Below are 144,179 nucleotides of genomic sequence, written 5' to 3'. Positions count from 1 at the left end.
TAGTTACCCCAGAAAGAAGATTTTATTTCAACATAAGAATTTTCTCACAACTAGAACTGTTGAAGTACGGAATAGGCGGCTTTCTGACAAAGTGAGCTTCTACCTTTGGAACTGTTCACTGGTTGATGTAGTTATTTATTCTTGGCAAGTGATGGGTACTTGGAAAATTTCATTTCATTGAATGAATTATCTCCTGTCAGGAATGTTGTTTGAAGGATTCTTGAAATATTGGAAGATGTACTAGGTGAAATTTAGGGCTTCCAGTTCTAAAGTTTATTTGTATCGTGTCTCTTGTCTTGTATCCAAGTGTATTTTATCTTATTTGTTCCATATTGAATTCTCTCAATGCCCACCTGAGAAATTACTCTGTTTACTGAAACCAAATCAATATTATGTGAACCAAACATGATTGCTGTTCCAGAAGTTCTTTATTGCTTTTACAGAGCTGCTTAGTTTACTTTGATTTTATTATAAATAAATTTTAGTGATGTTTGTTCATTCTTAGATTTTCCTTGCTTATCCCCAAATCTTGTAAATGTAAAAGATAGTATTGGGCTTCAGATACTGATTAGTATTATAGAGTGTGTTTGAACACAGATTTTTCTCTGCAAAATATGTGGATTAGAACTTTTCAGTTCAAAAAAATATATAATTATCAGTTATTAGATATTTAATTATTAGGTCACAATGTATCTTTGACTTTTATTATTATGAAAGTTACATATTAATTTATAAAATAGAATAAAAACCATACACATGAAGAGGAAAATAAATATCACTTACTGTTCTAGTTTTCCAGGGCCGCCTGAACACATGACCTCAAATTTGGTGACTTAAAACAACAAAAAAATGTGTTCTCTCACAGTTCTGGAGACAAGAAATCCAAAATCAAGGTGTCAACAGGGCTATGCTTCCTCTGAACACTCTGGGGAAGAATCCTGCCTTGCTTCTTCCTAGTTTCCGGAAACTCCCAGCAATCATTGGCATTCCTTTATCCCCCCAATCTCTGCCTTTGTCTTCGCATGGCCTTCTTCTGCTTTGTCTTTGTGTATTACCTCTTCTTAAAAGGGCACTAGTCATTGGATTTAGAGCCCATCCTAATCCAGTCTGGCCTCATCTTAACTAGTAACATATGCATGAGTGCTTAGTCACTTCAGTAGTGTCCGACTCTCTGCAACCGTATGGATCATGGCCTGCCAGGCTCCTCTGTCCATAGGATTCTCCAGGCAAGAATACTGGAGTGGGTTGCCATTTCCTTCTTCAATAACATATGCAAAGACTCTATTTCCAAATAAAGTCACATTCTGTGGTATCACATGTATATGACTTTTGAGGGGACTCTATTCAACCCACTATACTTAAAATCTAATTTCTGTTCATATTTTGATACACGTTTTCATTTTTATTTCATTCAGATCTTTAATGAAATTGGGATCTTGGTACACATACCACTTTAGACCTTCCTACTTCATTTGATATTGTGAATTGGTACTGTGTCGTTAACTCATTATCTACACTTCACATTTCCAGTTCACCAAGTATCAACCAATACTCTATTAATGAATTAGTTGGTATATTGCCCCCCTCTTTTTGCTATTATAATTGAGGTTATGAGAACTTCCTTGTATATAAATCTTTGGATAAATCAGTGATTGTCTCCTATGATATGAAGTCCTATGCTACATATATAATTGCTTGGTCCAAGAGTGTATATTTTTTCCAAGACATTTTAATAATATTCAGCTTACACCATCTGATATTCTGAATGGCAGGTCAGTAGATTGAATGTGTTTATGTCTTTTTGAAAAGAACTTAGTTCTAGGAAAAATTTTATTAAACTTCCAGTATGTCATTTTGTCAATATTTATATCAATATTTAATATATTAATGCTATGAGTAGTTTATGTTTCAGGTTAGATCTTAAAATAGGTAGTTTTGACTTTGGGCAAATATTGTATATGATTAATCTGAAAGGACTGCTTCCTTTCTGTCTTCTCTAACCCCAGACATTTCCATGTGTGTTTGATCTTCAGTCATAGTGTGGATTCTAGAGATAGTTTTTAGCAAGCAGAGAGCACAATGTACCTAAGGCTTTAAGGCTTCCTTTACATTGTGATGTGAAAGCTAGACATATGACCAGAAATGTGTACAGTACTTCTAAACAGTGAGCAGAATCATGATTTATGCCAAAATAAATGCACTGAAGATATATTTTTAGGATTTTAAACTTTTTGAAGTCAAATTATTTGTTTATTCTTTTAATAGAAGCATTTATTTCTATTTTGGTGGGAGAGGCATAAATTTAGATGCTTAGAGGTATAGGTAATATAACAAATAAGAAAGCTAAGAAATTATGAGTGCTGTAAATCCTATAAACAGACTGAAAACAATGCTTCTGATGTTGATGTTCAGTTGCAAGTCGTGTCTGACTCTTTGAGACCCCATGCACTGCAGCAAGCCAGGCCTCCCTATCCCTCACCATCTCCTGGAGTTTGCCCAAGTTCATGTCCTTTGAATCAGAGATGCTTCTGATGTGCCCACATCTAAAAAAGCATGTTTTGCTCATTTCTAATTTCTTGCTCTTTGTGAAAAATGGGACTGTAGTTGCCAGGTAGAAATTTTTTTAACAAAATCCAGATTTTCAAAAAATTTTTTGAAAATCCCAATTTTTAATCATAGATAAATTAAAATTGTGGAAAAATTTTATAGGAAAAAGACCACACTTTTGTGGAGAATATTTGCCTTTATAGATCCAATCTATGACTTCTATTCTAAATTTTGACTTTTGTTTATTGAAGTGTTCACTTTTCTGATGAGTTTATTGTTATATTTTTTAAGCCAGAGTTTTAGTTTGACACCCCTCACCCTTAACTAACTAACAGACATTGCACATAGGGGGAAAAAAAGATATTCAGATTGTTGTGGTATACTTTCCAAGCATGCTAGCATGCAGCTGGTCAACCTTAAAATTGTAATGTCAACTTAAATCCCTTTTTTGGCAGTCAATTATTTTTGTCTTTCAGACACCTCAAAGGGTCAAAAAAAGAATTTTACTCTTCATACACAAAAGTCTTCAATCTTACTTATTGGAAAAAGATAGGAGTCTCAATAATTAGACATGGAGGAAGTCAGGATATCCAACTAATAAGTCAATTGATTTCATTTACAATGAATGATTTAGATCAAATATATTTAAAGTCATTGACTTACATAGTTGATTGTATATTGAAATTAAAGTCATAATTTTAGTATTTTACTTTCCTTTTATAAAAGTTTAGCTAATGATACTAGCCCTAAATGCATTTACTTTTATAATATTCCTTTTATTCTTAAAAATTTTATATATTAAAATTTCCCAAAATGACCTTTATTATTATAATAAAGTTTATGATTTGCCACTCATATAATGATGAGGAGTCTTAATATTATGGAATATGATTAAATTTTAGAATAAAGTTGATAGTTTATTCTAACACTTATAATAGTTCTTTAGAGTTAATATTAAAATAAATTTTAAATTATTCTGCTATACATTGCTGATTATATGGCATGCATCACAAGATCCTAAATATTAATTAGTTGTGTACCATTTCCTCATGTGAAACTGACAATTTAATTGGTTGTCTTCAGTGTGTACTACGTCAATCCCAGTATTTACAATCTAGTTCTCCTGCACTAGTTTAATTGTCAAGTAAAACAAACTGGTATATTTCTGACTATAATTGATTCTTCTGTAAATGGCCAGTCATGACTTGATTTTCCTTAGAGGGTCTCCTTATTTCTTGATTCAGTCAAAAGCTACAAAAAGCTATTGACTAGAAAATGACTTGAGCTCCAAAGTGGTAATTGAACAAGGGAGAATTTAAAAAGAAAATGTGGACAGAATGAGGTGTTAGAAAATTCACATATCTGTTGCTCTTTTCATACTAGTGGTTTCTCAGAGAGCGCCTGTGTGAAATAGATAAGAAATTTGCAGAAGAGAAAAATAAGCATGACCTATAAAAGTGGATGAATTTACTGCTCAGCAGAAGTGATAATGCTGTCCAGATTGAGTTAATTTGGGGGGAAAGAATAACAGTGCAAATATTTTAATTTGAACTTTTTTTCACCTCTCATAGCTATATAACTAGTGGCACATGTTAAATGATATAAAGATATGTATTTGGCTGACAAAGTTTAAATACTTAAATTTTTCATAAAACAGCATTGACATAATAGCAGACCACCTTACCTGCCTCCTGAGAAACCTGCATGCAGGTCAAGAAGCAACAGAACAATACGTGGGACCATGTGTGTTAGTCGTTCAGTCGTAGCCGACTTTTTGCAACCCTGTGGACTGTAGCCTGCTAGGCTCCTCAGTCCATGGGATTTCCCAAGGCAAGAATACTGGAATGGGTTGCCATTTCCTTCTGCAGTGGATCTTCCCAACCCAGGGATTGAACTCAGGTCTCCAATATTGTAGGCAGACTCTTTACCATCTGAGCCACCAGGGAAGCCCCACATGGAACAATGGACTGGTTCAAAATTGGGAAAAGAGTACATCAAACCTGTATATTGACACCCTGCTTATTTAACTTATATGCAAAGTATGTTATGCAAAATGTCAAACTGGATATAGCTCAAGGTAGAATCAAGATTGCTGGAAGAAATGTCAGTAACCTCAGACATGCAGATGACACCACCCTAATGGCAGAAAGCAAAGAACTAAAGAGCCTCTTGATGAAGGTGAAAGAGGAGAGTGAAAAAGCTGGCTTAACACTCAGCATTCAGAAAACTAAATCATGGCATCTGGTCCCATCACTTCATGGCAAATAGATGGGGAAAAAATGGAAACAATCACATACATTATTTCTCTGGGCTCCAAAATCACTTCAGATCGTGGCTGCAGCCAGGAAACTAAGACACTGTCATCTTGGAAGAAAAGCTATGACTAACCTAGACAGCATATTAAAAAGCAGAGACATTATGTTGCCAACAAAGGTCCATCTAGTCAAAGCTATTGTTTTTCCAGTAGTCATGTATGGATGTGAGAGTTGGACTATAAAGAAGCTGAGCACCAAAAAATTGATGCTTTCTAATTGTGGTGCTGGAGAAGACTCTTGAGAGTCCCTTGGGCAACAAGGAGATCAAACCAGTCAATCCTAAAGGAAATCAGTCCTGAATAGTGAAGCTCCAAATCTTTGACTACCTGATGTGAAGAGCTGACTCTGGAAAAAAACCCTGACGCTGGGAAAGATTGAGGACAGGAGGAGAAGGGGGCAACAGATGATGAAATGGTTGAATGGCATCACCAACTCAATAGACATGAGTCTGAGCAAACTTTGGGTGACAGTGAAGGACAGGGAAGCCTGATGTGCTGCAGTCCATGGGGTCGCAAAGAGTTGGATACGACTGAGCTACTGAACAACAACCTTGGCCTAATAAAATTCAATATAACTTATTAATGTCTTCTTGGTTTTGAAGGTATAAGGAGCCTTTCCAGGAATGATCCGTATGCATGATACTATGTTGGATGAATACCAGAAATAGTCAAATAAGTTTTATGACAGTCCAGGATCTATAGATGTACACAGAAATGGCTGGCTGATTTTTAACACCAGGATATTTTTTCATCAATTATGGAAAAGTCAAATATACACACTCCCAAATATTCATAAACCATGAACTTGGGTGTTCATGTGTTTGTGTGGTTATGAGTGAAAATGGCCATTTTTTAATAGAGTAGATCTGAAACTAAAGATGACTCAGACTGCTTTCCATAATAACAGCTTTATTGAAGTACAATTCTCATACCATAAAATTCATGCTTTTGAAGTGTGTAACTCAGATATTCACAGAGTTGAACAGCCATTGCCACTAACTTTAAAACATTTCATCACCCTAAAAAAGAACTCATGTATCCATTAAGAGTAACCCATTCCTTGTTTATCCCAGGCCCTGGCAAAAGCTATTCTATTTTCTATTTCTATTTGTCTATTCTGAAATTTCATATAAATGAAATCATAGGCGTATGCCCATTTCTGTCTGACTTATTTTCACTTAGCACATTTTTAAAATTTATCTATGTTATGGCATGTATACCAGAACTTTGTTTATTTTTATGACTGAATGATACTGTGCTTATGTATATACAATTTTGTTTATCCATTCACCAATTTGTAGACATTTGGATTGTTACCACCTTTTGGCTCTTGTGAATTAGGTTGCTATGAACCTTCATGTATAAATGTTTGTGCAGAGGTATTTTTCTGTTTTCCCATTCTTTTGGAATTGCTAGGTAATAAGTAACTTTTTGTTCAATATTTTAACTAACCACCAAACTGGTTGTACCATTTTACATTTATAGAGCTCTGTTGAGGGTTCCAATTTCTCCATATTCTTGCCAACACTGGATATTCTCTATCTTTTGTATGCTAGTCATCTTATTATGTTTCTTTTTGTATTGCCTAAGTGATAAATGATGAACATTTGTTCTTATGCTCATTGGCCATTTATGTCTACTTTGGAGAAATGTCAGTGCAAACCTTTTGCCTATGTTTTAATTAGGCTGTCTTTTTTAGTGTTTTAAGAGTCCTCTATATTTTATGGATACAAACCTTTTTACAGGATATGATTTACATGCTGTTCCTTATCATATGTAGTTTTTATCATTTACTTGAAGTTATTTTTTGAAACCCAAAAGTTTTTTTTTTTTTTTTAATACCATGATTCATTGTCTTTAATACTCTGAGAGGCAAGTGAAAAGCAATAGTGGTTTTTTAAATTAAAAAAGTTATTGAGGTGTAGTTGAGGTGCAGAATATTACATAAGCTTCAGGTGTACAACCCAGTGATTCACGATTTTTAAAGGCTATGTACTCCAGTTATAATTACTATAGAGTATTGACTGTATTCCCTATGCTGTACAACATATCCCTGTAGCTCATTTATTTTATACATAGTATTGGGTTGGCCAAGAAGTTCCTTCAGCTTTTCCTACAATGCTACCAAAAGCCTGAATGAACTTTCTGGCCAATCCACTAGTTTGTACGTGTTAATTCTCTACCCTTGTCTTGCCCCTACCCTTTTCCTTCTCCCTACTGGTAACCTCACTCTGTTCTTCATATCTGTAAGTCTCTCTCCCTCTCTTTTTTTGATTATATTCATTAGTTTGTCTTTTAGATTCCACATATAAGTGACATCATACAGTACTTGTCTTTCTCTGTCTTATTTCTCTTGGCATCAGTTCAGTTCAGTTCAGTCATTCAGTCGTGTCCAACTCTTTGTGACCCCATGAACCACAGCACGCCAGGCCTTCCTGCCCATCACCACCTACCAGAGTCTACCCAAACTCATGTCCATTGAGTTGGTGATGCCATAATACACTTCAAATCCATCCATGTTGCTACAAGTGGCAAAATTCCTTCTTTTTATGACCGAGTGGTGTTCCATTATATGGAATATATGCTATAAATATGTCACATTTTTAATCCAGTCATCTGCTGATGGTCACTTAAGTTGCTTCCATAATTTGGCTACTGTAAACAATGTCGTGAAAATTGGAGTGCGTGTATCCTTTTGAGTTAGCGTTTTTGTGGTTTTTGGATATATACCCAGGAGTGAAATTCCTTGATAATATTGTAGTTCTACTTTTATTTTTTTGAGAAACCTCCATACTGTTTTCCACAGTGGCTGCACTAATTTAAATTCCTTCTAACAATGTACAAGGGTTCCCTTTTTTCACCATCCTCACCACATTTGTTATTTGTGTTCTTTTTGATGATCACCATTCTGACAGGCATGAGTTGACATCTCATTGTGCTTTTAATTTGTATTTCTCTGATTAGTGATGTTGAGTATCTTTTCATGTGCTTGTTGGCTGTCTGTATGTTTTCGGGAAAATGTCTTTTCAGGTCTTCTGCACGTTTTTAATCAGATTATATTTCTAATGTTGAGTTGCATGAGGTATTTATATATTTTTAATATTACCCCCTTAAAGCACGGAAGGAAGCTAGATGTCCATCAGCAGATGAATGGATAAGGAAGTTATGCTACATATACACAATAGAATATTACTCAGCTATAAAAAGGAATGCATTTGAGTCAGTTCTAATGAGGTGGATGAAACTAGAGCTTATTATACAGAGTGAAGTAAGTCAGAAAGAGAAGCACCAATACTGTATATACACATATATATACATATATACACATATATATGGAATTTAGAAAGATGGTTATGATGATCTTATATGCAAGACAGCAAAAGAGACAGATATAAAGAACAGAATTTTGGACTCTGTGGGAGATGGCAAGGGTGGGATGATTTCAGAGAATACCATTGATACATGTATATTACCATATGTGAAATAGATGACCAAGGCAAGTTTGACCCATGAAGCAGGGCACTCAGAGCCGGTGCTCTGGGACAACCCAGAGGGATGGGGTGGGAAGGGAGATGAGAGGGGATTCAGGATGGGGTGGGAAGGGAGATGAGAGGGGATTCAGGATGGGGGAACACATGTGTACCCATGGCTGAGTCATATTGAAAGAGAAAAACTAACAATGTTGTAAAGCAAGTATCCTTCAATTAACTAAACTAATTAATTAAAAAATATTACCCCTTATAGATCATATCATTAGCAAATACTTTTTCCCATTCAGTAGATTGTCTTTTCATTTTGTCAATGATTTGCATTGCAAAAAGTTTTATGTTTAATTAGGTCTCGTTTGTTTATTTCTTTTTTTCCTTTAGAAAGTAGTAATGGATTTTTAAAAGGACCACATCTAACAATACTCAGAGTAGGGAATGAGAGAAGTCAGGTAGCTAGCAATAGTGCCATGTTCATAGTAAGCTCTTCATTTGTTAAACTGAAGTGACTTGCAATTGAAGATCATATTATATCTCGAGGACTGGATGAAAATTAGGTTAAACTTTGATAAGCTTAACTTTTAACTGACTTCTATTAGTTGACCTCATTCCCCTGATTAGCACCTCTATATTTTAAAATTCCTCTTCTTTTTCATTTATGTAGCTTTCTTTGATATATTTGGTCATTTTGAAGTAATTTCAAAAATGAATTACACTAAATTGGAGCTTTTCTTTCTGTTTTCTTTTTTTTTTTTTAATTTAGCAATAGTTGATATTATGCTTGTTTCAAGTATACAGCTTCAGATTCTTTTCCATTAGAGGTTATTCCATTATAGGTTATCATATTGATTATAGTTCCCTGTGCTATACTCTAAATTCTTGCCGATTATCTATTTTCTCTATAATGGTGTGTATCTGTTAACCCCAAACTCCCAGTTTATCTCTCCCCTTCCCCTTCCCCCTTTGGTAATCACAAATTTGTTTTCTATGTCTGTAAGTCTGTTTCTGTTTTGTAAATAAGTTGATTTATATAACATTTTTTAGATTCTACACGTAAGTGATATCCTATGATATTTGTCTTTCTCTGTCTGACTTACTTAATAATCTCTAGGTTCATCTGTGTTGCTGCAAGTGGCAATATTTCATTCTTTGTATTACTTTCATTTGAAATATTAATATATCTGGGAAATTGAAATAGACAGTCGCATAATAAAAAAAAACCTCAAGTGGACATAGGTCAGCTTCTGACAGATCTACTTAAGCTTTGAGCATATTTCAAAAAAAACCTATTTACAATAGGTAAATACTCTCCTTGTTCCTCTCTTTTTAAGAAGAAACAGCATTATTGTGGAGAATCCTTAACTTAGGGCTGTAAATTGACATTTTGTCCTCAAGAAGGAGACTGCGCACTACAAACCTGACATTCTCAAGAACCTCTTCCATGTGAAGGTACAGATATAAAATCCATTAATGCTCAGCAAGTAGTGTGGAATTCTTTTACAGGTCACTGAACTAGGTTCTCCCAATAGGTAAACTACTTTGAACATCTCTGCGTTAAGAATGTACTCTTTCAGACCACTAGAGTTTAGTGTAAGAACTAGTGTAAGAACTGGAATTTCTAAAATAAATTATATATTTTGAAAAATATCCCAAATCACAGGCCATTTATTTAATGTAATACATTAATCTGTTTGACATGCATTTATTTAATCTTTACTATATGCCAGGTTCTGTTACGGACCCCAAAAGTCTCATTTAATCCTCACATATTGTTCAATGATATATTATTAAATGTATTTTGCAGATGAAAAATCTAAGCCTCTGAGAGGTTAAGTGACTTGCCCCAGGGCCAGTTTTTGAGAATTGGAACTTGAGTAGGGGAGGGAGCACTTCTAATACTTTTTCTTTCAAATAATGCTGTCTCCTCTTGTGAGAAGGAGTTAACATATTTGCATAAGTACCTGAAATATCCCCAAAGAGTAAACAATGAAGATCAAATCTAGAGTTCTTCTTCACTCCTAGAAACATTAGTTCCATTCTTACTTAATGTTGCCCAGTCTAATAGTGTCTATGATGATTCTAGTAGTTTTAACAGCTTTATTTAGTAGACAGAGTTGATTACTCCTGTTGTTTGTGTTTTCCTTTGTCAGTGGTTAACTACAACTATTTCTCATGTTGGGAGTTTCCATATATTTCAGAAAAGTTCTAAGAGCCAGTTAAATTAAATGGCTAGTAACTGTTCACACTATTTCACACTTTTCACTCAAAAGTGTCCCACTGTTTTTCTTTCTTTTCCCAAAGAGTTAAAAGTTCTCATCACAAGAAAAAAAAATAATTTTAAGATTTACTTCCTTTGAAACTTTCAAATATATGGAAGAGAATTGTGAGCTATAGTCACCATGATATGTATTACATTCCCGGGACATATTTATCTTATAACTGGAAGTTTGAATCTTTTGATCCCCTTTACTCATTTTGCCCACCCTTACCCCTACCTCTGGCAGCCACCAATCTGCTGTGTCTAAGTGAATTTGATTTCTTTTTTGCAGAGTCCACATATAAGTGGTATAATACAGTATTTCCTTTTCTATATCTGACCTCATCTGTTTGAATGGCTGTAATCAAAAAGATACAAGAGGTGTTGGCAGGTATTCTTCCTCTCAGTACTTGATTTGTTTTCTCATTCTGTCAGTTTTTTTTTAATAGAGAAAGAAGTTTAGTTTTAATGAAGACCAGCTTATAAATTATTTTTTTTCATGCATAGTATCTTTTTTTGTGTGTAATAAAACAAAGCTCATCCAGATTTCCTCCTGTGTTGTCTTCTGAGGGTTTTTTAGCTTAGAATTTTACATTTAGGTATATGATCCATTCTGAATTAATTTTTGTGAAGGCAGTAATATCTCTCTATATTCACATACAAAATATGAATGTTAGCATAATTTGTTGAAGAGACTATCTTTATTTCATTGTATCACATTTGCTCTTTTGTCAAATATCAATAAATTATATTTATGGGGTATATTTCTGGGCTCTTTTAAAATTTTTTTCCATTGATATGTTTGTCCTTTCACCAGTGCCAAACTGTCTTCATTACTGTAGCTTTATAATATGTCTTGAAATTGGGTAGTGTCAGTTCTCTAACTTTGTTCTTTTCTTTCCAGACTGCATTGGTTCTGAGGTTTTTTTGCCTCCACACTGAAACTTTAAATTTGGTGTGTCATTATTTATAAAATTACTTGCTGGGATTTTTATTGGGATTTCACTGAATCTATAGACAAGTTGGGTACAACTAACATCTTGACAACGTTGAGTCTTCCTATCCATGAACATGGAATGTCTTACCAATTAATTCTTTGATTTCATTCATTGGAGTTTTGTAATTTTCCTCAAATAAATCACACATATATATTTATATCTAAGTACTTCATTCTGGGTGTTAATATAAATGATATTGTTTTAAATTCAGTTTCTGCTTGTTTGTTGTTGGTGCATAACAACTGACTTGTCTATATTAACCTTGTACCCTGCAGTCTTGCTATAACTGCTTATTGGTTTGAAGGCTGTTTTGTCAGTTATTTTGTATTTTCTATCTATGCCATCTGTGAAATAAGACAGTTTTGTGTCTTCTTTCCCTATCTGTATACCTTTTATTTCCTTTTCTTACATTGTTGCGTTAGTAAAAACTTCTGGCTCAATGTTAAATGAAGTCATGAAAGGAGACGACCTTGTCCCGTACCCTTTCATAATGGGAAGACTTCTAGTCTTTCACCATTGATACGATGTTAGCTGTAGGTTTTTTGTAGATGTTTTTATAAATTGAGAAAATTCTCCTCTATTCCTTGTTAATTTTGAGTTTTTTTTTTTTAATCATTAATGGGTGTTAGATTTTGTTGATTGTTTTTCCACATATATTAATAAGATCATATGATTTTCAGTTTTTAGTCTGTTGATGTGATGGATTACATTAATTGATGTTCTAATGTTGAACCAGTTGCTTCAAATACTCCTTTTCTCTCTTCTCTGGTCATCCCATTACAAATTATGTCACACTTTTTGTTAGACAGTCCACAGTCCCATAGTCCATGGATAATCTATTGTGGTTTTTCTTTATTCCTGCCTTTTCTTTTTTCTTTGAGGATCCTATTGATATATCCTTTTTGACTGAAAGAGTCTTTATTTAGTCATGTGCAGAGTACTAAGTCCATTATAGGCATTCTTCTTTTCTGCTACAGTTTTTTTTTTTTTTCTTTTCAATCACTAGACTTTCTTTTTGGTGTGTTCATAGTGTCTTCATTCTCTCTGCTTACATTGCCCATGTTTTCTTGCCTTCTGTATACATTATCCACTAGGGTCCTTAGCATATTAATCACAGTTGTTAAAAATTCCAGTCTGATAATTCTACCAGCCCTGAAATGTTTGGTTCTAGTGCTTGCCACTGTTACTGAGTCCAGGCTTGTACCACTCACCGCATGACAGGCCAATAAATCAAGAAATTATTGTTGGGGCAAGGAAGAGCAACTTAATTCTAAAAGCCAGTAGACAGAGAAGATGGTGGACTAGGGTCCCAAAGAACCATCTTACCTGAGTTAGAATTCAGGCTTTTCTTTAACAGTAAGAGAGGAAAGGTGCAATTGGTTGCTGCAAACTTCTTGGTGCCAGAATCCTTTGTTCTTGCATCTGTTCATGTAGGTCCAGTCACAGTGCTCCTATCAACCTCCAAGACAAATGTTATTTATTCCCTGTTCTGAAACTTTCTGTGTCTATTTGAGTGGGAAAATGTTATGTCTTTAAGGGTCAGAGCCTTGGCTATCCTGTATATTTCAGGCTGTAGGCAACATTCTTGTTGTTCAGTCATTCAGTTGTGTCTGACTCTTTGCAACTCCATGGACTGTAGTACACCAGGATTCCCTATCCTTCATTATCTTCTGGAGTTTGCTCAAACTTATGTCCATTGAGTCAATAATGCCATCCAACCATCTCATCCTCTGTCATCCCCCTCTCCTCCTGCCCTCAATCTTTCCCAGCATCAGGGTCTTTTCCAGTGAGTCAGGTCTTCACATCAGGTGGTCAAAGTATTGGAACTTCACCATCTGTCCTTCCAATGATTATTCAGGGTTGATTTCCTTTAGGATTGACTGGTTTGATCTCCTTGCGGTCCAAGAGACTCTCAAGAGTCTTCTGCAGCACCAGTTCAAAAGCATCAATTATTCAGTGCTCAGCTTCCTTTATGGTCCAACTCTTACATCCATACATGACTACTGGAAAAACCATAGCTTTGACTATCGGGACCTTTGTCAGCAAATGATGTCTCAGCTTTTTAATACCCTGTCTTTTTCATAACTTTTGGTTTTTCGTAACTTTTCTTCCAAGGAGCAAGCTTCTTTTAATTTCATGGCTGCAGTCACCATCTGCAGTGATGTTGGAGCCCAAGAAAATAAAATCTATCATTGTTTCTCTATCTACTTGCCATGAAGTGATGGTACTGGTTGCCATGATCTTGCTTTTTTGAATATCGAGTTTTAAGCCAGCTGTTTCACTCTCCTCTTTCACGTTCATCAAGAGGCTCTTTAGTTGCTCTTCACTTTCTGCCATTAGGGTGGTATCATCTACATATCTGAGGTTATTGATATTTCTCCCAACAATCTTGATTCCACCTTGTGTTTCATCCAGCCTGGCATTTCCTATAATGAACTCTGCATATACATTAAATAAACAGGGTGACAATATACAGGTTTGAAGTACTCCTTTCCCAATTTTCAACCAGTATATTGTTCCATTTCTGGTTCTAACTCTTGCTTCTTGCAGGTTTTTGTTTTAACTGTTGCTTCTAACCTGCTTGCAGGTTTCTCAGACGGCAGGTAAGGTGGTCTGATATTCCTATCTCTTTAAGAATTTTCCACAGTTTGTTGTGATCCACACCAAGGCTTTAGTGTAGTCAATGAAGCAGAAGTATATGGTTTTCTGAAATTTCCTTGCTTTTTCTATGATCCAATGGATGTCAACAATTTGATCTCTGCTATCTCTGCCCTTTCTAATTTCAGCTTGTACATCTGGATGTTCTCAGTTCACATACTGTGTTGAAGCCTAGCCCAAAGGATCTTGAGCATTACCTTGCTAGCATGTGAAGTGAGAGCAGCTGTGCGGTACTTTGAACATTCTCTGACATTGCCCTTCTTTGGAATTGGAATAAAAACTGACCTTTTCCAGTTCAGTGGCCACTGCTGAGTTTTCCAAATTTTCTTGCATATTGAGGCAACATTCTTAACTTGCACCAAAAGCAATAGAATACAAAAGTTAAAGTAAAAGAAACATCCATGATGGAGTCAGATTTGTTCTTCCCTATGACACTGTCTCTTTAAATTATTTTTTATTGTTGTTGTTTGCCTTTTGTTGTGTCTTAAAATTGTTTCTGAATAGTTAGGCATTATGTACTGGGTAAAAGAAACCTCTCTAAATAAGCCTTTACTAATATGGTGGTGAGATAAGGGAATAGGGAAAACATTCTCTAGTCTTTGATGAGGTCCATTTTTTAATGTTGCCTTTGAACTGTGAATTTAACATGTGTTTCTCAATTTCTTTTTCACAGCTTAGATGGGACAGGACAGCAATATAGTGAGTATAAGTTGGGTGTTTTCCTTTCCTGGTTCAGTTAGACTCTGATAAAACCCCAGTAAGTTAGACTCTGGTTAAGTAGTTTTCCCTGAAGGCAGGCCTTGTTTAGAAGAGCAGAGTGCTCTGGCCTATTTAAAAATATTTCCCCTTTTCCCTCACCCTTCCAAAAGCAAGACAGAATTTTTTTCTCTGATATTTATTGTGGGTATCTGGTTGATACTGAAGATAAATCTCAATATTGTGGAGCGCCCCCACCTCTCCCCATGACTCTCTGCTTCTGGAGTTTTTAACTCTGAGACTTGTTCACTTGTTCAAGCAATTCGTAAGTTATAGTTCAGCTTGTCCTACCCCAGCACTGGTTCCTGTGGTTGTTTTTACTCATCAGATTCCGTTCTAACAAGTCACAAATCTCTGTACTTCCCTGTTCATCTCTCCTGTCTTGAGAGTAGCTGTTTGTTATGTCCTGTCCTCTCTTATAGATCATAGGAGAGTTACTGATTTTTCATTCTGGTTAGCATTTTACTTGTTAGCATTGACTGGTGACTTCAAGTTCTTTACATGCGGAACCAAAAACTGGAAGTTATTCTAGAGTCAGGTTTGAAATCAGGATATGTGATTTCTCCAATTTTTTTTTTCTATTTTTCAAGATGGTTTTGGCTACCTTTGACCCTTGAATTTCTATGTGAATTTTAGGATCAACTTGTCAGTGTCTATAAATAAGCCCGATGGAATTTTGGGAGGATTGTGTTGAATCTGTATTTGACAGGTATTGCCTTCTTCACAGCATTAATTCTTCTGATCTGCGAAAATGGGATATCTTACCATTTATTTAGATCTTGAATACTTATCAATATTTTTTCTACTAACTGAAATTATCATATACTTTAGTCTTTTAGTCTTTTGCTATGGTGACTTACATTAATAGTTTTTGAATGTCAGCCTAATGTTACCTCCCAGGGATAAATCCCATTAGGTCATCATGGATAATCTTTTTCATGTGTCTGAATTCAGTTTGTTAGTATTTTGAGAATTGTTGAATCTATAACAGATACTGGTCTATAGTTTTCTTGTTATGTCTTTGTTTTTGTTATCTTTGTAATACTGGCCTTATAAAAGTGAATTGGGGAGTAGTCCCTTTTTTTCTACTTTTGAGAAGAATTTGTGAAGGATTCATTTTATTTATTTCTTACATGTTTGGTAGAATTCATCACTAAAGCCATCTGGGCTCAGGTTTTCTTTGTGATATATTTTTTAATCTTATTTAATCTCTTTACTTGTTAATACATCAATTGAGGTTTCCTCTTTCCTCTTGAATCTGTCAGTAGCTATTTCTTAATGAGAACTTCTAAATTTCATTTGTTATGTAATGTGTTAACTGTTAATTTTGATTTTTCAAAGAAGCAATTTTTGGTTTTGGTGATTTTTCTTTGTTGTTTCATTATTCTCTATTTTGTTTATCTCTGCTCTAAGTTTTATTACCTCATTCCTTCTGCTTGCTTGGGATTTTGTTTCCTCTGCCTTTTCTAGATTCTTAAGATGTAAATTTAGGTTATTGACTTAAGATTTTTCTTTTTCTTCTTTTCTTTGATAGATACAACTCAGTTATTTCTATTACAGAAATTTCTAGTATATCTGGGGTGTTATTATTTAAGTAAATAGTAAAATAGTTCACCTTTAGTAATACACTTATGTATGAAAAACACAAAATGCAAATATGGATGGTTATAAATCAACACTATCCAAGTGATAGTTGGCTGGTTACATCTGCCTCCCCATTGCTTCTTTGGGTAACAGAAGCACAACTGAAACTTTCTGGTTTTCTCCTTTATGATGCTCCCTTTATTTTTCTTAGTATTGGCACTTTAATACCAAAGCTACAGAAAAGAATGGCTTTTAAAAACTTATTACTCTAGTATATTAAGTCAGCCATGTGAATTGGTAAGTTAGCAAAGTTTCAATGACCTTGAGCACTGATGATAAAACTCTTGGTCTTCTTGTTGCTTTATCACAGCCGTCTTTTTTCTTTCCTGTAAAAAATAAATCAATTGTTACAGAATCAGACTATACAAAATTGTACAAGTGTATAGACCTGAATACTTTTTCCTCCACATATTCATCATGGCAGTATATATAGTAACTGTGAATGATACAGGAGTAGAATTGATTATTGCATCACGTATGACCATAAAAGACCTCATGTAAGTACACAAAATTTTAACATTAAATAACTGAAAGTGTGCTAATTTTAATCTGCTAAATGGAGTTTGGAAAGCATGTTATATTATTGAAAGAATGAAGTACAATTTCTCAGGTATGATTATTCACCATGTCAAAGTATCTGAGAATCAAATATGAAATATCAATTAAGTAGGTAGAGAAGACAAATCTCAATATTTGCAATGAAATAGAATGGGAAGATACTGTATATATATATATATATATATATATATATATATATATATATATTTCAAATTAATAGTCTTGATTTAAATTTTAAGACAGCTAACCAAAAATGTTCTTATGAGTGTAGCACAGTAAATAAAAAGTGGTCATCCCTATAAGAGTGCTTACAATTACATAACAGCAAAATGCACCTCATAGATGTATCAGTTTTGCCTTTAAAAATTCATTTAAAATTTTTTATTCTTCTTCTAAATTGTGAGCAATGAAGCTAGCACTTGCATGTGAAATTGTTGAATTATAGCATGATCACACACATTCATGATAAAAAAATTGATCTGATGAGTCTATGCTTTATTCAGAATCTAGTACAAGAGTTAACAGAGTTAATCACAATTACTGGTACTCTCTCAAATGAAGGGCCAATAACTGAAGTGAAGTCAGATTTATGAAGAACAATGAATTTGGTGTATAAATTCTTGAGAAATGACAGAAACAGAAGGACTATACAATGTATATACTTTGTTTTTTTTTTTTTTTTTGATGGGGCCAAGTCTGTGTTTTACTTTTTGACAACCAGTTTTATACCCTTTCACAGAACGTTTTCAAGGTACAAGATGCTTACTCATGATTACACAGGATTAGTATTACATCATTTTGTTTTTTAGGAAAAGCAGGATGTTTTTTGCTTTCTAATTCTATAGTAATTCTTAGCACATGATCTTTTGGCCTTGGGGCCATTAACATTTTATGCACGTCAGGTGAATGTAAACCTGTTTTCCGTTTTTATGGTGACCTTAACTGAATGGTAGCAGTCTCATAGGGAAATAGTACAGAGTAGAATTATATCCTTATTAATACAAAAGTTAATCTTTCTGCAAAAGTTGTCAGTTGCGTTTATCTAAGAAGTTTACCCCATACTGACTGAGACTTTGGTGAGGCAGCTTCTGCCTAGCACTCCTGACTGACAATCAATGTATATACTTTGTTTTGCATCTTTCTTATTTGTAAATATGACCATTACAGCTGTAATTTTCCCAATAAATGCTGCTTTCACAATCTGCTCTAAATTTAGCATGCTGTGATTTTGTTTTCAATCATATCTACATATTTTCTAATTGTGATTTTCTCTTTTACCCACTGAGTGTTAATTTTCAAATATTTGTGACTTCTCTAAGTTCTCATTGGATAATGATTTCTAATTTTATTCTATTTTTGTAGTCAGATATTAAATAACATATTTTGAATGATTCTAAACAGTTTACATTTATTGTGGCTTTTTTAAGGCCTAATAAACATTCTTTACTGGAGTATGGAAATGTGGGCTTGAGAAAAATGTGTACTCTTTTGTTGCTATGTGGAATATTTTAAATACATATGTACCCGTTAAGTTTAGTTGATTTGTGGTGTGTTCAAGTTTTATATTCCTTATTTCTTCTGATATAATCATTTAGTAGAAGACTTACTTGAAATGGAGTCTTGGATTCTCTATTCCTATTGAATTGTCTATTTCTCTTATTAAATTCATACATTTTTGTTAACATATATTTTGAGTTTCTGTTGTTTGATATATATTGGTTATAATTGTGCCTTCCTAATATATTGACCATCTTATTATAAAATATCCTCCTTTTTCTTTAGTAACAACTTTTGTCTTTAAGTTTCTTTTGTTTGATATTAACATAGCCATGATACCTCTTTTGCTATTTGCATGATATATATTTTTCTGTCCTTTTAATTTTCATAATTTTAATTTGTCTTTAAAGTGTGTTTCTTTTAAACAGCATGTAGCTGGAAATTGTTTCTTATCCACTTTGCTAACTTGTTTTTTGATTCTTTTATATGTCATTTGTGTGTTTTTTCTTCCTTCACTCATCCATTCTTCTTTTGTGTTAAATATTTTCTAATATTTCATTTTCATTCCCTCATTTATTTTATGGATGGAGAAGCCTGGTAGGCTATAGTCGATGGGGTCACAAAGAGTCAGACATGACTGAGTGACTTCACTTCACTTCATTTATTTTAATATATTTTTGATTATATGTAATCCCCAAGTACCTCTGGTTGTTACAATCAACATGCTGACACAAATGATTTAGTTCAAATTAATACCTGCTTAAATTCAACTGAAGATGGGAATTTTGCACCAACATATCTATATTTCCTCTCCCTCATTTGTGCTATTATTATAATCTTTATACATTAACATTTTTATATTATATATTTGTACATTACAAGCATCACCATAGTTTTATAATTATTGCTTTATTCAACTGTTGTTAATCAAGGTAAGAGAATAAAAAAGATACTTAGTCTCTTTTATCTGTACATATATAGTAAACTTCTCTTTTCTTATTTTTGTGGATTCAAATTTCATGCTAGTGTCCTTTTATTTCAGTCTGAAATACTCCTTGTGTTAATTCTTGGGGGACACATCTGTTGTCAATTAATTCTGTTTTTAATTATCCATAATATATCTTAACATCTTCATTCCAGAAGAACAGTTTTGCTGAGTATGGAATTATTGATTTCAGCACCTTGAAAATGTCATCCCACTGCCTTTTGGACTTCATAGCTGAAGATGAAAAATCATCTGTTAATTTTATTGAGTGTCCCTTGTACATGTTTGGTCATGTCTTTCTTGCTACGCTGAAGATTATTGTCTTAGGCTTTCAAAATGTTTACTGTTATGTGTGCAGCTGTGGACTCTTTGAGTCTTTTACTTGTAATTTATTGAGCTTTGTGGATAGATAGATGAATATTTTTATCATTTCAGGAGTTTTATGCAATTGATTCTTCACATATTCTTTCTGCCCCTTTCTTTCTCTTCACTCCTTCAGAACTCTCATTTCTTACATGTTATCCCACAAGTCTGAGTTTCTGCTCATTTTTTTTAATTTTCGGTACCTCAGACTACATATTCTTAACTGATCTATCTTCAGGTTTGCTAATTTTCCCTTTGGTCAGCTCATAGCTGTTGTTGATACTTTCTGGTACATTTTTTTTTTTTTTTTTTCACTTAAATTGCTTGACTTTAATGCCAGTATTTCTATTTCATTCTTTAAAAAAAAAAATTACATTTCTTTTTTTGTTATTTTCTATTTGGGACATTTTCCTCTTATATCCATTCATTTTTTAGAGATTGTTTCCTTTGGTTCTTTCAACATATTTATAATGAATGGTTTAACATCTTTTTCTATTAAGTAACATCTGGGCTTCTTTAGGGACAGTTTCTATTAACTTCTGCACACGCAATATACTTTAGTGTTTCATTTCATGTCTCATGATTTTTTTATTGAAAACTGGACATCTTTACTAATATGTGGTTACTCTGGAAATCACATCCCACCCAGTCTTGCCATCTTCACAAAGAATTGTCTTTCTGTTTGAACTGAGCCAATTCTGTACTCTTTGTCACAGGTAGCCTCTGATGTCTCTGTTTAGTTACCTCAGTGGTCAGCTGCTGATTGGATAGAGATTTCCTCAAATATAATGAATCAATAATTCTCCCAGTATTTTCTAAGGGGATTTGTGTGCACGTTTGGACACAAATGCTCTGGCAATTTACACAATGTCTTAACTTTCACTTCCTGATTATGCAGCGCTATCAGTGAGAGCTTAGGACTTTTGTGAGACTTTCCTCAGTACTTACACAGTCCTGAAAACAGTCTTTCCTGAGTGCAACTCTACACATATGAGTGGCCTTCTTTTCCAAGAAAATGTCAGAACTTTTAAAAGCCCCATATGGACATCTAATTTCTAGTGTTTCCTTCTATACTTTCTGGTGAGGCTCTTGATTTCCCCAACTGTTATCACTACTTCAGGCAGCTGCAATCTTAAACAATTGCCCCTAATTATTTTAGACAAATACCACCCCTCCCAAAGGGCTTTTCTCATCGAGTAAGTTCTGAATCAGGTGAAATAAATACAAGTCCTTTTAAGAGGTGGTTTTCAGGCAGCTGTCAGGCAGATCAACTAACAATAATTCTCTGACTTTGTGGGGAGCCCTGAATTCATTCTGCTCTACCAAGTGACTGCTAAACTGAAGATTTTCACAGTAGATTGCAAAGCTGTTGGTTTTCAAGGATATCACAGAGGTGGTAAGAGCAGATGGGGACAGGGCAAGTTAAGACACCACAAAGCTCACTGCTTTTTACCAAGATTGAGTCAATTTTATTGAATGAATATTCCTTGGATTATTACAGACCATTGGTTAATTTTCTGAGTTTTGAAGGAGCTGATTTGGGGGGAGTTTCCTATTGTTCTAATTGATTTTATGAAAAAATTTTATGCCATGGATATATTTTATATCTTCGTCCATGTGAAAGGCACAAAAATGATCTTACATTCAGTATAATCTGTAGAACTGCCAATAAGTGGCTTTATGGTTTATACTGCAAATTGGCTTCAAGTAGAAGACACAAAGAATTATTTTATCTCACTCCCCTCACCTGTTATTAATGATAAAAATGGGGAAAGTGAGGCTCAAGGCCACACTACTTCTTAGGGGGTGAGCACAAATTAGAAGCCAGTTCCTCTTTCCTCCCAACCCTGTGCTTTAATATCCTGCATTAACTATGTTTATTTACCTTTTTAATGTGAAGTAAGAAGTATCAGAATCTTTATTCTCAACAAGATTGAGGAAAGCAGCTCTTCACTCCTTCTTTGGAAGTTTGACAATTAATCTACGTCTGCTCAGGAACAGTGGGAACATCAATGTCTTTATCTCTGCAGGTTATGACTCGGTACCATTATTCAGAGTTTTTTTAGGTTGCACAGTTATTAGGCTACTTTTCAAGTACATGTTTCGTTTGTTACTAAGAAAGCAAAGTTCTAGTATTGTCAGCTCATCGAACTTCAAATCCTCTAGGATTTGTGTCAGGGAACACATCAAAACTTAATTCAGGAAAGACAGACATTGATTCTTGTATCAAATATTTAAGACCAGCCACTAGATATACTACAATTCTCTTTGAGAGTGAAAGTGTTAGTTGCTCAGTCCTGTCCATTTGTTTGTGACTGTAGCCCACCAGGCTCCTCTGTTCATGGATTTGTCCAAGCAAGAATACTAGGTGGGTTGCCATGCCCTCCTCTTTGAAGAGCTCAGATTGCACCCATCTCTAGAATGACATCTTGGGTCATCTTGTTTCATCCCTTAAATATACAAACTCCTAATATATATAAATATAATTTTTCCTAATTACTAAATATATTTTCCTAATTACTAAAATTATTAAAAATTAGATTATTTAAAATAATGTGATTGTATTGGTAATTATTTTAATCACTTATTTGTTCTTAATTGATGTGCTCTGGTATGTTGTAATCACTGTGTCATATATTGTTTGATTTCCACCTCAGGGTAAGATGTGCCCAAATATAGAAAGTATTACAAATGAATGCTTATTTCCAGTAACCTATAAGCAACATAGGGTTAGTATACTGCTTCCAAAAATATAAACTTGGTAAATAAGAGAAATGAATAAAGTTTACGAAAGTTAGGAAAGTGTGTACCAGGTGCTATCTCGCTGAATATGGAGACTAGTTCATTCAGTATCAAATGAATATTTGAGTGCCCAAGATACTCCAAGGGCAGTGCTTAGCTCTAGGGGTAGAGTTGAGAGCAAAACAAAATCCTGTGGCTATGGCATTTATATAATAGTGGAATAAACAGTAAATATACAAACAAGTAAATTAGAATGCAAAATCAGGTGGTGATAAATGCTAGAAAAAATTATAACCAAGGTATGGGGTTCGAGAAGAGTTGGTATTAAGAGGGTTGTCTCTTAGGAAATGATATTTGGGTAGTACATGAACATAGTAAGGGAATGAGCCATGTGATTTCCTGGAGAAAAATTGTTTCAGGAAGTAGTTACAGTGATTATAAAGATTCTGAGGTAAAAAAGTGAAACGTGCAAAAAGGCCAACAGAGTGTCATGAGCAAAGAGAAAATGACAGGAAATGGAAGTGAGAATTTAAATTGAGCCCAATAAGGTAAAGACTAAGATTTTATCTGAATGTTGGAAAACTACCACACAGTGTCCGGGAGCTGGGTTCAGTTCAGCCACTTAGTCATGTCTGACTCTTTGCGACCCCATGGACTGCAGCACGCTGGTCTTCCCTGTCCATCACCAACTCCCAAAGCTTACTCAAACTCATGTCCATTGAGTTGGTGATGCCATCCAACCATCTCACCCTCTGTTGTCCTCTTCTCCTCCTGCCTTCAATCCTTCGCAGCATCAGGGTCTTTTCCAATGAGTCAGTTCTTCGCATCAGGTGGCCAAAGTATTGGAGTTTCAGCTTCAGCATCAGTCCTTCCAATGAACATTCAGGACTGATTTCCTTTAGGATTGACTGGCTGGATCTCCTTGCAGTCCAAGGGACTCTCAAGAGTCTTCTCCAACACCACAGTTCAAAAGCATCAATTCTTTGGCGCTCTGCTTTCTTTATGATCCAACTCTCACATCCATACATGACTATTGGAAAAACCATAGCTTTGCCTAGCCAGATCTTTGTTTGGCAAAGTAATGTCTCTGTTTTTTAATATGCTGTCTAGGTTGGTCATAACTTTTCTTCCAAGGAGCAAGCGTCTTTTAATTTCATGGCTGCACTTACCATCTGCAGTGATTTTGGAGCCTACAAAAATAAAGTCTGTCACTGTTTCCATTGTTTCCCCATCTATGTGCCATGAAGTGATGGGACTGGATGCCATGATCTTAATTTTCTGACTGTTGTGTTTTAAGTCAACTTTTTCACTCTCCTGTTTCACTTTCATCAAGAGGCTCTTTAGTTATTCTTTGCATTCTGCCATAAGGAGCTGGGTGATGTGGTATAATTTCCATTTAAAACTATTTTTCTCTGGCTACTATGAGGAGAACTGGCTGTTGATTTACCGGAGCAGAGGCTGAAGACTTCTTGGGGTACCAGGTGATGAATCCAAGAGAGAGACATTAGGTTGGGACAGGGTATTATTCAAATCCAGTTCTATCAATATTCATTTGATGTGTTGGAAGAAAAGTTATGATACCAGATTTTTGACATAAGATGCTTTATGGCAGTAACTACTGTGATAAGAATCTCTAGAGGAAAAACATGTTTGGCAAGGGGTAGGGAGGTGAATCAAGGGTCCAGTTTCAGATTTGCAAAGATCGAAATACCCATGAGACATCCTAGAACAAAGTGTGACAATTCGGAGGAAAGATTCATTCTGGAAATAGAAATCTGAGGGTCGTCAGCACAGAGCATGTGTTGAGGGCCGTTGGAGCGGATAGGATCATCTAAGAGTAGGGGGTCTATAGCAGTTCAAGGTTGGGGAGATGAAGTTCCAGCAGAGAAGACTGAGAAGTAGCAACCATATAGGTAAGAAAAAAAATCAGAAGTGTGTGGTGTACAAAATTCCAAGTCAAAAAAATATATATATTTAAAGGAGGAGACGGAGATGATCTGTATCAAATGACACTGATAGTTTGAGCTAAGAGGGTGAAAGGAGAGCAGGAGGAGGTGAGGGTGGAGGGTAGAGAGATGAAACTGGGACTGATAGATAGTATAGCACGCTTTTATGATGATGTCGGTGATACAGAAAATAGGAGCAAGCATGATGTAATGAGAGAGAACAGAAAGGAGATAATTGCATGAGGAAAGTCCTTGATTAGACAGAGGTTGGACCCAGTATGTGAGAGAAGTTGGTTTATGTGGAATATGGACAGTGAGTCCACTGGGTCACTGCAGAGGCAAAGCATACAGTTTTAGAGATGCTGGTGGGTTGGAAGATTTGGTGGCAGAAGATGAAGAACGACTCTTCCGAGTCATCTTTTTGATGGAACGGGAATGTCATCAGCTCTGAGAACAGTTTATATTTCTCTCTCCCTCAGCAGACTCTTTGTCAAAGTTAGAGATTTTGTTTTCTCTATGTTCATATCATTAGCATCTGATCCAGCACCCAGCACACATTAAATACCTCCTGACTGATTGTAAAATGTAAATAAATTAAAGTGGGCTTCATCTTTACTTAGTAGGCAATTTAAATGTGTTTAATGTCTATTTTATTGGAGTAGAGTTAAAGACCGTGTTTATAGAAGGCTGATTTTGAATATCTTACCTCAAAGCCAGATTCTCATGTGCTGACGTTTGTTTTATTTTATTTTTGTTCTTTTTGTTTGTTTGTTTTGTTTTAGAAGTCAAGGGCAATGATTCTCTCAGACCAGTTGGAGACTATGTATAGACAAAACATTCAATGGAATAAGCCAAAGAACCAGAATTATCCCCTTTTCCACTGAGATAAATGTGTAAGTGGTTTATAACATTGTCAGTGATGATCCTAATTTGTGAAAATATGTTTTAACAATTTTCCAGGTGAAAGGTGACATGGAATGTGAAAATTTTGCCTGTTTTGAAAGGAATCTCAAGGAAGAGTGAGTAGCAAGTAAATCATTGTACACATTTTTCTATGTTGACTTGAGATTTTCTAACAAAGTTTTCTTAGCCTCAACACTTGACAGTTTAGTCTGGATAATTCTTTAATTCTTTGTTGTAGGGATGAAAGGGGAAGGTGGGGCGATGTTCTGGGTATTGCAGGATGTTTGTATGTTTGTCATCTGTCCGCCAAAGACAGTGGCACCCCTCTCAAGTGTGGGCACTGTCAGTGTCTCTAGACATTGTCAAATGTTCCCTGCAGTCAGAGTGGGAAGTGGGGGCGGGGGGAATTGCCCTGGTTTGAGAACCACTATCGAAACAACAACGGCTCAGCTAGTAAATCTGCCTGCAATGCAGGAGACACAGAGATGCAAGTTTGATCACTGGATCAGGAAGATCCCCTGGAGGAGGGCATGACAATCCACTCCAGTATTCTTGCCTGGAGAACCCCACGGACAGAGGAGCCTGGTGGGCTACAGTCCATGGGGTGGCAAAGATTCAGACATGACTAAAGTGATTGAGCATGCACACACTGAAACAGCACAAACAAAAAACTCTTCTGAGGACTGTTTTGTTGGAGTTTTTATCTAATGAGGGCATGGTTATGAATGTATAATCATAGGGATGGCAATTGAGATAATTCTCATTTCACATGCACAGAATACTTTATAAAACATTCAAAGCTAAAGACTCATCAGTTAGAATATAGCCATAGCTGTCGTGTGGAAGAGGAACTCAATTGCCAGAAGTATATTACCAGAAGGCAGACCTATGAGCAATGGTGCTAATTATAGAGAGATATAGTTTGATATGTGATAAGGACCATGGTTTTGATAATGAGCAGTGTTTAAAAATAGAGAAGTGCCCCCAGAGTTCCCTTTCAATTGCCAATCAAGCCAAAATCACATGGTAACATTTTAAGAGTATCACAGAGGGAGAGAATATCACTGAGCATTGGTTGGATTTGAGATTCTATTCAATCTAGTGAGTCCAGAAAGAACAGGAGGGCCGTGGGAACATCCAAATGAAGTTGTATCAGACAAAAGAGGTAGAGAATGAAAGGCAACGGAGCCATACTGGGAAACAACAAAGTCATATTGGTGTTGCAGATTTGGCAACAAGGCATTAATCTTCAGCAAGAATAGCTCAGGGAGGAGGGAAGAGACAATTCAAATGTGAGTGTCCTCACTTTGGAATTCTCTGTAACTCTGGCCATGTAATTTGAGGCAATTCCTTGAACTGTTTTGGTGGTGGCTAAGGACCCTTCCTTCAATCCATCCTCACTCCTTGATGGCAGCCTTTGCCACTTTTCAGGTGTTAGTGCAAAGGTTGTAAAAAGTCACTGGGATGCTTGTGGCTGCACGCATATCTGTGAGACCCATATGCAGAGTTTGCATTTCCTTAAGTCTCTGTGAGCTGGTGATTTTTTTCATTTTATTTTAAACTAGCACCCTTAGAAATTCCAATACAGGTGAACCTAAGGTCATCCCTTTGAGCAACATTGTTTCAGTGGAAGGGGGTGCGTAGTTCAGTTTGCTATCTGACTCCTATCTGAGCCCTGTAAATTTTTGTAGTTTTCCCAGGAAAGATTATTTCAAGAAGAGCAGTTAGATTACCCACACCAAGTGTTGGGCCTCTAATCTAAACTTCACTACTGGTATCTCCTTCCCAGATTTGACATTAAAGAGTATGGTGATATTTTTCTGGAAATGTAAAGTGTTTTTTTGGGGGGAGGGTGGTTAGGGAAGATTGCTTACTTTTTTGGTAATAAAAAGATTCTCTCTGATAGTTCTAACCCTAACCCTCCATATCAGGTGACTGTAAATTCCCAAGCTCAAAAAAGTCTGATAGCCCTAAAAGAAAATGTTTAGAAATTCTTAACATAAGTCAGTGCCATTACTAATAGACCCATATAAGCACTAATGATACAGCATCTCCTCAGCTGGATTACTCATTCAGAGTAACTCATTTGAAAGAAACTCCTCTGAAAACCACTAGAGTGTCAACCAAACCAGGGTGGTTAGAGATGTATGTCACTGTTTAACCACTTAGACTAACACCTTCTCTTTCATATTCCGGTAGTGGACAAGTTCTTATATTGAATGCCTTTGGCTATATCCAGGTGTTACCAGAAAACTAGGGTTCAGTGGAGAAGGCACCTCTGGGTGTGGTGGCTCCTGCGGTTTCATTTGGTAATCCTGAACTCGGATACTCATTTTCATATTCCCGTCTCTTTCATCTGATACTTCCTACATCTTCATTAGAATTTCAACTCTGTAATCCTATTTGCCTGTTAAAATTCCTTTTTTGTATCTGCTTGATCTCACACCCTACTCTTTGCTCAAGCCTGAAGGAGTATAATTTGACTATCACTAATCTACACCTGACATTATTCTCCTGTGATACTCATGAAAAAGGCCAATGAAGTTAATATTTGTTCCTGGGTTTCATACATTGTTGATTCAGAGACAGACTTACTATGAGGCTAATTGAGATTAAGCTCAGAGCCCTCTATTGCTTGGGTTGTTTCCAAGGACCAGAGATGACATTAGCAGTATATTCATATGGCATATGGTTTTAAAATATTTGCAGAGAAAGGTGTTTTGACTATTCCCAGTGAAGAATTCTATCTCCTGCTAGGATCTTAATTCTGTCCTTTCCTGTATGACAAGATTTGTGTAACTACAGAAATTTTGAGGATGTAGGCAAGGGAAGTAAACTCAGGGATGCATTTAGTTTGGGTAGACATATTTCTGTTTGTAGTTTAGGATATATATTTATGAGGTATGCTATCATATCTGCGAATCAAAGTAGGGCTTGCTTCTAGAAGGTTTCCACTGTACCACCTCACCTGATGTCTTGTCAGAAATGTGCAGGATTGGAGGTCATATCTTGATATGAACTTGTCTCAGAGATCCTGTTGTGGGATATATGTGGGAAGACAAGAGAAACAAGGGTAGAAATGTACAGAGTCAGAGTTATCTGTGGTAAATCCTTCCAAAAAGCTGATGTGTGTAGTTGTAAGCAAAAGATACAGCTCTTACTGATATCAGGTCTAAACAGAAGTTCTCTCCCTTCAGAAATATTTTCAATAATGAGTATCAATAATTGCAAATGTGCTATGCATATTGGCCTTCCCAGATGGCTTTAGAGATAAAGAATCCACCTACCAATGCAAGATACATAAGTGATATAGCTTTGATCCCTTGATTAGGAAGATCCCCTGGAGGTAGGCATGGCAACCCATTCTAGTATTCTTGCCTGAAGAATCCCTTGGACAGAAGAACCTGGTGGGCTATAGTCCATGGGGTCACAAAGAGTTGGACACAACTGAAGTGACTTAGCATGCACACATGTACTATGCATATAATATTTTAAAGAGACCATTAAATTTATTAGAATTGCTAGTATGGAATGCACAAACCTGAGGTATCAAAAAGGGTACATGTAAGTGTGAAGAGCCATATTTTATACATTTCAATTATCAATATTAAAAAAAAGTTTTTGATCTATTATATTAAAAGCTAAATTGTCATTTTGTTTTCTCTATGGAAAATGGTATCACAAAATTATGGTTTTATGAAAAGGTAATAAAAGTATAAGCTGAAAATTTTACAAAAAACTCTTTAGATTGTATGTCAGATATTTATTAAACTTTTATTATTATCCTGGAATTTGTATTTTTGAGCTATTTATCAGTCTTTTAAAATTTGTAATTACTATGATTTCTTTCCTCGCATGTTCATTCTTTTCTACCAAATTATGTATTTGAGATTTATTTATTTTTCCTATAAAAGGTCATTAAACTATAAGCTTTAGGTCAGATAAAACCTGGGTGTGTCCTTTGGATATATTGGATATATTTTCTAACAGTTTTCAGACTTAGTTTCTTGTGAAGGATAACTGCTTGCTGGCCCCTGGATGGTCATTGTGTGGTTGGTAAATAGGGACTGGGTCATAGAGAAGATCTGGATGCCTCAGGCATTACAGCCATTTCTAATATCCTCCAAAGTTCACCAACACCAGAATTCGAGTACCATAGGAAATTATGGAATCTTGTGTGATATTAGTATAAGAGTTTTCATTTATATATGCCTTTGCAGTTTATGGATATTTATATTTACTTTGCTACACTATATATTCAAAACAGTTCTGCAGGACACCACAAACTTAGTAATATAGAGACCACTCCTAGAATCCTGATTTCTAGCCTAAGTGATTATTCCCACCACATTATCTGGTAAGGAGCACAGTGAAATTTTGAACAAATGTGCCAGTTTTAATGGCCAAATTTTGTGTCTTTTCTAAACGATTGCAGGTAGACCTGCTTCTCAGTGTGTGATCTACTTTCCTGGCACAAAAATAAATTACTGTGAACCCTTGACTCACATTCTATCTCTAATCATAACTGAATCTGTTGACATTTTGTAGGCAAAATCAAGATAGCATGATTCTGCCTTAACTGATAGGTATGAAAATGTATGAAAAGATGTACTTCATAGGAATATGAGAGCTTGCCACAGTGGTAAAGAATCCTCCTGTCAACACACAATATGTAAGAGATACAACTTTGATCCCTGGGTTGGGAAGATCCCCTGGAGGAGGAAATGGCACCCTACTCTAGGATTCTTGCTGGGAGAATCCTATGGACAGAGGAGCCTGGAGGGCTACAGCCCATGGGGTCGCAAAAAAGTTGGACATGACTGAGCTTCTGAGCACATATCGGGATATGGCATTGAATCATATTTTATGCTAGATTATCTTTCCTGTTGAATCCATCACTTCTAAGTAAGAATGACTATGACGATAAGAGCAAAATGGAAGTGGAAGTAGGGGACCAAGAAATTCATAGTTGATATGAAACCCCTTAGTAAACCAAGCTCCCTACCAAGATCTCTGTCTTTAATACCCTGCTATCTTCCCAAACCTCATAGTAATTCTACACCCTTTTGACTCTCTTTGGGCATGCATACACCGTACAACATCACCACCTGACCTCAGCCACCTCATCATTCTCTCCACATTTGTGATTTTTTTCCTTACTCTCTGGGGAGCTGTCCCTTGGTGCTCTTTACACACACACACACACACAGAGGCAGTTGGTGGTAACTTTGTTTGCATGTTTTGTCACTTGTACTTCCTTATTAATTGACTTTCCTTTGTTTTGGTGAAATTGTACAATGTCTATGATTTTATGGGGCTTTAATTCACCTGCTACTATCAAAGCAAAGTAAGATGGTAGACACACTTGACATGTGAAGTCACAGAAGAAGGGGGGAGAGGGAGCACTAAGGTAGTGGTAAATATAACGTGGTTAAAAAAGAGAGAGAGGGAGAATGTATAAGTCAACATGATAACATCCTACAAATAAAATAATTTGCCCTTTCGGATCTCAAAGCTGCAAGATGCCCTGAAGATTGTCATCTTCTTTCTCCTGGACCTCCCATTCCAGTCATGACGTTAAATCCTGTAAAGAGATTTGAAAGTGACCTTTTCACCTCCATACCTAACAGGATGCTTTGCATACTCTATAGAAGTCATAATCTGGCCTCAAAGTACTTTCCCACCTCTTTCCCCTATTCTACGTACTTCTTTCAGGGTAACTTCCCAAAACGACTTCTCTGTTCAGTCCATCCCCCTGAAGAATGTCTCCCCATTGACTATACTGCCTTAATGTTCTTACACTTGGCAGGAGTGCAAAGGTCTCCATGATGTTATGCCACCATTTTCTTGCTCACTCTCTTTAATTTTACGGTATCTTCCAAGTAAAGTCGGACTACTTCCTGTTCCTGGCAAGTTTCTGATCCCCAGGGCTTTGCCCTTTCAATCTGCCTGGAACACTTGCCCTGTGTCTACATTGTAGGCAACCTCATTGTTCAGGTATCATCTTAAATGCTACTCCCTCTAAGAAACATTTCTACTTTAAACTTAAATAACTGTCTGCTGCTCTCTCATGCCACTAGGTATAGTCTAGCCGACACTGGAGATATCTGTGTACTGGCTTTATTTCTATAAGTGAAGTGAAATGAAAGTTGCTCATTCAGTCATGTCTGACTCTTTGTGACCCCATTATATAGTCCATGGAATTCTCCAGGCCAGAATACTGGAGTAGATATCCATTCCCTTCTCCAGGAGATCTTGAAGGGATTGAACCCAGGTCTTCCGCATTGCAGGTGGATTCTTTACCAACTGAGCCACCATGGAAGCCCTTATTTCTATAAGAAGACTGTAAACTTTGTAAGACTTGGGCATGCATGCTAAGTCGCTTTAGTCACGTCCGACCCTGTGCAACTCTATGGACTGTAGCCAACCAGGTTCCTCTGTGCCTGGGATTCTCCAGGCAAGAATACTGAAGTGGGTTGCCATTTGGGAGTGTTGTAATAATTTTTATGTGTTCATGGCTTATAGAATACCATGTACATATTAGGCACTCAACCAATATTATTTATGTTTTACAGCTAACTGTAAAACATGAACCAAGCTACTGGAACAACTCAGAGAAAAAGAGGCAGCTAGGCCAATTGCTGTTGTATTAAGATATGTATATATATATATATATGGAGACATAAAGACATACAGGAAGAACTAAGGTTGTCTGAAAATACTTCATCCCAGTTCATTTCATGCATATTCCTAAAGGTCACTCCTTATATTCTGGTACTTCTGAGACTCTTTGCTTGCCTTCCAAATCCATTTAGCAGAGATTTCACTCTTACAAACTGTTGAGAGGTCACAGGAAGGCACCTGAGAGGGTGAGTTGCTTTAGGATCCACTCCTCTCCCCACTGCCCCCCCCCCCCCCAGTACTAAGGTAATCCTGCAGGATCTGATGTGATTACTTTTGCACCCAGTGAATATACTCCACAAAACATCATTCACCTTAAACTGAAGTTCTCCGAATTATGAGGTCAGAAAGGGCAGAAACTGTGGAAAGTTTTCCATGAGGGATCAAAGCTATATACTTAGCTGAGCTATAAAGCAGCGCTATGGCCCAGAAAAGCAGAAACTTCATATTGTGATTGGCTTCAACTTTCTTTTTCATATCCTTTACCAGATAGAGCAGATTTACTGTGAATCTGAACTAGCTTAGCTGACACTTCAGAACTTCACATTTGTACAGGCCAGAGTGATGTTGTATTTGTAACTTTGTGTTTTCATACTTCAAACACCACTTCAAGTGTCACAAAACATTGATCTGCTGCAGTATCTATATCTTCTTCTGTGCATGATTCTAATATTGCTAATCCTTTGAATTTATGGCAATTTATTTGATAGAAAGGAGTTAGTAACCTTAAGTCTTTATTTTGATGGGGCAAAAGTCCACATGGACTTCCCTTTCTATGCCTTTATTCCACATTTATCAGTACAAAAACAGAAATAACAGACATGTAAATTGGCAGCTTTCATAAAGTGGCAATTAGAAAATAACCTGTTTTCATTTAAACCAAGAAGAAAGCAATAATTTGTACCAAAATTAGGGATATCATTTCAATATGCAGATGACATTACCTTAATGGCAGAAAGTGAAGAGGAGCTAAAGAGCCTCTTGATGAAGGTGAAAGAGGAGAGTGAAAAAGCTGACTTAAAAGTTAACATTCAACAACCTAAAATCATGGCATCTGGTCCCATCACTTCATGGCAAATAGATGGGGAAATAATGGAAACAGTGACAGACTTTATATTCTTGGGCTCCAAAGTCACTGTGGATGGTGACGGTAGCCATGAAATTAAAAGATGTTTGCTCCTTGAAAGAAAGCTATGACAAACCTAGATAGGATATTAAAAAGCAGAGACATTGCTTTGCTGACAAAGGTCCCTATAATCAAAGTCCCTGCTGGTTTTTCCAGTAGTCATCTATGAATGTGAGAGTTGGACCATAAAGAAGGCTAAGTGCTCAAGAATTGATGCTTTTGAATTGTGGTGTTGGAGAAGACTCTTGAGAGTCTTCTCCCTTTGACTGCAAGGAGATCCAACCAGTCAATCCTAAAGGAAATCAATCCTGAATATTCATTGGAAGGACTGATCGTGAAGCTGCATCTCCAATACTTTGGCCACCTGATACAAAGAGCTGATTCATCGGAAAAGACCTGATGCTGGGAAAGATTATAGGCAGGAGGAGAAGGGGATGACAGAGGATGAGATGGTTGGATGGCATTATTGACCCAATGTTCATGAGTTTGAGCAAACTCTGGGAGATGATGAAGGACAAGAAAGCCTGGCATGCTGCAGTCCATGGGGTCACAAAGATTCAGACACATCTGAGAGACTGAACAAGAATAACACTTCTAAATCTAACGTGAAAATAGTATGCACAGCAGACCAAGGACCATAGGAAGGAGGAGAGACAAAGACAAAATAGAAATGCTATTATAGGTAGTGACTGAGAGAAAAAGTATGCAATGTATTTGATCAAAGGCTGATTTCACTAATAGCTGGGAGTCTATTTTCCTTGTTTTTTTGTGTGTGTTTCTGCCAGTCTTATGAATTAGGCATTAACTCTGTTTTGTTCAGGACTAATTTTTTCAGCAATGTATGACTAGCAAATATCCTTGGAAGATAGAGATAGTGTCTCCCTCCAAGGCAAAGAACAGGCATGCTTATGGCTGGGTTTCTTTCTTGTAGTACAACCCACTGTATGTGCCGACATCATCTGGGCACCCCGAAGGGATTTGGAGGCAGGGAACTGACACAAATATGCTGACACTCATGAGGCCTCCTGTGATATGAAAAATAGTGCCCTTTGTCTCTGATCCAGGTATCTTGTGTCTTCTTCCAGTATCCACAAAACTACAATAGACTAATTGTTTGCTTGCAAATAGGACAAAATCTCAGATCTTCACAGCCCTTAACAGTACCACACTGTGAGTTTATACAACTTAATAAAAACACAGCCAAATAGAAAAATGGACAAATTTATAATGAATACTTAGTGGAAAATAGTACAATGTAACTATACTTTAATATCTTTGTGTGCTCAGTAGGCCAGTTGAGTCTGATTCTTTGCGACCCCATGGACTGTAGCCCACCAGGCTCCTCCGTGCATGTGATTCCCCAGGCAAGTATACTGGAGTGGATTGCCATTATCTCCTCCAGCGGATTTTCCCGACCTAGGGATCAAACATGCCTCTCCTGCGTTGACAGGAGGATTCTTTATCACAGAGCCACCTGGGAATACTTTAACTAATCAGGAAATATAAAAATAATATTGAAAGCACTTTCTAACAACCAGATTGTCAAAACCCCAAAATAGTAATAAGTCAGATATAGAGAAGAAATGGAGAAACATACATGCATTTATGGTGGATGTAAGATGTAATTAAACAGCTTAAAGAAAATTGTACCTATTTGGCCAGTCATTCTACATTTGGAAGTTGTCAATGGGAATAAAGTCTCCAATGTATTTGTCTATGTGTGTATGCATACACACACACAAACACATATACATATAAATAAATAAAAATATATGTATATGTGTGTCTGTTAGTGTGTGTGTATATATATATATATATATCTTGTATACACATATAGAGACTCTTTATAGTAGCATTGTTTGTCAAGCAAAATATGGAAACAACCTGGATGCTCTCTAACAGAGGAATGTTCAGATGCAAATGTTCAGATGCAGATACTATGAAATGGAATGAAGTTATAAGAAAAATACATGGATCAGTATGTGCTAACTTGAAAGAATGCACTGAAATATTGTTATAAGAAGAAAAATTACATACATAATATAAAAAATGACATTTTTATTTTAAAAAGTATATATATATACACATACAATTACTTTATTGTGAGCTGCCACAATAGGCAAGTAAGGTTTGGGTGTATTCAGTTCAGTTTAGTCACTCAGTCATGTCCAACTCTTTGCAACCCCATGGATGAAGCATGCCAGGATTCCCTGTCTATCACCAGTTCCTGAAACTTGCTCAAATTCATGTCCATCTAGTTGGTGATGCCATCCAACCATCTTATACTCTGTTGTCCCCTGCTCCCCCTGCCTTCAATCTTTCCCAGCATCAGGGTCTTTTCCAGTGAGTCAGTTCTTTGCATCAGGAGGCCAAAGTATTGGAGTTTCAGCTTCAGCAACAGTCCTTCCAGTGAATATTCAGGACTGATTTCCTTTAGGATGGACTAGTTGGATCTCCTTGCAGTCCAAGGGACTCTTAAGAGTCTTTTCCAATACCACATTTCAAAAGCATCTATTCTTTGATGCTCAGCTTTCTTTATAGTCTTACTCTCACATCCATGCCTGACTATAGGAAAAAACATAGCTTTGACTAGATGGACCTTTGTTGGCGAAGTAATGTCTCTGCATTTTAATATGCTGACTAGATTGGTCATAGCATTTCTTCCAAGGAGCAAGCGTCTTTAAATTTCTTGGCTGCAGTCACCATCTGCAGTGATTTTGGAGCCCCCCAAAATAAAGTCCATCACTGCTTCCACTGTTTCCCCATCTGTTTTCCATGATGTGATGGGACTGGATGCCATGTTCATAGTTTTCTGAATGTTGAGTTTTAAGCCAACTATTTAACTTTCATCAAGAGGCTCTTTAGTTTTCTTCACTTTCTGCCATAAGGGTGGTGTCATCTGCATATCTGAGGTTATTGATATTTCTCCTGGCAATCTTGTTTCCAGCCTGTGCTCCATCCAGTCTGACATTTCACCTGATGTACCCTGTATATAAGTTAAATAAGCAGGGTGACAATACGTAGCCTTGACTTATTCCTTTCCCTATTTGGAACCAGTCTGTTGTTCCATGTCCAGTTCTAACTGTTGCTTCTTGACCTGCATACAGATTTCTCAGGAGGCAGGTCAGGTGGCCTGGTATTCCCATATCTTTAGAATTTTCCACACTTTGTTGTGATCCACACAGTCAAAGGCTTTGGCATAGTCAAAAGCAGAAGTAGATATTTTTCTGGAACTCTCTTGCTTTTTGATGATCCAACAGATGTTGGCAATTTGATCTCTGGTTTCTCTGCCTTCTCTAAATCCAGCTTGAACATCTGGAATTTCATGGTTCAGGTACTGTTGAAGCCTGGCTTGGAGAATTTTGAGCATCACTTTGTGAGATGAGTGCAATCGTACAGTAGTTTGAATGTTCTTTGGCATTGCCTTTCTTTGGGATTGGAATGGTAACTGACCTTTTCCAGTCCTGTGGCCACTGCTGAGTTTTTCAAATTTGCTGCCACATTGAGTGCAGCACTTTCACAGCATCATCTTTCAGGATTTGAAATAGCTCAACTGGAATTCCATCACCTCCACTAGCTTTGTTTGTAGTGATGCTTCCTAAGGCCCACTTGACTTCACATTCCAGGATGTCTGGCTCTAGGTGAGTGGTCACACCATTGTGATTATCTGGATCATGAAGATCTTTTTTGTATAGTTCTTCTGTGTATTCTTGCCACCTCTTCTTAATATCTTCTGCTTGTGTTAGGTCCATACCATTTCTGTCCTTTATTGTGCCCATCTTTGCCTGAAATGTTCCCTTGGTATCTCTAATTTTCTTGGATGTATTGGATCTCTAATTTTCTTGGGTATATTATTTAACCCCAAAGTGACTGCACATTGACTTTCTATGCTATGCAAGAAACTAACAACTTATACTGAGTTAGTATCTCATTGTCAACAGCAGCCTGATCCAGGTTAGAGTTTTGCTTTGGAATCAAGCAGACTGGAGTTCCCATTTTGTTTGGATAGCTGACTAGCAGAATGAACTTAAATTATTTGGTCTTTCTTAGACTCAGTTTTCTTATCTGTAAATGGATGCAACAATAGTACTTATCTCACATCTTGGTAAAAAGTAATTTTTTAAAGTCCGTAATGTAGTAGGACAGTTATGTTAAAGTCAGTAACGGTGTCGACAATGAAATTGCACACTTACTGAGCATTTACTATGTGACTGGCCTCAGTACATGGTACCTGTTTTTGTTTTTTTTTTTTGCCCTTTTCTCTTGCCTTATTTAAATAGTATTTTTCTCACCTAGTTGTCTATAAAGGTACCTCAGATTTTTACATTATTTCTCCATACAAGCCTGGTCAAATAATAATGGAATCAGAGCCTTGGGGTGATCATAAAGCTGTGTGTATGTTGCGTTGCCCTACCTTCAGTGAAGGATATTAGAACTGCAGCCAGTAGATGACTTAATATGTGAGGAAAACCTCTAGCAGTGCAGCTAGGGAAACATTAGCTTGTTTACAATTCGACAACTAACACAGTGGTTATATTTTACAAATGAAAAAAAAAAAAAATCACCCCACACCTTTCTTCAGTAAAAACTACTGTTTCATATCAAACTGAATGCAACAAAGCCCTGAAAAAATTTTAAAAGGCAGTCAGCCAAGTCTTTATTGCAAGAACATCAGAGAAATGAACCAGCTGAGCTATTTACTGTCTGCTTAAATTTCTCAACTATCGATCCTTGCAGCAGAGAAGCTATTTATAGATCCTATGTCTCCTTTAAATCCTTACCTCATAGGAATCTAGCTAGATTGGGAAAAGCCCCGTTTTGTTCAGGATTGCATAATCTGCCTGCAGAACACGGTTTTGAATTAATCAGGAGTCTGATTACACTCCCTGCAACTATTCAAGTATTAATGGTTTCCATGTCAGCATTTAATGAGCATTTCCTTTGGATTGATAGTCTCCACTGCTTCATTCATTTACTTACAATTTTTGATCACCAGTTTAGGCCAAGATGTAGGTATTTGTTTCCGAGGCCATTGGGATGACAGTTAGAGAGAACAATGGAACAATTAATGTGACTTAAAATTTGAGCTTGGGAAGTTGGCAGCCTAAAATATGAAAATAAATCTGCCCCTGGAAATGATGTGTCTCAGGGAGCTGAAATTGTTGTAGAAACCAATTGAAAGCCTGGAGAGCAGGAATGACCCCATAGGCACTGTTTCTGTGCTTTTGGAACCCAGAGCGGTGCTGGGCTCCTAGCGCCAGGGGAGAAGAAGGAAAGGGGAAAATGCCCGACCAAAATGTAGCAGAGTAAGACATTAATCAAAACATCCCTTTCATGCTGGAAACCAAGCTGTAGATTCATTTAAGTGCCAGAGCTTCCTTTAAACTTTTTCTAAAACCAACACATGTTTGATGCTTTATTTCATCTGAGATAGAATGTCACTGTCTGGGCATAGAATTAGTGCAAGTGTCCTTTCTGTTTTATTCAGAATCCTTCTCAATCCCTCATCAAGTGACAACTTCAATAGCTATTGAAAGGAAAGTTGCATGTGCATAGAACTAGAACATTTCTTACAAGGAGCTAAGAAAGTCAGCAGGGATTTCAAGGTTAGATGTGCCTTCTCCCATTTTCTTAGGACCCTGAGGTAGAAAGTAATTTATAAACTATAACACTTCTCAATAAATTGCTTGGCTTTGGGAGTATATCACCTAAGCATTCTAAGGGAAAATATTTTAACTATTAAGGCCAGCTTTTAGTTACTCTTTCAGATTTTCAAATACAGTAAGATAAAATCTCAAGGCTTTTAATTTCAGAATAAATCATTTAATTGGTTTATTTTTCAGTATATGAAAATACAGGCAGAGGAAGAACAAGTGGGCAGAGCAATTAGGAAATGAAATAGCATCACACGGCAGTTCAGACCCCAGACTCAAGAGCAAGATGATACTTACCATATATCTGCTCTTTAAAAATTCCCTAGTCTCTCTAGGGCTTGATTTGCTCATTTATAAAATGTGGATAATAGTAGTATCTTCTTAGAGTTGTTTTGAGGATTAAGCTATTTAATTAACTGATGTAAAGCTGTTAAAAATATACCTCATACACATTAAATACATCGTAGCAATTATTGGAAGACATAAAAATGTTGGAAATCAAGACAGATGTCAAAATGGCTATCACTTGTTCAGTGTGATGAATTTGTGTTGCCTCTAAATTCACATAAACAAAAGACAGGACTCCTGTAGCTCTTCCATTCAGGAAGACCCTCGTTGGGTAACTGCTAGTGTGGATTTAGGGACATCAGAAGAAGGTACAGGATGCAGAAATCATAGTCATCTCCAGGGCCTGGATGTTTCAGTGCAACAGGTAGTCGTGCGAAATGCTTGTCCATTCCCAAGAGTTACCGGGTGAGCAGCAGCTGTGGGCTCGACTGGGGAAGGAGTGGAGCAGTAGTTCTCAATCCATGTTTTGCAGCCATTGCTTACCATCTCCCCTTGGCAATTGTGTTTCCAAAATGACAGGGTGTAACGTGTCTTTTTGTTCAATCGATAATGGATTTGGTCAACGTGTGCCAGAGTGAATGTGGAACTGAGGGTACCCTATGACCTGGCAGAGAGCAGAGCTGATGTTTCCAGTTCAGAGGTGCAGGTAGCAACCCCAAAGGGAAGTCAGGTAGTGGCTTGTACCTGGTCTTCTGGGGAAAGCTTAAAGGGTGCCAATTTCAAACAGTGACAGCTGAAGAACAGCATGGTGCTTTAATAAAGCATGTGAGATCTAGCTATCTGGTAGTTGTGATGGTTCATTGTCGTAGTTGACTTCCTTGACTTTGTTTGGAAATTTTTAATCCCCCTCCAAAACATTTCTCCCTCATCCACACCCTCAACTGTAGTTCCTCAGAGAGCCAGGAACAGTTAGCAATCACTAAACTCCTTGCCAAGGCTGCAGGCGTGGTTTGTAGGTCACCAGGGAATCTTTGGGCTTCCCTGGTGACTTAGCTGGTAAAGAATCTGCCTGCAATGCAGGAGACCTGGTTCAATCCCTGGGTTAGGAAGATTCCCCTAGAGAAGGGAATGGCTACGCACCCCAGTATTCTGACCTGGAGAATTCCACGGGCTATATAGGGAATCTTTAGTATGTGAATGCAGTCTTTGTGCATGTAAATTGGCATATTTGTTATGTTTTGTGGAGAAGGCAATGGCACCCCACTCCAGTACTCTTGCCTGGAAAATCCCATGGATGGAGGAGCCTGGTAGGCTGCGGTTCATGGGGTCGCTAAGAGTCAGACATGACTGAGCGACTTCACTTTCACTTTTCACTTTCACACATTGGAGAAGGAAATGGCAACCCACTCCAGTGTTCTTGCCTGGAGAATCCCAGGGACGGGGGAGCCTGGTGGGCTGCCGTCTATGGGATCACACAGAGTTGGACACGACTGAAGTGACTTAGCAGCAGCAGCGTGTCAAAACAAATATGAGCCCTTTCCCGATATCTGTTCTCTCCTCTAAATCATTTGCAAAAGGGGCTGAGAAAAGGAAAATAGTTATAAACTATTTTATTACTATAAAGATGTAGAGACTTGGAGATATAGAAGGGGTGGGAAGGTGAGCATTTTCCTAAAATTTTCACATGAAACTTTTGTCTTAAGTAATTATTGGTTAATAAATTAAGTTTTTGTAAGTGTATCTGTGCTCAACTGCTGAATTGCTATTAATTCTGATGGACTATGCCATTAATGGAAATTAATATCTTCACTTAGGAGCTATTTTCTTGAATGGTGTTTGTGGCATGCATCCATTAGAAAAACCAGAGGCCTTGTACTTGCCATGATTTTGAAAAAAAAAAAAAAAAAAGTTTTGCTGAACATAATTACACTTGTTTTTTTCTTAAGCGGAAAGCTTAGCATTAAAAATTTTGTGCATGTTCCTGTATCTGTTTATGTCTAAGCAATTCTATGAAGTGACTGATCTGTTTGATTAATATAAAACTGTGACTACATTGATAACTTGAAATATATACTGTGTATATATATGTGTGTATATATATATATATATATGTCAGAAGTGCTTAAAATGAAAAAAAAAAGTATTTTATAGCAAACATAAGGAAAGTAAGAATATATTTGCTGTTGATGTTTTCAGAGCAGAAAATGAAGAGGAGGGTAGGGCTTACTTAAGGCAATGGAAACTTCAATCAGATGCTGGAAGACTCAGGTTCTTAGTCCTAACTTAGGAACTTAACTGAAAACTTAGCCATGTCTCTGAGCCTCATTAAATTTCAGACTTTACCTATGTCAGTGAGAATGCTACTATTTCATTCAATCATCCCACCAAGTGTCTATGAGGGTTTAGCAATACAATATATATGAAAACACTCCATAGATACATGGCGCTATTGATCTAACTGTGGCCTTTGGGGCCCTATTTTCTTCTTGATATCAATATTTATGTTTCTCTGTTTGAAAATTTACTTTTTTATTACACAAGGAATATATGACTATATTATCATGGAAATCCAAGTATTATCATAATATATAGAAAAGAAAATGGAAGATCCTTGACTTACCTATCTCTTTTTAACTTTAGTGGTGTCACTATTAACAGTTTGAATTTCCTTTCAGAAACTTTCTAAACATACACACACACCCATGTACATATATATATATATACACACACACACACACACACACACACACACATATATGCATGCATATGGCATACAATTTTAGTTCATGTGATTTGGATCAAAAGTTTATTTCTAACTCACAAATTTACCTTATTAAAATAAAAGTTTTTTTCCCCTAACATAAAATGTGACATAATTAGCATGCAGTTGTTTCAGGTAGAAGATTGATTGTGAATAGTTAAAGGAGTACTTGAAAGGTGGAATGGGTTTGGTAACTGTAAATACAAAACCCATACACAAATCAATGTGTTTGAGTTGTCGTCATGAAACCCCATTGTGTTAACAAATAGGAAATAACACTTCACAGCAGCCGATCTAAAATAATCTCTATGTGATGAGTAGCACTGGCGGGTCTGCCAAGATGCGCCGATTCTCAGCGTGATCACATAGATTTCATTGGTCACAAACAGAGCAAAGCACATGATTGCTCTGAAAACGATGACGGCTCTGCCAGCCCAGAAATCACAGCTCAGGCTCTGCGATAGCAGACTATCACACCTGCCAGTTGACAGGTGTGCACTAAAATTTATGAAAAGCTTTTCTAGCCAAGCCATCGGCTGCTGAAAAGAATGGCGGATGCCTTGAGCCTTGACATTTATTACAGCTTTGCCAGCATATCTGTCTTGTAGAGTGTGATTTGAAAAACGATATGTCTAAGCATGATCTTAATAAGCTCATTTGTTCTGGGATCTCATTGTACTTGTGCTTGCTGATAGAAGAGGAGAGGGCCAAAAATATAAATAAGGGAGGCTTCTCGGGAAACGGCTCTAGCTATTCCAATATGGAGACAGTCTGATGTTGAACATTGCCAGTTCCCTGTACCTAAGAGAGGAATTACAACACTGCTTTGAGATGAGACGCTGCAGTTCTTTAATAACCTTGAGTTCACTTAGCTTGGTCAAAAACACTGAAATTAAAGCACATGATAAATATCCTGGTAGGGATCCAAACATATAAATGTTAGCCAGGAACGATATGTCTTTAAATATTTTTTTTTTAAAAAAACTTTGCATTTTCTTATTAACTACCCATTTATAAAAATTCAAAATACTTTGTATATTTCCTTACTCATTGTCAAAATACCCTTGGAGGCTGAAGATGCGGCCAGTATCATCCCCTATTGGTACAGGATGAATAAGAAGAAGCTAAAATGCTTAAAACAGTTTTCCCAGACTTGTATCTTGACCAGCCCACACATTTCTTGATTTTCAGTGTACTTTTTTTCTGGATAAATATAAGCCTTAGTCCATACTGCCTATATTTGAAAATATTTTGTTTGATAAATATATTTGTCTATTAAGATACAATAGTTATTTAAATGGGGATAATAGAATATAAAAAACATTATTATGTTACCAATACAGACAATATTTCTTATCCACAGAAAACCCAATCTTGCTTTCCTTTCTCTTACTACTAAAGAAGTATTTCACTTAATAAAAATACCATTTTTCTTTTTCAACACAGCACTGTTTACAGTAGCTAGGACATGGGAGCAATCTAGATGTCCATCAGCAGAAGAACGGATAAGGAAGTTGTGGTACACATACACAATGGAATATTCAGTTTAATTCAGTTCAGTTCAGTCACTCAGTCGTGTGTGACTCTTTGTGACCCCATGGACTGCAGCATGCCAGGCCTCCGTGTCCATCCCCAACTCCCAGAGTTTACCCAAACTCATGTCCATTGAGTCAGTGATGCCATCCAACCATCTCATCCTGTCGTCCCCTTCTCCTCCTGCCTTCAATCTTTCCCAGCATCAGGGTCTTTTTCAATGAGTCATTTCTTACTCAGCTATTAGAAAGAACACATTTGAATCAGTCCTAATGAGGTGGGTGAAACTGGAGCCTATTATACAGAGTGGAGTAAGACAGAAAGAAAAACACCAATACAGTATATTAACGCATATATATAGAATTTAAAAAGAATGTAATGACGACCCTATATGCAAGACAGCAAGAGAGACATAGTTATAAAGAAAAGACTTTTGGACTCTGTGGGAGAAGGGGAGGGTGGGATGATTTGAGAGAATAGCAATGAAACATGTGTATTACCATATGTGAAATAGATCGCCAGTCCAGGTTTGATGCATGAGACAGGGTGCTCGGGGCTGGTGCACTGGGGCAACCCAGAGGGATGGGATGGGGAGGGAGGGGAAAGGGGGGTTCGAGATGGGGGACACATGCACACCTGTGCACACACATGCACACGTGTCAATGTATGGCAAAAACCACCACAATATTATAAAGTAATTAGCCTCCAATTAAAATAAATTAATTTTTAAATATTATTTTTCTTTTTGCTACCTCTAATGTCTTTATTACAATGCAATTAGCATCTCCTTTCCTACCCATGTTTGTACCTTACAATCTCAGCCAGCTAGAGGACTAACCCTTCTGGTGAAAATAGATAACTTTTTAAAAGACTCAATTATCAAAATTAGAGAAAGAACAGAGAGAGATACAGAGACAGAAAAGAAGTCTGTTAAAAGACTGCAAGGGGGAGGAAAACTAAAATTCTATGAAAATGAATTCTAAAATCTCAGTGGAATGAAATGGACAATTTTATATAGAATATTGATTACTGCAATGAACTTAGAAAAAAAATAACAAACATGAACAGAGTTATTGGTTTGCGCATAACAATGGAAGAAACTGAAAACTCCATAAGAGTTTTCTAAAGGAAACTGGGTCCAAAGCAGGATGTGTTTACCAGGATCATTTCTTATTTTCCAAGGGACTATGATCTCCATGATAAATTCTTCCAGCACATGGAAAATGATGGGGTGCTACGTGATTTATGTTAACCTGATAATAAAATTTGATAAAGATGGTACATAGAAAACCCAGTCAGTCTCCTGGAATATACATAAATGTGTACAGACGTTCAAAATAAAATATGAGTAAGTTGAATCCAGCATATTTTTAAATGTATTTTTCCTTACAGGGATATACAGATAACTCACTACTAAGAAATTATTAAATAATTTATAATATATAAATTTAATATATAAATAAAAATATATAAATTTATCAAAACAGAAAAAACATTATTTTAACCTCACTTAAATACTAAACAGGCATATAATATATTTCAAAGTTCTTTTTTAAGCCTAGTTGAAATGCTGCCTCTTTCAAAAAGTCGTGCTTGATTCCTTTGGCTGAAAGTAACCGCTACTTTGAACTTTCATATCTGCATTTATTTCTTGTACTTTTCAGACATAATCCTGTATTATGGAAATTATGTATACATTCCACGTGGTTTACTCCATACTAGTCACCTACTGGTAGAGATTCTATTTGTTCTTATTTCTCATTTCTCATAGAAACCAAGTGAGAGTAACTTCCTTAAAAATGCTTGACAAATAAATAAATGTTTGAAATTAGGTACACCCTAATTGAAGTTATAAATGCCAGGATGTATATAGAAAAGAATAAAAATTACTTGTATATGCATTTTCTTATGATATCGTATAATAATTGGGAACATCAGTATATACCAAAAGTCAGAATGCAGCCTTTCTAACTTCTTTGTCTTTATGATACTTCTCAATACAAAGTGAAGTGAAAGTCACTCAGTCGTGTCTGACTCTTTGTCACCCCATGGACTATACAGTCCATGGAATTCTCCAGACCAGAATACTGGAGTGGGTAGCCTTTCCCTTCTCCAGGGTATCTTCCCACTCCAGGGATCGAACCCAGGTCTCCCACATTGCAGGCAGATTCTTTACCAGCTGAGCCACAAGGGAAGCCCTCAATACAAAACCGTGGTGTGTGTTACTCTGTGATGAGAGTTACAGCAATATTTACCCTGGGAAGATTATTTTTGCTTTTTTCTTCTTTTTCATGTTTGTAAATTCTAGGCAATATGTTGTAAATTTTCTAGGCAATATGATAACGCAACAAAGGAAATTAATTTCTGTAAGTATTTGAAAATTATAGTTACAACAGTTATATTAGAAAATTCTATAGTAAATGGAAGTTCTCATTAAAATAATTATGTTTCCTCTAAATAATTCAAAATGCTTTTATTAAAATTACCTCATATGATTTTAGTTACACATGTACTCGGGCTTCCCTGGTGGCTCAGAGGGTAAAGAATCTTCCTACAATGTGGGAGACCCAGGTTCGATCAATGGGTCGGGAAGATCCCCTGGAGTAGGAAATGGCATCCCGGTCCTTGCCTGGAGAATTCCATGAACAGAGGAGCCTGGCCGGCCACAGTCCATGAGGTTGTAAAGAGTCGGACATGACTTCGCGACTAACACTTTCCTTTTCACACAGGCACTCATTTTTTTATGGGTCTTTAGTAGGGAATTTTTGGAGAAGGAAATGGTAACCCACTCTAGTATTCTTGCCTGGAGAATTCCATGAACAGAGGAGCCAGGTGGGCTACAGTCCATGGGGTTGCAAAGAGTAGACTTGACTGAGTGATAACATACACACACAGTAGGGAATTATACCTTAAGGATAAAATCCCAAATGACCTCATATTATATGGAATTTTCTCTATAATGCTCACAAGAAATGTGGTCCCATAATGCTCTGATCTCCAAATTGTAAAGTATAGATATCTGTTCTACATATTTAGTTTACTTCTGTGTTGCTATTTCATGGAGAAGCCACTTGATCGTAATGGAAAAAAACACAGGGTTTGGAACCAGATAAATGTGGTGTCTTGTTACTGCTCTGGCATTTATATGGCTGAGTGAACTCAGGCAAGTTACTTAATAATTCTGAGCCTCAATCTGTTCATTCCCTACATAGGAACAAATACTTATACACCAAAGATTAAATTGTGCAGTGATCATAAAAACACCTAGTACATAGCAAGTGCTTAGACATTCTTTGTTCTCTCACATGAAAGATCATGGATCATAGAGATTTCTTTGCCCTTGCTACGTGTCCTGAGAAATTTTTTCTTTTGAGCATCTCAAAGAAAAAAAAAGTTTCAAGAGAGCAGGAGGAGATGTGGTATGTTTCAGTGAGTTAGCCGGTGTTTGGTACATGAAATGTTCAATCATTTGAAAAAAAGAATATGAAAATGTTTCTGAGACTTTTTTCAATTTATGACAATCAAAAGCTGATTTCTAAGAATCATGATATAAAATTCTTCACTGGCAATTTTAAATTGTTAAAATTCTTCAGTATCTCATTTGATATCCTTGCCTACATCCTTATTATTCCAAATAAAACCCAAATTCAACCAGCCCAGGTTGGATGCATGAGACAAGTGCTCAGGGCTGGTGCACTGGGAAGACCCAGAGGGATGGGATGGAGAGGGAGGTGGGAGGGGGGATCGGGATGGGGAACACATGTAAATCCATGGCTGATTCATGTCAGTGTATGGCAATAACCACTACAATATTGTAAAGTAATTAGCCTCCAACTAATAAAAATAAATGGGAAAAAAACCCCAAATTCATCTATATTCTTTTCTCTTTGACCTTATAAAGTTATATTATTTAATATTTGTTTTATTCTACATTTATTCCTCATAATAAGATAAACCTAATAGGATATGAACATAACAATTCTTGTTTAATCTTTTCCTCCAGTTGTTGTCCCAACTGGACCATGCAGACTTACCCTCTATCATCCCCCAAAGCTATCTCAGATAGATCCTATAACTGTTTGATCATTATTTAAACAGTTATTTTTGGTTGAACCTAGTTTAAAAGCATCTACCTCATATTCAATTTCATTATCATCTCTTCCCCTCTTCCCAAGAATAACCTGAACTTCATCTTGAAGTAGAAAGGAGAAACAGTCTTCTCCATTCATTTTCCCATTCTCACTTCTAGAGCAATATCTCTTTGGGAGTTGGAGTCTGGTGAGAGGGAATATGAAAGGTGGAAAAGGACAAATGTCTCTTTCTTAGTTGGTGTTGTGGTCTTTTCTCTGCTATTGCTGCTTTTCTGGAGAATCCTGACTGGCCATTGATGTTCTCTTGCCAGCAGACACACAAAGGCTATCACTTTCATTGATGGCATGGTTGAATTCTTCAGCTGCCCTGTGGAGACATCCTCATTACTGCCAAGATTTTTTCACTTCTGCTTTTCCATAATATACCCCAGCAGAGTACTCATAGCTACTTGTTGCTGAGGTTATTTTTGCAGCAGGTGATAATCTTGGAGAAAGGTCAGGCTAACTTTCTTTGTATCTAATTGAGCCACAGGCTAGACATGCCAAGTGATGGAAGCGAAGATTGCTACATGGTTGAACTCCTCACTGCCCTGCTGTCTCTATTTCTTTTCTCTCTAGTTCAAATAAATGCAGAGAGAAGATCAGAAAATTTGATGCTGCAGAAGTATTCTAATAGAGGAATGAAATGCTAGTCTTCTTTATTCACTGGCATCCTCAGCTTTTATGAGTGATTCTTCAGATCTCCTTACCCTTGACTCTCTGTGGATTCTTCCCCTGAATACAATCAATGCCTCAGGACACTTGTGACTCCTTCTCTCTCTCAACTCTCTCCTATTTAGTTTTCAATGTATATAGACTGGGGATAGGAAGCTCTGAGATAAGAGTAGAAGGTAATAGAAATAGTTTTGGCTGAATTCTAATGAATTCAGAAGTGTCTTTCTTTTTTCCTCCCTAATTTTGCTATCTTCAGAATATCAAATACTTGACAAAGTTTTGTCCTCAACTCTGGATTTTAGTAACCAGTTTTGGTGAAATAGAAAAAAAAAAAACAACACGATTACCATTTTGTTAATTTCTAAAAGATTAGTGCTGTATTTTCTCTTCAAAACTTCAAATCAAGATGATGAAATTCTAACTTATTGTACAGCTATTATTTTGTCTTTACTCTAGACAATTAAAAATTGCAGAAATAAACGGAAGTCCAAGAGGAGCAAATTTCTAAAAGTTTCCTCCAATGAAAGACTACAGTTATCAAAGAGTGGTGGTGGGGACAGGGTAAACAACATTAATTGAAACTAATTGCTGAAGCAAGCAAAAAAAAAAAAAACAAAACACCAAAAACCCAAAACACTAATATTGCACTGTAAACTTTAATATGGCTAGGTAAATACAGGTGAAACCAGCTTAACTCCAGTTATTCTTCCAGATACAGCCATGTGCTGTTGTTAGAGGTAAGAAATGGAAATCTAAGCAAACTCCGTACATGGAAAGATGCATAGAGTCCATAGGAGGGATAAGGTCTAGTGTAAACCCTCATCCTGTCAAAAGTCCACAACGGCACTCACTCAAATTTTTCATTAGGAAAAGATCAAATACATGGCTAATCCAAATATAAAGCCTGTTAATGGTGGGATTTTTTCTGTTTTTGTTTTTTTTTTTGCAATGGTTGGTTCATCATTTTCCTGAATATAGGAAAATGCTTCCTGAATCTAAAGGATCTCTCTCCAAAGAGTTGGTGCCCTCTCCAAAGAGTTGGTGAAGGATGGGGAAGCCTGGTGTACTGCAGTTCATGGGGTTGCAAAGAGTTGGGCACAACTTAGTGATGTAACAAGACTGTATATATAAATATATATATACACACACACATATATATACACAGATTGATATACATGGCAACTGCATGGCATAGATTTATTGATCTTACTGGATTTAATTGGAGCTTCAAACCTAACATTTCCCAACTTTTTCCTGAACACTGCCAGATGGTTTGGTAGACTAAAGCAATTGGTTAGCAACACTGCTGTGACTCAGCAGTAGAGAATCCACCTGCCAAAGCAGGAGATGCATGTTCGATCCCTGGTTTGGGAAGATTCCCTGGAGATGGAAATTGCAACTCACTCCAGTATTCTTGCCTGGGAAATCTCATGGACAGAGAGGAGCCTGGCAGGCTACAGTTCATGAGATTGCAAAGAGCCAGACATGACATAGTGACTTAAAAAAAAGAGACTTATAAGTAGTTCATAGCATATAACAAGTCCAGAAGTTATTTCTATCACTTAGGTATCAAAAGTTTTAGCATATAATTTCAAACATGAAATAGATTAAGAAGAAATTTCTATCCTACTTTCAAAAAGGAAGGTTCTGAAAACTTTTCCCCTCCTCCCCCGTGCCAAACGACAATCTTTATTACCTACAGAAAAGATTTTAGTCCCATCAAAAAAGTGGGATTGAACCAAAAAGAAGAACCTAGGATCAGGAATCAGAGGGTATTACACAGGAGAGAGGTAAGGAGAATTCTCTTAGTAATAATGAAGGGAAATAAAAGGATGAAAGATGCATGCTAGCGATGTATCAATACAGATTGGAGCCGAGGTATATAGAGAGGTCTAAGAAGATGAAATTGAGAGGATGACTGACAGCAGATAACATAGAGAAAAATAAGAAAACTAAGTAAAATGAAGAAATTAGTTGGGATAAATTATAAAAGAAAAATTAAATCATGCTACACTATATGGCTCAGCTTTTAATATTTATCTATTCATAATTAGATTAAAAATGAATGCTGATCTAACTAAGAATTATAATTCCTGATATAACTAAGCTGATAATTATGGATATAAGCCAATATAACTAAGAGTAAACTGGATCCTAGATGGATGGGAAATATGTGGCTGGGGGAGAGTGGTGGTGAAAAACACTAAACCCTCATCATTTATAGTAAAAAGAAACATTTTTTAAGCAGCAGCATAAACCTAATGTTTTGTAAAAATATTTTTTGAATGTAATACTAAAAGATTTGATAGTGGTTGCCTCTAAGGAGGATATAGATAGAATCCTTGGGACAGTAAAAAAAAAAAAAAAAAAATTAGAAAATAATTTCTGGTACATTCTTCTATAACAAATATAAAAAACCACAATATCTAGATCTATCAATGTTGCTGCAAATGGCATTATTTCATTCTTATTTATGGCTGAGTAATATTCTATTATGTATATATACCACAGCATTTTTATCCATTCATCTATTGATGGACACTTAGGTTGCCTTCAAGTCTTCATTATCATAAATAGTGTTGCTATGGACTTTGGAGTGCATGTATCTTTTCATATTATAGTTTTCTCTAGCTAGATACTATGAATGCTACTGCTGAATCATATGGTAAAAATGTTTTAGTTTTTTAAGGAACCTCCATACTGTTCTCCAAAGTGGACATATCAGTTTACATTGCCACCAACAGCTGAAGAGTATTCCTTTTTTAACACACCCTCCAGCATTTTTTATTTGCAGACTTTTGATGATGAACATCCTGACTGGTGTGAGGTGATAATCATTGTAGTATTGATTTGCCTTCCTCTAATAATTAGCAATGTGGATCATTTTTCCATGTGCCTGTTGGCCATCTGTATTTCTTTGGAGAAATATCTATTTATATCTTCCCACTTTTTCATCGGGTTGTTTCTTTTTTGATGTTGAGCTATATGAGTTTTTGGTATATTTTGGAAATTAAGCTCTTGTAAGTCGCATTCTTTGCAAATATTTTCTCCCATTCCTTAAGCTGTCTTTTTGTTTATAGTTTCCTTTGCTCTGCAAAAATGTTAGAGATTATCTTACTAAGTGAAGAAAATCAGACAAAGACTAATATTTTATAATATCCCTTATGTGGAATCTAAAAAAATGATACAAATAAACTTATTTACAAAACAGAAATATACTCTCTGATATAGAAAACAAATTTATGGTTACAAAAGGAGAAAAGGGGAAGGAATAAATTAGGAGTTTGGGATTAAAATATACACACTTCTATATATAAAATAGGTAACCAAAGAGGACCTACTGTATAGCACAGGGAACTATATTCAATATCTTGTAATAACCTATAATGGAGAAGAATCTAAACATATATATGACTGAATCATTTTACTCTATATCTGAATCTATTAATAGCACAACATTGTAAATTAACTATTTCAATCAAAATGTATTAAACAAATACAAAAAAGAAAAAATTAATGCCAATGAAAGGAAAAAATAAATTTTACAAAAGAATTGGAGGAGAGACATTGGGTACATTACTATAGGGTCTAGTAGTTGCTCCCATATTTCTAAAAACCTCTTCCTCCATGGTAATGGAATTTTTAGGAGGCTAGAATAAAAACCATATTTATCAGCCTCCTGTGCAAGTAGGTATAGCTACGTGACATCTCTAGTCAATGAGATGAAAGCAGTAGTGTCCTATAAGCATCTCAAAACCTTCCTTAAGAAAAGCAGTTATGTGCTCTTTGCTCTCTGCTTCATCTTTATCCTTCCTCAACCTTCATTTCTCTCCCTATCCTGCAGCTGGGAACATGGTTGCACCTATCCAGGACCATAAACTTTAGTCTACTCACAATTGAGTAATAAAGACAGGAGGCACCTGTTCCCTGACGCAGGGAGCACCCTGTCTAGACCACTAACCCTCCAGAATAGTTAAGAGTCATTTGGGGTTTCTCATACTCATGGTTGAAGTTAACCCTAACTGATAAGCACATTTTGCAATATTAATATTAAACTTAAAATTCAAGATAAAAAAATGAAAAGAATCAGACATTAGAATGAGGAAGAGAATATTATGTCTCTTTTAAAATCAGAATTCAGGAGCCACTATGATCAGAAAGGTTATTAGGTAAAATAAAAAGAAGTGTTCAAGTATACATAAAAATATGATTAATAATGCATTTCAGATTAGTGGGTTAAAGAATGACCAATAGATTGTTATAAAATATATCCATATACAAATATATGTATTAAATATAGAAAGACTAAAATCTTTTCTGGGGCCAAAAGAATGAAAATCATCTTGTACAGAAAAAGAGAAGCAGGTTTTCATCAGGGTTTGGGCACAGACACAGGAAAAACCTATTCCAAAGTTGACAGGAACTGCTGTTCTTCTGAGGTGATACAGCAACCGAAAAGTGTCAAAATAATACTCTGCGTAGCTATCACTTTTGTACTAATGATGCCCCTGGACCAGTTTGCGGCACTCATCGGTTACTGGGGATACACATTTGCTAAGGCATCCTTGTCTGGTGACAGCACCCAATCCAAATTAACCCAGCTTCTCCAGTCCCACCTCAGACATAGTAACCAATTCATAACTGACCCCAGGGCCCCTTACCCTCTTAATACTTATGTGAGAATGCAAAGCTTACAAAAGACATCTCTCTCCTTCTCTCTCTCTGGTAAAAGGTACCAATCCATGGTTCCTCTGGAGTGTCTCATCTTACTAGGTCAATAAATATGATTCTGTTGAACTATAAGCTTGTTCCTGCACTAATCTCTGACTGATTGGAGTTTAACAATATAATTATATATGCAAAGTTGGAATTTTTAATATATTAAACATCTTTCTTTGAGATAAATTTCAGATAGACTAAAAATGAAATATTTAATGAAGTGAAATCAGAAATGTACTAGAATAAAATTACATAATTATCAATGTAATATTTTAAGCAGGTAGATTTTTATCACTGATATCAGAGTTCCCAAAGAAAAGTGTTTCTAGGTTTGATTAAATAAGAGTTTTAACTTTTATGTAATAAAAGAAAAAAATAATCAGGAAAATTAAAGGGCAAATGACAAATGGGAAAACATTAACAATATTTAAAGTATAAAAAAACTAAAAGGTCTCATTTATGAAAAGATTTTGCCAGTAAACTTTTAAAAATACAAAAGTCAGCAATGACCACAGGACTGGAAAATGTCAGTTTTCATTTCCGTCCCAAAGAAGGGCAATGTCCAAAGAATGTTCAAACTACCACACAATTGCACTCATCTCACACGTTAGCAAAGTAATGCTCAAATTATCCAAGCCAGGCTTCAACAGTACATGAACCATGAAATTCCAGATGTTCAAGCTGAATTTAGAAAAGGCAAAGGAACCAGAGATCAAATTGCCAACATCCATTAGATCATCAAAAAGCAAGAGAATTCCAGAAAAGCATCTACTTCTGCTTTAATGATTATGCCAAAGCCTTTGACTGTGTGGATCACAACAAAGTGGAAAATTCTTCAAGAGATGGGAATACCAGACCACCTGTCCTGCCTCTTGAGAAATCTGTATGCAGCTCAAGAAGCAACAGTTAGAACTGGACATGGAACAATGGACTGGTTACAAATTGGGAAAGGAGCATGTCAAGGCTGTATATTGTCACCCTGCTTATTTAACTTATATGCAGAGTACGTCATGTGAAATGCCGGGCTGGATGAAGCATAAGCTAGAATCAAGATTTCCGGGAGAAATATCAATAAGCTCAGATATGCAGATGACACCACCCTTATGGCAGAAAGTGAAGAGGAACTGTAATTCTCTGTAGAGAATTGATGAAGGTGAAAGAGGAGAGTGAAAAAGCTGGCTTGAAGCTCAACATTCAGAAAACTAAGATCATGGCATCCAGTCCTATCACTTTATGCCAAATAGATGGGGAAACAATGGAAACAGTGAGAGATTTTATTTGCTTGGTCTCCAAAATCACTGCAGATAGTGACTGCATTCATAAAATTAAAAGATATTTGCCCCTTGAAAGAAAAGCTATCACAAACCCAGAGAGCATATTAAAAAGCATAGACATTACTTTGCTGACAAAGGTCTGTCTAGTCAAAGCTGTGGTTTTTCCAGTAGTCATGTATGGATGTGAGAGTTGGATCATAAAGAAGGCTGAGCACTGAAGAATTGTTGAATTTGAACTGTGGTGTTGGAGAAGACTCTTGGGAGTTCCTTGGGCTGCAAGGAGATCCAACCAGTCCATCCTAAAGGAAATCAGTCCTGAATATTCATTGGAAGGACTGTTGCTGAAGCTGAAACTCCAATACTTTGGCCACCTGATAGGAAGAGCCGACTCATTAGAAGAGACCCTGATGCTGGGAAAGATTGAAGAAAGGAGGAAAAGGCGATAACAGAGGACAAAATGGTTGGATGGTATCACCAATTCAATGGACATGAGTTTGAGCAAGCTCTAGGAGATGGTAAAGGACAGGGAAGCCTGGCAGGTTTCAGTCCATGGAGGTCATAAAGAGTCAGACACAACTGAGAGACTGAATGACAAAAACAACATGCATCTCAGTATCAGAAAAATAAACAGCCTAATCAAAAATGGGCAGGAGACCTAAACAGATATTTTTGCAAAGAAGACATAAAAATAGCTAATAAACACATGAAACAATGCTCAATATTTTTTATTATTCAGTCAGTTCAGTTCAGTTGCTCAGTTGTGTCCAACTCTCTGTGACCCCATGAATCTCAGCACGCCAGGCCTGCTTGTCCATCACCAACTCCCAGAGTTTACTCAAACTCATGCCCATTGAGTCGGTGATGCCATCCAGCCATCTCATCCTCTGTCGTCCCCTTCTCCTCCTGCCCCCAATCCCTCCCAGAAACGCAAATCAAAACTACAGTGAGGTATCACCTCACCCCAGTCAGAATGGCCATCATCAAAAATCTACAAAAAATTAATGCTGGAGAGAATGTGAAGAAAAGGGACTCCTCCTACACTGTCAATGGGATTGTACATTGATGCAGCCACTATGGAGAACAGTATGAAGATTCTTTTAAAAAAACTATGAATAAAATCACCATATGATCCAGCAGTTCCACTACTGGGCATCAGTTCAGTTCAGTTCAGTCGCTCAGTTGTGTCCAACTCTTTGTGACCCCATGAACCGCAGCACACCAGGCCTCCCTGTCCATCACCAATTCCCGGAGTTTACTCAAACTCGTGTCCACTGAGTCACTGATGCCATCCAACCATCTCATGCTCTGTTGTCCCCTTCTCCTACCTTCAATCTTTCCCAGCATCAGAATCTTTTCAAATGAGTCAGTTCTTTGCATCAGGTGGCCAAAGTATTGGAGTTTCAGCTTCAACATCAGTCCTTCCAATGAACATTCAGGACTGATTACCTTTAGGATGGACTGGTTGGATCTCCTTGCGGTCCAAGGGACTCTCAAGAGTCTTCTCAACACCACAGTTCAAAAGCATCAATTCTTTGGCGCTCAGCTTTCTTTCTAGTTCAACTGTCACATCCATACATAACTACTGGAAAAACCATAGCCTTGACTCGAAGGACCTTTGTTGGCAAAGTAATTTTTCTATGCTTTTTAATCTGCTGTCTTGGTTGGTCAGAACTTTTCTTCCAAGGAGTAAGCATCTTTTAATTTCATGGATGCAATCACCATCTGCAGTGATTTTCGACCCTAAGAAAATAAAATCAGCCACTGTGTCCACTGTTTCCCCATCTGTTTGCCATGATATGATGGGACCGATGCCATGACCTTAGCTTTCTGAATGTTGAGCTTTAAGCAAACTTTTTCACTCTCTTCTTTCACTTTCATCAAGAGGCTCTTTAGTTCTTTACTTTCTGCCATAACGGTGGTGTCACCTGCATATCTGAGGTTATTGATATTTCTCCCGGCAATCTTGATTCCAGCTTGTGTTTCATCCAGCCCAGTGTTTCTTATGACATACTCTGCATATAAATTAAATAAGCAGGGTGACAATATGCAACCTTGACGTACTCCTTTTCCTATTTGGGACCAGTCTGTTATTTCATGTCCAGTTCTAACTGTTGCTTCCTGACCTGCATACAGATTTCTCAAGAGGCAGGTCAGCTGGTCTGGTATTCCCATCTCTTTAAGAATGTTCCACTGTTTGTGGTGATCACACAGTCAAAGGTTTTGGGGGTAGTCAATAAAGCAGAAATAGATGTTTTTCTGGAATTCTCTCTCTCACTACTGGGCATATACCCTGAGAAAACCACAATTTCTTAAAGGCCATATACCCCAATGTCCATTGCAGCACTATTTACAATAGGCAGGACATGGAAGCAACCTAGGTGCCCATTGACAGATGAATGGATAAAGAAGTGTGGTACATATGTAAAGTGGAATATTACTCAGCCATAAAAAGGAACAAATTTGAGTCAGTTCTAGTGAGGTAGATGACCCTTGAGTCTGTTGTACAGAGTGAAGTAAGTCAAAAAGAGAAAAAATAAATATCATATATTAAGTTATATATATGGAAACTAGAAAAATGGTATTGATGAACCTATTTTCAGGGCAGGAATAGAGACACAGATCTAGAGAACAGACTTGTTGATAAAGTGGGGGAAGAAGAGGGTGGGACAAAATCAGAGAGTAGAACTGAAACATATACTCTAACAAATGTAAGATAGTCAGTGGGAATTTGCGGTGTGATGCAGAGCTCAGCCTGAAGCTCTGTGATGACCCAGACGGGTGGCGTGGGGTGGGATGTGGGAGAGAGGTTCAGGAAGGATGGGGCATGTCTGTACCTAGGGATGATTCATGTTGATGTGTGACAGAAACCAACACAAAATTGCAAAGCAATTATCCTCCAATTAAAAATAAATTTTTAAAGAGTCACAAAAATTTTAAAAGTTATATTTATTACAATGGAAATGATACATTTTTAGTAGAAAAAATATTCAGAGGTTTTCATCTATGAAATATTTGAGAAGATGCAATCAAAGTGCCTTTATAGTGGTTATTAGCTGCAAGATAAAATGCAGTTGTTTTTCTTTTGTTTCTCTTATATGCATTTCCTCAGTTTGCAAAGTAACAATTGTGCACTTTTTGACTCCATGCCAATTATTGATCCATTATTTTAATGAATAGAAACAGTAGCTTAAATCATATGCTTTTCCTTTAGAGTTAGTTTGATTTTTTTTCATTTTTTTCCAGTTAAGTTACTTTACACTAATTATATTTTCTGTGGGGATATTAAGATTAAACTGAGTAAGTAAATGTGACCAATACATTGAACAAGCAGTTTTCACATGGTACAATTGCAAAGCAATTTCATATTGTCCCTCACAGTCTCTTTAAATCTGATCAGTGGGTATTATCCCCACCTTGACAACTGGATAATATATTTTCTGATTACTCTTAGGTAATAGAAATCACACACACACACACACACACACGTGTGTGTACACATGCACCCACACACCACATCTCAATTCAGTAATTAAGACAGTCCTGTCTCAGATAATAATCAAACTTTTGAGACTGACAGGCAGAACCTAAATACAGGAAAATTGATCTTTCCTCTCTCTTTCCATATTGTTATAGAGTTTCTATTTTCTCTCAGACAGCTAATGGGAGAAATTTGCAGGTAGAAGAAAGAGAAAGGGAAAGGGGCAGGAGGATAGGGGAGCTATTACTTAAGATCGTTGATGCTCTGTGAGTCTCCAGATTTTGAAGTTGCCCCTTTCTGGGGACACATTGAGGGTTTTCTCAGATACTCTAAGAACATACCCTTGCAGCTTCCTGGGATGCAGGCTACATTTCCCTCAGACGGCAGCTTTGCTATGGCTTTTCTTATGACCCTTGGGTTTCGGGGCAGAACACTCTCCAAAGTGTCCTCTGTTGGGGTCCCATTATCTCACATCATCTAATGGGTTCTAGGTCATGATGCGTAATACTCACCCAGGGATAGAGCATCTATTATCTTCTTGTTCAGCTGCAGGAAGCAGGAAGGATCTCAGTTTAATATTCTGTCACATGTGGTTTTTATTTTTTCAACATATGTAAGTTGTTTATGAAGGGAGGTGATCTAGTTCATGGCTAATGGCAAATTGCCAGCTTGGGAATCATTGTCGCTACCAATAATGTGAGAACGTTTCACAGTCTTTGTATTTTTAAACACATTAGCCTGTGTTTCCCCCCATACTATGAAAAGTAACCTCAATAGAACTATCATTTATTTTATCTTTCTTCCAAATACTATTCTCACATTCTTTTCTTTAAATTGTAGACTCACGGATTTTATAAATACTTATTTACCTTAATTCTTTCACGATACACCTCTCACTCCCCTTTCTAAAACTCACTTTGTATTTTCTTACAAAAAGCACTGCATTGTCATAAGAAACAATGTCTTAAATTTCCTGGGAGGAAGATGCTAAGGCAGTTGGCCAGGATCCATGGGATTCATTCTCTTCCTTCACCAGATGGGAAAAGAAGGCAGATGACCCATTCTAGACTCCTTGTCAAATGGACCTCAGGGTAAATAGACTAATGTTATTTTGCTAGGAGGTATAGACCTTATTTTTTAAATGACCATAGAGGGATATCTTTAAGGATTACATACAATATATGAAACCCAGGAAAAATGACATGGCTCTTTGGAGAATGTCACATAGGGTACAGAAAGCTACTGAGTATTAAATTGACACATTTCATTTAAACATGGCCTGCTACATGAGGAATCCAAGAGCCATCCTTTCAGACTTTATCTGTTATCCTAGGCTACAGGTGGATGTCTCCCATATGTTTCTTCGTGTGAGAAGAAAGGACCTAGGGAATCACTGTTAATGTCCTGGAACTCACTCTGCTTCATCTGAGCCTCTTGAATGCCTAATATTCTTACAATTATTTAGTAAACTTTGATATTGAGTAAAACCTGAATCAGATGAATCTAGTTTGACAATCTGATCCTGTGTATTGACTCATTTCTTCAACTTCTCTTTAAGAGGTTCATTTTAGATTGAACTAATAACAATGAACTTTCCCCAAGACTTTAGTGACTACCTCCAAAATATGTCATACTGATATATTCTTGACCTTGACTTCAACTTATTCATGACTGGGATTATACTTCTATTTTGGGAAAGGCATCTATAGGTTCCATTTTTATAGCTGACTGATTATAAATGTTTCCAACATGCATTTGGTTTGTTATTCCTATAGTTGTTTGAACAATAAATGAGCTTCTCCTGATGGACTCTGTATGATATATCCATTTATTTTTGCAGGTTTGTGTCATCATCTTATATCTTTAGAATCATTTTAATTCTATTTGTTTTAATCTTCCCTTCATGAGTTTTGAATTTTATTTGATTTTTCTGGTATGAAGTCCTACACACAAGGTCCTTTCCAATTTTTACTTCTGTGTGTCTAGTCCAGATCTTACACTCTGCTCTTGTCTAGAGACCCTATTATATTACCTAGTTGGTATCCATGACTACATCTCTTTATTCTTCTCTCTTTAGTCTTCTCTTTACCTGCCATTTTAAGATGCTAATAATTTGGCTTTCTTTACCTTGGGAAAAAAAATCACAGAGCTAATTTAATACAATTGATACTAGTATCCCTAACAACCACGGCAATGCCAAATGTATAAAGAATTGGCCTTCATTTTTGGCTAGATCTAATTATAAGCAAAGGCCCATTGGGTATGAAGTAATTTCAAGAAACATTCACAGCACTGTTTGAGAAACTGGAAGGTACAAAGATTGTATTCTAATGGTTGGGATAAGGATTGTACTGTGGTACAATGCCAAAAGGAGAAATGAGAGATGTAGAAAGACACTGTGGTTGAAGCAAAGAGGAATTAATTTCTTTTTAATTGTAAAAATTAAGAAAGCTGTAATATAATAAGAATCACTTCCATAATGAGTCTTGATACATGGGGTTGAGTAGTGTATTAATAGTCAGGGTTCTATAGAGAAATACAACAACCAGGAGATAGATAAATAGGTAAGAATATTAAATGGGATTTTTTTATAAGAAATTGACTCATGAAATTACTGAAACTGAGAAATCCCGCATTGAAGCTGGAACCCAAAACAGCTGGTGATGTAAATTCTAGTTTGAGTCTGTAGGCCTGAGTACCAAGAGTGTAAAGTACCAGTTCAAGAGCAGGAAACCATTGTCTCAGCCAACAGTCATGCAGAGAGAGAATTCACTTGCATTCTCTTTTTTATTCCATTTGAGGACTCAGTGGCTTGGATGGTGCCCACCCACACTGGGGAGGTCAATCTACTTTCCTGAGTCCAGTATTCCAAGTACAAATCTCTTCCAGAAATACTCTACAGACAACCAAAAATAATCTTCACTAAAATACCTGGACATCTTCTGGTCCAGTCAAGTTAATACAAAAATTTAACCATTGTAAATAGAGTTCAAGGGTAGGATAGGGAAAGAGGAAGGGACAGAAAAAGCATGACAGATTAAGAGATTAACAGAAACAGCTAGGAGAAAAAGACTGGATATTGAAGGGTTCTTGGGTCACTTTACTAAGATTATCCTAGGTTGTCACATGTATTGGTTCTTTTGAAACAGAAAACAATTTCTCTTTGTATATGACAAGGATTACAGAGTAAAGTAAAATGTTCTGAGTATTTGAAGTCCTCATTAAATGAAAAATTCTACCTGAGAAAGTGACCACTTCTCAGCAGCTCTGCGGCCATCACTTGGCCGACAAGGTTTGTATAGTCAAAGCTTTGGTTTTTCCAGTAGTCATGTATGGATGTGAGAGTTGGATCATGAAGAAGGCTGAGTGCTGAAGACTTGATGCTTTTGAATTGTGGCGCCGGAGAAGATTCTTGAGAGTCCCTTGGACTGCAAGGAGATTAAACCAATCAATCCTAAAGGAAATCCACCCTGAGTATTCATTGGAAGGACTGATGGTGAAGCTGAAACTTCAAAACTTTGGCTACCTGATGAGAAGAGCTGACTCATTGGAAAAAACCCTGATGCTGGAAAAGATTGAAGGCAGGAAGAGAAGTGGGGCAACAGAGGATGAAATAGTTGGATGGCATCACCGATTCAATGGACATGTGTTTGAGCAAACTCTGGGAGATATGAAAGACAGGGAAGCCTGGTGTGCTGCCATTCATGGGGTGTCAAAGAGTCAGAAACAACTTATCAACTGAACAACAACATCTGATGCCATCATCCTGGACAAATCCCTATCGCCTCTCTCCTTGATGTAGCTCTGAACTTGGGTCCCCATTTCTAACTTTGCTCCATTTACTACTCCCCAGTAGTAATTCTGTTAAAACTCAGTGAGATCCTGCCATGTCACCTGTGCTCAAAATTCTTCAAAGACCTCATCTTCCTCAGAGTAAAGCCCAAGTCCTCCTTGTGCCCCTTAATGCATACTTCTGCCCTCCCCATCTCCAACCTCATCTCTGGTATCGTGCCCTCCTTCACTCTTCAATGGCAGTGCTGGCCACCTTGCTGTTTCTTACTCCAGATTGAACCCTGCCTCAGGGATTTTGCAATTGCTGTCTCCACTTGTAGGCATTCTTTTCCTAAGATGTGTGTGAGGCTCGTCACCTCACTTCCTTTAGGTCTACACTCAAGTCAGTTTCTCAGTGGGGTCTTTCCTCAACACAGAACCTAAACTTTCAACTCTCATTCCCCACACCTCAGTCACATTTCACATCACTCTTCTCTGCTTTTATTTTTCTAACTTTTAACTTATTTAATGTACTATGTATTTTATTTATTTACTTTACTTTGTGTCTCCTGGAGTAGAATGCAGACACCATGAAGGCAGGGAATCCTGCCTGCTTTGGTTACTGCTGTATCTCCCCAGTACCTGGAACAGTTTCTGGCCCAGTATGGATGCTAATAAATATGTCTTGGTTGAATTAATGTTATTCTTTACAGAATCCCTATTGCTACATATTTTGTATGCTGAATTATGAATATAGTATTTAAGTTTTCTATTCATTACACAGCATGGGAAATAATTATTCAAAAAATTCTAAGTTTTATATGTACAAGGTTTGCAGTGCTCCATGGTATTAAAAAATGTTTCAGAGCTGGAAACTATTTCTTGAAATTTAATTAAAAATTTTAAAATATTATAAGACAGCAGATATTAAATATTAAAAGGCAGCAGATTTTTTTTTTTCCATCTTGTCTTCTGACTGGGGTGCTGATGCTATAACAATTAAGAACTTCATTAGCAACCAGATGGCTGAATGATCTCACTATGGACCTTTGAATTAATTTGCATTTTCATTATAACTCTGCTTCTAAATTGTATGTATTACATTTGGTCTTATATGTTCTCTCCAAAGAATTAGAGAATTATCTCAATGAAAAATAATATATCTTGAGAGATGGAACCTAAGTAGTATGTACATTCTAAATTTTAAAAAATCCATTACTAATTTATTAACAAATGTAAAAACAAAACTGAGTTGTTTGCTTTATTTCATTGCCTCCTGCCACTCTTCCATGTATCTCAATGAGAGAACCTCTCATATGGTAACCATTATTTGTTTACTAAGTAGATTTGGTGAAATTTAAAGAAAATCGCCATTTGAAAGTTAGTTTTGTCTTTAGCTTTAATTTCTAAGCAGATCTCTTAATATAAGAGAATCCTCTGAGAACGTCTCCCTAACTCCTCTACCATCTTTACAACCAAAACCACATGAAATATAAGATCAGGTGGTAGTGGCTACCTTGGCAAAAAATATTATAAGACCATTATGGCTTAGGGGTAATTGGACTTTCCGGTCCACTGTGCTATAGCCATGGTCAGTGGGGGAGGAAGTAGTGAATTAGAAAAGGAGACTTAGAGTTTCCTGGGAGGAAAACACTCAGGAAGAAGAAGAAAGGAAATAATACCACCTTCCCCCACCACACACGAAGAAAATGAAGTTTGGAGCACAAGATGTTTATTAGGGATCGACTCTTACGAGAGGGAGGAGGAGCAGGTAGGATTGGCCAGAGGAAAAATTTGAACTGTGATTCGGGCCTGACAGTGCCCAGGCCAGTCTGGCACAGAGCCTGGAGGTGTGTTGCCTGTCAGCCACCCAAGTTAAAGTGAAATGGTTGGACCTTTTTGTTCTGTTCCTCATTCTGTCACTGAGTGTGGCTACCCTGGGGTGATGGGCCTTCTCACACTTTCTCTTAAGCCATTCACCCTGGGGAAACCAGCTATCATGTTGTGAGATAGCCCTCTAGAAAGGGTCCCTTGTAAGGTAGTGAAGGACCATGTCATTAAGCTTGGAAGTGACCCTCCAAATACCCAACATAGTAGAATCTTCAGATGCAGGTGCAGCCCCAGCCAGCAGCTTGATACAACCTCGTTAGTGACCTTGAGCAAGAGGCACCCAGCTAAGCCATATACGAATTGATAACCTATAAGAATCTGAGATGAATTCTTAAGCTTCTAAGTTTGGTGGATCGCTTGATAGCAGCAGTAGATAACTCATACAACTGTAACAAATGCTGAAGGCAGCTAGTCCTTCCCTGAAGGAGAATCTGAGTAGCACATCTTAATATTCATTATAACCCTCTCCCCTTTTGTCCTATGTATCTACTTTTCTGTATGTATTTAAGGAGCTGCTCCTCCAGGATTCTTGTGGGCCTGAAAATGGAGGTTAACAGAATTAATTCCAGCCCTGCCACTACAGTTGATCTTAGGGCCACAATTACTTTCTTTCCCCTGTACTATTCTTTTTAGATTTCTTGAACCATTAGCCACCACTTCTGCTGATTGTGGCTCATTTGGTACCATTACCTAGACTGTTGTTCTTCAGCCATTCAATCCCTTGTGGCCATGTTCTTCTTGTACCTGCATTGCTATATCTGTCTATTTACACTTGGCAAGAGAGTACCACAAGGTCCCAAACTGGGTCATCTGGGTCCCCTAGGTATCTCTTCTAGCCCCCATTCTGTAACAGCAATTCTGTCTCTTCCTGATGATCTAATTCCTGCCAAGGTGATGATCCCTTTTCTCGTCCCAAATCCCTGGACAGAAGTCATAGCTTGTAAGCTTGTATGTTTTCCTCTGATAAAATTGTCACCCTTCTGTAGATAGGACTTTAAACCTCTTCAGAGTTGCAGGGACAAGGAGCACAAAGTTTTCATGGATCTTTGATTATGATTGTAAGTTGGGCAATGAAGACTCAGATGCCAACTGAATGTGGATAAATGATGGTGTTCCCCATGTTAGGGAGTCCTCTTAAGGGCATTCCCTTCCTTTTCATGTACAAAAAGGAAAAAAGGGAATCTGATCATTGGGATGCCTAAGTTCTTCATTCAGTTCTTCCCATACAATTAGGTTGGGGTTGCTGTTGAGTAAAACATACAGAGGCTTGGCCATAAGAGAGAAATTTGGAATCCAATTTAAGCAGCCACCAATTGGCCTCAGAAAACCTGGTAGTTGGTGCTAAATTTTGGGTTTGGGAGCACTTAGAACACCATGAAGCCTATCTGGATCTAGGTATAATTCCTGTCCTGATATCTGATATCAAATGCCCTAAATATCAATCCTGAGTTTGGGAAAACAGCAATTTTGGGGGCAGACTTTTGTCCCTTTAAGGCTAAAGCCTTAGCAAGTAGATGCTCTCTTCCTGTAAGGAGGTTTGAGAAGAGGAGCAAAAAAGCAAATCATCCACATATTATAATGAAGTAACACTCTAGGGAACTTTATGTCATCCAGTTCAGTCTTTAGAATTTGCAAAAAAATAAGGACTATTAACAGCCTTGAAGCATTACTGTCCAGGTGAATTGTTTTTCCTCCCAGGTGAAGACAAAAAGGTATTGGCTAGCTTCATCCTGCTGGAATACTAAAAAACACACTGCATAAATCAATTATAGTAAAGAATTTACTTTTGGTGGGAACGGATGTTAGTAATGTATGAGGGCTAGGAACAGCAGGGTGTTGAGGGATAACAATTCTGTTTATTGTTTATCATTCGGAGGGCTTGAATAAACCTTCACCCTTGGCCTTTAGGTTTTCTCACTGGTAGGATGAGAATGTTACAGGGGCTAGTAAAAGGGATCATGAAGACTTGAAACTTGTAATCTTTTATTATGACTTTTATGCCTTGAAGGGCTTCTTCACTTATAGGATATTGATTAATTCTGGGGAGAGGTTTGTGGGGTATATTTGAATTTTAATGGGAAGTGCACTCTGAGTTTTGCCAATATCTGTTGGAGATTTTGCCCATAAGGAAGTGGTAGGTGATTTATTAAGGTCAAATGATTAGTATTTCCAGAATCTGCTCTAGTACCATCAGAGATGAAATAAATAAAAGATGTTGAAATGTCTTTTAATTCACCTGTTTGTTTACTTTGATGACTACTGTCAAAATCTAGAATTACTTCCCCCTTTTGGGAAAATGTCAGCATTATCCTCCCTATAAAAAATCTTGATATAATAAATGGATAAGGGCAGAGGGACTAAGGAGAAAAGGGTGTATATCTCTCAAAGAGCTTTAAAAAAAAGGGAATACATTCAGAGATAGGAACCTCTTGAGGTTCATCAGAAATCCCAATTATTTGAAATGAGTTAGTACTATGAAACAGAGGCTGTTTTATAGTAGTAGAGTTGAGTACCAAGAGTGTGGTTCTAGTCAATTATAAATAGAAGAGATTCATCCCCAATCAGGAGAAATGTTTCTCTAAACTGTTAAGAAGAAGGATTGGAAAGAGCCCCTGTATTTCCTCAGAACCTTTTCATTAAAAATTGGGAGGATACAGAAAAGGCTGGTTAGAGGGCTGAAGTTAACTAAAACTCTTATTTGTAACAGTCTCTAACATCTGGCTGTTTGCAATAATAGCATAAACTAGGAGGATTTTGGTTTCATTTAGAAGCCTTTATTTATAGGAGTTGAAGATTAAGAATTTTATCGGTCTTCCTTAGGGTGACACATTTAGAGTTTGATAGAATTGGCTTGCTCAATTAACTAACTCTGGAGTGGACATAGTTTCCCATTTCATCCTGGTCCTTTTTATTAAAAGGGAAATGTCCTGGTTGAACCCATTAATCAAATGTTTGAAGCTACCCAGGTGAAATCAATGTCTTAAGGAAGATTAGAATTTTCATTAAAAACATTCTGAAGTTGACTTTAATAATCATAGATTAGTCAGATTTTTATGTGCAAACATGAATTTTGTTCTAATCAACAGAATTTGGAAAGCCCCTAGGAATTGCTAGATGAAGTTGCCTAGAGATTGTCTAAGCCTAATCACTTCATAAGTTAACTGGCTGGATTCCCAGTTGTAATTCTAGATACCTTTCAGAATTTCCCCCATGCTCATCCTGGCCTTCATTGACAGTCATATGAACTAGCTGATATAAGTCAGAGGAACTAGATTGATAAGTACAAATGACTATATTGAACTACTTGGAAAATCTGTGAGAATCTTTGATTACTTTAGGAGACTCTTTGATGATGGTTTGCAGTTCAACTTTAGTCCAGGGAATATAAGAATTTAAGAGTCTAGCTTCTGGATCATCAGTTCAGTTCAGTTGCTCAGTCGTGTCCGACTCTTTGTGACCCCATGAACTGCAGCATGCCAGGCCTCCCTGTCCATCACCAACTCCCAAAGTTATCAGAAGGCTTAATTTTAAAGGAAGCTATTCTGACAAGTTCAGAGGAAAAGAGAGTGGGGATAGTTTCAGTAAAAAGGGGAAATTTGGTGAAATAATTAGTGTGGGGGCTTGAGGTTATAGTGGAGACATCGGAGTAGAAGGGATGGAGGAAGATGGAAAGGGGGGGAAGTCTTGCTATGATGAGCTGAGTAAGAGAGACAAGATGGCACCAGAGGTGGAACCCAAGGGAAAAAAAGCCATGGAAGAAGAGCCTGGGGCTTCAGGAGTCATTTTATCATTTGTTTGCCTCAATCAGTTTTAAAATAGTGTTTTGCAGAGGGATAGTCTTAGATTCCTGATAAGATTGAAAAACCTCAAATTACTGTTTGAAATAAGCATTCCATTCAGTTCTGGAAATTTTTGAGCTATTATAATCCAATTCAGTTTTAAGGAAATTAAGCTTAGGGATTTCAGAAGATCTCTATAATGGTGTTCTAAACTGCCTTTGGTCAGGTTGGTCCATTTGGTTAGAAATGCACATAAGAAAGGATTGAAGTTCTTAAACATAAAATAGGCTGGAGTCCATGTGCCTGGGGAGCCCTCATTATATTTACATAACTGGGGTCCCATTTCCTAGAAGCCTTTCCTCTACAGTAAAGAACAATTTTCAAACAATTTAAGCAGCTTACAGCACAGCCAGTTCAGTTCAAACAGCTTGCAAGCCTGAATACCAGTCGGTTCAAAGGAAACAGCTTAGTTCTGGAAGAGCTAGGTCAAAGACTTTTTCAACTAGTTTCCAAAGAATAGCCTTTCCAAAAGAGAGGTCAACAGCTGAATTGGCAAAGGTTCATTTAAAGTAGCCCCTTTCCAAAGGAGCTAGGCTGAAGGCATTTTCAGCCAGTTTTTAGTTGAAACAGTCTGATCAGACTGAAGTCTCAAACTGTTTCTCACATACAGAACAAGGCCTTAGTAAGAAAGATGAAAGTTTTAAATCTTGAATAAAACCTAGAGGGCTTCAAATACAAGGAGATCATGGAATCAGTTCCAAGGAAAAACATATCTTCAAATTTCAAGGTCAAAGATAAAAACAGTGAGTAACAATGGACTCAATTGGGGTACCACAACTATTTGCTCACTAGCCCCAGGGCCATTGGGAGTCTTCTCTGGTCACACCAAAATCTTGACCTAAAATGATAGGTTGTCATATGTTACTCCAGGAAATATGGATGTATTCATGATCAGCAGAGAATTGCAGTTTGGGATCTGCAACCATGTTGAGCCACATGCAAGTTCCCTCACAGCAAGGGAAGAAGAATGCTTTTTATAGAAAGGGAAAAGAAATTGAGAGGGCTGTAGTAAACAGTCTATGGCTTTTCACTGGCTGAGTCTTTGCCAGGAAAGAAGAGGATTCTTTCCTCTTCCTGTTGGACTCTGCTATCGTCATGGGACATAAGAGCTTCAGATTCTGGTCTTCTAAATCTGTTTAGTTGAGATTTCTGTTTATTAGTTATTTTTTTAAAAATAGGTTCCATACTTTGGCTCAAGCTTTTCATAATTCCTTATCTAGAGTGCTGCCTGAGGCCTTTGTACCACCCCCCCCCCCCAAAAAAAAAACAAAAAAATCAAACCCACGCCTGGAATACATTGTTCTATTTAGTCCTATGAACATAAACTAATGGTCCATGAGATGGCTCATGTAGTTAGATGCACTCCTTGAACAGTGCCATATCAGGGCTCCACATTGATGTCTATTGTTGACAGGTTGGAAATCCAGTAGCTCAACTGGCCTTGATATGTGGGAGTCCATGGTGCTGGTGCATTCATGTTCTTTTCTGCCACTTCATTCATCTGTTCCTCAGGCCAACACTGAGTTGACTGATGACAGAGGCTGGCTGACATTAATTGGTTGAGTTATTTTCCTATTTGGTTGATTACTGCATCTTCTATGGTAGATATTTTTTAGTGAACATTGACTTATGATACTTAGATCTTCACACTTTATGCCCGTTTACACATGCCTATCTCATAGATAATCCACATGCTTAATCCAGTCTCCTACTCCTCAAACTTAGAGTCTTTTTCTTTCCATATCCCTGAAGAGTTAGTTGGGCTTTTACCACTCTCTGTAGGTCTGAATGTATTATAACCTCACTGATTTTATCCAAAATGAATAAAAAGGTACACTGCACCTAATCTGTCCATTTAGAGGATTTTCTTCCTCCTCTAGCTCATCATTCAAGAATCATCATATAGATGTAAGAATGAGCTGAGAAGGGACATGGTGTAACAGTGGTTGATTCCAATTCTGCTTGTGCTCAGTTGCAGATATACAATTTTCACTTTATAAAGGATTGCTTCTGAGTTCACAGTACTTTATCATTGGTAAGTCTTGTAGGATTCAACTCATGATGGACAGTTATAGCCATATGTTCATTTTATGATTCATGGTCAGATATTCCATTTTTACTGAAGTCCAGTAACACACCAGGAATTATTTTTCAAAAGATGTATAATTTTATACTGCAAGTGGCAATACCTTGCCCCCAAACTTCAGGAGACCCACTTTATGAATCTTTAATTGGAACTTGCCATGTGGTGTGTCTTCCCACAAGCAGTACCTCCCACACCACAAGGTGGACCAGATCATATGGTCCAAGTGTGAGGGCTGCTTGTACTATAGCCAAGACCTGCAGCAGAGCTCTTTCCTGCTTTGCGGCTCACTTAAAGCTGACAGTCTTATCATCCTGGATATTGATGTGAAATGCACTGATTCCAAAGATGGAAGAAGCCCACCAGCACAGTGATTCTTTATCTAAACATTACATCTTGAGCATCATGATTAGATGTACATAATGTGATAATTTGTTCTTTACTTTGAAGAGGGTGTCTTGACAGACCTTGACCATTGAGCTACTAAACTTTTATGGTTGTGGTGGATCCCTGAATCTTAATAAAGTTTATTTCCTTCCCTCTGGAGTACATGTGACTTACTGAGACCTCCAATATGCTTGTTACCACTTCCTCATCTGGAAGGTCACCAGTAAAATGAATCAAGTAGTATTTTGTACGATACCCAGATCATCCCACATGCATGAAAGGAGGCAAGAGAAATGACAGATCTAGGGCAAAACTCACTCTTTGCTTAATCCCATTTCTTCCTTTGTCTGTCAGAGGAGTTTCTTCCAATAAATCTCTCTCATTTCTCTCCCAATTTAGCATCTATTTCTCAGAGCACTTGATCTGGCACAGTTCAGTTCAGTCACTCAGTCATATCTGACTTTACAACCCCATGGACTGCAGCATGCCAGGCTTACCTGTCCATCACCAACTCCCATAGCATGCTCAAACTCATGTCCATTGACCTGGTGATGCCATCCAACTATCTCATCCTCTGCCATCCCCTTCTCCTTCTGCCTTCAATATTTCCCAGCATCAGGGCCTTTGCCAGTGAGTCAGTTCTTCACATCAGGTGGCCAAAGGATTGGAGCTCAGCTTCAGCATCAGTCCATCCAGTGAATATTCAGGACTGATTTCCTTTAGGATTGACTGATTTGATCTCCTTGTAGTCCAAGGGACTCTCAAGAGCCTTCCAAAGTCCAAAAGCATCAATTCTTTGGTTCTCAACTTTCTTTATAGTCCAATTCTCACATCCATAACATGACTACTGGAAAAACAATAGCTTTGACTAGACGGACTTTTGTCAGCAAAGTAATGTCTTGGCTTTCTAATATGTTGCTAGGTAGGTCATACTTTTCATCCAAGGAGCAAACGTCTTAATCACTGCAGTCACCATCTGCAGTAATTTTGGAACACAAGAAAATAAAGTATCTCACTATTTCCATTGTTTCCTCATCTATTTGCCATGAAGTGGTGGGACCAGATGCCATGATCTTCATTTTTTGAATGTTCAGTTTTAAGCCAGCTTTTTCATTCACCTCTTTCACTTTTGTCAAGAGTCTCTTTAGTTTCTCTTCACTCTCTCCCATAAGAATGGTGTCATCTGTGTATCTGAGGTTATTGATATTTCTCCTGACAATCCTGATTTCAGCTTGTGCTTCATCCAACGTCGCATTTTGCATGATGTACTCTGCATAGAAGTTAAATAAGCAGGGTGATAATATACAGCCTTGACGTACTCCTTTCCCAAGTTGGAACCAGTCTGTTGTTCCATGTCCAGTTCTAATTGTTGCTTCTTGACCTGCATACAGATTTCTCAGGAGGGAGGTCAGGTGGTCTGACATTCCCATCTCTTGAAGAATTTTCCACAGTTTGTTGTTATTCACACAGTCAAAGGCTTTGGTGTAGTCAATAGAGCAGAAGTAGATGCTTTTCTGGAATTCTCTTGCTTTTTCTATTATCTAATGGATGTTGGTAATTCACTCTCTGGTTCCTCTGCCATTTCTAAATCTGGTTTGAACATCTGTAATTTCACGGTTCATGTACTGTTGAAGCCTGACTTGGAGAATTTTGAGCATTACTTTGCTAGCTTGAGAGATGAGTGCAACTGTACGGTAGTTTGAAAATTTTTTGGCATTGCCTTTCTTTGGGATTGGAATGGAAACTGACCTTTTCCAGTCCTGTGGCCACTGATGAGTTTTCCAAATTTGTTGGCATACTGAGTGTGGCACTTTCACAGCATCATCTTTTAGGATTTGAATGAGCTCAACTGGAATTCCATCACCTCCACTAGCTTTGTTCATGGTGATGCTTCCTAAGGCCCACATGACTTCATATTCCAGGATGTGTGACTAGGTGAATAATCACTCCATTGTGATTATCTGGGTCATGAAGATCTTTTTATAGAGTTCTTCTGTGTATTCTTGCCACTTCTTAATATGTTCTGCCTCTGTTATGTCCATACCATTTCTGAACTTTATTGTGTCCATCTTTGCATGAAATGTTCCCTTGGTATCACTAATTTTCTTGAAGAGATCTCTAGTCTTTACCATTCTGTTGTTTTCCCCTGTTTCTTTGCATTGATCACTGAGGAAGACTTTCTTATCTTTCCTTGCTATTCTTTGGAACTCTGCATTCAAATGGGTATATCTTTCCTTTTCTCCTTTGCCTTTCACTTCTCTTCTTTGTCAGTATTTGTAAGGCCTCCTCAGACAACCATTTTGCATTTCTTTTTCTAAGGGATGGTCTTGATCCCTGCCTCCTGCCAATGTCACAAACGTCCTTCCATGGTTCTTCAGGCACTCTATCAGATCTAATCTCTTGCATCTATTTGTCACTTCTACTGTATAATCATAAGGGATTTGCTTTAGGTCATAGCTGAATAGTCTAATGGTTTTCCCTACTTTCTTCAATTTCAGTCTGAATTTGGCAAAAAGGAGTTAATTATCTGATCCACAGTCAGCTGCCAGTTTTGTTTTTGCTGACTGTATAGAGTTTCTCAATCTTTGGCTGCAAAGAATATAATCAGTCTGATTTCGGTGTTGACCATCTGGTGAAGTCCATGTGTAGAGTCTTCCCTTGTGTTGTTGGAAGAGAGTGTTTGCTATGACCAGTGCATTCTCTTGGCAAAATTCTATTAGCCTTTGCCCTGATTCATTTTGTACTCCAAGGCCAAACTTGCCTGTTACTCCAGGTATCTCTTGACTTCCTACTTTTGCATTCCAGTCTCCTATGATGATAAGGACATCTTTTTTTTGGGGGGGGGGGGGAGTGTTAGGTCTAGAAGGTCTTGTAGGTCTTCATAGAACCATTCAACTTCAGCTTCTTCAGCATTACTGGTTGGGGCATAGATTTTGATTACTGTGATATTGAATGCTTTGCCTTGGAAATGAACAGAGATCTTTCTGTTGTATTTGAGACTGCACCCAAGTACTGCATTTTGGACTCTTTGGTTGAGTGTGAGTGCTACTCCATTTCTTCAAAGGGATTCTTGCCCAGTGTAGATATAATGGTCATCTGAGTTAAATTCGCCCATTCCAGTCCATTTTACTTCACTGATTCTTAAAATGTCGATGTTCACTCTTGCCATCTCCTGTTTGACCACTTCTAATTTACCTTGATTTGTGGATGCAACATTCCTGGTTCCTATGCAATAATGCTCTTTACAGCATCAGACTTTACTTTCATCACCAGTCACATCCACAACTGGGCATTGTTTTCACTTTGGCTCCATCTCTTCATTCTTTCTGAAGTTAATTCTCCACTCTTATCCAGTAGCATTTTGGGCATCTATTGACCTGGGGAGTTCATCTTTCAGGGTCATATGTTTTTGCCTTTTCATACTGTTCACTGGGTTCTCAACGCAGCAATACTGAAGTGGTTTGCCATTACCTTCTCCAGTGGACCACGTTTTGTAAGAACTCTCCACCATGACCCTTCTGTCTTGGTGGCCCTACACGGCATGGCTCATGGCATGATCTGACCATGTCCCCACTGTTCCAGAGAGTCCTTGACATTTAAGTTCCCCAGGTATGGATGTCAACTCTGATCTTTTGTGTGACTGTTCTTAAAATGTCTGCATATATCTTATTTTCTACAAGTGACAGTTGTCTGAGTAAATGATCATAGAGTCCTTTGGGGGAAGGAATGGAGGGTTCATTATTGTGTAAATGATGTAGTTTGCAAGATCCTCCCCTCTAAGAAAGCAAGCATCTCTTCAGTCGTTGTGTTATGTGTCTAAGAAATAGCTCAAGTCTGAAAAATGAATCAAGAATTGTAACCTTTTATTGGGACAACAGTTTTCAGCCCGCTGGTTGTTCATGCTTGAGTTCCTCCACTCTTACAAGTTGAGAGGCACCCTTGTTGGCTACATCCTCCTTTCATACTTGGATTTCTATAGTCTGTCACTCACCCGTTGCTGCACAGTATCTTTCCTTAGAGCGTCAGTGACACTTAGAAAGTCATCTAATTGTGTTATATCTACTATAATTTTAAGTGCAAGCATAATCTAGTAGTCCAGTCATTAAAACTTTCATTGGTAGTGAATTAGGTAGTGAATTAGGAACCCAGTGTACTGGGTACAGGCTATCAGGCATTTGAGACATATAGAATAAATAATAGTTATAATACAATTAAATGACTACAATTAGCTGACTGAGTGTCATACCAGAGGGCCTGCTATTTTTGACAAAGAAGGTTTTCCTGCAATGATTTTAAGTATTAAAACAGATACAACAATTTATATCCCAGGCTGGAAAGAGGGTCAACCAAATACACATACTTGTATGTTAATAACTTTTTTGGTAAGATGTTTCTTTTCCAGAACAATTTCTAAGGACTAACTCTAAGCTCCTTGAAGATAGTGAGAACATTGACTGGTGCTTTAAGATTGTTGATTCATTCTTTCAGTTGGCATTTATTCAAAAATTAATTTTGTATATCTACTAAATGGTGGACATTAAGCTGGCCACTATGAATATACAATTGATCAGGATAGCCTCTGCCTTCACAGAAAGGAAGATAATGAAAGCTTAAAGTTGTAGTATATTTGACTGTATTGTGTAGTAGATGCACGGGAACAAAAAGTAGAGTAAGACCTTTTTGATGTTTTGTTTAAATCACCTGTTGTAATATTTGTATGTGCAAAAACTGAATTTGGTTTACAAAACTTGAATTGTTTCTTAACAGTATTTACTCTTCTTTTCCTTTTTCTTACTTGTCCTTTCCAGTTTCCTTCTGGGTTCTTTTTAGCTTTTCTTAAGAAACACAATATCTGCTTATAGAGAAATACACCAACCTAGGTACACCCTGTCACAAAAACAATACACTAAGTAACCAAAAGGAGAGGATTTAGTAACTGCTTCTGATTCACTGGACTGTTGTGATCTTTAGGAGAATATGAATGCAAACATTTCAAGAGCTCGGTACATCTAGTGGGGAAGTGTAGTGGTGGGGAGGGGACAGATTCTGATTTTGTTTTCTGAGATGTGCCTGGAGGTATTGAGAATTAAAAAGTGTTCGAAAGAAATTGTACAGATATACCATCATTTGTAGTCTAAGAAACGCCCTCTTCCTAACTGAGGCTGAGGACTTATTGCGTGGGACACAGTATTTGAACTGTGGAAGGGCAACAGCTCTGCCATATGCACACACTGGTGATCCTTGCACCCAGGTATAGAGATGCTATGATCCAGACTGGCATCACAGCAGATGGCCAGGGCTAGTAGTGGAAACAAGTCTTCTTAGGGACTTTACAAAATGACTCAGACCTGGCCAGAACCAGAAATATCTAATTCCCATTTCAATGTGATTTGTGATCTAAAACTTTGCATAAAAATAGCATCAATTGCTTCAACACTAAGGAATTATTAATAGCTTTTTAGATATATGTTAAAGCACTCTTCTTGTGGAGTACACATAGGATTTATTTCCTTTTTTCCTTATCAAATATGACTTGTATTTAAGAAAATCTATTTCTCCTCCAGTCGTGGACCACAGATGCAATACTTGCATAATGCAGTGTAATGTGGCTGGCAGCTGCCAAGGGCCATAAATAATGCACCTCAGTAAAGCACTGTGATCAGGTTGCCTGTTGCATATGGGCTTCTGGGAGCCAGTCTGACACCAGTTGCAGGCTATTTCTACTCAGTGGTTCAGTGTGCTGAGAACGAGATGCCAAGGTTTCCTTGGGCAAACAGGTCAAAGCTAGGCTCTGTCGCCAAAAGTCATTATTTATTATGAAAGTGTAATGAACAAAAAAAAAAAAAAAATGAGAAGAGAACACTAGTTAACAAACATGTATATCATTTCAGAAATTAATTTACCCTAGTTATCAAAGTTTTATGAAAGGACTTTATGTTCTGCTTTAAGATTTTGAAAATAGCTTGTGTCAATTGCCTCAGGTAGTAAGGGCAAAACTGGGTCCATATTTGACCCCTATCTGAATTCACAAAAATCCTAAGACAACTCATATAAGGGCAAAAAAACAAATGTTTTCTTTTTCTTTTGTTATCATTATTATCAGATATTATTAGACATTATTATAAGAGCTAATAATTGGTATTAGAAAATATACAATGTAAAAATGTCACAACATATTGAGGACAGACTTTATGAAACCAATTCTTCTGATATTTCGACTCTTACCTTGGAGTCAACATAGTCATCAATTATAAGATTCATAGTTGTGGGAGGTATGATTTTCTCTCCTTTGTTTCATCACTTGGTTAACCTGGTTAGGGAAAAAACTGTTTACGAAATGTGATGGTGACTTGACATTTTTGCAACATACTCCCTTTGGGAAAGATGGCTATATTTTTGTGTGTGAAAAGTGACTTCCTTTAAAATAATAATATTTCATTGAAGGAAGAAAATTCACACTTTTTTGTAACTTTTAAATGATCACTCTCCTAAGCATTTAAGAAGAAGATTATTAAAAGGGATGTTATATAAATATACTTTGCACACCTTTCTGGTTTACTGGAAGTATTTTTATTATGTGTTCCAGTATTTTCTGTTTCAGTTAATCATTAGAAGATGTAAAGAAGTTTTTTTGTCATGTGTTTTTATCTGGCTGGAACTTTAAAATATGAACATTATAAATGATGTGATAGGACTTCCACTATCTGAACTGTTCTGGAGAGAGAGTAATCAAGGTATTAGATAGTCTGGAATCCTTAAAACAATTTGTCATGATCTCACTTTTATGTTTCCACTTTCAGTATATCTTCAACCTCTTCCATTAGACAGTCTTCTGTCTTGCTCTGGCTTCGGCCCCAATTTGTTTTGATTTCTGTCTCTCTCCTGATGCCCTACATTCATTTCCCTTTGGCCTCAGCCCTAATTCCAACTCTGTTCTTAACCCTTGGTCTTCTATCTCCCTTTCTGGCCTCAGTCACAATCCAAAAATTTTCAGGATTAAGCAGACATCAAAAATGCTGGACAAAAAAAAAAACAAAACCAAAAATGCTGGACAACTAAGATTGAGAGTGTCTCCTTTATCTTTGCTTTAAAATTAAACCAGTAGAACTTGGGCAAAGGAAAAAGAACATTTATTTTTTGTCCAATGTGTATGCCATTTTTATCCATTTTCATTTCACCTTGCTCAAATATAGTGAAAAATTCATACTGCTTTTAGAAAAACAGCTGGGAAATACTGTTTCAATTTTTCTACCTGTTAAATTTGAAATCCAAGTTATTTGAGTTTCTACTGATAAAATAACCTCCAGCATACAATTATTTAGAAGTGAGTATTTTGTGGTTGTCATCTTGTTTGGAGGCTATTAACTGAAAATCATTCTTTGACTTTCTTGTAATCTATTAGTGCACTGCTGCAGTATGAACTAATTAAAACAATTTTGTTTTAAACTGCAACATAGGTAAAATTTTAATTCTCACAAGAAAGACATAGTGGCAAATCAAATTTTTCCAGTATTAATTAAATATGAATTCCTCAAAAATAATAATAGGAAATCATTTTTCAAAAGATTATATGACCCAGTTGTTTAGAAACCTACATATATAGAGATAACTGTGATACTAGGACAGAGAAGGCAATGGCAACCCACTCCAGTGTTCTTGCCTGGAGAATCCCAGGAGCAGCGGAGGCTGGTGGGCTGCTGTCTATGGGGTCGCACAGAGTCAGACACGACTGAAGCGACTTAGCAGCAGCTGCAGCATGATACTAGGAATTAAAGTGAAAGTGAAAAGAAAAGTGAAGTCACTCAGTCGTGTCCGACTCTTCGCGACCCCATGGACTGCAGCCCACCAGGCTCCTCCGTCCATGGGATTTTCCAGGCAAGAGTACTGGAGTGGGTTGCCACTGCCTTCTCCAAGGAATTAAAGTAAATATGGTTAATTAAAAAACAAAACATCAATGTTGCCATAAAAATCTTAGGAAGTCACACTATAGACTTTTAAATCAAAAGGTGAAGACTTTCATTTGAAAAATATTTACTATGAGGATTAATAGCTTTTATTTATCATTGTATGTTTCTAGGCTGTGTTTATAGATGGTATATTTATAGGCTCTGATGTGAATGAGGTAAAATGACACCCCAATTGTGGGCTAACCTTTTAGAATATGTATTACTTAATTCTTATTCTTAAATGTCACAACAGTTGATCATTTACCCTACTGACATTTTATTAACATTTACAGTCATTTATTTTAAAAAAGGTTTTATTTTGTTGTTGTTTTTTCAACTGTGAAGCAAAGATTTATTCTGACTGCTCTTTTTCTTTATCTTGAGTGCCTCACATCAGGCCACAATGTAGCTGAGGAGACTAGATAAATCCAGGTTTTCACTGTAATTTTTAGGTTCTTTTAAAACTCCTCCCACATCAGCTGCCTGTTACTAAAATATTCAAACCATGCTTTGCATGGTGGTCACTCAGAGTCCTGATTTAAGTTAAAGCCAAGCTTGTGTAATAATGGCAAAAATTAATATAAAGTATGCTAACATTATTCTGAATTTATCATAGAAATGGGACATACTAGCCAACCAGTAACATATTTTTTTCCTGATGCATCATGCCTAAAGGGTCAAATTTGCATATCATAAAAGAACAGGAGACTAATTACAGAATCCATGATCTTTTGATCTTCTGGATCCTAAAATCACACCAATCTGGCAACTCTCCGTTCGGTAATGGGGCCACAGGGGCACTAGAAAGTCTTGCATATGTGGTATGTATTTGTCATGTTCATGAACACCTGTATCTTTATGGCTGAAGGGTTCTGTTGATGTCAATTTCTAATGAACGCAGGAAGAGTAGGAGGAACTGAGCGATGTGGGTAGATTCATGTTTTGGAGCCAGACAGACAAGTTCTCTGGCTGTAATACCTTAGACATGACTTTTCTAGTCTTGATTTGATTAACTGTGAAATAGGAATAACTGCATCTTACAAGGCTAATACTAAATGAGATAATTCAGGGAAAGTGCATAGTATAGTATTGTGCCTATAGTAAATATTAAGTAAATATGAATTGTTATTACTAGTAATATTATATTGATATAATATTAGATGTTTCTACCATAACTATAGCATGAGTTTTCTTAGGTAATAAGACTTCTAATTAAATTGTCTAGACTCCAGGTATGGAAACATACCTCCTTATCATCTCACAATAGGAGTTCAGGGATATTTTTAAAAGTAATTATGATATGCAGGTTTTAGGGCCAACTTGTTCAATATTTAGTTGGAACATACACAAGAATATGTATGTAGTTTCTTAATCATTATATAAAATCTATATAAGTATTTCCTCTGTCAGATAGGAGTGGAGGGAAATTTCTTCAGTGATTTTCAAAGTGTGGTTTTGTTGCCAGCCAAAATCTTGGCCTTTTCTGCCCACTGAAGCTGAATGAAAAATACAGAGACAGAGTTTGGAGGAAATAGAAAGATGGTGTTTATTTTCAGCTGGTGGAGAGGGGAACCCAGTGGGCTTATGCCTTAAGAACTGGATTTTCCCTTCATGAGGAGTCTAGGGACTTATATAAGGCAAGGGCTCACTGTCAGGAGTCGGTGATGAGCAATAAACGTGATAGGAACTTGATTTCTTTCACTTGCATTGTTTCAAAGACAGTGAAAAACTGGCGTCAGTAACCCAGTAATTGAATCTGGCAGTTAGGTGGCTCTGCCTTCATTCTGATCTGTAACTACAAGGGGAAGGGTGTTGTAAGGATAAACACCAGATAGGAGATATATTTGGGCTTCCCTGGTAGCTCAGCTGGTAAAGAATCTGCTGCAATGCAGAAGACCCCAGTTCGATTCCTGGGTCAGGAAAGATCCCCTGGAGGAGGGCATGGCAACTCACTCCCGTCTTCTTGCCTGGAGAATCCTCATGGACAAAGGAGTCTGACAGGTTATGTTAGGGGAAGCACACCCTGGCCAGGCACCATAGTAACCATTCGCATGAGTTGTTTTATGACAGGAGATCCTGATAAGGAATACGGAACTAATAAGCCACCACCAGCCAGAAGAGTTCAGGAAAGGTCGAGAGGAGACCCTGCCTGTCTGTCCACTTCCCAGAATCCCTCTTGCTAGCATCCATCTTGGCTGAGTGATGTGTGTGCCACCAGGAAAGACTCTGAATTAGAATGATTGGCCAAAGAGCACCCTAAACACTGATTTCCTTTTACAGAAAAACTAAAGAGATTTGGGACTATAAATGAATAATGTTTGATGCCACCCTAAAATGTTTTAAGCAAGCAAGAGTTTTAGAAATTATCACTGGTATTTATGCTCACCAATCTATAAAATGCTAATATAAAAGTTAGCTCTTGGTTGCTAAAGGAAAGCAGGAAGTGTGCTTTCAGTAAAAAAAAAAAAAAAAAGGTACGAAAAAAATACTAAAAAGAGTTATGCATGATCAGGATTTTCTAAAACTAGATTACAATTATTAGATAAATGGATTTTGTTAGGAATGACATGGTCATAAGAAAACTGATTAGAGCCAATTAGGTCCAAGATGGCAGAGCTGACTTTCACTAGACCTTGAGCCTTGGTATTTATGCCCATTGTGACATATCAACAAGCTAAATGATAAACCCCTCAATATTGACTAAATCTGACCAAATGTTCTAAATGCTTTTAATTGATCTTTTCGATAAAACTTCCTAAATTGAATTCTTTTGAAGTTCCTTTGACCTCTAGCTAACTTTGGGGTGCTTCAGAGGGCCTCTGAAACATCCCAAAGAGAGATATTAAACTGTGTTTATGTGGTTGGTTAAATTACATGAAAAAGATGATCAAATGAGTAATAAATCCACTCATGTTATAATGTATGATAAAATTACTAATACAATATCCTAGAAATTATATGGAGTTTTTAACATTTTGATATGTCCTGGTATTCTAATGAGAAACCTGATGACTTCACAAAAGTTAACAAAGGACTGAATGAACCAGCGAATATGTTTATAACTTTTATGGTTTCTATCTGAAAAATTACAAGTTTGAATCTTGTGTTTTCCAGGAGTAGGGAAAACCTTCCTCTCAAACTAATTATGAAAATAATTTGGTAAAATTACACATTATAAAAAAAAACAATTATATTTTCCCTCTATCTGACTCCTCCAGAAATTTTGAAACTCAGGTTTCCAGTAAGTTTATCAAATGAGCTAGGAATGTTATCTCACTAACAGGTACAAAAATCTCAAGGAATTTTTGAGACCTTAAAAAGGGAAGAGTTCACCTAGATTTATTAGGCAAAATCTGTGATAAGCCTTTGGTGTGAGTTTCCCAGCCCTGTTTTATATTAAAAGTTCAGTCTGAGGTTCTATAAATGTTTTGGCAAAATAAAAAGTCTATAAACAATTATGGTTATATAAATCATTAGACCAAAATTAGTGAGAACAGACCTATTTTGTAAACAAACTAGCCTTAATTTGGTTATATTTGATAAAAATGAGGGTAACTTTAGGGAGAAAAAGATATTTCAAAAAATGTTAAATCCCAGTTTGTTAATGGAGGTCTGCATGTAGTAAGACTGATTTTTTGGATAGTTCTTTGCTGTTATGTGATATTAATGTAAAATTTAATTGAATTCTTAAAGAACACCCTAAGTTTGTTTCTGAAGCTTATCTCAGTAATCTATCTTTGGATGAAGATTGGATGCCTCATGACCTGCAACCAGGACTGGAAAAAGACATAATTTAAGAGACTGTCTCCAGCCTGGATGGAAGGACTTTTTATCAGGAGAAACTACACTATACCAGGATGAGAAGACAATGACATCAGAGGTAGACAGCTTGCCCAAGATGCTGGACCTGATTTGTATGATCATTTATAATGTTTTCTTGGCTTCTTAGACCTTTGCATATAAATCAAATGCTTTTCTATCATAGGCCTGATCCTATGCTAGTTTTAGAAATCAATCCAATTGTTGAGTTTGTGGCCAATTACCTGTGTCTAGCTCTGGGTTACCTTAGTAAATTTCTCTACTACAAGGCTCTAACTGGTTGGCCCTGAGAAAATTCACTTAAAAAAAAAAAAAAATATATATATATATATATATATATACACACATATATATATAGTCGTATTCAGGTTACTATGATATTATTAGATGGGATCCCCTCACTGGGCCAATTAATAATGCCTACTCTGACTTTGGCCATAAATTTGAGCCTTTTTCTATTACTCAAGCTCAATCAGAGCAACAAAAAAAGTTTCAGCAAAGGAGAAAGAAATCTCCCACAATTATGAGAAGGATTTATATAGATAACACCAGGTTATGGTAATTTAGGTTTAAAGTCTCCTCTGTGTTGGAAACAATTAAATCATACTAAGGATTATCAGTCTAATAACACTAGAAAACTGGGCCATGTGCCTTATAGACGGTGGTGCCAATGTATAATTTCCCTGAAAGATATAGATTCGTACAGAGTAGACTAAGTCAGACGACCTGGGATATACTGGGCTACATCTAATGGAAGCTCTTAACTTAAGTCTTACTTGTGACTTTACTAATACTGCTGGCTATGTTCTTTGTATTTCACCTGTTTTACAAAATTGCTGTTTCTTACACTGCCAAATGTGTGACTGATAGAATAATACATAGTTCCCTATGAGATCGATGATGATAACAGTGTAACTCTAGATATGGGAAGAAGCAACAAGAGGGAATGTTTTCCTGGACCAAGAAGCTAGTAAGACAGGTGGTCCAGAGAATTTTGGATACTGTTTTATGGCCTAGTCCAGTAACAGCACATTGAGTGGCCTGTCAACAAAATCTTTGCCAAACCTGAGAATGGACATTCTCAGCACCATGGGATAAAATGGTCATGAAATGCCCCCTCAAAATCATGGTCAAGTTTATGAGCAAAAAAGGGCTCTGCCAACTGAAGATTGACACTTGCCATCTACTCTACAGAGATTAAATCATGGCCTGTGCAACTGCTGACTTTGAACGGCCCTGAAAGGAGTTCAGGGTGAAAATCAGGAATGAGGCACTCGGTGCTCTGAGAAAAACTGGCAGAACAGGCCTTCAGATAGATCTTTTCAGGAGATTTTATGAGTCCCAATTCTTGCATCTTCTCATACCTAGAGAAACACTGATGTCATTAATGGTGACATCTGCTCTGGCTATTAAGGAAAATTTTACAATTAAAATTCAAAATAGAGTACTCAGCTATGGTTCAGACATCCTGGGAAATAACCAGGTGTTACTATGGGTGTAATTTCAGATTAGACCTTGTATTGCTAAACACTTGAGTTTTCTGAGTTGTGTCAGGCTTAAATGCCACCATTCTCAAAACAATGTCTGCTGGAAGCTAGTAACTTCTACCTTACTTTTTATAAAACTAGGCAACTGGCCACCTGGCTAAAAGTCTCCCCGAAGTGCCAGGTCCAGACTGGGTTTCAGGCCTATTCTTCTAAAAAGGAAGAGATTTATTTTGTCTATTAAAATTCCAGTTATCCCTCCTCCAGCTACTACTAATTGTGTCTGTTACAACAAAATGGCAGACCAAGGGATTGAGATTTTAATCATACAAGGCTCAGATCTAGGACTTGGAACTCAGGAATACTTCCAATTCAGTGTCTATTCTCCAAGCTGAGGCAGTCCTATGCCCCATTTTGGCAGGAAGTTATCACAGTCATAGTTGCCCTGTTTCCTAAATTAAAACTGAGCAGGACTCTGTGCGGTGGCGACTCTGGAGTACAGATCTGCTGTGTGTTCTCCATTTCTTATCTGTAGGATATAGGCTTCATTCAGCCTCCTTGACCTTCCCTGAGTTCCAAAGGGTGGATTCAAACGATTGCTAATCAGGGAAGGGAGAGAATACAGAAACAGAGGAGAAACAATCAAATGGTGGTACAGCCCTGAGACAGGGTCCTAGTTCCTACTCAAAGAAATATGCATAACAATGTCTTTTGAGTTCTTCTACAGAACTGGAGCCCCCACTCAGGTGGAGGATGGTAACTTCAGACTAAACACAAGATTCCTGGAGCACAGCTCTGTTGCTTCACCACCAGCCAATCAAAAAAAAAAAAAAAAAAGTCACAAACCCTGCAGCCCTCACCCCAAATGTTGCCTCCTGTTTCTGGGGACCAGTGATGACCATCCTGTTAGGTCTCCTGTTTGGCCCCTGTCTCTTCATCTCTGAGAGGCGCCAACAGTTTCAAACTAAATTGCTGTTATTACAAGAGTGAAAGCTGGTTTCAGATATGGAACACCCCAACTTAGATCAGGTAGAGAGAGACTTCTGCTCTGCTAGGTAGGCCTACACCCAGGCACAGCAGGAAGAAGTTACAGAAGAAAGAGACCTCCGCCCCAATTCCCAAGAAGCATCTTGAGTATGAAGTCTCTCAGGGGGGAGTTGTTAGGGGAAGCACACTGATTGAAACCACCCACCCTGGCCAGGCACCATAGTAACTATTTGCATGAGTTGTTCTGTGACAGGAGATCCTGATAAGGAATACAGAACTAATAAGCCACCACCAACTGGAAGAGTTCAGGAAAGGTCAAGAGGAGACACTGCCTGTCCGTCCACTTCCCAGAATCCCTCTTGCTAGCATCCATCTTGGCTGAGCAATGCGTGCGCCACCAGGAAAGACTCTGAATTAGAATGATTGGCCAAAGACCACCCGGAAACTAATCCCATCACCATAAAACCCAAGACTTCGAGCCGCACGGCAGAGCAGTTCTCCTGGGCTCCCTTACCTACTGCTCTCCACCCGGGTGCCCTTTCCCAATAAAATCTCTTGCTTTGTCAGCATGTGTCTCCTCGGACAATTCATTTCTGAGTGTTAGACAAGAGCCCAGTTTCGGGCCCTGGAAGGGCGTCCCCCTTCCTGCAACAGTTACAGTCCATGGGTTGCGAAGAGTTGGACAAGACTGAGCGACTAAGCACAGAGGATGCATTTAGCATAGAGTCAAAGGAGAAAATGTGAACTGTAGCTCCTGCTGAGTTAGGGGGCAGAAAAGCAAACTTCAGTTACAGACATGCAAAGTTAGCAATAGTTAAAGTAAAAAAAGAAAAACTAGAAATGTTCAGGGCTGCACACTGTTCCCTTTATCTTCTTGGTTCTCAGGAAAGGGAAAGAGAAAAGCTCATTCCTTTTTTTTCCCTTTTCACTTCAACAGTTTCAAGATCAGCAGCATCAATGGAATCTGGGAATTTGTTAGAACTTGGCCCTCACACTTGACCTCCTGAATCAGAAACTCTAGGGTGGAGCCCAGCGACCTGTATTTGAAGCTTTCCTCATTATTCCAGAACCATGTTAAAAGTTTAGAATCCACTGCTTTAGTGTTTCTAGGAACAGGGGGCCAGAAATACTAATGGTTGTTATGTAGAAATTACATAAGGAAACTCCTTTAAATTAATGAGATAATCCCTGCTATATAGTCTTTTACTATGAGAATAAATTTGACAAGTGAGTATTAATCTACAGGGTGGGCCAAAGTAAAGAACATGAGGGTGGGTAGATTTAGGAGAAAGAAAGGTGATGATTGGGACTTCCCTGGTGGTCTAGTGGTTACAACTTTGCCTTCCAATGCAGGGGATATAGGTTCGATCCCTAGTCAGGGAGCTAAGATCTCACATGCCTTGTGGCCAAAAAGTCAAAGCATAAAATAGAAGCAATATTGTAACACATTCAATCAAGATTTAAAAAATAGTCCACATCAAAAAAAAAAAAAAAAGATGATGATGATTGCATCGGAAAGGGTTCAGTGTCTGTTTAAAGAACGTTTACCATTGAAAGTTCCCCCTGGAATTATGAAAGATTAGCAAAAGAAACTCTTATGTTACATGAAACAGGACTAAAATAGTTGGTTTCATAGGTCAGATTCTTCATTTTCTTTAATTTTTTAAGGGATTATGGTCAACTTAAATTGTTTTAAAATCAAAATACAAATTAGAAAACTGAGTAAGAAAAAGAACAGATAGTGGAAGTGCTAAAGAAGATAAAGAATTTTCCTACTCAAGGCTGAATATAGATAGAAATTTCTATAATATGAATCTGGAGTCTAGGCTGGAGTCTAGGACTGCTGAGTCCTCATTTCAGCCCTACCTGATTCAGTTACCTGTGCATTTTCTAAATGGAGGAATAATTGGCCTAAGAGGTCAGTGTGGTGTAATGAGAAAAGCCCATTCTTCAGAAACAAAATAGTAACAGGTCAGAATCTCACTCACTAGCTATTTACTTTAGGCAAATTATTCAGATTTCCATGAGTCAGGTTTTAAATTTATAAAGGCAATGATTCCTACCCTTTAGGATGGTGGTTCCTCAAATGGGAAGCAGAATTTTCCCTTGGAGGGAGTTTTTTGTGGTTACAGGACTGGAAGAAACAATAGCATTCAGCGGGCAGGGACTGGAAGAAACAGCATTCGGTGGGCAGGGACCAGGGATGATAGGCTCCTGCAGTATCTGAGACAGTCCCAGCATGAAGGACTGTGTCATGTCCTGCACAGATTTGCAGTGTCCCCAAGATGTTCATGTAAGTGAAAATCTTCATAATTATCTAAGCCTAGAATCTAACTGCGTTTACATGTAAACATTTTTGCATCATTTTAAAATACACTGAATTTTCCAAGGAATGTAAATTACTGTCATGTAAATTGAGGGAAGATTATACATTGTTTAGTTCTTATTCTCTTATCAAAATTTGCTCATCCTTTTGGGAAAAAAAAAAAAAATCACATAGCCAGCAGCAAATCTCTGCATAATATTTGATTTCTAGTAAAACAGCCTTATCAGATTGTTTTTGAGGAGGCTCACAATGCTATTACATATGGGTGTAAACAACTGACTATTTCATTGTGTCTTCTAATAATTATGCCTGGCAAGTCTTCATTCAAATAAACTAATTGAAATGTATTAGTGAAAAATAGTGTTTTAATATAAATCGCTTTTTTTTTCTCCTTTCAGTTCAGTTCAGTAGCTCAGTCATGTCTGACTCTGATGGACTGATGGACTGTCCATCATCAATTCCTGGAGTTTGCTCAAACTCATGTCCATCGAGTTGGTGATGCCATCCAACCATCTCATTCTCTGCTCTCCCCTTCCCCTCCTGCCTTCAATCTTTCCCAGCATCAGGATCTTTTCCAGTGAGTCAGTTCTTTGCATCAGGTGGCCCAAGTATTGGAGTTTCAGCTTCAGCAGCAGTCCTTCCAAAGAATATTCAGGACTGATTTCCTTTAGGATGGACTGGTTGCATCTCTTTGCAGCCCGAGGGACTCCCAAGAGTCTTTTCCAACACCACAGTGCAAAAGCATCAATTCTTCAGTGCTCAGCTTTCTTTATATTCCAACTCTCACATCCATGCATGACTACTAGATAAACCATAACTTTGACTAGACAGACCTTTGTTGGCAAAGTAATGTCTCTGCATTTTAATATGCTATCTAGATTGGTCATAGCTTTTCTTCCAAGGAGCAAGCCTCTTTAATTTCATGGCTGCAGTTACCATCTGCAGTGATTTTGGAGCCCAAAAAAATAAAGTCTGTCACTCTTTCCATTGTTTCTCCATCTATTTGCCATGAGCTAAAATATTACATTAATTTTTTAAAACTATGTGTGCAGGTAGGTTATATCAGCTATGAATTGTATTTCAAGATAGTAAATGTGGAATGATAGAATATTGTTCTGAAAGGAGATGTTAGTTCTGAAGACTGGGTTAGATGAGGCAGTGCTAGTAAGTGATTAACATAATATCTAGTACATGGTAAGTGCTCATATATAGTAACTATTCTTACCATAAATAAGGACTGATTGGATTGGATACCAGTGTTAAGGCAAATAGATGTTCAGAGGCCAGTAAGTCTGTTTCTTACCTGGGAATGCAAATCTCGGCCAGCCCCATGGTAGGCATGTACGATCTCTACTTCAGGATGATGGTGAGAGCAGCCTGGGAGTTCTGAACTTAACCTTGAAACCCTAAGAGAAGGGGGAGATGGAGCAGATAGGAGCCAACCTGAACTGGGGATATTAGGAATTAGATTCAACACATTGCTTCTCAATCCACATTGGACAAACAGTAATGCAGTGGGTGTTTCTGTTGCTACTATTACTTTTATTCTCTGAGTGACTGGTTTAGCCATCTGGTTGCCTGTGCAAATCCCTCAAGTGTTATAGTTCCTGTGTTACTAGAGGTCATTATTAAAGGAGAGGAAGCTTCAAGCAGCATTTAGTAAACAAGTTGACCTATCCATTTGGGGGATGACTGCAGTGGACCTGAAGTCTGTGCCATGTAACTGGTACATAACTGTAACGCACCAGAGCTGTTTGGCGGGAACCCTACCACTATACCTAATTCCCATTTGGCTCTTGAGTTGTGACTGCTTCTCGGGACTAAGATATCAGCAGTACTTTTGGTCAATGAAATAAACAGTTGAATTCTTGAATAAGAATTCTGAGACATTTCATGGGCTAGATGGCATCCCAAGATATGGTGACTTTCTTCCCATATGCTAACCCCAGGTATTATAAAATAATTTCATAAGAACTAGTTATGTACCAAGTGCAATAATAGACATATGTTTTGGTCAGTGTAAGAAAAACATCTCTTTCTATACCCAATCTTGTTAGAACATGTTAAAACCCTCATTTAAGAAGTTTTCTGTGACTTTTTGTTTCAAGGCAAGGCAACAATCTGGATGATATTTCTTTATATAATTGCCACCATTCACCCAGGTGTGGCCATTTGCTTTGTAATGTTAGCTAGTCAGAATAATATGTTAAAATATTAAGTTAGCATTTATGTAATTCTTGATGATAATGATAATTATATAAGTAACTAAATGCATGTGAGACAGTATTCTATGTTATCATACTGAAATAATAATTGACTAGTGAATAGCATTAAACAATTTAGGACCTAGATATTTCTATTTTAAATCCTTTAGAAATGTAACAGTGTAGAAATCAGTATGGACTAGAAGGATAGACCAGGACATCTGTGTCTTAGAATATGCAGACCAGAAGTGAAAGATGATCCTGTCCCAGGAGCCAATCTACCTCTGAGGTTTGTTTGACTAGAACACTTCAAAAAAACTGAAATACAGACTGTCATTTAGGAATGCATAAGCTTTCAAAATTCTGTCAATTCTGCCATAATATATTTATGTGGTAGAAATGTTCGCTCCCCTCTGTCTTTTCAATGCTATTTTGGTAAAAATAAAAAGCCTAGGAAATTTCTTTAAGGGCTATTCAGCTTCTTTCCTTTGACTCTCGACTTGTCATACAAAATATGTTCTTCCCTTTGTAAATGTGCATTTTTCCTGAAAGCTAATTCTGTGTAAAGCACATTCTGGATGGTACGATATCTAGTTTGTTACCAGCTCAGAAAGGAATAGACATGATTCCAACTGGGACTCCAAATCTCTACACTCATAATTGAAATATATACTGTACATGGTTCCTTTGCCTTCAACATTAATACCCATCTGCCGAAATGGCAAGGTGCCTGCTCTCTAGCTGATTGGATGGATGCCCTGGAGCACAGGTGCCTGGCAATGATGGGTTTAGAGAAATCCCCGACATAACATTGTTCATGACATTTCCTCTGCAGGACCTCTCTCCTGGGTGTATGTTACACAGAGGGCTCTCTCTTCCTGTCTGATGTCATGACTGCTACTGGACATCTTCAGAAATGTGTCTGTTCATAGTTAAAAGCAAAAGACTTAGAAGAAGATGACATTTAAAAAGTAGAAATCATAATATTTTGATTCTTGAGGTCTAGCTTACTTTTTAAAAATATGTTCTTTCCTAGAACATCTTAAATGCCAAGTCTTTAAACTCAGAGTGTTCTTCCAGGTATCATTTATTCATTACTTACATTTTATGACCTATGACAGTTGGTGATATAAAACCAAAAGTTATGCTGTGCTAGTATAATGTGGCGGTATTTTATGAGATGGATGTGTGAAGATTTCAAAGTAAAAGTCATCTTTTGATTATCTCCTTATAAAAGCTATTGGGGCAAAAAAATACCACAGAACCTTTTTTAAAAAATCTATTAACCAGTATTATTTTTGTCCCTGCTGATTATTTCTCTTGGAAGGAAGTACCATATTGGAGTAGCTAATAGATTCCGTGTTTAATTACTCAGGATCAGGTGCTACAGTCTGGAGAAAAGAGAAACTCCATGCATAATCCTAACTGTGGTTTCTAAATTCTAAGCCTTTGGTAGAAGCAAGAGTTTGTAAAGATATTTGGGAAAAACAAGAAGAGTGTAGGGCCCTAAACCAAATTTACAGTCTAGGAAGCAATTCCCTTAGGTAGAGAAAGGGAGAATTAGAGAAGAAGAAATGAGATAGAAATGTGTTAGTAGGCTGCCCCCTAACAGTGAGCAGAGCTCACTGTTAGGAAGCAGAGCTTCCTAAGCTTCCTATGCTATTCAGTAGGTCCTTACTGGTTTTCCATTTAAAGTATAACAGTATGTACATGTCAATTGCAAACTCCCTAACTATCCCTTCCCCTGACCCTCCATTCTGGTGACCATAATTTCACCCTCTAAGTCTGGGAGTCTGTTTCTGTTTTGTAATTAAGTTCATTTGCATCATTTCTTTTTGGATTCCTCATATAAAGGATATCATATGATAGTTCTCTTTCTATATCTCACTTCACTCAGTACTCCAATGAAAAGTAAAAATTAAATTTAAAAAAAGAAGAATAAGCCTTAGAGAAGAACATAATTTGTATCCATTCTTGTGTAGAGCCCAGAGGTACCGTGATTATAATTGTTATAAAATATTTTAGATTTCTTATTTCAGAGGAGAAATAACTGTGAACTTCCTATAGGTGACTGTGAGCCATAGAAAGCTTGCAGAGATACTCACACCTCAGGTTTACTGAGCTGAGGATTATTTCAAGATTAGACCTTACCTTGTGCCCAAATGGCTCATGGATTCAAGAATTTGTTTCTCTCATTTCTTATGAATTAGAGACTTATAAAACCTTCAAAACTTTGATGTAATCTTAAGAAGGAAGGGGGCTTACCTGATAGCTCAGTTGGTAAAGAATCCACCTGTGATGCAGGAGACCCCTGTTCATATTCTGGGCCGGGAAGATCCGATGGAGAAGGGATAGGCTACCCACTCCAGTATTCTTGGGCTTCCTTTGTGGCTCAGCTGGTAAAGAATCTGCCTGCAATGTGGGAGACCTGGGTTCAATCCCTGGGTTGGGAAGATCCCCTGGAGAAGGGAAAGGTTAGCCACTCCAGTATTCTGGCCTGGAGAATTCCATGGACTAAGTCCATGGGGTTGCAAAGAATAAGACACGACTGAGCAACTTTCACACTTAAGAGGGAAGAATAAAACCCAAAATTCACTGAGTAGAGTTCTTCTCTCTTGGGAGGCTTCCAGTTGATTTAAGTTGTTACAAAATATAAAGTTATACTTTTAGTTCATCTGAGCATGTATGGTGGTTTCAGTTCAGTTCAGTTCAGTCACTCAGTCGTGTCCGACTCTTTGCGACCCTATGAATTGCAGCATGCCAGGCCTCCCTGTCCATCACCAACTCCCGGAGTTTACTCAAACTCATGTCCATCGAGTTGGTGATGCCATCCAGCCATCTCATCCTCTGTTGTCCCCTTCTCCTCCGGCCCCTAATCCCTCCCAGCATCAGGGTTGCTAAAAGTATCTGACTCTTGGACTCTTAACAACCCCATTGACTGTAGCCTGCCAGGCTCCTCTGTCTATGGGATTCTCTAGGCAAGACTACTAGAGTGGGTTGCCATTTCTTTCTCCAGGGCATCTTCCCAACCCAGGGATTGAACCTGGATGTTCTGCATTGCAGGCAGATTCTTTACCAACTGAACTATAAGGGAAGTCTCTGAGTGTGTATACTAAGATTCATATTAACTAAATTATTTATATATTTTGAATTGTTCTAGAAAAGAGTTAAGGACTATTGCAAAACTTTTAGAATTTTCTTTTCCATTTTTGAAAGTTTTATTAAAGGTAGTGTTTATGAGATGCTCTCTATTCAGATGGAATACACATTACCTGGGTTGCCCATCCTGTTCACTAGAAACCTAACTCTACAGCCTGATGTGTACAGTATTTTAGTTTCACTATCTATCTATAGGCATACCTAGAGGAGATTTTAGGTTAGTATTTTGCAAAAACAAAAGGATTTGTTGATAGTGACCAAAGCAATACACTATAATAACTCTATTTAATCTAGTGCACATATTTGTATAGAGTTATTTGCAAAAGTTATGTATTGAGTTGACTATCAACATCTGTTTTCCACTTCCTCTTAGTTAGGAATATGTAATAACCTTAAAAGTGTTATGAAAGAATATGGAATCATCTGAAATGTGTTTACAAAAGTTCTGACCAAGAGAGAATTCCCTTTAGTGGGTTCCATGCTTCTCTTGTGCTGTGATATCTGCAGTCTAGTTTCAGGTCTTATGAATGGACCTTGTTTTTGTTTTTCCTCTAACTTTGCTTACAGAATCACACAAAGGAAAACTTTAAGCAGTAAATGTTCTTGGTAGATTTCCATGGCAAGATAATGCTTGTCCCTAGAATTCTTTATTTGCATTTTCTTAGTGTGAATGGCTTCCTGGTGTTGCTGCTCTACCTCTTTCAATGGAGAGTTTTTGTGTTTTCACTGAGTCTTCCTGCTGCCTGATCAGCATTCTGGGTGCCCCATTGGGGATCTGCAGTGAGGAGAGTAAGAGGATACTTTAAATGTCTTTTGTGGGCAAAATTCTCTTTATGTATGGTATAAAACAAAAACAGATTGCCCTCATTACTCAACATCAAGAAAACAGTGGGTTAACACAATGTAGGATTCTCTTGCCATCTTTCTGTTTATTTAGTTTCTGTCTTTTACTTCTTATGCAGAAGAGGACAGGCATATGTGTATTCATGAATTTGGAGAAACACCAGTAAAACCTGATTCCTGGCTGTGGGCCTTTGCTCTCTTTGCTTGTAATTGTGTTATTATATGAGTCAGCCTTTGCCTATCACCTTAGTATCAAATTTTTCAAACACTGGGTTTATCCCAAGGAGAAAAGGATTTTCTAATATGGTCAAAATTGTTGTGAATTTCCTAAATCTAAATTTCAAACAACTCATAAGTGTTCTAAATAGTACTTTGGGGCCTCCTGTTATATTCTACATTGAACTTGGGAAAAATAAGAAACTCATGGGAATAATTCATAAGGCATTTATATACCAAATAATCTAGTTGTATAAATCCATGTAACAGGAGAAACCTTGGAAATAATTTCCATTGCTTAATCTTTACGTCAACTTGTTGTTTTAAATAAGACCTTTAGCCTCTGATTCTTCCAGTTTAGTAATTATCAAAAAAATAATTATTTGATAAGTACCAGTAAATTTCTTCTAGTTGTCTTTTCTCTAATGATTTCTTAAAAAATAGAATAGCACTTTCATATATAGTTTCTCTAGATAATCTGTTTCCCTCTTTGAATCTTTAAGTAGAGAAAGGAAACAGGATAATAGAGCATCAATATTTTCTTTTTTAGTATGACAAATGAGATATTTCCAAAATCTGTCCAGTTTATAACACTACATTGAATATAGTATGTAGTGAATTAATTATATTGATATAGGAAGAGTATGAATAAAATTTAAAGTACTTTTTATGAAAATCTGCCAGTTTTTGGTTTAGAGGTATAATGTAATAGACAATGCTTTTTATCTGATATTACTGTAAAATTTTAAAAACAGAAAGATTAGAAAAAATCTTTATGTTTACACAGTTTTACTCAATTAAAATGAAGAAGAAAATTAAGCCAGTTATGTGATAATTAAGAGTAACTCAACTTCTTGAAATATATTATTACAGCAAATAATCTTCCACGATTTCTTTTTTCTTTTTCATTTTATTCTGCTAACATGGATCTAACCTTTCTGTGAATCTCAGGGGAAAAAATAGCAGCAGATAGGATCCAAATATAACAAATTAGAGTTATATTTATAACACAAATTCAGCATAGTCTATTTAGGCAAGACTGACATTGTACTAAAAGCCTGATACAGATTCCATATTTATTTACTTCAGAGCGCTGAATCAAGCTCAATGAAAAGTGATTTGTAAATTGCTTATTCAGTGAACTTGAATAAATAACTCACAAATCAATGTCTTACAAGAATTTGGTAACCAGCCTATTTCATCTGAAACTGTACTACAGCCCATCGATTCCTTCCTCTGGGTAATGTTGCACAGGAAAAATTCAAAGAGAAGCAGGCCATTCTACCTACCTGTTCAGTTCCAAAAGAGGGGAAGAATGTGATTGGAGTTTTAAAAACAACTCTCTTTCCAGCTGCCACTACAAGTCTTACAACTAAGGAAGTGGGACCTTTCAAATGGACCCTGTGCTTTGGAGGACCTGGATCTGACTTTACTGTGTTGCTCTTCACAGAACCAGTAGTCCACAGGGCAACCAGATGTGTCCATACAGAGCTTATGTTCACTCCTTCTAGACTATGTTTCAAGAACCAGAGACCCTAAGCCCACCTTTAGGTCCCTCCTCCCAAGCATGCGCCACATTGCACATTGGGTCAAAGATGTTGGCAAGGGAGGGCAATTCGCGGAAGGTTTGGATAGAGCTTGGGCAGCCAGGCTGCGTGTCCTCACGCAGAAGTATGATGTACTTCACGGGACCAAGACAGAAGGAGAAACAAACTACAGGGATACAGACCTAGACTAGGCACTCTGCATGTGTCATTTTCTAGTGAACAACTCTGAGAAGTCAGAAAATTTCAAATTTGAACCTGGTTTACTCGGTTGCTATACATTTTTTAAGGTAGGAAGATAGTTTATTTAACACTGTGTCAGCTTAACTTATTAAATATTTAGACATATGACCTATGGGCCATCATTCGTACTCTTGCCCCAGGCTCATTAATGTTAAGAACAGGCAAACCAGCTATTACTCTCTCTATTCTTTTTCAGGGGGCTTCCCTCAATAACTCAGTTGGTTAACTTGCCATAGCCCATTTGCTCATCCCTTATTTATTTTTCTCCTCACCTAGTCTTGCTTTGGCACTTACAATTTCAACAAATCTCCTCTTGCTTTATTCAAGTGCTTGCATGCACGCATGTCTTCCTGTTTAAAAAAAGTCCAATGAATATAACCTTCTGAACTAATCTTATTCTCTTAGCAATATTGAACATTATTGGAATCTGGGAAATCCAAAGTAAAGACACCTGCAAATTCAGGGTCAGGTGAGTTCCCACTTCCTGGTTCCTAGATGTGTCCTTACACAGTGGAAGGGGCAAGGAAGCTCTCAAATTCCTCTTTGTAAGGGCACTAAGAAAACCTTCTTAAGTGAACAATACAAAGAAATAGAGGAAAACAATAAAATGGGAAAGACTAGAGATCTCTTCAAGAAAACTGGAGATATCAAGTGTATTGCTGATGCTGCTCATGACACCAGCTGTCTTGCTCTTCACACTGCTCACACTGTGCCCGAGCCCAGGGTAGGCGAGGCATGGACTAAGAGGCTGGAAGACTCGAGGAGCCACAAGAACTGCAGACACGTTTATTCTCTCCTGGTGACGCAGCAGCCATAGCAGTAGACACACTATATCCTCTCCTCTCGTGACTGACTCAATGGACACAGCTGTGGTGCATTGGTAAATGCCTCCCCTTTCTCGTGGAACTCACAGAGGCATGCTTCACACATCCTGTGACGAAGCAGGTACCTTGTGAGGCACATGCGCAGTGCTACAAGTGATCTCAGCTGTTACATAGTCATTGTTTACAGATATGGGCAAGAGGGCTTGAGAGCATGGGGTGAGAGAGCCTGATGGGTGCCATCTTGTTAATTTCCCCACACCAAGGGAACATTTCATGCAAATATGGGCACAGTAAAGTACAGAGATGGTATGGACCTAACAGAAGCAGAAGATATTAAGAAGAGGTAGCAAGAATAAACAGAAGAACTATACGAAAAAGATCCTCAGGACCCAGATATCAATGATGGTATGATCACTAGAACCAGATATCCTGGAGTGTGAAGTCAAGGGGCCTTAGGAAGCGTTACTACAAACAAAGCTAGTGGAGGTGATGGAATTCCAGCTGAACCATTTCAGATAATAAAAGATGATGCTGTGAAAGCACTGCACTCAATATGCCAGCAAATTTGGAAAACTCAGCAGTGGCTACAGGACTGAAAAAGGTCAGTTTTCATTCCAATCCCAAAGAAGAGCTATGCCAAAGAATGTTCAAACTACTGCACAATTATGCTCATTTCACATGCTAGCAAGGTAATGCTCAAAGTCCTTGAAGCCAGGCTTCAACAATAGGTGAATCAAGAACTTCCAGATGTACAAGCTGGAATTAGAAAAGAGAGAGGAACCAGAGATCAAATTGCCAACATCCATTGGATTGTAATTTAGAAAAAACATCTACTCTGTTTCATTGACTATGCTAAAGCCTTTGACTGTGTGGATCAGAGCAAACTTGGAAAACTCTTAGATGAGAATACCAGACTACCTTACCTGCCTCCTATGAAACCTGTATGCAAATCAAGAAGCAACAGAACTGAACATGGAACAATGGACTGGTTCCAAATTGAGAAAGGAATACAAAATGTTGTACATCGTCACCCTACTTATTTAACTTATATGCAGAGTACATCATGCAAAATGCTGGGCTGAATGAAGCTCAAACTAGAATCAAGATTGCTGGGAGAAATACCAATAACCTCAGAATGCAGATGAGAACACACTCATGGCAGAAAGCAAAGAGGAACTAATGAGCCTCTTGATGAAGCTGAAAGAGAAGAGTAAAAAAGCCAGCTTGAAACTCAACATTCAAAAAGCTAAAATCATGGCATCCAGTCTTATCACTTCATGGCAAATGGATGGGGAAGAATGGAAACAGTAACAGACTTTATTTTCTTGGGTTCCAAAATCACTGCAGATGGTGACTGCCGCCAAGAAATTAAAAGACGTTTGCTCCTTGGAAGAAAGGCTGTGAGAAACCAAGATAGAGTATTTAAAAGCAGAGATATCACTGGTGTGCTGCAGTCCATGGATTTGCAAAACATTGGTCACAACTGATCAACAGCAATAACAAGGGCATTGATCCCTTCCAAAGACCCTCATCTCCAGATATCATCACATTGTGATTAGATTTCAACATGTGAATTTTGAGGGGATACAGTCTATAGAAGCTCCACTCCAGACATAGTTCAAACCTACATGCCTAGCCTCATCCAGTGTTAGGTCAATCTTGTACTTTCTCTTCTCTAGATCAGAATTTCTCAACTATTGTCACTATGTGATAGATTTGCAGACCTAATTCCAAAGAAACCCATATCTAAAACACACAATAAATAAATTATCAAAACTTAAGAAGAAAATCTTAAAAGCAGCAATTTGTTACATCTTAGAAACCCCCCATAAGCCTATAGTAGATTTTTCTGCAAAAATTTTGCAGGATAGAAGGGAATGGTATGATGTATGTTCAAAGTGCTGAAAGGAAAAAAAAAAATGTGCCAACAAAGACTACTCTACCAACAAATATTGTCCTTCAGAACTTAAGAAGAGCTGAAGAGTTTTCTGGACAAAAGCTGAAGGAGTTCACCTCTAGATGGGCTTTACTAGAAATGTTAAAGGGAAATTTTTAGGCTGGAATTAAAAGACACTAAATAGTAACAGGAAAACATGAAAGTATAAAATGTAGTAATGGTAACCATATGGTTAAATTCAGAACACTCCCTATATTGTAGCAGTAGTAGTTAAATCACTTGTAACTCCAGTATGAAGGTTAAAAGATAAGAATATTAAAAATAACTATCACCTCAGTAATTTTTAATTACTGATTTGTGACATCAAAAACATAAAATATAAATGGGATATAAAAATGTACAGCTTTTGAGTGCATTTGTAATTAAATTGTTATCAATCTCAATAGACTATTATAAGATGTTTCCTGTAAGGTTTGGTGTAACCACAAAGCAAAAAACTACAGTAGATAAACAAAAAATAAAAATAAAGGTAATTAAGCATGCCACGACAGAAAATATCGTATCACAAAGGAAGAGAGCAAGAGACAATGAAAGGAACAAATAAATTCCCAGAAAACCCGAGAACAATTTTCAAAATGGCAGCCAAAGTTCCATATATTAGCAATTACTTTAAATGTAAATAGACAAATTCTCTAATCAAAATACATAAAGTGGCTAAATGAACAAAAAGAAAAAAAGAACAAGACACAAATATATGTTTCCTATAATATTCATTACAGTTTTAACGACTCACACAGACTAAAGAGATGGAGAAAGATAAGGCGTGAAAATGGAAGCCAATCAAAAGCTGGGATAATGAGACTCGTGTCAGATATAATAGACTTTAAGCCACAGACTGAAGGAGAAACAAAGAAGACCGTAATAAAATGATAAAGTGGCCAAACTATCAAGAGGGTATAACATTTGTAAATGTGTATACCTCAACATTCAGTTCAGTTCAGTTCTATCGCTCAGTCGTATCTGACTCTGCGACCCCATGAATCGCAGCACGCCAGGCCTCCCTGTCCATCACCAACTCCCGGAGTTTACTCAAACTCATTCCCATCGAGTCAGTGATGCCATCCAACCATCTCATCCTCTGTCGTCCCCTTCTCCTCCTGCCCCCAATCCCTCCCAGCATCAGGGTCTTTTCCAATGACTCAACTCTTTACATGAGGTGGCCAAAGTATTGGAGTTTCAGCTTCAGCATCAGTCCTTCCAAAGAACACCCAGGACTTACCTCCTTCAGGATGGACTGGTTGGATCTCCTTGCAGTCCAAGGGACTCTCAAGAGTCTTCTCCAACACCATAGTTCAAAAGCATCAATTCTTCAGTGCTCAGCTTTCTTCACAGTCCAACTCTCACATCCATACATGACCACTGGAAAAACCATAGCCTTGACCAGACGGACCTTTGTTGGCAAAGTAATGTCTCTGCTTTTTAATATGTTATCTAGGTTGGTCATAATTTTCCTTCCAAGGAGTAAGCGTCTTTTAATTTCATGGCTGCAGTCACCATCTGCAGTTATTTTGGAGCCCAAAAAAATAAAGTCTGACACTGTTTCCACTCAACATAGGAGCACCTAAATGTATAAAGCAAACAGTAACATATATAAAGGGAGAAATAGCAATGCAATAACATTAGGGACTTTAGTACCCCACTTTGATCATTGGATAGCTCACACAGACAGAAAATCAGATGAAAGCATTGGACTTAAACTGTATGTTAGTTCAGATTGACCTAATACTATTGGGTAGAATGTTCTGTATATGATATAAACATTTCTTTAATGGAAGTCAACATGTTGGTAAAGAATACTTCATCTCCTTTATTCAAAAATTTTATGCTTGATTTTACGTTTAAAAGATATCCAAATAAATATAAAAGCCTTACTTTCTACTATATATAATGCAAATAAGATTTGGTATGCAATATATAATACCTACAAGAACAATTGTTTTCCTTATTTAAAGCTAAAAATAAAAACAATTTTTTGCTGCTTTTGAAATTATCATTCATTTTTACAAATTAAAAAAATTATAAAACACTATAAATTTCTTTTAAATAAGTTGCTTTGAAACAAATTTAACTTAATTTTTCTAATGATAGCTCTGTATATTTCATTTAAATAAATGTTATATATTATTTTTTATTTTTTTAAATTTTAAATGTATCTATTTTTCAGTTGAAGGATAATTGCTTTACAGAATTGTTTTGGTTTCTGCCAAACATCATATAAATTGGTTTTAACTACTGTTATTTCAACATGAACATTTATTAGCATTGAAAAATAAAGCTACCAAAACCATTAGCTAAAACAATACGAATGAAAAATAGAGCTTAAGCATGGTTTTATATGACTTGGAAAAATGTTTGCTTGCTGAGTCACATATCTGGTTGAAATATTGGCCTTGGCTGTTACAGAATTCTTATACACATGTATTATTTTCTTGATCTTTTTTATAAGTCTGTTCATGAATAAGCTAAAAGCAGAATAATATTCACCTCTTTTACATGTGAAAAGTGCTTATTTTTCACTTCATAAATATGAAAAAATGAAGTTCTTAGACTGAGCATGAGAGTCAGAGAAAGGGCCGGTCACCTGGCCAGATACTTCGTTGAATGGGAAGGGAAAACTGCTGTTTTGTTCTTCGGTTTCTCCAGGTGGATTTCAGTAAGTCTAGAGACGGCTGATAATCTTTCTCACTCTCAAATCCAAGCAGCTTGGGAAATATTTCAAAGTTTCCTGTTGCAACATGATTTTTTCCCAATGATTCTGTTTCTTTTAAAGCCAAACATCTTGTCAACTGAAGTCAAAATATTTTCTTCAGGGCCTTGCAGAGACTTGTCCAACTGGTTCAATGTGATGAAAAATGTTTGCTAAGCAGGTGAGTCTGCAGCTATTCTTTATCACCCAAGCACTTAATAAAATCTGGCCTCCTGTGTCCTTTCAAGTATTTCTGCAATTTACCTTTCAGCTCCCACATCTTATAGATCTACGCCTATGCAAAGTATGTGGGTTTTTGCAGGTTGCAGATTTATGTTGTGTGGGTTTCTGAAAAATCCTTGAGTAACTGGTTTGGCATCACTGAAATTTTCTTTTCTTTTTTTTTCACAATAAATGCAGAATCTTTTATATTGATCATTGATGGGATACCTATCAATGCAGGTATCAGTATTCCCCTAAGACTTTTGTTTTCAGATATGATGGCACCACATTAACTAAGTTTTGGCCTTTGCTTGTTTGGGCAGGCTAGATGCAACAGAGAAATTCACCACCCTTTAGGAATCATACAAATGCTACAATGTGACATCTACCAATGAAATCTGTTGACTCATCAGTCTGTAATTGGAAGCTGTTGTTCTGTAGTTTATCATCCCAAAGCTCTTCAGCATCACCTGCTATGTCCTCAATATGACAACTTATCATATTGTGTTATACGGAATCTTTTCCATTTCTCATACTTGTCAGCATTTTCCTCACCATATAGTTATAGGCTGGTATTATTAGATTTTCAGTAAGTGCATAATTTTTTTACATTTTTCTGGTTAATAAGTTCTATTACTAAGTAACTTGTTACCCGAGTCTCTTCACTAAATGTTATTATTATTATTATTTTTGAAAATGTGATTTTTTTTTTTAAACAAAAGTTTTACTTTAAAGTAACCAACTGGTCACTTTTCAAATGGCTGTGATTTGTACTCACATGACCTTCAAATTTTCCTGTAGCCACAGGTTCATTTGTATAATGCAATACAATCACTTGGATATCCAAACCATGCAAAACTCATTGATAACTGGTTTTTATTGTGAAAGTGAACTTATTTTGTAGCACTTCTCACATTAAGACAGGGGAGTGACTCAGCAGTTTGCAATTCTTTGCACTAACCTTATCAGAACTATCCATAAACTTAGGCTTAGAATATTCCTCTTCTACTTCACTCTATCTTCAAAAATTGGAATACCAGACATGTTGGAAAACATAAACACTGGTAAAGTATGACAGAATGACATTATAAATAATGATTGATAAAAAATCATAAAACCATGGAACCACAACCAGTTTTCCAAAATTTGTGCAACACCAACATAGCCAGAGAGAAACTGAGCCATAACACACAAAAATACCTTCTCCAGAATAAAAATTTCCCTACAGTTTTGTATTTTACCAGTTGAACCAGGACACTCCAATAAAGCAGCCATCGGCACAAAAGAGGAGAACTTGAGATGATCTGGGGTGCACAGGCTGATGCCATCAATCCACTACCTTCTCTTTGGGGTACCACAGTGCTCACCATTTATCAGTGACCTCCAATAGCTCATGGAAAAGCTGGGAATGCTCTCTACCCTGTGACACATTCCTACGTACACTATCAGAGCTGCGAGGCAGCTAATGAAATTGTTACTGGGGCCACTCAGTCACTAGGCATCACTGCAAGTGCTAACATTGTGTGGTATGTGAAGTTTTTATAAAGATGCCCACTTTCCCCAAAGTGGTAAAACCACTAGTGACACCTTGTAGAAGTCTAGAGTTCCTAGGAAGCTCAGTTGAGAAACCTGCCTTAGTTGCCCTGATTTATTTCATTCCCTGGTTTGTACCATGTTCTTTCCACTCATGCTCTTCAATTTTCATTTCTTCTTCCTGGAATGCCTCTATCCCCTTAACTCCCAGTTACTTAAGACTTCAGATTAGTTCACATTCCCCATGAGCCCTTTCATAGTTCCCTATACTGCCACCCCTGGTATGGAATTGGAGTAATTAGTAATGCCAGTGGTGGTTTGCCACCATTCTCTTCTATGCAGACTTAGTGACGTGATGGCAGGGTCCATGTCTGTTGTATCAAATGATAAAGTTTCACTCTTCACTACAATCAAAGGCTCCAGGAATAAGGTTGACCTTGGCTTTCATGTCTTAGATTTTATTGAGGGATTATATCAACAAGTCAGTGAATAAGTTGAAGCCACAGGATTCTAACAGGTGATGGGCATGAAAACTAGGGCAGTGCAGTAGATTGTATTGCTGGCTCAAGATTTTCCATGAAGACTCTGCTAAGCAGGTATGCATTATGCAGACAGACAGCGAAGAGGCCCAAAGAAATGTCACAGCCGTATCAATTTTTGTTTTAAAAACTGTCTTTCAGGACATAAATTGCAATAAAATATTGGGACTACAGTCAGAGTTTCAACTCTATGTGACACAAAGTACTCAATTTTCTGGCATGAAATTTGTAATGCCAGTTGTATGGATCAGCATTTGTCAGGTTGTGTTTTGTTTGTGTTTGTGTTTTTGTTTTTTTCTCAAAATTCTAGAAATAAAATGACTTACTGAGCAAAGAAGGCAATTGTCTTTCCAACAACACTGGCCTTGAAGGAGGACATTGGCTATGTTTTGACCATGATTTGTACTATCCTTATAGAAATCATATGCCCTTTTCCTGGGAAATATGGATTGAGGAAATGAGAAGAAGTAAACAAATGAGGCTCTGAATTCCAACGCTGTGTGTATATTTTATTTAAATGATTACAGTGGGGAGTTTTTAAAATTGCTCTCATGCAAAGGCATTCTCTGGCAGAAGGTAAAAACTTCAAGTTAAGCAGTTATTATTCTCTACCCAGAGACACTGCTCTATAGTATGAAACACTGCCTCTGTACTTTATAGACCTTGTGCCAAGTTAAGAAATGGATTTTGGAGTTAGAGACTAAATATAAGACTTCTAGATTTGTGATGAATAAGAAGTGTTTCCATTCAGTAGTGTAAAAAAAGGAACACCTGTTTGTGGTTTAGATCAGGATTTTTGAATTCTGATTAGTCCAAATTCTATTCTTGGATTTCTCTTTTTTTAATTTTTTAGTTTAAAATGTTTTTTCCTTTGAGATATGGTTGATTTATAATGGTGTACAGTAAAGTGATTCACAGTTTTTAAAGATGATACTCCATTATAGTTGTTATAAAATATTGACTATATTCCCTGTGCTTTACAATATATTCTTATGGCTTATTTATTTTATACATAGTAGTTTAGACCCCTTAATCCCTTACCCCTATCTTGCCCCTCCCTGCATCCCAGTGGTAACAACTGGTTTATTTTTTGTACCTGTGAGTCTGGTTCTTTTCTGTTATATACACTTAGTTCAGTTCAGTTGCTCAGTTGTGTCCCACTTTTTGCGATCCATGGTCCACAGCATGCCAGGCCTCCCTGTCCATCACCAATCCCAGAGTTTACCCAAACTCATGTCCATTGAGTCAGTGATACCACTCAACCATCTCATCCTCTGTCATCTCCTTTTCCTCCTGCCTTCAGTCTTTCTGAACAACAGGGTCTTTTCAAATGAGTCAGCTCTTCGCATCAGATGGCCAAAGTATTGGAGTCTCAGCTTCAACATCAGTCCTTCCTATGAACACTCAGGACTGATCTCCTTTAGGATGGACTGGTTGGATCTCCTTGCAGTCCAAGGGATGCTGAAGAGTCTTCTCCAACACGACAGTCCAAAAGCATAAATTCTTCAGCACTCAGCTTTCTTTATGGTCCAACTCTCACATCCATACATGACTACTGGAAAAACCATAGCTTTGACTAGACAGACCTTTGTTGGCAAAGTAATGTCTCTGCTTTTTAATATGCTGTCTAGGTTGGTCAAAACTTTCCTTGCAAGGAGTAAGCATCTTTTAATTTCATGGATGCAGTCACCATCTGCAGTGATTTTGGAGCCTAAAAAAATAAAGTCAGCCACTGTTTATATGGTTGCCCCATTTATTTGCCATGAAGTGATGGGACTGGATGCCATGATCTCCGTTTTCTGAATGTTGAGCTTTATGCCAACATTTTCACTCTCCTCTTTCAGTTTCATCAAGAGGCTCTTTAGTTCTTCACTTTCTGCCATAAGAGTGGTATCATCTGCATATCTGAGGTTACTGATATTTTTCTCCCAGCAATCTTGATTCCAGCCTGTGCTTCATCCAGCCCAGCGTTTCTCATGATGTATTCTGCATGTAAGTTAAATAAATAAGCAGGGTGACAATATACAGCCTTGACGTACTCCTTTCCCAATTTGGAACTAGTCTGTTGTTCCATGTCCAGTTCTAACTGTTGCTTCCTGACCTGCATACAGACTTCTCAAGAGGCAGGTCAGATGGTCTGGTATTCCCATCTCTTTCAGAATTTTCCACAGTTTATTATGATCAACACAGTCAAAGGCTTTGGCATAGTCAATAAAACAGAAATAGATGTTTTTCTGGAACTATCTTGCTTTTTCAGTGATCCAACGATGTTGGCAATTTGATCTCTAGTTCCTCTGCCTTTTCTAAAACCAGCTTGAATATCTGGAAGTTCATGGTTCACATATTGCTGAAGCCTGACTTGGAGAATTTTGAGCATTACTTTACTAGCGTGTGAGATGAGTGCAATTGTGCAGTAGTTTGAGCATTCTTTGGGATTGCCTTTCTTTGGGATTGGAATGAAAAATGACCTTTTCCAGTTCTGTGGCCACTGATGAGTTTTCCAAATTTCCTGGCATATAGCATGTAGCACTTTCACAGCATCATCTTTTAGGATTTGTAATAGCTCAACTGGAATTCCATCACCTCCACTAGCTTTGTTTGTAGTGATGCTTCCTAAGGCCCACTTGACTTTACACTTCAAGATATCTGGCTCTAGGTGAGTGATCACACCATCATGATTATCTGGGTCGTGAAGATATTTTTTGTACAGTTCTTCTGTGTATTCTTGCCACCTCTTCTTAATATCTTCTGCTTCTGTTAGGTTCATACAATTTCTGCCCTTTATTGTGCCCATCTTTGCCTGAAATGTTCCCTTGGTATCTCTAATCATCTTGATAGATCTCTAGTCTTTCCCATTCTATTGTTTTCCTCTATTTCATTGTATTGATAACTGAGGAAAGCTTTCTAATCTCCCCTTGCTATTCTTCAAAACTCTGCATTTGGATGGGTATATCTTTCCTTCTCTCCTTTGCTTTTTGCTTCTCTTCTTTTCACAGCTATTTGTAAGGCCTCCTCAGACAGCCATTTTGCTTTTTTCCATTTCTTTTTCTCGGGGATGGTCTTGATCCCTGTCTCCTGTACAATGTCATGAACCTCCATTCATAGTTCATCAGGCACTCTGTTTATCAGATCTAGTCCCTAAAATCTACTTGTCACTTCCATTGTATAATTATAAGGGATTTGATTTAGGTCATACCTGAGTGGTCTAGTGGTTTCCCCCACTTTCTTCATTTTAATACACTAGTTTGTTGTATTTTTTAGATTAAACATACAAGTGATAACATACAATATTTGTCTCTGTCTGACTTAGTAAACTAAAAATAGAAGTACCATATAATTCAAATTTCTCTTTGACCTTGGTAATATTTTTTTTATTTTATTTTGTAGCATTACGGGACTATTTCCATTGAAAGGAAATATTAAAATATTTAAAAGGTATGTGAACCTTTAAGAGATAAAATGTTTTCTATTTACTTGTTACTTTTAAATAAAATTATTCTACAAAATACCTTACTATGTTTTTGCCCTTCCAATTTCTCATTCAAACTCAGCAAAAATATTAGTATCCCCCCAAAACTAAGAAAATATTATATCTCAGAAGAAAAATTGAAACAAGTCTGTCACAGGAAAAATAGATTTACATTTTACTTCTCAAAAATTTAAAGTCTCTAAAGACCTTTATAAACATGTTTTCTTATGTCAGCAAGCTATTAACCAAAAATTGATTTTGGTGGACATTATATTGTGGAAACATTCCACTGTAAGAATGATTCAGTCAATGCAAAACCTGCTTTATTTTCCAGTGCCTGAGTCAGGCACTATGTGAATATTCAGCTAATCAATGTGTGATTTTGATAGAAATGATTCCTCAAATTCTAGTATTTGGCTTGAGTGTATTGTGGGTTGCTTTGCATAGACAAAGAATTTGGTTCACTTCCAGATGATTGCTTTCATTTCTTCAAGTGTTGCTTGTGGAAATCAGCATTCCACAGTTTAGTCATGAATTCTCAGTATGTAAGCAATAAAGAGCTCTCTACCTAGAATAAATAATCTACAGTCTATGAAACTAGAATCAGCCAGGACAGAAATAGTCCTTAACGCTAACACAGATTTCATTATTCTCCTAACAAATATGTTTCACTGGGATCATTTAATTAATAAATGTATTTTGAGAAAAAGCATTAAAAAACACTAGTAAAAGAGTAAATTAATCCAAGAATGTATGGACGCATTCAGCACAGAAGATTATGTCCTGTCAGTAGAAGGAATTTTCCTTCTAACTGACTTCTAACTTCTCACTTCTTACAGAATATAAATGAAAAGAAACTGTGTTTCAACATTTTATGAAATGAAATAACTTTAGGTTCCATCTGATTTTTCCATTCCTTTATTGCTTTTTAGAATTTCAAGTCTAAAAACATAAAAACTGGAAGATACTAGAAATGTCTGTTTTTCTGTTGCCTGGAGAAAGAGAGCTAGTGGTGGAAGGACTATGAATACCTGTGTAAACACCTTGATGAACAAGAGGGTCTCATGGGACAATCAGAGACCAAATTGATTTGTTTTTTCACTGTTCATACTTATTGCGTAAGGATAGCATTTACCCTGCTCCTTCATAAAATCTGGGACAAGCCTGTAACTTTTGGTCACTCAGAGATAATGAAAATTCCCCCAACAACTTCAAGGCACAGATCACAGTCTCATTTCCATAATTAATATATCCAGCCTGATGTATTAATTAACATTCTAAATTTACAAGTGAATTGTCTCCCTCCTGGACCCATCTGGCAGGCTTCCTGTGGTAGGAAATGATGGGAAGGTCTTGGCGATATTCTCTCTCAGTCTAGAAGTTCTACCCTCTTTTTCATCTAATAGAGTTTTTGATCCTTCCATGGTTAGAATATGGATGAGGGCAGAGGAAGGAAAGTTTTACTTGAAGAAAGCTTTTAAGATTTAGCATCGACGTTCTCTGGGCCTGGCGACAGTTTCTGTCATGTTACTTTCGTGAGCTCCCTGGAGGGGCCTCATCTTTGGGGATCACTCATCATAAGTGGACCTGATAGAGCTAACACATCTTCTCAAACTGCTTCCTTATAATGTCTTCTAGAGCTCCTTAGACTCTGGCACATTACTTCCACTTTCTTTCTGCTCAACTTTTCTTAGCTCTCAAGGCAGGGTTTAATGTTTTTATTTATTTATTTTTTTACAATGACAGAAATTTATTCTCTCAGCATTCCAAGACTTAAAGTTCAAAATCAATATATCTGCAAGGCCATTCTTTTGTTGTTGTTGTTGTTCAGTGGCTAAGTCGTGTCTGACTCTTTGCAACACCATAGACTACAGCACGCCATGCTTCCCTGTCCTTCACCATCTCCCGGAGTTTGCTCAAATCCATGTCCATTGTGTAGGTGATGCCATGCAATCTTCTCATCCTCTGTCATCCTCTTCTCCTCCTGTACTCAATCTCTCCCAGCATCAAAGTCTTTTCCAGTGAGTCAGCTCTTCATATCAGTTGACCCAAGTATAGTACTGGAGCGTCAGCTTCAGCATCGGTCCTTCCAATGAATATTCAGCATTGATTTCCTTTAGAACTGACTGGTTTGATCTCCCTGCTGTCCAAGGGGCTCTCAAGAGTCTTCTCCAGCACCACAGTCTGAAAGCCATCAATTCTTCGGTGCTCAGCCTTCCTTATGGTCCTACTCTCACCTCTGTGCATGACTACTGGAAAAATATGGCTTTGTATGTAGACCTTTGTCAGCAAAGTGATGTTTCTGCTTTTTAATATGCTGTCTAGGTTTGTCAGAACTTTTCTCCCAAGGCACAAGCATCTTTAATTCCAAGGAGCAAGCCATTTCATAGCTGCAGTCACTGTCTGCAGTGATTTTGTAGCCCAAGAAAATAAAGTCTTTCCCTGTTTCTATTTTTACCCCATCTATTTGCCATGAAGTGATGGGACCAGATACCATGATCTTAGTTTTCTGAATGTTGAGTTTTAAGTCAACTTTTTCCCTCTCTTGTTTCACCTTCATCAAGAGGCTCTTTAGTTCCTCTTTGCTTTCTGCCACTAGTGTGGTATCATCTGCGTATCTGAGGTTATTAGTATTTCTCCTGACATCTGGATTCTAGCTTGTGCTTCATCCAGCCTGGCATTTCACTTGATGTACTCTGCATAGAAATTAAATAAGCAGGGTGACAATATACAGCCTTATTTATTTACTTGGTTGTGCTAGGTCTTCACTGCTGCTTGGGCTTTTCTCTAGTTGTGGTGAGAGGAGGCTACTTTCTAGGAGTGGTGCGCGGGCTTCTCTTGTAGAGAAAGGGCTCTAGGGCACACAGGCTTCAGGAGTTGCAGCACAACTATTGAGCCTGTGCTCTACAGCCCTGGAGCTACAACCTCTGAAGGCAGAGTTTTAGTAAGGCTTCTCTTACCTGTGTCCCAAGAGGCTGAGGTTGTGGAGAGTATTGATATGTCAACAAGCTATTAACCAAAAATGGATTTTGGTGGAGAATATGTTGCGGAAACATTCTACTGTAAGAATGATTCAGTCAACGCAAAACCTGCTTTATTTAGGAAGCACGAGGGAAAGCACTTAGGAACACCTAGTCGCCTTTGCCCTGAGAGACCTGCAATGCAGGGCCATCCCCGTGCAGCGACGTCCTCCCTGCTTCCTCCCCAGGCTTCGGCCCAGTCCCAGTGTTATGAGCCTTGATTTCTTAGGCGTGAGGCAGACAACAACCCTCTTGAGTCTTTCCCGACACTGGGGACACACCCTTTGAGTGCTGCTTTGGAAGCACCATTTCCTAGGCATGAGATAAGCAAGAGAGCAACTCCAACTTCTCCTACTTGGGAGGGGATCTCTGAGAAAACCAGCTCTCTCTAAGAGTTCTTTTTTTTCTGCCTTCCCCTCAGATTCCCAGATGTTTTATGCGCTCAATGTGGGTAAGAGATTAGTAATCACAGAACTGGTCCTTGGCCTTCTTCTTTGAAATCTTGCATGTTTATCTTGTACCTCAATTAGAATGTGATATTAATTATTTGGAGGCTTCATTCCACTGCAACATCCTGTTACATCTGGGTCTCATTAGAGATTACAGTTTGGCTTCTTGTGTAAATAATTAACAAATGCTAGGGTTTATGTTCAAATTTTTGCTTTCTTGTTGATGAAAGCTGAGGAAGAGTAGATCAACTCACCCCATAAATACCATTCTGAAGATGCTACAGTTATCTTGGGTGTTATCAGCTTTTGTTTTCTGGGACTTCGTCCTAATCTTTCATATATTTCTACCCTTATTTTTATTTATTTCTCTTCTAAAATCTTTTACTTATAAAATCCACATTTCAGTCAATTTAAAAATAAACCCATGGGTTCTGGAAACCAGCTTTTTCAAACTTCACTGGAACTATGGTGTGTCATTTATTTATGCTTTCTTCCATATCTTAAGTGACATCAACTTTGAAGGAGTCTCTCTACTGAGTCTGCAGACCCCTTTCATCCCTCCCTCCCTCCATCTACCCCTTTTTCCTTCCCTTTCTCTCCTTCTTTCTTTTTTTTCATGACTATTATATGTTTATGTATTGAGTTTCTACTATGTGCTGGACATGATACCAAAGGCTTAGGTAGCTCCCATTTCATAAAAACAATACAACACACACACACACACACCCCTTTCCTTGATCTTATGTGCTTCTTTAGTTACCACTTTATCTCTCTCCTTTTCTTATTTGCATTCATTGTGTACTGTATATTTCATAGCCCTCAATTTTCCTTCATTTGTTTGTTTTGGTTTATTTTTTCTTATGAGCAGCCTCATTTGGGGCTTAGTAACAGCCTGTTGCTTTCCCATAAAGGTTGTCTCCGTGTGCTGTGGTTACTCCCATATAGGTGATGTGACTGTGATTTATGTCAGGAACTTGAAGGTTTTGTTCACCTGATATGTTCAATGATCAGAGAATCCACTTCTGAATCCTGATGTTTCTGCATTTTTAGGCACATGTAGCAAAGTTTCAGCACTCTTTTTGAGCTATTGACACCATTTCAAAGTGTACTCTAGTTGGAGGATGCCTGCCAGCTACCCCATTATATGGAATGCATGTGATATATTTAAGAGCAAAATAAAACACTCCCTCAGCCCATAAGCCTCTACACTTATTGGCGTGCCTCTCTGCTCTTTCACAGCCAAACTTCTTGTAAGTCTTATTCATGCTCGACTTTCTCACCTCCCATTTACTCTTTAATGCTTTCTAATTTGGCCTTTGTACTCATCCCACTATTTAAACTGCTTTCTTGCCAAGGTCCTATTTGCTAAATGCATGGAGCCTTTTTCATTCTTTATTCTGTTTTACTTCTTGGCAGTGTTTGGCACTATTGTCTGCTTCCTACTTGTTAAAAAAATGGTCATTTCTTTTGCCATTCATTCCCCTACCCTCACCCCTGTTTATTCTTGTGTTCTTTCTCCATATTTTTGGAGAATTTTAAAATTCTGACCATCCTTAAAATGTGGATTTTCTTAGGGGTCTTTCCACTTTTAAACCATTTACTTTGTCACCCTAAACTCTCAAACTGTACAAGTTTGTCCCCTTCAGTCTTTAACTTCCATCATTATCTAATAAATTCCCAATCTATTCTCTTAGGTGGCTCTTCTGAACTCTAGTCTCTCCTAACCAGCTACCAATTGGGTATATCCACTTGGATTTCCCATGGAAACTTTAGATTTGTTGTCCAGTATTGAAAATCTTTCATCTTTTAAACTTGTTATTCGTCGTTTGTCTATTCTCCATGAAAGATAACATCCTCTCCACGTGGTTCAAGCCAGAAATCTGGCTCCCTTTCTCTCATACCCACATGCAATCAACCCCCAAGCCATAGTTCTGCCTTTACACTGTTGCTCTGATCTCTCTGCCTCTATAGTACTGCTCTCTCTCCAGCCCTGACCATTATGTACCCTTTATTACCGTACGGCAGCATCTTCTCAACACCTCTCCAGGACTTCCATGTTGCCTTCCCTTCTGGACATGTTCCAGACAGAGGGGCCTTCCAGCATCGGTTTCCACAGCCCCTTCTTCTGGTAATGTCCTACCCCCAATCACATGATGGTGGACCTCTGAGGCTCTACATTTATTACTTCTTCCTGATGATAATCCAATAGGATGGACACGTGAGTTAGTCAGATACTCTTCCATGGGAACTGGGGTTAATACTAAGAACTGTTGATGAAGGTTTATTATATATTTTGCCTTGAAGGACTAAACCACGTGGTAGTTAGGAGGCGGTATCTGCTGCCATGTGCTGTGCTGTGCTTAGTCACTCAGTCGTGTCTGACTCTTCGTGAACCCCTGGACTGTAGCCCACCATGCCCTTCTGTCCATGGGGATTCTCCAGGCAAGAATACTGGAGTGGGTTGCATGCCCTCCTCCAGGGGATCTTCCCAACCCAAGGATCTAACGATTCTTTACCATCTGAGCTGCCAGGGGAGCCCAAGAATACTGGAGCAAGCAGCCTATCCCTTGTCGAGGGGAACTTCCTGATGCAGGAATTGAACTGGGGTCTCCAGCATTACAGGAGGATCCTTTATCAGCTGAGCTACCAGGGAAGCCCACCATGTGCACACAGAAACAAAACATTTAGCTCAAGGAGAAAGAAGGGAGTCTGTATACAGTAAGGAGCAGAGATAATATTCCATTGCCCCAGAGAGAGAGCGCGGCAAGGCTGATTTCTGATGGCTTTAGAGTTCCTAGCTCCAGTGCCTCATGAGGCTCATCCAGTCTTTCGGGTTCATGATTTATCCCTGAGTCTATAATTTCACAGAATGGATCTGAGCTCCCCAGCTGGTATGCTGAAGATTTGTACTTCGATATTCACTCCTCAAGCCCTTAGGGCATCTGGAGTCCCCAGGCTGATTGCCTCCTGCCACAAGCAGCCTTGTCTGTTTCCCCCAGGGTGCTGTACAAATATTATCATTTTCCTTCTGTGCCAGGATAAAAAAAAGGTGGGAAAAGAGTATAGTATATAGTTAAGAAATTTCTCTCTTTTGCTTAAGTCGGCTCAAGTGGGTTTCTGTCTCTCCCACCCCCCACCACCAAGAGCTTTGACTAAGACATCTTGCCAGAATGTAGACTTGAGCTGATTTTTCTCCAATGTAAAACTGTACAGTGCTTCTCTAGTATCTTGGGGGTTTAGTTCACATTCCTTGATATAACATGTAAAGAAAGAAGGTACTATTTTCACTGAAAAATATGCCAGACTTCCTATAATTGTGGGTTATTGCACATGTGTTGTAATACTTCCTCCACTCCTCTCTCTGCTTAGTAAAAACCTACTGATTTGTTATTTTTGTTCTTTTCAATCTAGGTGTCATGTGCTTTGGAAAGTATTCATCTGACTTGCAAATTTAAGGCTCAGTATCCCTCCTAAGCTATGCCTTCAAAGAAGACTAAGGAAGAGACTTCTATTTCACTGTGTTTCACTGAATAGTAATTTCCCATCAGCTTACCTAATCTTTGTCTTGAAGGCAGAGTCAGTGTCTATTTTGTTTATTATTGTACTCTCAGCAGCTAACATGGGAGGTGAACAATAAATATTTATTGTGAGAGTGACACTGTTGACAATTCTTGATTTTTTTCTTTATTCATTTGCTTCTTCTATTCCCTTTCAAAATCATTTGAAACTTTCCCCATTGTCTTCAAGCCCTCTTCCCACTCCCACCACTTACATAATCTTTCCTATCCAGTTGAGGACCCAAGTTTGCCACAGGCATCCTTCCTCCACGCCCCATCCTTTCACGCACAGTCACCTAATCTATGGTACAGTTTCCTCTATTTCCCAAAAACGAGGTGCTCTCCTTTCTGTTCACAAACAACTCCATTTCACGTTCTTCAACCTACTTCATTCTTACATTTTCCAGGACAACCATCATTCTTCTATATCTATCTTTAAAATCTTGACTCCTTCCCCTAATTCTATAAACATACGCAGTTTTTCCACCTTAAAAAATTAATGAGTTCTTTTCTCTGGGAGTACTGAGCTAAATTAAAGTTTTAAATATTCCCAATGCCTTCATATTATTTTGCTGTTACAATCCCTTCTAAACGGAACTAGCGATTTTCCCTCTCCATTAAAATAAAATCTTAACCTTCAAGGTTGGCACCATTATATCCACGAAAACTTTCTTTATCTTAACTGAATGTAATCACTTTCCTATACCTTTCTTGAGTCTTTTATTAAAATCTATCTCACATTATAGTTTTTTAGCATGTTTGCCTCAACAACAAAGTCTCCAGAGCAACAATTCAATGCCTCAAAACTCTAATGTAAACTTCTTCAAGGTAAAGACTATATCTTATTCATTTTTATATTTTAACATCAGTTAAAATTTTAATATAAGTCATTTTAATATGTCAAAAGGTAAGAAAAATGGTGTAACAGCAATGATAATAATACTTAATATCATTTACCACGTTCTAGGCAATTTTTACAAACTAATTTGCATGAAAACTATTGAAATGTACTATTATTATCCCATTATAAATATAAGACAAGCTACAAAAGGCATATATTTGTCATAATGGAGGTATAAACTAGAATCTTGATTCAACCACCCACTGGCAATTAGCTCTAAAAAGTTATTTAACCTTCGTACATCTTATCTGTAGTATCTCATAAGGTTGTTGTAAATATCTTCTTTGGTACATGAAGATACTCAATAAATACCTGTTTATATAAGTTAAATATCTCTACATTTGGTTTCCATCACAGATAAAGATAAAGAATATTGTCTCCATGTGCCTTCTAAATTGTTAATTGAGTCTTGGAATATGGTTTTGCCTGTCCTACCTCTATAAGTGTATCAAGCCCATATAGAATATTTGGGGACACTGAAAGAATGGAGTGGATGATGTGGCCCTGTCTCATCATTTCTTTAAACAACCAAGAATGCACTAATGGCAGAAGCCAAGAGTAGAAAATGAAAACATTGGGTATTATTTCCAATATGATGATGTTTCAGTTACTATGGCTATAAAATATGTTATGCAAATGTATTTTAGTAAAGGGCTTCCCAGGTGACTCAGTAATAAGGAAATCTGCCTGCAATGCAGAAGACGTGGGCTCTATCCCTGGGTCAGGAAGATACCCTGGAGAAAGAAATGGCAACCCACTCCAGTATTCTTGCCTGGAAAATCCCTGGACAGAGGAGCCTGGTGGTCTACAGTCCATGGGGTGGTAAAAGAGCTGGACATGACTTAGAAACTAAACAACAAAAACATTGAGTAAAACAACCATTTATTAGCAGTGGATTATGAGAATTAAAATTTACAGCACAAAGAGAACAGCTTACCTCTGCTCCACAATGCCTGGGGCCTCGGTCGGGAGACTCAAGGCTAGGGGGTGGAATCATCTGAAGACTCATAGCTGGGAGTAGTGACTAGATATCAGTAATAGAACTCAGTTTTTCTCCATGTGGAACTCTCTGTACAGCCTCCCCATGTGAGCTAGTATGGGCTTGTTTACTGCATGATGGCTCAGCTCCCACAGTGACTGAGTCAGAAAGGGAGGACAGAGAAAGAGAAAGGGATCTTGATCAAGTGTTGATATCACATTACATAAAGAGTATGTAAGATGAGACATATATTGGTGCAACTGTCTTTGGAAAATACAATCTGCCATAGGAGAGATATATACCTAGTTGGCATTTCTGCCATTACTAAGATTATTAAATGTAGGCTTTAAGTTGTAAGTTTCAAGGTATAAGCATATAAAAATCAAGGTGATGTGTTTGACCATTTTTTATCTTAAGGTTGACATTTTAATAACATATCCAATATTTATCTGTTCCAAGTACAAGAAAAATGGCAAGATTTCATTTTAGGTGGTAGGCAAAATGATAGAGAGGGGGGAAATACTCTGATGCCTTTTGAATTATTACAAATTAAGTACTTTAATGGTTACATTGCCTGCTTTCCCAAGGATGTCTCCATTCCCAAATTTTCTCCCCCAAGAATATATTTTCTTTTCCCATAATATTTTCAAATATTAGATGAAATAGGGACGTCACAGGTGGCTCAGTGGTAAAGAATCCACCTGCCAATGCAGGAGATGCAGGAGACACACATTTGAGCTCTGGGTTGGCAAGATCCCCTGGAGGAGGAAATGGCAACCCACTCCAGTATTCTTGCCTGAAAAATCCCACGGACAGAGGAGCCTGGCGAGCTATAGTCCATGGGGTATACAAAGAGTCAGACACGACTGAGCACGTGCACGTGCAGATGAAACAGAAGAGTTGGAATGTTTTACTATTGGCACTGGTTTGATGTCATTCTTCTTAACTCAAGTATTATATTTTGTCTTTAAATTAAAATGTTAAAGATTTCATCCTTAATCTTTCATAAATGTCTGTCAGAGGACCATAGCAGAGAAAACAACTCTTAGGGTCACAAAGTCAAATTTTGATCCAGATAAAGAATCAGCCAAATTAGTACTCCAGAAAGAAATTCAATTCTCTACCCTTTACTGTTTTCATCACAATCTTCTTATGAACTTTTCTTCCTCATTTGATCTGAAGTATCTTTAATAGTCTTTTATTCCAGAATTAGAGTTACCTATTAAATATTAAAGCTGTTCATTAAGGTAACTTAAATTTACAAAAGAATTTAACTGATATTTATAGTACTCCTTCGTCAAAGCAGATTTTGGTTAGAGAATGATTGGGGAGCCACAAATACTGGCATGGAAGGGATATACAGACTGAGGATGGGACACCTGAAGTCAAGCTCCATCCATTTCTGTCTCTTGCCCAGGCACATTTTGTACATGGCCTAAATTTAGATGTAGAAGAGAATAATGAAGTTGAACAGAAACATATAAAGCATTAAGCATTATGGGTGTATGGAACAGACATTCCAGGGTAACGTGATTTCAAGCAGAGGAACTGAGCGATAGGATAGCAGAGGAATGGCAGCAGACCAGCTAACTTGGCACAGAGTTCACAAGTTTATGCAGAAGTTTTGGCATGAAAAATTGAGGTACATATAACAGTTATGGGGCTTGGTCTATGGGAATGGCCAACTATTTTTCAGGTAAGACCTCAGATAGAGATGGAAAATAGAAAGTTACCTTTGAATGTTTTAGTCCAATGACAGTATCACTACATTTCTGGGATTCTTAAGTCTCTATGATCCAAAAGAATGAGGAGCTTCTAGATGATCTTATGAAATATTTTGTCATGAAATTTATTGCATGATGTTCAGGCTATTTATCTCCTTACTTAGCTAAAAAACTTAAATATCCTATATATTTTCAAAGCTGAACACTTACATGTATCTTGATACTATGATGCAAGAATAACTCCTGAGCTCATGTTTTAGACAAAAGAGAGAATGACTGGAGAAATATGGTAAGTATGCAGATGGAAGAGGATGTACAAATTAACATAGATAAGGATCAAAGATATAAAATGTGTGAAAATGATCTTCTCAGCTATGAAGCACTAAAGAGGTACAAATATAAAGGTACTGGTATTATAAAGAATATTGTAATTTGCAGGAAACTTTGGTTATAAGAACAATGTTGAGTAGAAAGTTCTGAATGATTCAAAATAAATGTTTTGAAATCAGTTTTTAAAAACTTCTTAAAAAGTTTTTTGACTTCTAAAATTTTTCTACAAAGGAAATGCATACATTTTTAAAAGAATGAACAAGTGTTAAACAATTTATTCTGCATTTACCTCCCTGTGTTGACTCTCAGAATCATTATTTTCCCACCATTCTTTTAATATAGACCTTAATCCTTTGTACTCCTAATCAGCTTTTCATAGAGCAATATAAAGACAGGATAACAGGGCACACATATCACAGAAAAGAGTCTCTTTGTCCCACAGCAGTAGCTAGCTGGATGTTAGACAATTATGAATTAAAAAGCATAATAATCATTAAATGTAGTACATCAAGGAAATTATGTAGCAGAACTAATTACTGTTCAGGTAGTTCATACTTCTATCAAATGATGGACGTTTCAAATGACTACTGGTCTCTAGTGTAGTTGTTTAGCAGCTAAACTAGATTGGAAAACAAATTTTAAAACAAAACTGTGAAACATCAACTTGCATATGTATTGGCTCTGCCCACCGTAACCCAGGTGGCTTCACTTCAGGACTAGAGGATGAAATAAAAGGAGGAGAGTTTAGAGGTAGAACTCTCTGAATTTAAGGCTGTGATTCCTGGTTCTGGGACTTCATAGCTCTCAGAATTTGGACAGGTGGCAAAATTTCTCTGAGCCTTATTTTCCTCATCTAGAAACTTATTTTTTACATTACAAAGTTTTGGGACGGGTTAAATTGGTTCAACTATGTAAAAGACAATATGTTTGTAAGTAGAATTGTAGTCTCTAACCCTTTGGATATATCAGGGGCTATAATTCTGACATGCAAACTCCCTCTGATACTGTTTGATTTACTCAATTATATCTCATTGCTAAAACTACTTCCATATTTTTCCCTTCCTCTGTATGTTGCACTAAGTTGGTACAGAAACACAAATCACTTTTATTTAACACATTAATATTAAATGAAATTTATGTTTCAGGGGAATAGAGCTCACATGACTACATGTAACATAAATAAGAATAATATTAACATAAAAAATATATGTAATATGAGAAATAAATGATAAATGTTTAAGTTCATGTTTAATTCCATACACAATTGTCTTTATGCCCATTTTCTAGCTTTTAATAGGTTTCCCTGATATCATTTGGGCCTTGGGGATAAGGACTGTGTGTCATCTCCAAGCCTGGTCTAATTTATTTAATCATATAAAATGCATGTTTTCATTTTCAAATGAGTAAAGTGCTGAGAAAATAGTGTTGGCCATGTTGCATGTAAGAAAAGTGTGGATGCTAAGAGCCAGTGTAATTTAGGCAAATGGTTGTGTTTACAGAGTAGCAAAACTAATGCTTCCTGACAGTTGCTCTGGCCTTTATCTTAACCTCTATTTTCCCAGTTACAAATAGAAAGTAGAATATCTACGCTGCCCTGGAGGGATGCTAAAGATGTTTTATGAGTATCAATCCCTGCAAGTGGAAAATCTCAAGTTCAATCTTGATAATAAATTTTGGCTCTCTTTGCTGTTATCCATGTACAATATCATGTATGTGAAAACCTTTGCATCTTCACCTACAGATACTGACCTATAAGAAGTCAGTAATCTAAAATTGCATAGACCATTTTAGACTTTGAACATACAAAATATAAATATGAAATATATCATTCCATTAAAGTTCTGGCAATGTGCTATCTTGAAAGACAACATAAACAACACTAAATGCCCCAAGGAGGACTCCTGGCTTCGTTTCGTCCTTTCTACTCGCTGATCCAGTAAACTTGGACAACGTGATATCTCTAGTCCTTGGTCAAGTCTGATAAAACAAGAGATTACGTGAATATAGGTACTGCCTTAGATGATTTTTATGGCCCTAAGATCTATGGTTATGATATTGTAATAATGATTTTAACCAATGGCTCAGGGGCTATTGGGATAAAATTCAACATCACAAGAATGCTTAATATCCTTCCATCAGAGACCACTAAAATATTATCCCGAGGTTATAATCTTCTGTGTGAGGCTAATTCATTTAACAAGAACCTATTAACTATCTACTGTATGCTGAGTGTTCTCTGACACCCTGGGGGGAAAGGGAAGAGAGAAGATAAATACATAAGTCACAGTGCCTGCTCCAGGGGGTGTTTCCAATTAAGAGGGCAAATAAACAAACAATTAGGTACAGTGCAATGAGTCTGATGATGGCCATTTGCACCAGAGAGTTGAGTGAAAAATGGAAACTCTGGGATAAGGTTGTTAGATCAGTATAATAAATTTGTAGGTGGTTCATCCTGTGGGGTGGTATGATGGATGTGCCACTTAACAAGGAGCCAGAACATTTAGGCTTACACTTAGAAATCTTACCAAATTCACTTACTATCAACTCTGCCCACTCCTACAGCAAATTATGTTAGTTTTTCCATATGGAAAATGGAAGGGTTTATACTAGGCAGTTTCAAATTCTATTATAGCTGTAAAACACAACCACTCTCTGACAGGTATGCCAATTGATTTCAGATATTCATACTGTTTCTCAGAGTAGTTGTTGTTCAGTCACTAGCTTCTGTCCAGCTCTTTGTGACCCCCATGGACTGCAGCATGCCAGGCTTCCCTATCCTTTATCATCTCCGGAGCTTGCTCAAACTCATATCCATTGAGTTGGTGGTGATACCAAAGTATTAGAGCTTCAGTTTCAACATCAGTCCTTCCACTGCATATTCAGGACTGATTTCTCTTAGGATTGACTGGGTTAGTCTTCTTGCAGTCCATGGCACTCTTAAGCGTCTTGCCCAACACCACAGTTCAAAAGCATTGATTCTTTGGCACTCAGCTTTCTTTATAGTCCAACTCTCACATCCATATATGACTACTGGAAAAACCAAACCTTTGATTATACAAACCTTTGTCAGAAAAGTAGTGGCTCTGCTTTTTAATATGATGTCTAGGTTGGTCATAACTTTTCTTCCAAGAAGCAGGAGTCTTTTAAATTCATGGCTGCAGCCACTATCTGCAGTGATTTTGGAGCCCAAGAAAATAAAGTTTGTCACTGTTTCCATTGTTTCCCCATCTATTTGCCATGAAGTGCTGGGACCGGATGCCGTGATTTTTTTTTTTTTTCCTGAATGTTGAGTTTTAAGCCAACTTTTTCACTCTCATCAAGGGGCTCTTTAGTTCCTCTTCACTTTCTGCTGTAAGGGTGGTGTCATCTGCATATCTGAAGTTATTGACATTTTTCCCAGCAATCTTGATTCCAGCTTGTGCTTCATCCAGCCTGGCATTTCACATGATGTACTCTGCATATAAGTGAAATAAGCAGGGTGACAATATACAGCCTTAACATACTGCTTTCCTGATTTGGAATCAGTCCATTGTTCCAAGTCTGGTTCTAACTGTTGCTTCTTGATCTGCATACAGATTTCTCAGGATGCAGGTAAGGTGGTCTGGTATTCCCATCTCTTTAAGAATTTTCCTGTTTGTTGTGATCCACACAGTCAAAGGCTTTGGCGTAGTCAATGAAGCAGATGATTTTCTGGAACTCTCTTGCTTTTTTGATGATCCAACGGATGTTGGCAATTTGATCTCTGGTTCCTCTACCTTTTCTAAATCCAGCTTGAACCTCTGGGAATTCTCAGTTCACATACTGTTGAAGACTAGCTTGGAGAATTTTGAACATTATTTTGTTAGGATGTGAAATGAGTGCAGTTATGTGATAGTTTGAAAATTCTTTGGCATTGTCCTTCTTTGGGACTAGAATGAAAACTGACCTTTTCCAGTCCTGTGGTCACTGCTGAGTTTTCCAAATTTGCTGGCATACTGAGTGCAGCACTTTCACAGCATCATCTTTTAGGATTTGAAATAGCTTAGCTGAAGTTCCATCACCTCCTCTAGCTTTGTTGGTAGTGATGCTTCCTAAGGCCCACTTGACTTTATACTTCAAGATATTTGGCTCTAGGTGAGTGATCATACTGTCATGGTTATCTGGGTCATAGAACTTCAATTTTATTTGAGGTTACAGTATTCAGATAAGAACTTGATTTCCAAGTCTCTCTCTTTAAAAAAAAAAAAAAGGATGACCTTGTAACACATTCGGTTCCAGTGGAAACAAAATAGAATGTGTTATTTTCCCGATATAGATGCTACCCTTTCTCCTTTTAACTTTCTTCTTCTTTCTGCCTAGAATACAGCACAACACAATGAAAGCAAATATCACTGTTAGGATGGAAGAGCGGGAAGCTATATAACGAGCCTAAATTCCTAACAGATCTCTCTAACCCCAGAATACCTACTTCCAGACATGTTACCTAAGTAATATTTGTAATTTGGTTTCTGTTACAAGCAGCTAAACTCAATCCTAACTTATATAGATCCTTAAAGTTTAGTATCAAAAAATGGGATATTCTGAATTCAGAAACTGGGCTAGTTCTATGTATTAGTTGTCTGAATATTTGTATGTATATATGTATGAGCATGTGAGTGTGTGTGTGTATATATATATATGTATGAAGTGAAGTGAAGTGAAAGTTGCTGAGTCGTGCCTGACTTTTTGCGACCCCATGGATTATACAGTCTGTGAAATTCTCAAGGCCAGAGTACTGGAGTGGGTAACCTTTCCCTTCTCCAGGGGATCTTCCCAACCCAGAGATCGAACCCAGGTCTCCTGATTGCAGGTGGATTCTTACCAGCTGAACCATCAGGGAAGCCATATATATATATGTACAAGTCATATATAGATACTATATAAGTTATAAGTCAATGACTCCAAGATTTATATCCTCACTGAAGACTTCTCTTCTGACTTCTAAGCCAACCACCATCTTAATATCTCTTCCTGGATGTCTTAGAACTCTCTCTAACAAAAAAACTACCCAAATCTAACACTTAAAATACACAGGCACACTCCCAAATCCAAATGTTTATCCAGGGTTTGACATCTTCTTGTAAGCATTTCCATCCAACCAGATACTTGGACTAGACAACTTGGAATTATCAGTGACACTCTCTGTTCCTATGCAAGATAGAGCCCAAAATTTCTTATGTTCTTCTCTTGGTGTACTTGTTAGGAGATTTCTTTGAATCTCAGTTTTATCTTTTGTAAAATGAATATGAAAATAGTGAGGGCAGGAGGAGAAGGGGGTGACAGAGGATGGGATGGTTGGATGTCATCACTGATGCAATAGACATGAGTTTGAGCAAACCCCAGGAAATGGTGAAGGACAGGAAAGCTTGGCATGCTGCAGTCCATGGGAGTAGGTTAATGCTCAGTGACTGAACAGCAATCTATAGTTTGGATTGTTTTGAAGATTGCATTGGCCAACACATTTAAGTATTAGAACAATGCTTGACACATGCTAAAGTGTTCAAGAAATATTAATTTTTTGAAATACAAGTAATATGGTAATTACAGTTGTCACAAATTTATGTCCTTTGATGGGTGAATTTGGATAAATGTATAATTTTTATTTTGATTTGTTTTAATATTCACTATGAATGTTGTGAGTCAGGTTCTGTATGCATACTTCAATATATACTTGGAAGTAAATTGAAAAATTAGTGGATTGGAACTGTATGCAACAAATATTTAATGAGCACATTCTATGAAACTTTTCTCAGAACTGAATATACCACGGTGAAATGTGAAGTCCATATTATTACTTTGAAATTCCATATCTGCTTCTTCATCAGTAAAATAAAATGATTGAATTGGAAGTAGATGATACCTAATTCCTTATGATAATAGAATATCAGAATATATAATTATGTGAAGGACTATACTATCAGTGGAAAGGCTGGAAACTGGAGCATAGAAACCCTTGAATGTTATGCTAAGTGTGTGGCCACATTTGGATATGAAGTAGAGAAGCATGAAACATTTTAAACTGATACAGTAAAAGTTATGCTGTAGAACATTTATTTGAGAAGTATTGTATAGGTCAGATTGAATTCAACATTTTCACAAATATAAATATCATTCACCCAAGGATGGCAAACAGTAATCACTGTTAGCAGTGTGCCTGGAAGAGACAGGAACTCCAGGGAACTATGCAAAAAAGGCTGTTCATGGTATAGCATGTGGCTGAAATAGGAAACCCCCTCTAAATCTGGACTTGTTTTGATTGAAAAATATTTCTAAAAGCATAATATAGATGTGTATAAATGTGTGTAGTGTATGTGTATATAAATAAAAAGATGTGTGTCTTAAACAATTTTCATGCCAGGAGCCCAAACAGAAGGTTGCATGGAGCTGTGAGACATAAGCATGAGACTACCTAGTTTATGCCTTCACTTGGGTCCAGGCCTGGAGGCAGGAAACACTTTATTTAGTAGGACAAGAATTGTATCTGGATGCTGGCTCACCAAACACTGGACTTAGTGTGTGCCCAAGCCACTGTACATTTGTCCCCAGGAAGCATCTTGCCTTCCTGGACTGCGTTTGCTTGGGCTGACTGCCCAGGTTACACCAGCAATCCAGTGTGAGCAGCCAGAGAGCAGCAGGCGGGAGCATGACCCTTCCTCTGATAGAGCATACTTTCCTAGATTCTCTCCCTGAGTTGAAAGTAACTAACATGGACCCTCTGGATTAAGATGTCACTCCTGGGAGTCTGAAAGCAATTAGTAATGAAGGATTCTGAAGAAATGGAATAGAGTCTTTAAAAATATAATTTGAATGGAAGAAATGTGACTTAATTTTGTCTCTCATGCTGGTAAGTGGGACATATTGACTGAATTAGAATGGAACTCTGAAAGTGATAATATTGTAAAAGATTAGGATCAAGCAGTAGAAATATCAGAGATGTCAAGATTTTTGGAGTGAGACTTCACTCTTTGTGGTGTGAGAAATACTTTATACTCAAAGAACTGATTTATTTTATGTTTTAGTAATATGTGTTGTGTGGGTTTTTAGCATCATGTCCAGTGTGCCTTTTTCAAACAGTGTAGCATTTATTTAGAATTTTATCACATCTGCCCCCATGATCTATCTGGCAGAGACCCATTCATCTTTGAAAATCCAGCTCAGGTGTCACTTCTTCAGGAATCTTTTATAGACTTCAAAAGAAAGAATTAAGTCCTCCTTCTTCTTTGATACCTTTATAAATGATGCACTCTTTTATTGTTGTTCTTGTCACACTGCATTTTATTTATTCCTCCTATTAGACTATGAGCTTCTTAGTTATATTCACGTCAGAATCCTCATTGCCATCAAAGTGCCCATAGAATGTGTTTGATACGTATTTGCTTAATGAATGAATAAAAGTTCAACCAAAATATATCAATCACTAATTACATATTAGCACTGTGGCTACAAGAGTAATCAATAGTGATTAGAAAAGTTAATGATCTCTGTCCGTAGAACTTGCAGTATATAATGAGGAGGGGAGTTATAGGGATAAAGTGCCATTTTACAACATGGTATGTGGGGCATATATCTGTATCTGTATCTATGGAGGCACCCAGGATGAAAGTGCCTCTTGTGTCCAAATATTTGAATATTATATATTTCCATCTTAAAAGTAATGAAAGAGACACGTGCACCCCAATGTTCATCGCAGCACTGTTTATAATAGCCAGGACATGGAAGCAACCTAGATGCCCATCAGCAGATGAATGGATAAGGAAGCTGTGGTACATATACACCATGGAATATTACTCAGCCATTAAAAAGAATTCATTTGAACCAGTCCTAATGAGATGGATGAAGCTGGAGCCCCTTATACAGAGTGAAGTAAGCCAGAAAGATAAAGAACATTACAGCATACTAACACATATATATGGAATTTAGAAAGGTGGTAACGATAACCCTATATGCAAAACAGAAAAAGAGACACAGATGTACAGAACAGACTTTTGAACTCTGTGGGAGAATGTGAGGGTGGGATATTTCAAAAGAACAGCATGTATACTGTCTATGGTGAAACAGATCACCAGCCCAGGTGGGATGCACGAGACAAGTGCTCCGGCCTGGTGCACTGGGAATACCCAGAGGAATCGGGTGGAGAGGGAGGTGGGAGGGGGGGATCGGGATTGGGAATACATGTAAACCCATGGCTGATTCATATCAATGTATGACAAAACCCACTGGAAAAAAAAATAATAATAATAAAAAAAAATAAAATAAAACCAACACATTAAGATTTGGAAAAAAAAAAAAAGTAATGATATTACTCAGAATGCAGTAAATTTTAAAGCTAAAGGGGAAAATGGCTAGAACTGTGACTGCCGTGGAAATCTTAATATTAAGCTTTGTGTTTCTAAGTGTGTACCCTTTCAGTTATATTAATATTGAAAAATATTTTGAATCCAACTTTATAAAAATATGTATTTTTTAATGCGAACTGGGCAGATAACTCTTGGACAATATACAGTTGAGAGACTTAAGACATGATTGTTCTTATCATCAGTACTTAAGATGTACATTGTTTTTGTTCTGATACAGAAACTTAGAAAACACTTTAGAATGTTTACTTCTAGAGAATTTCACTCTAGGATGAAAGGTACATTTTAAAGTACTTCAGTGACTTAGTAAAGATCAATGGTCATGTTACATGACAGAAAGTTTCTATCGCAAACTTTCCTCCCAAGCAATCAAGTAATTGTAGCACACTGCACCTGTGTTGTCCCGTTTACTAAAAGATGGGTTCACATTCTGTGGAGTAGAAAAATATTTCTTTATGACCACATCAGTACTTACATATGCATTTAAAAACGAGGGGTGTCTAATTAGCTGTGCATATGTACCTATGTGCTTGTGTGTAATTTGTATGTTTCAACACTATTTGCTATGTGTGCACATGAAACATAACTAGAATTCCTTCTAGTCAAAATTATATCTGAGAGCACCTCTTAAGAGCAGGAATGAACATTTTGGCTTTTATCTTTTAACTAAGTCTTCCTGACATAGTCTGTTTAATAAATTTCTTGACTTGTAAGTGGAAATGAAGTTGTGAATGGCTAGGCTATTCCGTCAGTTGTGTTCATCATGTAGGTTATCAGAGATGAAAATAAAGTGCCTTGTTGGACATACGTTTGCAACATTTCCAAATAAGTTCTCAGGGTGAGGATAGCCAAATATCAGTCATGAATACCATTATCTTTGTGTTGTTCTTTCTCATATTTGTAGTATGTAGAGATTACTTTCAAAATTAGATGCTACATTAAATTGTAAAGATAAAAAACTTAAAGGAACAATATGACAAGTTAGTGTTTGAAATCTAGAAAATGTAGCATAATACAAAGAAATATGTCAACAGGAAAAAATTCTAAAAAAATAATTTAGTTTCTCAAGATTATGCTCTGTTTTTTTATTTGTTTCAATTTTAACTGCCTCTTGGACAAGTGTGTTGACATGGATTCTCATTACTTTTTAGATTATAAAAGAAATTTTCCAATTTAGATTAATTATTTTCTGATAAAAGGTGAATGTAGAGTAACACATTGCATGTAACCACATCTCATAAATAACTCACTATTGTACCTTCTTCTTTTATTTAATTTTCTATATAATGACATATTGATGAAATGCAAATAAAGTGATAGAAGACCTGATGGCACAATATTACTTGGAAAACATGAGTCTCTTTTCACTGACAGAGACCACTGAAATAATGCAATTGTGGTTATAAAGAAATGTGACTGATTTTTTACAAATTTATTCATTTATTCTAATGAGGGATCTTCATGTCAAAGGACTTACCTAGGATGGTTTCCATTGCTCAATTTTGAAATTAAAATTTTGAAGCTGTCTTCAAAGCCATTTTTTCTCTCTGGTATAGTGTTTGAATTATTTCAATAAATAGTAATACCAACCCATCTATAGATAATTAAATCTTCTTAAATCTTAGCATTCTAAAAAAGTAAAAATATTCAGAGGGACCGGAAGTCTATAATGCCCCGTTAGGGTAAGGCAGTGTTCAAGCACTCCATTCATGGAACCAACTTTACTATTACTTATCTAGAAATGCTTCTGTTGCCAATATGTTAAGAACTAGTTTAGTTTTAAGAGACACCTGAAAGTCATTAAAGTTCAAAAAATTTTGACATTTGGGGTTAAACAAGCTAGATTTAATTTGACTTAAGAAGGAAACAAGTCTGGCAATAAGTAATGAGATATGTCATGTGTCTAAGGAATTTTCAAGTAGAGGTTTTAAAATCATATTTTGAATCCTGATTTTCCATCAGTAGGCGACACAAGAATTTTCAGGTAGGTATGAGGTAATATAATTTAAAAATCATAGTCATTATAAAAACTAAATTTTATTTGGAAATGAAGGATCTCTATAGTTTTCATAAAAAAATGAGAGACAATTTTGTTAAAAATCCTCTCACTAAGACCAAATATTCAGGAGCTCAATTAAGAAAAGGTCTGACATATATTTGCTATTTGTATATTGAACATATAAGGTAAATTTAAACTGCTTTTCATATTATATACCATGAAAACAATACATATACTGAGGCTGAACATGTATTTCATTTAAAAATAAATTTTGAAGCTATTTCCACTCCTGCTTAGAAATCTCAAGAGAACATTGATTCCAACTGAAAAGTTAGGACAAGCTGAAAAACTTATAAAATCACATTTGTAAAATGCCCATCGGAAGTATGGTTTCATTGTGAACTGAGAAAATCCTTTGAAGATCATTTGATGATCTTCAAAGGATTTTCTTTTTTTTTTTTTTTTTTTGTTTTTCAAGGAATATTTAATAACAAGGTAGATAACATATGCATATCTAATATTTTTATATCACTGAGGGTAAAGCAAATGTCCTGTTTACTGGGTAAGTATGACCTGCTGTATGTGGACACTGCAGTGCAATTTTAAAAATACTGTAATTATAATTTCAGAACTTCAGAATCTGAATAGCTGCCAGTGTTCTCTCCTTTTTTAATATGGGAAAAGAAAATCCTTTGAAGGTCATTTGAAGCTTGGACCAAAATTCCCTAGCTGTATTATTAGGATCACTCTGTGGTTTTCAGGATTCAGATACAAGGCAAGCTTTAATTCAACCTTTTAGAGAAGACATTCCAGCTCTCATGATCTCATCAACCAGGAGAATGTTGGTGGCAATTACAGTACAGGAGTGAAGAAGCTGTTTCTTTACACAATAGTTATCCCGTATGCCTGCTTCTGCTACCATTGGTTCACCAGCATTCAAGTCCGCACCCACAAGCTGACCAGATTCTGAATGTTCTGCTTGAACTTTAACTAGTGTTTCCTGAAGGTCAAAACCAGAGTTCTGAGCAAGAACCTTGGGAATAATGAGCAACGCATCAGCAAATGCTTGAACTTCAAGCTGGGCCCTGCCCTTTACGCAGGGCTTGCATTTAACCAGGGCTTTCAAATTCAGAAAGCAATGAACCCCTCCTATGAAAGAAGAGACCCATAGCTCTATGCACTCTTGGCAGAGCAGTGGAAAAGGGAGGAAATTATATGAGGGAAAGAAGAGAGTAGATGACCTTGTGATGTATTTGGAAAGGCTGGTATGGGAAGGCATGATCATTTAGAATACCCAGGAGCCTTGAAGAAAATTGACTACCCACAACTGTTTTCCAAGGTTCTTCACCAAGTACTAATAAGAAAGATTGAAACTGGAGTTGGAAAACTGAAAGAAACCCTTTCTGAGGCATATGAGCTTCCTAAAGTCGGAGAAAGAGTTGAGGACACCTAATGGTCCACTCTAAGCCTTACCCTGAGACCGGATAGTGACTATCTATAGCGAGGAGCAAGAACAGAAGAGAAATTCTTCTGAGATGCAGGCACACCGAACCTGCTAAAGGGACAGGAAACCTAAGAGAAATGCTCTAGGCACTAGACCCCAGGCTCTGATAAAGGAAGGACTTTTTCCTGCCATCATATCATTTGAATCCTGTGGTAAACGGAATCTAGGTAAATGAACAGCAAAGACCGAATCATAACATTTGAAAGACTAGATTGACGCTAGTGGTCAGAGAGAAGGAGATGTGTACCCTTTTTTATGCATTAATGTAATTTACTTCAGTCTACTATTCTTTAGCCCACTATGCCTGGTATTCAGTTAAAACTTCTGAAAAGTAAAAAAAAAAAAAAAGTATAGCTAATATGCTAAGAAAGAAGAGAAAATGTATGCATATCAATTCAAACCAAGAAAGGCAGAAAAAGTATAGAAGATGAAAATATGAAAAAAAAAGCAGGGGCATTTGCCCCCCTTCATAGCTCTAGATTGTCAGTGGTAAGTGAAACTCTTAGTGAAGAAGAAGGGAGACCTGTGCTAGGAGTCCCCATGAATGTGTCCTATAATTCTTTTTATATAGAAAAATTTTACTGTAAAGTTTAACTTTACTCTTTAAAAAAGAAAAGAAAACACAAGAGCAACACATAGAAAACAGTAACAGTATAAATATATCAGTAATCACCTTGAATATCAGTGGTTTAAATTTATCGCTTAAAAGATGGAGATTATTAGAGTGTATCAAAAAACATAAGTTGCCAACTATATGTTGCCTATAAGAACTGCCCCTTTAAATATAAAAGTGATTGGTATAAAAGTGAATGGATGGAGAAAAAAATATACCACATAAACATAATCAAAAGAAAGCAAGGGTAGCTATATTATATCAGAAAGAGCAGACTTCAAAATAAGGAAAGTTAAAAGGCTAGAGAAGGGCATTACATAGTGATGAGTTAATTTTTAAGACATAATTCTTAATGTATATATGCCTAACAAGAAAAGGATCAAATGACATGAAGCAAAAAAATGATAGAAAAGAGAAGAAATAGATGAATCCACTATCAGACCTGGATACTTAAATATTCCTAAGAAATAGAAAGATATAGTTGGCAGAAAATCAGTAAGGACATCATTGAATTGAACAACACCATCAATCAACCAGTTATAATAACATCTATAGACTACTTCATCCAAGAACAGCAGAATACACATTTTACTCATGCTCACATGGGACATTTAGCAAGATAGATACATTCTGGGCCATAAAACACACTTTAACAAATTTAAAAGAATAGAAATCAGACAACATCTGCTCTCAGAACACAAAGAAATTAAACAAGAAATCAGTAGCAAAGATAACTGGAAAATCTCCAAATACACAGAAATTTAATAACATACTTCTAAATACACATGGGTCATAGAAAAAATCTAGAGAATTTCCCAGATATGTACATTTTAAACTAAATGAAGACTTAGGTCATAATTTGCAGGATGCAGCAAAAACAGTGCATAGAAGGAAATTTATAGCATTGAATATATATATATATTTTTTTTAAAAGAGCAGTAAGATCTAAATTCAGTCATCTAAGTTCCTTCCTCAGGAATTTAGAAAAAAAAATAAGAGAAAATTAAAAAGAAATTATAAGAATTAGAGTAGAAGTCAATGAAATTGAAAGCAGAAATTTAATAGAGAAGTTGAACAAGACCAGAAGGTGGTACTTGGAAAAGATTAAGAATATCATTAACCCTCTAGCCAGGCTAGCTAAGAAAAAAATAAGGAGAGAACACATATTAGTAATATCAGAGATGACATTACTATAGATCTCATTAAAATTAAAAGATTTAGAAAGTGAAAGCTGTTCAGTCCTGTCTGACTCTTTGTGACCCCATGGACTATAAAGTCCATGGAATTCTCCAGGTCAGAATACTGGAGAGGGTAGCCATTCCCTTCTCCAGGGGATCTTCCCAACTCAGGGACTGAACCCAGGCCTCCAATAGTGCAGGTGGATTCTTTACCAGCTGAGCTACCAGGGAAGCCCAAGAATAAGGAAGGAATACTATGAATACCACTTGGCACAAATTTGACCTAGATGAAATGGATCAATTCATTAAAAGACATAATCTGACAAAATTCACATAAGAACTATATGATAAGAATAGGCCTATATATATGAAAGAAACTGAACCAATAATTAATGACTTTCTAAAACATAAAGTACTAGGCCTAAGTAGATTCACTGGTGAATTCTATAAAATATTTAAGAAAAATATTATACCAATTCTTTACATCTCTTTCTGAGGACAGAAGCAAAAAGAATACTTCCTAACTTCTCCTATGAGACCAACATTATCCTAACACTAAAGTTAGACAAAGAAACCAATATCTCTCATGAACATAGGTGTAAAAATTCTCAACAATTTATCAGCAAATAAAATCCAAAGAAGTATAAAAGGAATTTTATGCCACAGCCAAGTGTGATTTTTGTCAAGTATGCAAATCTTGCTCAATATTTGAAAAATAAAATTACATAATTCATCACATCAACAGACTAAAATTAAAAATCACATGATCATATCAGTAAACACAGAAGAAACAACTGAAAAGATTCATAGCTCATTCATGATAAAAACTTCCAGTTAACTAGTAAGAGAGGATAACTTTCTCAACATTTAAAAGTTGAGGTTTTAAAAAAAAAGTTGAGGTTTTACCAAAAACCTACAACTAACATCAAGAATGCCCCCAATCACTACTCCTTTTCAACATTATGCTGAAAGGTATAAGTAATGTGAAATGTAAAGAAAAGGAAATAAAAATTACACATATTGGGAAAGAAGATCTACAACTGTTCTTGTTTACAGATGATATGACTGTCTATGTTGAAAATCCAAAGGATTTGACCAAAAAATTCCTGGAACTAATAAGCAATTCTAGCAAGATTGCAGGACATAAATTTAATACACAAAAGTCAATTGTTCTCCTGTATTAAGTAATGGAAAAGCGAAATGACATTAAGGATACAATATTATTTACATGTGTGTGTGTGTGTGTGTGTGTGTGTGTGTGTGTGCGCGCGCACACGCACGCATGTTAGCCACTGGGTCGTATCTGACTCTTTGCCACCCCATGGACTGCAGCCCTCCAGGCTCCTCTGTTCATGGAATTCTCCAGGCAAGAATACTGGAATGGGTTGCCCGCATTGAAGGCAGATTCTTTACCATCTGAGCCACTAGGGAAGACCATTATTTACATTAGCACATTTCAAAAAGATTAAATACTTAGGTATAAATCTAACAAAATACAGACAAGATCTATATGAGGAAAGCTACAAAACTCTGAATGAAATAAAAATAAATAAATAAGTGGGGAGCTATTCTATATATGTGGTAAGGATGACTCAGTATTGTAAGAAGTCAGTTCGTCCTAATTTCACTTATGGATTAAATATAATCTCAATTAAAATCTAAGTAAATTACTTTACAGATATCAAGAAACTGTTGTAAAGTTTATAGGGAGAGATAAAAGGCTCATAATAGCTAGCACAATATTGAGGTAGAACAAAGTCGAAAAACTAATGTGACCCAAGCTCAAGACTTACTATAAAGAAATCAAAGAGCAAACAGTGTCACATTTGAAATGGGGGTGGAGGGAAGGGAAGGATAGGGGAGAAAAAGGGGAAGAGAGGAGAGAGGGAACTAGAACAACAGAACAGAATTGAGAGCACGGAAACAGACTCACATAAATACAGTTATGTGATTTTCAACAAAGCAGCAAAGGCAAAACAAGTGAGGAAAAATAGTCTCTTTAACACATGGTGCTGAAACTACTGGACATCCATGTGAAAAAAAGTGAGTCTAAATATAGGCCTTCATAAAAATTCACTAAAAATGTATCATTGACCTAAATATAAAGTGCAAAACTATAAAACCCCAGAAGATAACAGGAGAGACCTAGAGGACCTTGGGTGTGGTGGTGACAACACCAAAAACATGATCTGTGAAAAAAGTAATTGATAAACTCGACTTTGTTAAAAGTGAAAACTCTGCTAAAAACATTATCAACAGAATTAGAACACAAGTCAGAGAATCGGAGAAAATATTTTCAAAAGACATGTCTGATAAAGGATAATATCCAAAATATACAAAGAACTCTTAAAATTTAGTAGTACTCAATTAAACTCAATTAAAAAATGGGCCAAAGACCTTTATAGACAACTCTTTGAAGAAATACACATGGCAAATAGCATATGAAAAGATGGTCCTTATCACCTGTAATCAGGAAAATGCAAATTAAAATAATAATAGGATACGACTACATATCTGTTAGGATGACCTAAATCTGCAAAATCAAATGCTGATGAGAATATGTAGCAATAGGAACATTCATGCAATGCTAGTGGGTATGCAATATGGTACAGACACTCTGAAAGAGAGTTTGGCAATTTATTATAGAACTAAGCATACTTTTATATACCATCTAGCAATTGTGATACTTGCTATTTCCCCAAAGCAGTTGAAAATGTATTTGCACACAAAATCTTGCACACACAATGTTTATAGAAACTTTATTTATAATTGTGAACATCTGGAAGCAACTAAGATGTCCTTCAGTAATCAAATAAATAAATGCTACATCCAGACAATGGAGTATTAATCAGCCCTTAAAGGAATTGAGCTATCAATCCATGAAGAGACATGGAGGAAACTTTTATGCATATTAATAAGTGAAAGAAACCAATTTGAGAAGACTGAATGCTGCAACATTCCAACTATATGACATTTTAGAAATGGCAAACAATGGAGATAATAAAATGATCAGTGATTGCCAACATGATGCTGGTAGAGATATAAACACACAGAGTACAGAGGATTTTAAAGGCAGTGAAAATACTGTGTGATATTATAATGATGGATACATACCATTATACATTTCTTTAAACCCATAGAATATACAACATCAAGAGGGGCTTAAGAGGTACAAACTTCCAATTAATAAATAAGTCATGGAGGTATAAACCATAAACTATAGCATAGGGAAGATATTCAACAATACTGCAATAACTATATGGTAGCAGATGGCAACTAGACTTATGATGATCATTTCATAATGCATAAAAATGTCAAATCACTGTGTTATACACCTGAAATTCATGTAATCTTATAGGTCTATTGTACTTCAGCTACAAAAATGGAATAGAAGATTAACAATAAATCAATCTGGATAAAGGTTTAAAAAAGCAGAGTGAACTCTCAGGTATACTATGGGCTTTGGGTGATTTTGATGTGTTAATGTAGATTCATCCCTGGTTAAACAAAAAAGGTACCATTCTGGTGAGTGATGTTAGTAATGGAGGAGGTTATGTGGGGACAGAAAGTATAAGTGAGTCTCTTTACCTTCTTCTCAATTTTGTTGCAAATGTAAAACTGCTCCCCCTAAAAAAAAAACTGAAAGGAGACCAAAAAATAAGATGAACAACTAATTAATAGTGGTCAAGAAATTTGAATAGTTACATAAGTAAAGAAGATACGTATATAGTCAGTAACATATGAAGATGTGCTAAGTGTTAATCATCAGTTCAGTTCAGTCGTTCAGTCACGTCCAACTCTTTGCAACTCCATGGACTGCAGCACGACAGGCCTCCCTGTCCATCACCAACTCCTAGAGTTTGCTCAAACTCATGTCCATTGAGTCAGTGATGCCATCCAACCATCTCATCCTCTGTCGTCCCCTTCTCCTCCTGCCTTCAATCTTTCCCAGCATCAGGGTTTTTTCAAATGAGTCAGCTCTTCGCATCAGGTGGCTAAAGCATTGGAGTTTCAGCTTCAACATCAGTCCTTCCAGTGAATATTCAGGACTGATTTCCTTTAAGATGGACTGGTTGGATCTCCTTGCAGTCCAAGGGACTATCAAGAGTCTTCTCCAACACCATAGTTCAAAAGCATCAATTCTTTGTTAATCATCAGGGAAATGCAAATTTATATCACAGTGAGATACCACTACACAGTCACTGGAATAGCTAAAATGAAAAAGACAAGAGCAAATGTTGGGAAGGATATGGACCAACCAAAACTCTCTTATATTTTTGCTGGGTGTGTACAACCTTTGGAAAACATTTTGAAGGTTATAAAAAAGTTAAACATACACCTTTCTTATTATCAATCAGTTCAAACATCTAGGTACTTGTCAAAGAGAAATGAAAACATATGTCCACAAAAAGCTTTCTACAAGTGCATAGATAGCATCGCTATTCACAATAGTATGAAACTGAAAACAACCCATGTTCCATCATTAAGAGAATGAATAAACCAACTGTGCATGCTAAGAAACTTGAGTACTACTCAGCAATAAGAAGAAATAAACTAGTGACACATGGGAAAACAAGGATGGATTACAAACAAAATTATGCTCAGTGAAAGAAGGCAGATATAAAAGACTACATACATTCTTAAGAAATTTTAAAGCTGGCAAAGTTCATCTGTGGTGATGGAGAACATAACAGTGATAGCTTCTGGCAGTGGGGTGGTGGAGAGGGGCATGGTGAGACAGATTGGGAAGTGACACATGGCAACTTTCTGGCGTGATGGAAATGTCTCATAGTTTGATAGGGGGTTGGGTTTCACTGGTACATACATTTGTCAAAACTAATCAAACTTTATATTAGATCTGCTCTTCCACTGTATTTAAGTTATACTTTAATGTAAAAAAAGCACACTTTATCTAATAACTAACACTGAATCTTAAAAAGTCCCTTATTTTATATGTTATATTTCACCTGCTGCTTAAGGTAACATGTATCATCATAACAGAAATGAGATCACTATCAAAGCTGGGTCACTCGAAGTCATGCCCTAGTATCCTAACACGTAAGGGGTTACAGTCAGGGAGAGACAGGTAGATACAGAAAATAAATTTCAGCTGTCGAGTCTGAGACATCCCTAGGTGTCTAGAACATTTCATACCTATCAGTTAACACACACCTTTATTCATCTGCCAGTAAGACAGTGACAGCTTTTTGAAGATCTTTGCCAAAGGAAAAAAAATGATTGATCCAAATTTAGATTCATATGTATTATAAAAGATAGTATGAAACTTTCTCAACAAGTTTTATATTTATAAACACTGTGATATCATGTGACTTTCTGACTTGAATAAAAATCATAAAAACTTATTTTTAGTTCTTTTACTGATGATTCTTTTTAGCAAGTGCGACTCATTGAAGTACATGAGATTAAATGGTAAGAAAATAAGCCAGCAATCTCTAGAGACTGTGAAAATTTGTTTAATATGGCCCTCGTTTTTATGGGGGGAAAAGTGACTCCATTTGAGAAATTCTTGTGAAACTTTGTATTCTGAGTATTTTGCCAAAACATTACTTGGAGAGGAAACTGAAATGGTGTTTTAGAATATTTTCTTATCTAAATATATAGTCAAAACTGAACAGCAGATTTAAATAAGAATATTAAATCCCCTGTTTCCCAAAGATCAAATTACTGTCCTTCTTTATGACTGTCATGAAGGAAATTTATGTTTAACCTTTACTTCTGCTCAATCTGTGCCTGAAACTATGGGAGGGGAAAGGCTCTTTTCCTAATGCTTGGAGCTCTTCACTGTTATTGAAGCTTCATGAACATTCTTCATTGTGGATACGTGGCAATGTGGCTGCAGCAGGGGATAGGATGCAGTGATTAGAAGAAGCAATGTAATCTTGGTCCAACAACTGTCTGTTTTATGATTTGAGGGCTGCACTAATTGTTCATCTTCAATCATTGACCTTCAAAACTATGTTCATCCTCTATGAAACAGACTTAATTTCATCATCGAGGAACTCTATAATGCAAAAATTCTGTTATCATTTAAAATCATATTATTTTATTCACATTGTATGGATATGAATGCTGGCGAGGTTTTGAAAATATTGTTTCCATAAGGCTGACTCCAACACTATTCTTTATCATATACTGCAAATATTTTCAACTTGATATAATTTTGGATATTACTGATTAGTGACAAAATTGTATTTTAAATTTCCCATGTTGATAAAGTTCTCAAGAACTAGGGCCTTGAACATAATTTCATGGGGAAAAAAATCAGCTGGCTTATCTCAAGGATGACTTGTAATAATTCTTATCAGTGATGCCTACACATTTTTTTCTAGATTTTTCCAGATGTATTTTTAGGATATCAAGTATAGCTTCAAGAAAATTAGTTTGGAGAATTTGGGGCTGAAATCTTTCTTCTTTGAAACAAGTGAGGGGACTTCTGTGGATACTTATATATACTTGTGGTTAGTTTGTATTTTTGTAGGAAAAAAAAAATCAAGGCAAATGACTTGGTATTTGCACCCTGTCCTTCATACTACCTCACGTAATGGGGTTTGTGTTATAGGTGTGATATAGAGTATTGCTGTCTTAAGATATAAACACAGAGAGTAAAACTGCTTAGGTTACTATTATTGTATGTATCTTTAGAAGTTATGACATCTGATGTCTTCAGGATCAACAGTGTTAAATTATTTTAAAAGTAATAGCATCCGTGTGTATGCTATTGCTGTTTCTGTCTATCTATCTTCTTACAGATAGTAATATATACTTCTGATTTGGGTTTCCCTGCGGACTCAGTTGGTAAAGAATCTGTCTGCAATGCGGGATGCTCATGTTAGATCCCTGGGTCAGGAAGATCCCCTGGAAAAGGGTACAGCAACCCACTCCAGCATTCTTGCCCGGAGGATTCCACGGACAGAGGAGCCTGGCAGGCACAGTCCATGGGGTTGCAGAGTCGGACACAACTGAGTGACTACACTTTCACTTTCATACTTATTATTTAAGTAGGTAGGTAGGTAAATGGCTAGATAGATAGATATTAGAACATTTAAGAAACAATTTTCTTTCCCAAGCTAACAGAGCAGTAGAAAGAGACTCTGTAGAGACTGCAGATTAACTTTGAGAGGATTTAGATGACATGCTTAAAGTCATTCAGTGGGTTAGAAAAAGGGGAAATGAGAGTCTGGTTCCCTGATATCCAGATCTCAGTTATTGTTACCACACAACCAAGTCATCGTTAAACACAGAGTCCAAATAATCTGCAATTTTCATTTTGAATTTCTTTAACTCTAGACACTTTCTATAGGAATGCCTTTGCATTCAGTGTTTATATCCTTTATTCTATCATTTTGTTGTTAATATTCAATTTTATCAGCCAGTGGTATAAAGGAAAAATTACCTAAGTAAATTGTACAAATCAAAATGTATTGTTGTGTATTACCCAAAATATATATTAATGACTACACGTCCAGGCATATGACTGTTAAAATTAGCCATGTTAAACATGTTACTCAGATTCTCCACATTATTACTTTTTAAACTTGTCTGATTTGTATAGTTTATTGGCCCCATGGTGTCCATTTCTATTTTTTCCCACCAGTTGGGTGTTTTCCCCTGGTGCAGTCCCCATTCCCATTCTCCTTCAAGTGTTTTGGATAAGACTGACCCTGCCTCTATTGCCACAGGGAGACCATGGGTCCTGAAAAGCTCAGGCCTGTGAGAGGCTGGACCTTGGGACTCATACAGCAGCTATACCACAAGAGATCTCTGTCTGATGCTGGATGTTTGTGAAAAAAGATCTGAGACCTATAGGGTTGTGGTTATTTTTGGAGGACCCGGAGCTGGGTGAGAGGGCCATCATTTGGAGCCTGAAGATGAAACATTTATCATCAGGAAAGATTATATAGAAAAACAGAGAGAAGCATTCTGTTTACCCAGTCCTGCTGGTTGCTTTATTTATTTTTTTAAATTTTCACCATCATGATTCTCATCTCAAAGTTTTAATTACTTTTTTTCAGAGCAACCTGTTTTTGTTGTATGGATGTGATAGCTTATTTATGGAGCCTTAATAATAGTTTTTTTCTTGAGGACAAACACTGTGGCCAAAATCTGAGATTGGGAAGACGGACAAATATTCCGCAGCCTTTAAATTAATTGTGATGCCTACTGGTAGACAGCTTACTGCTATTCCAATACCCAGTCCTGATCTTGGGGTTATTCTTTGATTCTGTTGGGAAGATTTACTTTTGGGGAGAGATCCTCTCTTTCTCTTCAACTAAGTTGGATTTCATGTTTGTTCTCTTCTCAACTGTTGTCCACTTTTTAGAAATTTCTTAATTTCAGATCTGTTGACAGCATTTCTATGATACTACACATTCATTTTTATTTGTATATTTCTTCTTCCAAGTTAATGGGCTTTATAAAAAGAAGCAAGGTAAAGTTTTTTGTTTAGCCATTTTAGAAAGAGAAACTTTCCAGACAATATATTTACTACTATTGTTGCTAATCATTTGGAGTCTATTTAATATCCTTTATAACTAGAAAAGAGTGATCTTAAATACTGATTTCTTAATCTGTAAGATAATTTTAAAAATACATTGAATAATTTCCTAATAGTTTTCCAGCTCATTGCTAAACTGGGCCTGAATCTCTTGATGCTGCTGCTGCTAAGTCGCTTCAGTCGTGTCCGACTCTGTGCGACCCCATAGACGGCAGCCCACCAGGCTCCCCCGTCCCTGGGGTTCTCCAGGCAAGAGTGCTGGAGTGGTGTGCCATCGCCTTCTCCGAAATCTCTTGATGGGTCTTTTGCCATTCAGTGACTTACAAGTAATTCTTACTATACATATTTTTCCTTAGGTTCAATCTACAGGTCAGTAAGGAAACCAGATATTTATTTTCAGGCTAGCAATGGTTGTCAATCTTCTTTCCCCCAAAGACTTCCAGAATTTATAACTGGGGTTCTAGGAAAGGATAAGAATCCAAACTGACAATTGTTGACTCACCTTCTGCATCCCTCCAAATTTCAATGAAACATAGAGAGAGTATTGTGACTGTGATTATGAATTGGAAATGATATATGAAATTCTTTATTTCTCACTCATTGACCATCACCTTCTCTTAACTCACCAGGTCTTAACGGAGGGACACGTTCACTCTCTTCTTATCATAAAAAGCTTGGACATCTCTATCTGAGAAATTACACTGGACAATATTTCATGTAGAAATCAGTCCCTCTCAAGGCTTGTCAATTTCAATTTCCTTTATCAATTAGGCTTTCTATCTCTAAGGATAAAAAGAAAGTAAATATTGCCTTACTGAAACAGGTAGAAGCTTGCATGTATAGTCAGATGATTAAGTTTCTGCATGACTAATAAATGTAATGTGGAAGACCTAATGCTGTTTTGGTTATGTTAGAACATTCCAGTTTATGAGGAGAAATAAAACAGAATAAACTGACGTTATGTACCTACTGAATTCCAGGAATATCACTTAATAATAGGGACCAAGAGATAAATGAAATCTAGGTGCAGTAATGCATTCAAAATGATATTTTTTATAACAGAGGTACTGCTTTTATGAGATGACCACTACTATAACCCTAAAATTATATACCCTGGAATGGCATCCTATCTATTTGTGTTAATTTAATCACTGGAAAGTAGGGTAATTGAAGGTAGGGTTGCAATGGCATAATATCCCATTGTAGAGTTTATTTTGCAAAAGAAATTTCATTGTCATAATGAAGTGCCTCGAAACAAACAAATGAAGAATAACAACAACCAGTGGCATGAGAACTTGAGGGCTTGGTGTGGTGTGAAGAGGGAGGAATATAATTGAAATGATTCTTCTCTACTAAGAGAAGGTAATTTTCCAGAACAGCACCACACATGATGATAATTTTAAGAGGAAAAAATATTCAAATTTGGTGGTTGTAGCTAGTTAGCCTAATTGCCTAAATTAAGGACAAGGACACAGTTGATTCTGAGGCAGATTTGTTACTTTGTTGATGGTTTATGATAACAAACTCTCACCATGCTCTGAATCATTGTTCTCAGAAATGTGAGCCCATAATCAAAAAGTGGTCCACAGAACTTAACAACACAAACAACTAAAAGTGTGAAGGTTTGAGGGTATTAAAATACTGCAATATTTTGTTTTACCTAGGTCAATACATTAAATTCAGTTAGCTGCATGGGGAAAGTTTCTGTATATACCCCCATGTACATTATTGTGATGTCAGCATTTTAGAGAAAATGAAACAATGGTGTGTGTTTAAGAAATTACTGAACTGGATAGAAGTGGAGGTGACTGGCCACAGCGATTTGCTTTTTAACAGATTTTGCTGCTTTCATTTATTGAGCAGTTAACTATGTATCAACTGGTCCAGACCCCAAATTTATTAACTCTGTTCTTCTGAGAGAATTCACAATTTACCAGTGAAGAAAACATTGATGACAAAATATAAGGAAGAAAAAAGGTTTAAATTGATACCATGACAGCCATTAGTATCTAATAGAGATTGACAGAATTAAATAGCTTTCTCTGTTAGCCAAGTTCTCTTTTATGACTCGTCAAGGTCACTTGACACTTCTGCTGTAGATGAGGGAGTAAATAGAGACCCAAGGAAAAAATGACAATGAGATCCAAAGAAAAGTGACACTTCTTTATGACAGAAAGTACTGAGCTAGGGAATATAATAATCACTTGGAAAAGATATGGAGACCTTTCAGCCACTGACAAAGCCAGTCTAATTATTAATGCACAGAAAGAAGCTACTTTTTCCTATTGTGTTATCCATCAGGTTATTCTATTCATCAATATGTGTTTTAAATGTATTTTTAACTTTTCAATTAAATATATTTGAAATAACACAGTCCTTCCCCATTCAATTCATTTTTCTTTCAGTTTTGTTCATATGTTAGTGTTTTAACAATTTCAATCATGTTTATTCAATTTTTTTTCTTTCTTGAATTATTTCAATTATTTCCCATATTTTTTTAGTTTATATTTTTTATCTGCTTAATGAGTAAAAATTGCAGCCATCTCCTTCCTATTGAACACTAAGTTGTTTTCAGATCCTCACATAATGCTAGAGTAGGCACCTTTAAGTACTTCTGTTCTTCTTGAATTATTTCCTTATGATATATTTCTAGAAGTTTATTATGTTTGTAAGCAATTCTACCATTCAAGCTGATAACAAAATTTTCCTACCATTTGTTAAAAGTAATGCCTATTAACACACTCTAAGATGCTATATTAAGTAGAGTTTAGTCCCCTGAATTAAAATTACTTCAAATACACATAATAAGAATGATTTCATTCTAAGAGTATTGGTGGCACTGTGGGAAATACAAGTGTTATTCATGTATAAAGTTTATTTCTAAGACTCTCGCCACCTAAATTAATAAAAAAAAATTGAAAACAAATAAATATAAAACACATGAATATGTAATGAGTCATAGAGTTATTAAATAAAGGACCATAAGAATTTAGATAAGAGAGGTTACATTTTCAACTACTAAAAGTCAGGGTTATATTTCTGAACAGGCACCATTTGAAGTGGAATTTGCAAAGTGAATTTAGCAATATAAGCATAAAAGCTGTTAAGTTCACCATAGATGGAGTGAGCACTAACTCTGTGTTATAGGATGTGCAGGAGGATTTTTCACGCTGTCCCAGAAGCACAGTAAAGACTCAAAGTGAGAGCAAGAACCTCATATTCTGAAGAAGTTCACCAACCAAACACTTCCTGCAGAGCTTCATAGAACCATCCGTAAACCTTCATCTCATTCCACTATCTTTCTTCCTTTTCAGGCCACATACATGCAGAAAAAAGGAGGGAGTTAGCTGGGAATGAGAGATAGGCTACCTTCACAGTATGCAAAGGGGTGGCTTCCAGGTGAGTCACTCTGACGAGGTGGGGGCATGTGTAAGAAAGGATGGCTTCTCATCTCCTTTTAAATATATGCTTAGGAGAAGAGGTCCAGATCTGCTCCTCTGACTGAACAATACAACTTTTACTAAGATAAAATTGTCACATAACGTTGTATAAGTTTAAGGGTACAATGTGTTGGTTTGATACAATTATATATTCTAATAGGATAACTATTGTAGAATTAGCTAACACCTATATTATGTCACATACTTATTATTTCTGTTTTGTGGTGAGAAAAAAGATCTAGTTTCTTAGAAATTTTTACATTTATAATCCTTTGTATTAAATAATAATTTTATTTATTTTTGACTATAATCACCATGCTGTGGATTAGATTTCCAGGACTTGTTTATCTACTAGCTGGAAATTTGACCCTTACACAGCATTTCTCCAATCTATGTAATCTAGAAGAGAACTAAAAAGAGATGGTAGGGTGTAGAGAAGAAGTGAGAAATAGTTTGCTGTCCATGTTTGGCTGTATGAATTTCCCCTTCATTAAGAAGCTACCAGAGTAGATAGCTAAGCCAAGAAGGCTGCTTATCAGGACGGAACATCCAGGCAGTAAGAGCCTGTGGTATCAACCATGAATGACAAGAACCAAGTCAGGGGTTGGGGTGAAAGAGGTTCAGCCAAAGAGGGATTTTCCGTGACAGTGAGCCATTAAGTAGCAGGATCCAACATGTTCCTAATAAGAGAATATTTTGATACCATTCACCCAGAAGACACTGCTGATCAGTGAGTGTTAGCCAGAGAAACAGCAACAACTTACACACAGAATGCTGTGGCCTCATTCAGTTGAGAAAAGGATCTTTGTCCTTCTTTCCATCCTCCCACATCACCCCCCTCCCCCCAGTACTAAAGAACCTAGAAGGCAGAGGAAGGGAGATGTATTAAGAATAGCTACACTTAACTCTCCACTCTAATACCCTTCAATCAAATGTCTAAACCATAGTTGGGGGAAGAAGAGCACTTTGAATTATATCTGAGATTTGATTTTTAAACTGGACTGAACTCTTTACAAAATAAAAGGTACAGAAATCTTTGGGTTCTGTTCATATGTCTAGAGAAAGAAAACAGGAATCTGATATAATAGCATTTTGTTTTGTTTGTTTGTTTGTTTTTAAGCAACTACACTAAGGACCTCCCTTGTAGCTCAGCTGGTAAGGAATCTGCCTGCAGTGCAGGAGACACGGGCTTGATTGCTGGGTTGGGAATCTCCCTGGAGAGGGAATTGGCAACCCACTCCAGTATTCTTGACTGGAGAATCCCATAGACAAAAGAGCCTGGTAGGCTACTGTCCATGGGGTCACAAGAGTTGGACACAACTTAGCAACTAAACCACCACCACGCTTTCTAAAGTCCATGTTGATTTCCCAACAAGCATGATCCTTTGATTTACTCTTTGTGAAAAGAAATATAGAACATGTCACATCTCTAGGGATAAAAATGAAGTTAAAGAGAATGAATAAAATGAACTTCAAACCACATGATGCTGATAATGAAAAAGAAGATGATGATAATAGTAATGGCAATAGCTAACTCTATTGATTATCTATTAAATGTCAAGCACCATTCTAAAAGCTTTACATACATATATCTCTTTTAATCTTTAAAATGACCAGTGGTGGTGGTTTAGTCTAAGTTGTATCTGATTCTTGCA

The sequence above is a fragment of the Dama dama genome, chromosome 33, assembly GCF_033118175.1.
Source record: "Dama dama isolate Ldn47 chromosome 33, ASM3311817v1, whole genome shotgun sequence".
Classification (NCBI taxonomy): Eukaryota; Metazoa; Chordata; class Mammalia; order Artiodactyla; family Cervidae; genus Dama; species Dama dama.
This window is presented reverse-complemented; position numbering follows the sequence as displayed.